The sequence below is a fragment of the Primulina eburnea genome, chromosome 6 (genome assembly GCF_022965805.1).
Source record: "Primulina eburnea isolate SZY01 chromosome 6, ASM2296580v1, whole genome shotgun sequence".
Taxonomy (NCBI): Eukaryota; Viridiplantae; Streptophyta; class Magnoliopsida; order Lamiales; family Gesneriaceae; genus Primulina; species Primulina eburnea.
In genome coordinates, this window is record NC_133106.1 from 25,407,106 (window position 1) to 25,551,284 (window position 144,179).

Sequence of the window (144,179 nt, forward strand, 5' to 3'; positions counted from 1 at the left end):
TGACACATGTTGGGAGAATTGGCATAACTTTTTACTCAGACCTTCAAATGAGCTGAAATTTTGGGAGATGAAAGCCAAGACATAGGGCTACAACTTTGTAGTTTACCACTTTTCCAAATTCTAAAGGGAAGAGGCGTTTCCGAAGCGATCTTTGTAGTGCCTGTGCGCAGTGTGCTCGCCCTAGCGGGAATTTATGTCCGCCCTAGCGAGCCATGTTCGAAAATTTTGGTGTTCTGGCCGAGAGTTACGCGCCCGAGCGGAAAAAGAGGTTCGCCCTAGCGGCCAGCAAATTGAAAAAGCGTGTTTTGGTGTTTGGGAAGGCATAAAATCGAGTGGGATGCTCTTTCTTCTCATTTTCCTTCTCCTTCTTTTCTCTCCATTGGGTTAGAAGCTAGGGTTCTTCATTCTTCCTTCCATTTTCTAAAGTATTCTTCAATCCATGGGAGATTTGTTCAAGGAAATTATGAAATAAAGTTAGATTTGTGATCCTCTCATCACGGGCTTCACAAGGATGTAAGTTTTTCCGATTTTTGTTAAAGTTTGGAAATGGGTTGAAGTTTAGAATTGATAATTGAATTGATATTTGAGATATAGAGATGTTGGAGATGTTGTGATTGTGTTGGGTTGAATTTAAAATAGAATTGAAGAGGAGCTAACCTTTTAGCACACATGCCATGTGTTTGATGAAATGATCCAATGAATGTTTTTATGGAATATTATGATTAAGAAATCTGTGGATCTTGATTTGAAGCCGTATTGGATTGATTATGAATTTTGAACAGAAATACTCTATTTTGATAGATGATCAAAGTCCTTGAGTTATAGTAGAATTCAAAGGTTCAAGACTTCTCACATACGCATTTCGGTCTTCTTTTGGTAATATTTGAAAGGTATGTTACTGTCGATAACATACGAGGTAAAAGTATTAATTTTATTTTAAATTGAATATTTTATGGCTCGATGAATTACTTGTGATTCAATGATGATTGTGGCCTTGAGATGAGTTTATTATTATATTGAGATGATGATATTGATTTGCATCATGGCATTGCATATTGAGCCACTTGTTGATTCAGATTTGATATGGCGGAGGTCGCCTTGATATATTGATTTGTTGGACGTATGAGGCTATAGTTGAGTTGGCATAGTGTATGCGGAGGTCGCTGCTATGGCCTGAACACTCTCTATAGGCGCATCATAGTCCTGGGATTGTAGAACACAGCACCCCACCCCGAGCGGATGAGTCGGTGGATGTTGCTGGGTGATTCTATTCCCTTGGGTACCCTATGACCAGATGATTCACTTGATCTTGAGATTTATTGATAGCCCCCAGCTTCTGATCATACATTGCATTATATTGCATCTTTATGATATTATGTGAAATTGTTGTATTTTAATTCTCTTATGTTATTGATTTTATCATACTGGGTTTATACTCACCGGCATGTCCGGTACCTCTTGTTTTCATGTGCTTGACGGTAGGTGAGGCGAGGCTTGGGATGCCAGAGTCAAGCTCCAGGCGAGGAGATACGAGTTAGAGTGGGATTCTCGGGTCTTAGGAGCATTTGAGGATGTTGGGAAAAATTTGGTTCACTACTTTATTTTGGAATGTTGAAAATTATATTTCAAACATTTGAGAACTTTAAATTATTTTGATGACGTTATGTGGATTTGTGAACAACAAATTATGTATTTTATTAAATCATTTGGTTTGTTACTTTTATAATTATTGGTATTAGATGTCGGACCCGGGGCCCCACATTAGGTGTTAGTTCATGGTCTCTAGGCTTGGATTAGAAGAATGAATCAATAAGTTGGTGAATTTTCGCGAGTTTGCAAGTTCAGAGGCTACCCGGACCTCGACATGGAGTCCGTGTCCATTTTTCGTGCAAAATGTGAATTTCCAGCATCTACACGGACCCTTACACTGTAATGCCCGAGATTTTTATTATTGTAATCTGAAATGATTTGTTGATAATTGATGTGGTTATAGACGAATTGGATCGGACTGAAAAAGCCGGAAAGAAGATTGGAAATATGTGCGAGGATGAGCCCTCGGGCATATGCACGAGGTAGGCAGAGAACCTCGTGCATATGTGCGACAGGACCCACGCATATGCGCGAGATTGGCAGAGAACCTCGCGCATATGCGCCGGATGAGGGCGCGCGTATACGCGAGCTGCCGAGAGACACACATCGAGACATGATGTCTCGCGCATATGCGCCAAGGAGGGTTGCGCATATGCGCGAGAAGTGCAGCCTAAAGAATGATCCACGTTTCTTCACCATGCACTTGAGTATATAATTCTTCAGCATTTCCTTGAAATTTCAGAGAGAGAATCGTGAAAAGCTTCAGCGAAGGATAGGTGAAAATCCTTACGCCTTTTCATATTTTAGATTTGTGATTGTGCAAGATCCGCCTGTCAGAATTTCAATCCGACTTCAGTACTGTGTTTCTATCAACGAGAGCTTCAATTGGACGTAAGTTTTATTACGTTTTGTTATGATTTGAAAATATGATTTTGAAGGAATCGGATATGATTCATATATGGTGTTCCTGACATAGTAGACATCGTATAATCGAAATCGAATTGAAGAACAGATACTGTATGGAATTATTATGATTTTCAGAATGAAATTGATTGAGATTTGATATCAGATTTGTATTGTTATCGATTATGAGTTGTGGGAATTGATATCTAATTGATATTGTATTGCTGGGTATATCGAGATGATACCGTTATGTCGTTGAAATAGAATTTGATAGAGTTCTGATTATATCTAGGATTGATTGAGATTGTATATTGATATTGTGCCTATTGCAAATGTCATTTCAGATTTGATATTGACAGATTCGAATTCGAGGCTTCGACTTCGTCAAACCAACCAAAAGAAAGGCATAAATCGATGTTAACGGGAGATCGACCCGAGTCAGATTGGACTCGTGTTTCCCATAAAACCACATACTTTGTTTATTGCATTGATGTTTGCAATTGCTGATATTGATATGCTTAGTCTAATGAGTTATAGCAAAGCGTATACTGAGTCATAAGCGGAGATGCCTAGTCATTGGCGAACATGCCAAGTCCTTGGCGGATATGCCAAGACACTAGATGTTGGTTTATATCGATGTTTGCTTAGGAGCGGATCGGCTTCTATCGCTGAGATTCGTTATATTGTGCCAATGTCCAGGAACCGGGATCCCTAGATTAGAGATGAGTCGAGTCTGAGATGACAAGTCTAGAGTTTATTTATAGCTTTATATCGATTCATGTCTTTCAAATTTGATACATGCTATTGATATATGTTTAATGCTTTTGTATCTAGTTATATGATTGAATGTATACATGGTTTATATTGGGATTATATTCTCACCGGAGTTATCCGGCTGTTGTTGTGTTTGTATGTGTGCATGACAACAGGTGAGACATGATAATGGTCAAAAGAGGATGAGAGAGGACAGTTAGCGTGGAGATCCGGCCAGAAGTAAATTAGGATTCAGCACTGGATATATAGTAGTTGAACCATAGTTTGACAGGAATGTATTTAGTACAGGACATGTACTTTTACTTTTGATATGTATATCAGATTAATTCCATTACGTTCCGCACTTGTATTTAAAAAAAAAATTAGACTCTGTTTATCTTAATTGATTGAATTATTCCCAAGAACGATTAAGAAATGAATTAGCATCCGGGTCCCCACATACACGGGGTCCACATCCTTTTAATTTTTTTTAGGGATTTTTTTGAGGTTTGATGTTATGATTTAGTACAAATGATTAAACAGGGTCAAGTCCCGAGAGATTTAGGACGTTTTGTCATTTTTGGGTGTGAGCATGACTATACGTCTAAGTTATGCAAGATATGTATTCGAAATCATGTTAGTACGTGCAGCAGTTGCCCCAAGCGAGATCCAACGAATCCCTCAACACCAAGCAAGTATGTTCGACGTGCAAAAAAAATAATTTTATGTTTTTGAGGTATGATAAATGTCTTGTGACTAAATTATGAACGAGTTTGGAAATCGGTGAACATGGCCGAGGACATCTCCACCTCGGTAAAGCATGACCGGGTTTAGATCATGATTGGAAAGCGTTAAAGCATGACCAGAGACCAATCCACCCGGTAAAGAATGTCCAGGGATCTCATGTATGTGGCATTGGATTTCTCCTGTCAGCCCAGTGCTGTGGTTTAGTCTGATCAGACGCATTTATGTATGAGTCACTTGCTTTGAAACATATCTCTACGCAAAATGATGTTATGTATGCTCAAGTATGTTTAAGAAAAATCTTATGATGATGTCACGTCTACGTTTATGCTAATACGTTCAAGTTTCAAGTATGTTTATGCTACTATGTTTAAGTTTCAAGTATTTACGCTTTATTTTAAAGATGCATGTGTTTTTATTACGTATTACTTGTTATATCCAGTTTATATATATTGAGTCTTTAGACTCACTAGACTTGATCGATGCAGGTGATGATGACTTTGAAGAGACGAGGGGTGGGGACCAATGAGCTGACTTGGACTGAATAGGGGGCTAAACCTGAGGACCGCCCATGTTTTTAAGAAATTACAAAATATTTCAAATACTCTGATTTTCATGAAGTGATTTATGATGTTTAAACGAATATTACTTTTGGCAAACTTGGTTTCGGTTGTTTTTATTGCAAATGTTTTTAGACGAGAAAGTTATTTTAATGCAAATTTGAAATTTTATTTTGTATTTAAGAAAATTTTAATTTTTCCGCAAATTTCAAGTAGTTTAAAAATACAGTACGTTACAGTTATAACAGTCCGAAACGAGAGCATCGACGACTATCTTGACTCCGTAGCTTGCATCAACGAGTGGATGCTTTCCACCGTCACATCTGTGCCTGCTCTTCGCAGCACATCTATCATCACCATCGCCTCCAGAGGCTCCGTTCAATTGAATATTTATTGCAAAGGCTCTATATAAATAAAACCTTTGTGAATGTGAAATAGAATGATGAGGTGGTTGCTACATTTACGCTTTCTTACTTTTTTAGCAGCGAAGCCATGGTCTAAAGTGTGATGCTTTTGGTTCGAATGTGAAATGGGGAGAGAGTGAAAATATGAGAAATAATGGGGCCGTTTCGCGAGAGAAGATAAATAGGAGGACAGAGCAATGAGGTGGCGTAAATGTAGAGTCGCTATTCCAAATTTGTTGCAAATGGCGCGTCGAGGTTTTATTTATTGCAAATGACCAAAATGATGCATAAGTAATGTGTGCGAAGAGTGGAAGAGAAAAGAAATTTGTAGAATAAAAAAGGGTAAACTTTCAATAACTCCCAACATCCCTTCTCAACTTTATCTTTACTCCCTATCCTTCAATTCTTTGTTTTAGCTCCCCAATATTTTAAAATTTCCAATCATACCCTTATCCTTTTATTTTAGTAATTGATTTTTCCTTTTAAATTAATGCCCATCATGCTTCCGTAAAATAAATTAAATCTTATACTTTTTTGACCGGAGTGCCACCGGGTTTTATCCACCGTATTTTACGAACTGATCCTCACAGTTCAACCACACGATCGCAACCGATGGTTACCGACGCAGATTCCTTCAGCAGCACTTGGCACAACTCTAATTCGTTTCCTACCTTAGAGTGTACAGTAAAAGATAAAATTTTGAAAATAATACATGAGAGGGGCTAAGAGCAAAAATCTTTTTATTCAAACACAAACATTTTATTAATACATAGTAACCTCCTGTAGAGGAGGAGAAACTTGTTTAGCTACTCACAGTAGCTGAACTTACTACACACATACACTTGAAAGAAAATTATTACAAATGATTTAGAAGAAAAATGAAGAGGTTGATCGATGCCTTCATCTTCCTTCTGCCTGTTTATTTATAGAAGGCTGCCTTCGGATTTGAAACTCGGACTTCAAATCTTCATAAGCCTTTACAGCTTGCTTGGGGACCATATAGTGGTTGGGTGGTCCTTTCCTGCAATGTCTTTTTCTAGATTATTAATCTAGACATCAACTTTTCCCATTCTTTTATTTCACCGCACTGCCAGTATGAATGCGTTTGAAATAGATCAGCTATAATTTTGTCCCCTTTTTCTTGGAACGTTTGAGCTAATGATTTGAGGGCTTCTAGCTCCTTCCTTTCATACTTGAGTTTTCTTTTTAAAACCTTCAGATATATAAAATACATTTTCTTTAGGTTTCTTTCTTGATGTGTTTCACTAGTTTCCTTCTGTCATTATTTATATATGAAAATTTCGGGACCAGTTGTCTTGCTTTTATTCATTGGATTCCTTTTTTAATAAGTTATTCAATGATCCTTGTCATTTTCCACCCATTATTGGTGGTCCTGTCCTTCCACTCACATGGTAGGTTTTCTTTTGGTTAGTGGGTTAGTCACATGTCTACATTTAACTTTGTCGAGGAATCTTTGGCTTTCGTTGTCCTCGAGAAAAACGTGATTTTGGTCCATCCCCACTTGTGCTTGTGTCGGTAAAGTGTTTCCGATCAGATCTCGGTTTGAATCTTTTACCGAATTCAGGTTCCTTCTGGTTTTGGCATTCAAGGCAGATGTTTTCTGACCATCTTCCTATATGTGCTATGTTACAGAATTTTCGGCGAGTCTCTTTACTAGGCGGCAGCTTGCTGTTCCACAAAAAATTTCTCTTTTTCTCGAATAAATCTTCTGCAAAACTTGTGGTTTTTCCTGTCATGGTGTTTAACAGGAATGATCCGTTCACTGAATGATTATAAAATTTGAACGGGAACTTGACCTTGTCCATCTCAGTGAGACAGACCCATAAATCCCATGCTCTTCGTGTAGACATATCATCTTCAGAAATTGAAGCAACCAGGGGTGTTTCTTCTGTGAAGAGTCCTTGATAAATTTTTGAACATTTGTATCTAGACTCCTTAACTTAATGAAATGAAAGGCTTCAAGGGAGCCTTTTCCTGCTAGTTCTGGTGCTGCACTAAAGAAGTATATCTCCAAAACATCTCCTCTGGACAAATAATCATTATTCGCCCAAGTCTCGTGAACAGCTTCCTGGATCCACTTTGGTAGACCTGAGATTTCCGGAAAGCTGGGTGATGTAGTATAAATTGAGGCAAGAGCCCCGAATTCATACCATGCTTTAACCTCCTTTGAAAATGAATTTGGTTTCATCCGTACCCTTGGATATTTTCCTAAAACATCAACCCTGTAGTAGCTGGGTTGATTCCAATTCTTGTTTTCAATTTCTCCCAATTCTGCTGATAAACCTGAAATGGAGAAATTGTTGCTTCGTTAGTACCAACCTTAGATTTGCCTTTGTCAATACGAGGCCTAAGGTTGATCTCTCCCTCTTCAATCCCCGAGGTGAAGGGTTGACTTGAAGACTCAAGATAATGATCATGAATCTCAATTTTTGTTTCAGCCGACTCATCTGGTGATGATCTCGACTTAACACTTGTGCAAGGGGTATTTGAATCCCCCGCTACTGGTATCGAGTCCTGTACTCGAAAACTCTCCATTTGCGAAACCAATGGCTTCTCAATACCTTAGAGGATAGGACTTTGCATTACAGACCATAACTGAGTATATGCCTGTCAACAACCTGTAATTCGATCAGAGACAATTCTCTTATCATCTTGTTGTAGCCTTCCCGCAACTTCTGTGTTAACGGCCAACTTTTTGAACTCGGTTTGAAGCATTTCAAGGTGTTCCCTCAAATGCCTCTGCATCTTGATAATAGCATCAATTTCAATGATATCCATCTCTTGTCAAAAAATCTGCAAGAATATTTTCATGAGATTTATTATCACAATATCAAAAATATAATTCTGACATAATGCTTGCCATCTTAATAATCTGGCTTTCTCTGGTTTAGATTCAATTCTATTCCTTAAGAAAGCTTTCATCTGTTTATTATCAACTTTCAAAGTGAATTTCTTTGCAAGCAAAAATAATGGTCATTTTTCAAAAGCCTTTTTTAGTGCATAAAATTCTTTTTCGTTGATATTCCATCCGATGGCTTCTGCATCTGAGTATAACCCACTACAATATCTACATGGTTGTTCTCCATCTGGTGTGAGCTTAGTAAGAACTGCTGCCCACCAATGATCACTGGCATCGATATACAATACCAGATCATCTTCGTCTTGAGGAATAGCCATTTTTGGAAGATTTTTACAAACCTTCTTTAAATGGATAATTCCCTCTGTGTGTTCTTTTGTCCATATAAATCTTGCATCTTTTTTCAATAATGGACTGAACACCTTCCTGTGTTTTGCTAGGTTTTTGATAAACATCCCAGCAAAATTAACAACTCCTAAGAAACTTTGAAGTTACTTCTTGTCTTTGAGATTTACTGGAAAATTCTGCACTTTTTCCACTATGTGTTCTTGCAGAATAATTCCTGATTCATCGATTTCAATTCCGAGGAATTCAATCTTCCTTTTTGCAATGACTTCTTTCTTTTCAGATAAAACAAGTCATTCTTTTTGCAAACATTAGAGAAAATATCCAAATGCTTAACATGTTCATTCATATCTTTAGATGCTATTAAAACATCGTCAATGTAAACAAACATAAACTTAAAATAATCTTTAAAAAGATTATCCATCTTTCTTTGAAATATCTGGGGTGAATTAACCAATCCCATTGGTAATACTTCCCCAATATAATGTCCTTGAGGTGTAGAGAAAGCTGTGAATTTCTTGCTTTTTTCCTGCATCCGAATTTGGTAAAATCCAGACTTACAATCGAATTTAGAGAATATCTTGGCGTTGCGTATACAGCTAATCAAGTGTTCTCTACTAGGTATAAAATACCCATCAAACTCCAGAATTTTATTAATTTTTGATAATTAATAACCAATCTGGGTTTTCCTCGTTTTATCTCACCATGATTTCTTACCAGAAAACCTGGCCTGCTATATGGTGACATACCTGCTTTAATCAAACCAAGTTCCAAATGTTCCTTGATTATAATCTGCATATCCTTTTGATCAATGATGTTCATTGGGATGGGTTTACAACGGACAAATTCATACTCTTTGCCTTCCTTAATCTTAAGGCAAGTCTTGAGTTGATTTCTGTCGCACCATGCCAAGGGATCTTCATTATAATTTTCTCTGATCCTCTTCTTGACATCTTCCAATAATACCTTAGCTTCAAACTCTACTTCATTTGTATATAGAGTTATCTTAAGGTATTCTATATCTTCTGGTTGGAGTTCTTTATCTGCTCTCAACTGGAGCATTGTTTCTCCAAACTGTCTTGAATCCTTCATTTTTGGGTTCAGAAGTTTTCCTGAATCTCCACGCTTGCTGCGAAACTGGATTGGCAATTTTCTGTAAAATGCCTCTCGTAGTCTCTGGACTATGATTTCATGATCACAAGGTGTTGTGAACACTAATAGTCTAGTCTCATTTTCTTGAGTATAGAACTTAAACATTTGTAGGAAATTATTTCCTAACAGTATGTCAGCTCATGTGTCATGAAAATAAATTGGTGGTGTCTTTACCTTGTACCAAGGTGTTTGGCCAGCACCACCAATCATGATTTCAGTCATCCTAATCCCTTTACAGAGTATCAAGATTCTTCTGGAAAAATCTCTCCCAGCAATCTTGGGTAATTCTTCTTCCAAATTATTTGGAAAAACTCCTGGTTTTGCTGTGCAGATTCCAGCCCCTGAATCATATAAGCAGCAAAGTATTCTGCCTTATATTGTTCATATAACATTCCTACTGGAATGTATATGGACTTGTGGTCAATGGATTTTCCACATTTTATCCTCTGCCATAAACTCCATTCCATATTCTAGACGTTTCCAAGGTTTGTGTTCATCGAGAAACTCTAGTCCAAGAATCAGTCGATCTGATTCTTTCCCTGGAATTCCTTGGATATGAACTTCCAATTCTCCGATATTAATCAGTCCTTGGTATGTTCCTATCGTAGGTTGTTCCAAATAGTATATGGTATTACAAGGAAATTGATTCCTTTTCTTCGTAATATCAAATACTATTTCTACTTCCTTCCACCCTTCTGGGCATCTAAGCTTCCCATTGTAGAGAAACGTTTCAGCTCCTGTTGGGTTTCTATGATTGGTGTTTTTCCCTATCTGTAACTTGTAATTCTCTCTCGTTGAAAAAATAGTCTTCTTGATTCCAATCTAAGACTTTGATTCTTTTGTAGAATCGGTTTGTCTTGGATTTGGATATCTGTTTCCTGTATTAAAGGAAACTCAATTCTTTCTAGATAAATTGCCTGAGCAACTTTTCCAAATATCTCTGGTATTTCAATAAACTCGTTTCTAATAAACAATTCAGAAGGATGTGTATTAGATAGAGCATATGAAATTTGATAGGTAATAGAGTATGGTTTATTACCTTCTTTCATCGGCCTTTTTTCCTTGAAGTTCTGATGTAATGTCAAGGCTCGGCTGAAATCTCGATCTGCCAGGTTGTAGGCTATCCTTGGATAGATTACTCCTACAATCTTCCCTGCACAGAGGTTTCCTGAGATTGTTCCCAGTCCTGAATCTTGTAGATTCTCCATTCTTTTATCGCATATAGCAATATCAATAGGCGAATCTATCCCTTCTTTGAAAGTAGCCTTTGTCATAATCTGGATTGCTCCGATATGAATCCAAGACATAGTCCTTGCTACTTCTATCTTGAGTTTTTGTAATCCCTCCTTAATTTCTTCGGAAGGAATTAACTGCATCTCCATTCTATTTCATGTTAGTTCCATCGGGATTGCCATTTCCCTTCTAGAAACTTTATAGATTAGATGATGCTTTCTGTTTCTTAGGCCAAGATTTCCTAAGAATTTTTCTACATGTCCTGCAGAGAAACCTTGATATATCTGTAGACTCGGATTTTCTCTCATGATTCTTTGAACCATGTTATGAGATATTGTAGTCTAGCTGAAAAATCCAGACAGATCTTCATGTGTTTCGTGTCGAAACACCTCGTCTTCAGTCAGATTCCGATTGTGTTCCATCAAATTCTTCGTGACTTAAGACTTCTTCTTCTTCATATATACTTTCATATGAAGCAATATCCTCAAACCGGTATGCTTGAATAAGATCTTGGTAATAAACTGCTTCTTCAATATCCGGGGTAGGATCAAAGCGTTTAATACCTCTTTTTTCATTTTCTGGACAGTTGGTAGAGATATGACCTCTTGCTCCACATTTCCAGCAATTACAGTTCTTGAAACTTTCATTAGCCCGAGTATGAGCTCTTCTGAAAGTTTTCTTTGTAAGTGTTCTTCCTGTGCTTCGAGATGAACTCGATGCTCGGGATGATATCCTACTTCTTGATGGTCCGCTTCTTTGTCCAGATTTGTAAGATCTAGCTTTCTGTCTAGACCATACTGTTCTTGGTTTCCAAGAACTTCTTCCACTTCGAGCATAAGGATGAGTTCTAAAATTTTTCCTTTTATGCATCCGTGGTTTACTTCCAATAATTGTTGGAAGATCATTTTCCTTACAATACAAAGGAGTTCTGTTGTTGATACCCCTTAGTCGTTTGTAATTCTTTTGTAATACTGCCATGTGACACCATTCTGCCAACTTTCCTTTAAGGAAAAAGGCTCTTCTTGCCAACGTATCTGGATTGCCAGGTACGTATTCCCTTATGAGCATTTCTCTCCAAGGGCTTGGCATTTTTGCGAAGAAAAGCTACATAGCTATATCTTCTTCGACTCCTGAATTCCATCTATATTTAGTGAATAACATAATGTATTCATCCACCAAACATATGTCATGTAATTCAAGACTATACAGAGCTTGAGTGTATTTCTTCTTTTTCTCTGTATCCTGATTATTGAAATAGTCTACTCCTATAAAATGTGCTTTAAATAGAGTAGCCATTTTTCCAGCGATCTCACTAAGACATTCACCAGCTATGACTGACTCCTTCATGTCTAATGAAGTCATGTCCCAAGAAATTTTCACTGTTCCCATAAGACTCATTTCTAATAGTTTAATGAATCCTTCTTTGTTGAGATCAAGTGTTCCTGCTGCAATTCTCATAGCAAATGTCCAATCATCTATGAGATCTTCTCTGTTTTTGAAGTCTAATACATCAAGGTTAAGTATAACCCTGTAAGGATGTATAGGATCCAAAACAGTTGTTCCATAGGGTGTTTGGTGCAAATGAATTTGATTTCTCCTTGTCCTAGTTCCCGCTGGGTGTGATCCTCCACCAGTATGGAAATCAGTTTGAGATTCTCTCATATTTATGTTATTAGATCCCACACTTACCCTTGGTGGTTCCTGAGAAGATGACCAAGTTATAGCAGGTGGTGTTTCACCTACTGCTGTATTCATCTTTAGATCTACTACATTGAGATTTGCAAAAGATTCCGCAAGCTCTTGTAGATCCTCCAAACCAATCCTTTCTAAAGTTTTCATCAGATTAATTTCTTTTCTGAGATAGACTTAATTAGATCGATCATCTTTTCTTCTTCAGTCAAAGGTTTTGACACCACTCTGGTCTTCCCTTGCTGATGTAACAAAGGTTCGGTACCAAATGATGGTGGTAACCATCCTCCTGAAGTTCTTTTACTAGAACTTGGTTGTTGTTCTAGTTTTTGAATTCTTGTTTGAATATCCTTTAATATCCCAAGAATTTCTTCCTGGGTTTCAAGGATTTTCTCAACTCGTTGAGGTACAAAATATAGCATATTGCCATAATTTTGTACTGTCTTCTGAATTTCCCTAAGATTTGAAGAGAGCTTAGAGGAATCTAGAACTATCTCCAGAAACTTATTTGTTTGAATCATTAGTTTACCTGAGGTTGCAGTAGCTTCCCTTTCTGTTTCTGATATCTAACAATAGTTAGATGCACTTGTTTATATTCCAAAATATTGGAATATTCCTTGTAAATTATTTTTCTCGAACCGAAATTCGGATTCATAATTTTTTCAAAATTCTCCTTCTCATACAATTAGTTACTAATAATAATAAAATTTGTATTTGGAATAAATCAACCATTCGCTCTGATACTATTTTGAAAGCGTAAGGATCAATTAAACTTAAAATAGGAATAAGGGTATTTTTGTCCATTTTAAGGTATTAGGGAGTTTAAAGAAAGGTTTTGAGGTGTAGGGAGTTTAGGTAAAGTTGAGTTTGGGTTTGGGGATTTATGAGAAATTTACCCAATAAAAAATTGAATATTTTTAATTTATCTCATATATTTTGTTGAAATAAACACATGTTAATATGTTTGTAACTTTAATCATGTATATTTTAATTATCGGTAATTTTTTTATATCAAAGTGCTGATGTAACTCTATACATCAGCGTCATATTGGTGTCATATTATTCTCACGCTGGAAAAAAAAGATTAAAATTGCAACAACAAAAATCAAACGTAGCGAACTGAAAATAAAATATCAAACTCACAAAAAAGCAAACATACAAGCCCAAAATATAATTTTACCTTTATAATTTATATCAAAATCCTTGGGCCTAATTACATCAGTGTATCATCCCAATTTTTTTTTTAAAGTTGAATACTCAATTGATTGTTGATTTTTCCCTTACTATATACTACATCAATAGTTTAGAATAATGGAAATCTCATTTTTGAATTTTTATCTATGGCATCAATTGTTTTCTAGGAAAAAATTATATTTACAAGGTCACATAATTCTTATTTGAGATTGGTCGTATCATTGATACAAGTAATATTCAAATACCAAATTCGGTTTCTATATACTCTCTGCAAAATGGATGAGTGGTATAACCTTTTTTAATTTATAAGCTACTCTTAATTAATTTTATCATGCACCTTATCTAGCCACTTTAGATGCCATTCACATATCTATCAGTATTCACTGCATGTATCATATATCTTAATCTAACAAATAATATGCCATTTTTTGTTTTTTTTTTCAAAATTAATACACTGATCCAATGATTACCCTTTTGTTGGTCGCCTCTTCCATTACGTCGACTCTCAATGATAGTACCAATGTTAGGTTGTAAACTCAAGATGTGCATCATCTCAAAATGCTTGTCTATTGGGTGATATAAATTTTCTGATTTATAACTAATTTTTAATTAATTTTAATGTTTGACATGAGATATTTGAAAAAAAAACTCTTGTAAGAATGCAAGGTTTTATGATCATATCTGACTCGAATAATAATTTTTATAGAAAATTTATTTTTAAATTTTTTATATTTGACTCGTATTTCACGCCAGTTGTTACAAAATCGGATGTTATCATGGTCTAACTGATCGCTCAATTACCGAACTGATCACACGAAAACAGCAATCAGTTGGGTTTGAGGAGCTGCGGTATTTTGGTCATATCTCTCAGCTTGATTATCGAAAGGAAGTGATTCAGTATGCGTTGGAAAGATAAGACAAAGATCTACAAATCATATTCAGAAGTAAAAGTCTGAATCGAAGCTTACGATACTGATAAATGACAATGAAGCTACTGGTTCTGCACAAACTGAAATCAGCTAGGCTGATTTCAGCACACCAGCTGAAACTGAACCAACTGAACCAGCTGCTGACCAGCTAACCAACCAACTGAACTGAACCAGCTGCTGACCAACTGAACTGAACTGAACCGAACCAGCTGCTGACCAGATAAACTGAACTAGTTGCTGACCAGCTGAACTGAACTGAACTGAACTGAACCAGCAGTTGACCAACTGAATTGAACCGGCAGTTGATGTGGGGACCCGGACGCTAATCATCTTCTTAATCGTGATTGGGACATATGAATCAATCATAATAAACAAGGTCTAAATTTTTTTTTTTAAATGCGGAAGGTAATGGAATCAAACTCCTATACATATCAGTATAAAAATATAAATCTGATAAAATATACAATCATACACATATCAGGTTCAACAACTAACTATCAAGTGTTTAAACCCTATCTCTAGTCCAAGTCCGTAGTCTCCACTCTAACTCGATCTTTCTTCACCTCTGTGACCCTGAACCTGTGCCACATGTTGCCATGCACACATACAGACAAGACAACAGCCGGATTACTCCGGTGAGATATAAATATCCCAGTATAAACAATGTATTAATGCAATCATACAAAACATATATAAAAGCATGAATAATCATAAAAACATGTATTCAATCTGACTACATGAACAAATACGAATCTGTATTTAAATCAATGACTTCTTATCTTATCTCTAATCTAGGGATCTCAATCTAATTTAGACTTTGGTATGATGTATCGAATGTCTACAATAGACGTCGATCTACATCTAAGCTCATCGATACACCGTAAGTCTAGAGTCTTCGCGGTTCTGACAAAGACTCGGCGGTTCTGCCCTAACTAGGCTGATCTGCCCTAGACTCACACTCTGACTCTGCTCTAAGTCAATAGATTAACATATCAATCTGATAATCTGCAAATATCAATGCAATAAAATAAATTATGTGATTTAGGGAAACTCAAGTCAAACCTAACTCGAGTTGTGCAATCCCGAATCAACATTTATTTATACCTTTCTTGCTGTCGTTCTGATACAATTGAAGTCTTGATTCAAAGTCTGTCACTGTTCAATCTGGCAATGGCAATATCAATATTCTGTATCAATATTCTAATCAAATCACAGCATCTCTGTTTTATCAAATTCTGACGGTACAACAGTACAATCTTGCGATACTGATAATACTATATCAGTCTATACCAATTTCAATAATTTACAATCAACCACTGTACAAATCTGATATCAATTCTATTCAATTTCATTCTGAAATTCATAACAATTCCATATTCAGTCCGTTTCTTAATCTGACTTCGATTCTACGCTGTCTAACATGTCAAGAACAACATATATGACGTGTATCCAATTCTAACAACATCATAATTCCAAAACATGTCAAAACATAGTAAAACTTACGTCCTGTAGTAGCCTGCGTTGATAGGAACACAATACCGAAGTTGGATTTAAAATCTAACGGACGGATTTCTCACAAAAGGCGTAAGGATTTTCAACACTTTCACAGCAACATTTTTCGATTATATTTTGAAGATTTCTGAAGAATTACGTTTATATATATATATATATATATATATATATATATATACATATATATATATATATATATATATATATATATATATATATATATATACGTTGCATGTAGATGGACGAGTGGCTCCATCTTTGTAGCACACGTCTCGCACATATGCGCGACATTAACCCGCGCATATGCGCGAGACCCCAAGTCTCGGCGCGTTCCCAGCACAGCAACTCGCGCATATGCGCGCACCTCTTCCGCGCATATGCGCGAGGAATTCTTCACAACTTTCTGGTTGTCTCGCGCATGTGCGCGAATCCAATCGCGCGTGTGCGCGAACCTTTCTGGACTTCTCGCGCATGTGCGCGCATATAGTCACGCATGTGCGCCGAGCATGTGCGCCGATGCTATTGTCCTCGCACATCAATTTTCACACGCAATCTCATTTCGTGTCTCGGTTAGCCCTTTCATAATGGTCTCGATTAAAATCAATAATCGTAATTAACATGATATAAAATCTCGGCATTACATTTCTTCCCCCCTAAGATACTATTTCGTCCTCGAAATTACAAGCATTCAATCGTATTAAGAAGGAGTATATATATACAAAACTATATAAGAACTTTACATCATCGAAATAACTCTGGGAATTCTTGTCTCATATCTGATTCAGTTTCCCAGGTTGCTTCTTCAGTGCCATGACGAGTCCATTGAATTTTTACCAGTGGAATAGTTTTCGTTCTGAGCTGTTTTTCTTTACGATCAATAATCTGAATCGGTTTTTCAACATAGCTCAACGTCTCATCCAGTTCGGCCTCGTCTGGTTGGATAGCATGTGAAGCATCAGGAAGGTATTTCCTTAATAACGATACATGAAAGACATCATGTATCCCAGATAATGAAGGCGGTAAAGCAAGTCGATAGGCACGATCTCCTATCTTCTCGAGAATCTCATAAGGCCCAATGTATCGTGGAGACAGTTTCCCTTCTTGCCAAATATGACAACTCCTTTGAAGGGCGAAATCTTTAAGAATACTCGGTCTCCTACTTCAAAAACCAATGGCCTACGGCGAACATTGGCGTATTTGGCCTGTCTGTCTTGTGCTGCCTTCATTTTCTTTCTAATCAGCTTCACTTTTTCTATCATATCTCTGATCATATCAGGTCCAATCTCAGGAACTTCAGAGATATCATCCCAATAGAGAGGGGATCGACACTTCTTTCCGTACAACGCTTCGAATGGTGCCATCTCAATACTCGTCTGATAGCTGTTGTTGTACGAAAACTCGCAAAGCGGCAATGCATCTTGCCAGTTAGTGCGAAAATCAGTGTCTGGATAGTCCGCTCTCACTATCCGTCGGTCTGTGGATGATATGCGGTACTCCAATGTAATTTCGTACCGAGAGCCTGCTGCAAACTCTGCCAGAAGTGCGAAGTAAATCGAGGATCACGGTCTGATACAATGGACTTCGGCACTCCATGCAATCTGACCACTTCTCTGACATAGATCTCTGCCATCTGGTCAAATCTGTACGTCATCTTGTACGGAATAAAACATGCGGATTTGGTTAATCTGTCAATCACGACCCAAATCGCATCACAAACTCGGGAGGAACACGGTAGCTGCGTCACAAAATCTATGGAAATGTGATCCCATTTCCATTCAGGAATGGACAAACTCTGTAATAATCCTCCTGGTTTCTTTCTTTCTGCTTTCACCTGCTGGCAATTCAGACATTTGGAAGCAAATTCGGCAATGTCAGTCTTCATTTGTTTCCACCAGAACTGTCTTTTCAAATCATTATACATCTTTCTGCCACCAGGATGAATACTGAATCGACTGTTGTGCGCTTCTGACAATATCTGTCGTCTCAAATATGAAACATTCGGCACAACCAACCGATTATTCACATACAAGACGTTATCACGTACCTGATACTCTGATCGATGTCCTGTTCTGACCATTGCTACAGATTTCTGTACATTCTGATCAACTTTCTGAGCTGCCTTAATTTTCATAATCAGCTCTGGTTCTAATTGCGCCGTATAAAGTCTCAACGGTCTATAATCTGTTTCAAATGCTAATCCAGACAAACAGCAGTCTTCTATCAAATTTGAAACACCAATCGTCGATAAGGATAAAGAACATACATTTCGACTCAGTGCGTCGGCTGCTACATTAGACTTTCCTGGATAGTATTTGATTTCACAATCAAAGTCTTTAAGCAAATCTAGCCATCTTCGTTGTCTCATATTCAATTCAGATTGTGAAAACAGATATTTCAAACTCTTATGATCAGAATATATCTCAAATTTCTCACCGTAAAGATAGTGTCGCCATATCTTAAATGCAAAGACAATGGCTGCTAATTCTAGGTCATGAATTGGATAACGGGTCTCATGTGGTTTAAGTTGTCTTGAGGCATACGCAATAACATGCCCTCGCTGCATTAGCACACATCCAAACCCTCTGTCAGAAGCGTTGCAATAAACCACAAAATCACCAGTACCGGATGGAATAGTCAATACTGGGGCACTGGTCAACCTCTTCTTTAACTCCAGAAAACTGGTCTCACATTCTTCAGACCAAACAAAAGGAGCATTCTTTTGAGTCAGCTGAGTAATTGGTTTAGCTATACTCGAGAAATCTTTAATGAAACGACGGTAATATCCCGCTAAACCCATGAAACTGCGAATTTCGGGCACTGACGTCGGTCTTGGCCAAGAAATCACGGCTTCCACTTTACTGGGATCTACTGATATCCCATTTCCGGATATAATATGACCCAGAAATACTACATGTCTTAACCAAAATTCACACTTTGACAATTTAGCATATAATTTCTCAGCCCTTAAAATTCGTAACACAGTTCTTAGATGCTCAGCATGCTCACTCATATTCTTTGAATAAATCAAAATATCATCGATGAAAATAATCACAAAATCATAGAGATATTTCTAGAAGATACGGTTTATCAATCCCATAAACACAGCTGAAGCATTCGTCAAACCAAATGGCATGAAAATAAATTCATAGTGTCCATACCTGGTTCGAAATGCTATATTTGAGATATCAGAATCTCTGACTCTCAGCTGATGATATCCCGATCTTAAATCAATTTTGGAATATACTGAAGAACCTTGCAACTGATCGAATAAATCATCAATACGAGGCAAAGGATATTTATTCTTTATCGTTGCCTTGTTCAGTTGCCGATAGTCGATGCAGAGTCTAATCGAACCGTCTTTCTTTCTTACAAACAGTACTGGAGCACCCCAAGGAGAAACACTCGGTCTGATGTACCCCTTGGCCAGTAAGTCTTCCAGCTGATCTTTTAATTCTTTCAATTCAACTGGTGCCATTCTGTACGGAGCTCTAGAGATCGGCACTGTACCTGGCATCAGTTCAATGCTGAAGTCTATCTCTCTAACTGGAGGTAATCCCGGAATCTCATCTGGGAAGACGTCAGTAAACTCACGTACCACTGGCAGATCTGCCAATGCTGGACTCGACTTCAGTAAATCTACTGAATATACAAGGAATCCTTCTGCTCCTTTCTGTAACAATCGAGTCATGGATAATACGGATATTAAAGGAATTCTCGATCTAGAACCCTTACCGTAAAATTTCCACTCTTCAGCGATATCTGGTCTGAATCTCACTATCTTGTGGAAACAATCAACTGTCGCTCTGTACTTGGTCAGCATATCAATACCGATAATACAATAGAAATCGGACAACCCAAGTACGATGCAATCTAACTCAATCTCATGCCCGTCATATTGTAGTACACAATGTTTTACAGATATCAAACCTGTCCCCAAAGGCGAAGAGACAGACACTACAGTAGCTAAAGACTCTATAGGCAATGCATGACTTAATGCAAATCGTTCAGAAATAAACGTATGTGAAGCACCGGTATCAATTAATACATAAGCAGAGTAACCACATAAAGAAAAGTTACCTGCCACAACGTCATCTGGTGCTTCCGGGCCTGCTCCTCTGTCAAAGAGAATACTCTGGCCTGCTGTCTAGAAGGTTGGCTACCCGTCTGGCTTCCTCCTGGCCTCTGCTGTGACTGAGCCGGCGCTGGCTGGAATGTATGGACAGCAGCTGATCGTCTCTCAGTCTGTGCTACTGATCCCGATGGCTCGGCTCCCTGAGATCTTTGGGAACCTCTCTGTGGACACACTTTAGCAAAGTGTCCCGGCTGTTTACAGATGTTGCAACTACCAGTCACTCCCTGGCATTGCTCAGTTGCATGTCTTCCTCCGCAAGTCTTACAATAAACTCCAGTGTAACTCTGGCTCTGTTTGGACCCACCGGAGCTGGAAGAACTGCTGCCAGAGTGGAGTCGGGTCGGTAACTCTACCAGGTAAGCTATCAAGAATACGGGAAGAAATATGAGCTAAGACGGCGGACTGGAAAGAAGATTCTTCGTTGACCTTTGAAAGATCTGGGTTCAGGCCATTGATGAACTGGTCAGTAGTAGCTTCCTCGCTATCAGCCACATGTGGAGCAAATTTCAACAAGGAGGAGAACTTTGACACGTACTCTTCTATGTTCATCTGTCCCTGCTTGAGGTTGGCAAACTCTGCCCCCTTGTCCTTTCGGTACGACACTGGGAAGAATCGTTGATAAAATTCAGTTCTAAAAATATCCCAGGTAATATTCGTACCTCTGTGCTCCAATGCCCTCTTTCTTGTAATCCACCAGTACTTGGCAACATCGTGCAGCTGATGTCCAACCAATTTCACTCTCCTTTCATCTGTATACTCCAAGGATTCGAACAACATCTCTATATCATCCAGCCAACTCTCGCATTGCACAACGTTCTCTGTTCCTTTCAAAGTCGGCGGATGAAATGACTGAAATCGTTTCAGTAACGTTTCCATTGGAGTCGGGGTGACATCCATTGGAGGATTTGATGTACTTCCCTGTTTTGGGACTCGTCTCGGAGGCATATCTGAGAATCAAATAGATTAGCAACAAATACCACAATTCTGTTGCAATCCTCCTCTGATCATCTTACTGCTGATCTAGAATCAGTACTGATCCAGTTTCAATAAAACACATTACTATATCAAATCAGATAAACAAGTAACATGTATTAAAGAAGTAAAACATGCTAGCATTCAAAGGCAGGAAAGAAAACCTCAATCTACCCCGCTCACTAGCCTCTTCTATCTCAATCTAAAGGATTTATCGCTCTGATACCACCTGTTGTGGGGACCCGGACGCTAATCATCTTCTTAATCGTGATTGGGACTAATGAATCAATCATAATAAACAGGGTCTAAATTTTTTTTTTTAAAATGCGGAAGGTAATGGAATCAAACTCCTATACATATCAGTATAAAAGTATAAATCTGATAAAATATACAATAATACACATCTCATGTTCAACAACTAACTATCAAGTGTTTAAACCCTATCTCTAGTCCAAGTCCGTAGTCTCCACTCTAACTCGATCTTTCTTCACCTCTGTGACCCTGAACCTGTCCCACATGTTGCCATGCACACATACAGACAAGACAACAGCCGGATTACTCCGGTGAGATATAAATATCCCAGTATAAACAATGTATTAATGCAATCATACAAAACATATATAAAAGCATGAATAATCATAAAAACATGTATTCAATCTGACTACATGAACAAATACTAATCTGTATTTAAATCAATGACTTCTTATCTTATCTCTAATCTAGGGATCCCATTCTAATTTAGACTTTGGTATGCTGTATCGAATGTCTACAATAGACGTCGATCTACATCTAAGCTCATCGATACACCGTAAGTCTAGAGTCTTCGCGGTTCTGACAAAGACTCGGCGGTTCTGCCCTAACTAGGCTGATCTGCCCTAGACTCACACTCTGACTCTGCTCTAAGTCAATAGATTAACATATCAATCTGATAATCTGCAAATATCAATGCAATAAAATAAATTATGTGATTTAGGGAAACTCAAGTCAAACCTAACTCGAGTTGTGCAATCCCGAATCAACATTTACTTATACCTTTCTTGTTGTCGTTCTGATACAATTGAAGTCTTGATTCAAAGTCTGTCACTGTTCAATCTGGCAATGGCAATATCAATATTCTGTATCAATATTCTAATCAAATCACAACATCTCTGTTTTATCAAATTCTGACGGTACAACAGTACAATCTTGCGATACTGATAATACTATATCAGTCTATACCAATTTCAATAATTTACAATCAACCACTGTACAAATCTGATATCAATTCTATTCAATTTCATTCTGAAATTCATAACAATTTCATATTCAGTCTGTTTCTTAATCTGACTTCGATTCTACGCTGTCTAACATGTCAAGAACAACATCATAATTCCAAAACATGTCAAAACGTAGTAAAACTTACGTCCTGTAGTAGCCTGCGTTGATAGGAACACAGTACCGAAGTTGGATTTAAAATCTAACGAACGGATTTCTCACAAAAGGCGTACATTTTTCGATTATATTCTGAAGATTTCTGAAGAATTACGTTTGTGTATATATATATATATATATATATATATATATATATATATATATATTTATATACGTTGCATGTAGATGGACGAGTGGCTCCATCTTTGTAGCACACGTCTCGCGCATATGCGCGACATTAACCCGCGCATATGCGCGAGACCCCAAGTCTCGGCGCGTTCCCAGCACAGCAACTCGCGCATATGCGCGCACCTCTTCCGCGCATAGGCGCGAGGAATTCTTCACAACTTTCTGGTTGTCTCGTGCATGTGCGCGAATCCAAGTCGCGCGTGTGCGCGAACCTTTCTGGACTTCTCGCGCATGTGCGCGCATATAGTCGTGCATGTGCGCCGATGCTACTGTCCTCGCACATCAATTTTCACACGCGATCTCATTTCGTGTCTCGGTTAGACCTTTCATAATCGTCTCGATTAAAATCAATAATCGTAATTTAACATGATATAAAATCTCGGGCATTACAGTTGACCAACTGAACTGCACTGAATCAGCTGCTGACCAGTTGAACTGAACGACCAGTTGAGTTGACTAGAGTTGACCAGTTGACCAGTCGGGAAAATGCCTAGCAAGCTGAATTTGACCGTTGTAATTTCAGAAATAGTACAACACTTTCCAAACGGTCATATTCTTGTGTCTAACGTATATATCATTGTTGGGGTTTATAAATACAACATATTGAAGATCAAACGAGAGCTTTTGAAGAGGATTCCAAGCATGGGCAGTTGGCATAAAGAAATCAGCTAGTTGAGAGCACAAGCCCTTGTGTGAGGATACATTTCAGATGTACACTGTAACTGATAAATTCCTCACACACGATCACTCACACATAAACAAGAGAGTTGAAGTTCAAAGATTAGTTGAGTGAGTCTTGCACAAAGACGTAAAACTTTTGTATGTAGTCTTTGCATATGAGACATTAAACAATATGCTGATTGTGAGGTGCTGCCTACAATCTTGAGTGATAGGAGTTTAGTTTAGGTAGTGAGTAAGTCCTAGGTGAATGGGTTTGTACCAAGTGTTGTATAAATCAAAGTCTTCTAGTGAATCATTCCCAAAAGGAAGAAGGGGTGACGTAGGAGTATTTAAATCTCCGAACATCCATAAACAAATTCGTGTATATTTGTTTATTGTATTTACTTATTATTTCCATAGTTTTAAAGATGCATTGTTGAAGAATTTTATGTGTTCTTCAAATTCCAAAATATTGTATACCAAGTGTTTGATAAAATGCTTCAACTAAAATATTTTTTTCTCATTCAACTTGCATATATTTTAAATGCTTTACAAAATATTTAATCGGTTTCTACGAAGGATTATTTTGAGTATCTTCCGCTTGGTTTTTAACCAAACTCGATTTAATTCATCGGTATTCAATATTTCAAGAACCGAGCTATTGTAGCTCAACGGTGATCCCCTAACCCATCCCAATAAGTGGTATCAGAGCGGGTTGTTCTTCAAATAACATTGAAACTGATTTTGATGTTTAAAATTCGAAATTTCAGATTTTTTACACATATATATGCAAAACTGAATTTTCGCGCAGCTTGTAGCTACCATGGGAAAAATGACATATCTCGTTGCTCGAGTGTCCAAACGGCAAACCGCTTTTTGCTTGCAAATTAGAATCATAGAGGTTTACAACGGTATAAAATTTGCAGCTAAATTATGCACGAGAAATACAGTTTATTCATTGAAGGCAGAGCATATGTGCCGCAGCAGAAAATGAGCCATGGAGAAAATTGGTTAGTTATCCCTCTTCTTTTACATTTTTTCAAAATTTCAAAAATATAGGGGGCGAACTCATTATAACTTTAATGAGTAGATTATTTTTAAATATTGAGGGGGAGAAAATTTTGTTTAAAATGTTTTGAAAATATGACATTTTGATTCACACAAAAAGGGGGAGAAATATGTTAGTTGAGTTGATTGTTTATTCAAGTTTTGTGATCATCAAAAAGGGGAAGATTGTTGGAACTTTTCAAGTTCGCAGTCTTGATTTTGATGCTAACAAAAATTGTTATTGTGTTTCTAACATATTTACTCAAGTGTGAAGTTGTTAACACAAGAAGCAAGCTAAAACTGAATTCTGCATAAACTGAATTTCTGGCGATCTTTGGTGTTTGGAAGATATCTCTCAGCTGGACAATCCAAATGACAATCCTCTAAATTCACTGATCAGAAAACGCAATTTGGAACAAGTCGTATTTCACGTCAGTTGGGCAAAATTGGAAGTTATCATGGTCTAACTGATCGCTGAATGACCGAATTGATCACACGAAAACAGCAATCAGTTGGGTTTGAGCAGCTGCGGTATTTTGGTCATATATCTCAGCTCGGTTATCAAAAGGAAGCGATTCAGTATGCGTTGGAAAGATAAGACAAAGATCTACAAATCATCTTCAGAAGTCAAAGTCTGAATCGAAGCTTACGATACTGATAAATGATGATGAATCTACTGGTTCTGCACAAACTGAAATCAGCTAGGCTGCTTTCAGCACACCAGCTGAAACTGAACCAACTGAACCAGCTGCTGACCAGCTAACCAACCAACTGAACTGAACCAGCTGCTGACCAACTGAACTGAACTGAACCAGCTGCTGACCAGATAAACTGAACTAGCTGTTGACCAGCTGAACTGAACTGAACCAGCAGTTGACCAACTGAACTGCACTGAATCAGCTGCTGACCAGTTGAACTGAACGACCAGTTGAGTTGACCAGAGTTGACCAGTTGACAAGTTGACCAGTCGGGAAAATGCCCAGCAAGCTGAATTTGACCGTTGCAATTTCAGAAACAGTACAGAAACTTTCCAAACGGTCATATTCTTGTGTCTAACGTATATATCATTGTTGGGGCTTTTAAATACAACATATTGAAGATCAAACGAGAGCTTTTGAAGAGGATTCAAAGCATGGGCAGTTGGCATGAAGAAATCAGCTAGTTGAGAGCACAAGCCCTTGTGTGAGGATAAATTCAGATGTACACTTTTACTGATAAATTCCTCACACACGATCACTCACACATATACAAGAGAGTTGAAGTTCAAAGATTAGTTTAGTGAGTCTTGCACAAAGACGTAAAACTTGTGTATGTAGTCTTTGCATATGAGACATTAAACAATATGCTGATTGTGAGGTGCTGCCTACAATCTTGAGTGCTATGAGTTCAGTTTAGTCAGTGGGTAAGTCCTAGCTGAATGGGTTTGTACAAATTGTTGTATAAATCAAAGTATTCTAGTTAATCCTTCCCAAAGGGAAAAAGGGGTGACGTAGGAGTATTTAAATCTCCGAACATCCATAAAACAATTCGTGTCTATTTGTTTATTGTATTTACTTATCATTTCCATAGTTTTAAAGATGCACTGTTGAAGAATTTTATGTGTTCTTCAAATTCCAAAATATTGTATGCCAAGTGTTTGATAAAATGCTTCAACTAAAATATTTTTTTCTCATTCAACTTGCCTATATTTTAAATACTTTACAAAATATTTAATCGGTTTCTACGAAGGATTATTTTGAGTATCTTCCGCTTGGTTTTTAACCAAACTCGATTTAATTCATCGGTGTTCCATATTTCAAGAACCGAGCTATTGTAGCTCAACGGTGATCCCCCTAACCGATCCCACTAAAAAGCATAACGTATCAAAACATGTCTCATCATAATATCATATAAGTATACATTTTATTTTAATTGAACTCAGTTCATTAGTTGTGACTTTCGTATTATCATGTCAGTCGATGTATCTATCTACGTGTAACTGAGGTACCTGGCGGCGAGGACATCATCGACAACATTACCCGTACTGAACCCTGGACTTACATGTCATCATGTCATCGTATTAGTCACAACCAACTCACATCATTCAAAACATGTCATTATATTCATCGCTTAATAAAAACATGCATATACGTAATTTTTCCTTAAAGCAAAGCATGCACCGTATTTTTCATAATTACATAAACAACATATACATGCTGCGTAAACATTTAAAAACATTATATATTTGTGCTCAGGGCGCTGCCAGGGCTGAAAAACCCACCTCGGGTGCAAAATGACCATTTTGCCCCTGGAAACCCAAAATGACTGTTTTACCCCTGGACCACTAAATTTCGACCCGAAGCTTACCAAACTCCCCAAAACATTGTTACAAGATTTCTTAGACGTAAACTCGAGTCCGTTTCAGAACTTAATCAATTCGTTTTAAAACTTGGACCAGGGTCCCGGTTTCAGCCCGAATCAAACCGAAACTTAACCAAAATTTTCTCCACTTTTTACCATACCTTATACAAGTCTTAAATGCCCTTAAACCATCAAGACCAGTCCACTTAACCTCTCTACCATACCCCTGAAAGTTGCTGGTTTTCGGCACTTTGAAATTCCTACAAACCCTAATGCGTCGAGCCCTGTTTTATCGATTCTAGCCTAAACGCCGACGTGACCAGCCCACAACCCGACACCCTAGGACCAAAACCGAGCCCAAGGAATCCCTCCTAGACCATGAAACCCACGCCTACAGCCCATGAATTCGGTTGAACGTCCTATCCCTGAAATGCTCAAGGTCCGACAATAGCTACTACCGACTTCCACCTAACCCGAGACCACCATGAAGGACCTCCCCTAGGCTTCAGTTTGGAACCTGCTGGACCACACCATGACCTGGTTTGGTTCCTCCTTGGCCGAGCCTCTCATCTCCTTACCCTAGCCAACCAAAATACCCTAGCCGCAAGCCATAAACAATCAGTCCTCCCTACTACCATGGACAAATCGTGACTCTAGCATTTATTTTCCTTAATCCTCGACATGATCGGTACCCTAGCAACCATAACCGGCAGCTCCTTGCACATGTATATGAAAAACGTGAGTATGAAGCATAACCATGCAAAGTTTCATGTCAAACTTCTAAAGAAATGCGACCACAAAGAAGATCACTACATTTTCGAGCAAATACATGATTTTCAGCATAATATTGGAGTGAATGATGAGGAAACAAAAATTCAAGCGTGCCATAATGTGTAGATGCTCAAAAACTCGAAGAAACGCGCGTCGGGGAAGCACCGGAGAAGCGGGGAGGAAGTTTTCTTGCAAGAAAAGGAAGGGATCGATGGTTTCTGTTCTTTGCTGCTAAAAATTGCGTGAGGAGGCTGATGGAATAGGGGTGGGTGGCTGCTAAGTGGAGGAATAGGTTTGGGGTTAGTTTAGTGTAGTAATTAAATAGTAACATAAGTAATAATGGGCCATAGATTGGATTTTAAAAGGGTTAAAAGGGTTTTGAGTCTATTAAGCACTAAACCAAATCCAACAAGCCCAAAAATTCTCCCGAAGAATATTTCTTTTTGGTACGTTTTTGAAAATATCGCCCGAGCTCTCAAAAAGTCTCTCGATTCGATAAAATTTGCTTAACGATTAAAAATATGATAAAAATACCCACCAAGCCCAATTTTTCAAAAAAAAAATCTTAAAACACCTCATAATAATTAATTAAAATTAATCATTCAATAAAAATATTTTTCCTGATAATCCCCGGTCTCTGATCCTCGTTCGAGCGCAAAATGCAATTAAAAACCCTAATGCGCGAGCTTTTAAAAATATCGTGAAATAAATCCTAACCCTGCAATAATTATGCATTAAATGAATAAAGTAAATAAACACATGATTTAAATAAAACCCTAGATTGCATGCATTCATGTTACATAATTAAATTTTCTTGGACCTTAAAATTTAATTGCTTACGAGTTGGGCACCCAAGCCGAAGATCAGTGGACCGGGTGATTGATGGCTTTTATCCATCGGCTGCTCAACCCAGTACATTTCTTGTTCATTTGCACTTTCTTCCCGGAATTTTAGTATTTGCAATATCTGACCTTGATTCTTTTGTCCTTTGCAGAAAACCCGGAAATGAAGCAAGCTTTTGCTCAAAAGCGGGCGAGGAGAATAAAAAAACTATCTCGGTAGTAGATGAAAAACTTCGAGACTCTAGCCAGATCTGAGGAAGAGTCCCCCAAGAACCTTGCTCTGTGCTAGAGAAAGAGGAAAGTCGTGGCTGAGCTTGAGCCCATTCTCTTCAGTGATGCGAAGAAGGGGATTTTGGACCTTATCTAGGCAGTGTCCTCCTCCATTGTGTTGTTCCAAGGCTCCACCCATCAACCCCGCCCGTGGCCCGCAAGAACATTTTCTTGGACAGGGTTTCCTCTACTGAGGTCCGGTTGGTAAAGGACCCGACCTCTTGAGCCAAGGAGGCCCATCTGTCAATCTTGTGCTCCAATAAAAGTTCTATGAGGGCACCACCCGCCCTTCTCGGTAAGTCCATTTCCTTGGTCCTTTTTGAATTCTTACAAAAAAAATTTTATAACATTTTCTTTTCTTATATAGGGCATCCAAATGCTGATAGACGCCTATGAGGATGCCATCTATCTGGCCCAACTAGAGACAAATCGAGCCTCATCAGCTGAGGAGCTTTACGACCAACTCAAGGACAAGCTAGAATGGGCCTGGGGTGTGCACAAGCAAGCCATGGATGGATTGACGACAACTACCACAGTGGCCTATCAGCAGCTGGACGTGACCTAGTATGACCTTGAGAAAGACTGGGCAGAGGCATAAGAGTTCAGGTTGAAGGATGAGGCTACCATGACCGAGCTTGAGGCCTCCTTGGTTCGAACTTGGGAAGCTGTAGCGGAAGCCGGCACATCCAAAGCCCATATGGATGATGTAGAGGCTGTCCTAAAGACTCGTTTAAGTTATAAAGAAGAATGGCGGACTGCTTTCCTCCTGTCCAAGGAGTTTAAACAGGTTTTGGACAACAAAGCTTATTCTTTCTTCGAGACAAGCTTCCAGAAATGCTAAGAATAGTTTGAGGAGGCCGGTCTCATTCCGTCAGACAGGGAGAATTTATCCAATTTTGATAAGGCCATTGATTCTCTCCCAGCCGAGGTTGTTGATGAGATAGAGGAGAAGGATGCCTATGATGCCGAGCCGAGAACACTGATAAAATAGAAAATGTTTGTAATTCCATGCCTCAATTACTTCTTTGTACTTGTCTTTTTTGGGCTAAACTGATTATTGGATAAGTTTTTCCAAACTTTGATGATGCAGAAAAATCCAACCGCACTACATTTTGTACGGATGTAAGAGAATGATGACCTGGACCAAAGAAGTGATGACTATCTTTATTTGAAATAGATCTTTTTTGAAGTTTGTCACCTTTGAAGTTTGAAATCTATAAATAGGGATGTAGATCAGTTGAGCAAAGTTTACCAATCTACAAAACAAAAGACAGACACATGATTCAAGCTTACAAGCAAAACTAATCATACACTCAAGCATACTTTACAAAGTTGTTTATGATTATTTAGGATTATTAAGTGCTAGGAGAATTCTTTGTAATTCATTGTATTCGAGAAAAATTTGTATATTGTTTCTTCGTTCAGTTGAGTGCTAATCATACACTCAAGCATACACTTCAAGCCATTATTTAAAATGTTCTAATATTTAGTTTGGCTTCTTTCCGCATATATTTTGTCAGCCAACTAACATTGACAATAAAAAAATATCAAGTTCAGTTTCTAACGAGATTGAAATATTTTTGAAGAAAGAAATTTTAGGACCTGTTTATTCAACCCTTTCTAAACACTTCAACCGATCCCATCAAAGTGTCTCATCCAGTTTTACGAGTATTTATAGGGCAACATGGTCGATTACTGCTCAGAGATGCTCAGGTATTGATCATGATGTACGGACGTGGTCCATGTTTCGATTTCCACAAAATTTGTGAATGTTGGTGGGTGGAATGTCTTTTTGTTTATCGATGAACATGGTCCATGATCATTTGACATAGTCCTCTGGTATTGCCCGATTAAGGCTGTTGGGCTCGGGCTTGCCAAGCCTGTAGTAGTCATGAAAAGTTTCCTGAGTTGATCCATGTGCAGGAGTGGTGGTTTAAATGAGATACCGTTTCATTACCTGGGCTGATATCTGTCTGGTCTCTTCTTGGCTTCGTGGTCCAACTTTGGACTGGCCGGCTACTTTTGGACCGATCCCACCTTGATTGTCCTTCCCAATTCAAGGAGGACCCGGACCCTATCCAAGATCATTATTTATAAAGATCCATACACGTCAACAACATTAGCATAAACCTTAAAATCACATTTGTAAATAAAAGGAATGTAGATATAGATTGTGGGACGATAAAAAATATATGATCCATTTTAAGTTTAATTAAATAAAAGGGATTTTGACTTTTTTAAATCGAAAAAGGGGAGTTGACTGCTGTTAGTTAGGTGAGTTCATTTATTAGGTCATTAATTAGTTAGTTAGATTTTACTTTTTTTAAAAAAATATTTTTTTAATTATATATCGGGACCTTCCAGATTTGAGGTTTCACTTTTTCCCGTTATTTTTGTGTTCTTAATGATAAACTAATCAAAAATCATTTGAAAATTTGAAGATTCGTAGAGAAGTAAGTATATACTCTCGAATGTTGTTCTTACTCGAATGTTGTTCAGTTTAGTTATGGTTGTATTTTGTTAGAATTTTTGTTAGTGGAGTTCGGGTGAGTATTTACAGTCTAAGCAACGTGTTGATTGTGTGGCTCGTGTAGGTGGATGGAGTGTGAGTAATGATAGTATGGGATAGTGCACACACCTCGACCCATACGTGGGTCGAGGACAGTCCTCGACCCACAGATCGAGGTGTACCTCGACCCACTATGGGTCGAGGTGGGTCGAGGTGCAACCACGACCCACGTGTGGGTCGAGGTCCACCTCGACCCACGTTTCTCACACACCTCGACCCATGTTTCTTGAAACCGAGCTCTTCACACGTTCATATATGTGGGTCGAGTAATGTGTTGGTTGAGTAGTATTTAGTGATGTGTTGCTCGAGATTGTAAATATGTTGTATGTTGCAATTCATCATATTTTTTAAATTAATAATATTGTCTATAATTTAATATTTTTATTTATGTTTTGTTGGTTATGCCAACCGTTATTCTCTTTGAGTACAACGACGAATGGGAAATTAATGAAGATAATATATTTGAATGGCGTTCATGGCCGAGTGGTAAATGGGAAGCTATTCCTTTGGATTCTGATATTTGTTCAATTGAATATATAGAAGATATATAGAATTATGAATTTAGGTGGTACAGAAAAATTGAAATTAAGTTATCTGCCTGATGTGAAGCATTTCAATATTCGTCCAATTTATATTGAGGATGATAATGATTTGAAAGCATACTTATATTTTGGATGTGCAAAAGAACGACCAATACTTCATGTCGAATTTGAACCAATTGTTGTTTCTCTTGTTATTGTTGAAAGTGAAAATATCATGTCACCGGAATTTTAATTTGACTCATTTGGATGATGAGTATGTCGATGATGAAACAAATATGTACGATCACTATTTTGATAGAAATTTTGTCTCAAATGACCATTGTACCAATAATGATTTATTAGAATATATAAATAGATCAACTGAAAATTTGCAAGAGAATGATGTGAGGAGTACAAAAAATGATGCGGAGGACATAGATGCGGGTACATGAGGATGATTACGATGTTAACATCCACCACATTAGTGTAGCTCATGATAATCATGTTCAAGCTGATATATATTCATTTACTGATGGTTCAAGCTTATTTATTGGTCAAAGATTTTCAAGCAAGACCAAAGTGAAGAAAGTGCTATCCAAAATTTCTTTGAACTCGTCTTTTGAGTTTGAAAATGTAAAATCTTCTCGAAATATCTATTCGGTTCGTTGTGTGAATAAAGTTGCAGCTGGGGATTTGGACTTCAAAACACGAGAACTCAACAGATTTTGTGATTCGTACATACTGCAACACACACAATTAGTGACTTGACTGGAATGCGTAAAAGGCATCGACAAGCCAGCTCATCTATCGTTTGTGATATGTTGGTAGAGAACTTTCGAGGACAACAGAAAACACCTCAACCAAAATCTATTATGACAATGATGCTGAATAAGGGGGTTGACATTACCTATTACAAAGCTTTGAAAGGCAAACAACTTGCTCATGATATCTTCATAGGTGATCCTGAAAGAAGTTTTGGTCTTAGTTTTGGTCTTCTACCTTCATATTTGAAAATGGTCGATAGAATGAATCCTGGTAGTATAATAGATTAGTAGTAGATGAGCATAATAGATTCAAGTACTTGTTTTTAGTATATGGTGAATGTGCAAGAGGATATAGATGCATGAGAAAAGTCGTATTTCTATTGATGGCACATGGTTGAAAGGAAAGTACGATGGTACTTTACTTGTGGCCTCAGCACAAGATGGAGATTTTCATCAATATCCTTTGGCTTGGGCTATTGTTGATGTAGAATCAATTGCTTCGTGGAGTTGGTTTTTGACGAAGCTCTTGGAAGTAGTGGTTGATGAGGAAGAGTTGGTGATTATCTAAGACAGACATCCGGGCATCATTGCTGCAGTTGCCAACGTTTACAAAAATGCACATCATGGTCATTGTAAATGGCACTTGTCACAAAATATGAAAATTCGTCGCAAAAATAAGGGTTGTGACGAAATTTTTATGCGGTTAGCAAAAATTTACAAGCAAATCGACTTTGACTTGGAGTACGAAAAGTTTAAGAAAATATATCCCGATGCTGCAAAGTTTTTGAGTGAAAGTGATTCATGGGATCGATGGACTCGAGCATATAGCCCAAGATCTCGGTATAATATTATGACAACTAATGATGTTGAATCAATAAATGCAAGATTGCGTGAAGAAAGAAAACTTCCAATCATTGCACTAATAAATTCTTTGCAGACTTTGACTATATCTTGGTTTTCAAGGTATCGAAATGCATCCATCGCATCAACAACAAATTTCACTCCAACTGTTGAGTCGATTATATGTGAAAGGTTTAATATTGGTCGGGGATATCAAGTTTATGAGCTGAGCTGTCTTGAGTTCGATGTTCGAAGTGATACAAATAATGACATTGTGGAGATGTACTTGTAGAGAATTTGATATTGACAAGATTCCATGTTCTCATGCAATTGCTGCGAGTCACTTTTGTGATGTTAATTTTTATTCCTTGTGCTCAGCGTATTAATCTGTTATGATATGGTCTTTAGCCTATTCTGAGCCAATTTATCATATTCTGAATCTGAACGAGTGGCCACTTGATGATATGTTAGTACTGCCACCTGTGATCAAGAGAAGATATGGAAATAAAAAACAAAATAGATTTCCATCTGTAGGAGAATTTGGTAGAAGATAGGATTGAATGATATGTAATTTGTTTGAATTTAAAGACATTAGATTTGATTTTATTAATATGTAATGCGTTTGTGCCGAATTTTTAATTTTTCTCACGGAGTGGTCAGTGGGTCGAGTGGACAAGATTGTAATGTGTGCGGTAGATTTTTTGGGTCGCGTCGGGTGGTAAATTGTTTCAATTTTGGATCGTGTGGGTCGAGTGATAATTTTAGGGGTTTTGTTTAGGGTTTGGGTCAAGATAGGTCGAGTAGGAGGAGATTTTGAGTTTTGATGATTTTATAATATTTAATTCTTTTATTTATGATTAGAATGTAAATATATATAAAAATATTTATTTGTGTAAACATTTTAATATGAATTATATATTATAATTTAAATATGTTAGTTAAAAAATTCATAGCAAGTAGAAGAATGTATCTCTAATTCTAACAATGTGGGTTGAATTTATACTCGAGTAAAATTCTTAACAAATTTTATAATTCAATTAAAATTCTTAACATATTTTTAATGATAATAGAACTAAAAAAATTCATTACATATTCACTGTATAGAAGCATATATGGGTATGCTTTTCGAACATAAAGCGCGACCCACGTGACCCACCCAATTTGGGTCGCGTGGGTCGAGTGTAATCTCGACCCAAAATTGGGTCGAGTCATTGTTGTATAAAAAAAATTATAAGTGAACAGTACCCGCGCACCTGTACGCGGATTTGTGTGCGTGCCTGCCAGTAGCAGGCGCGCACCTGCGCGCAAATCGGCGCGCATGTGCGCGCGCCTGCCGAGAGCTCTCGGCAGGCGCTACGGAGAGCCGCCGAGATCGCTCGACAGTGCGAGCGCCTTGCACGTGTCCCTTCACGTTTTTTCGTGTCTCTTCGGATTTATCTGGTATTTTCATCTTTGGATTTATCTGGTATTTTTTATGTATTTTTTAATTTCCTTGGCATTGTTTGATAATTTCGCCTCCCTTCGGATTTTTATGGTATTTTTTTGTATTTTTTCATTTCCTTGCTATTGTTTTGCCGATTTCATTTTGCATACACATTATATCAGTTGCCACAAACCTTTAATGTAATGTTTAAAATGAATACCTACACGACCCAATGAATCGAATCAATTTTCATCGTTTAAAATATATTGACTACATGGATCACATACAGTAACTAAAATCAATATAATTTATCACATAAATGTTTTAATCCAACGACCATAATTTATCTCAAATACAACAACAACAATAATGCCTAAATTCTTCAATCTTCTCGTCGTTAAGTTGATAGGAATTTTCCTTAAACATGGTATAAGCTGCTGCCGCTAAACAGTATACTCCACATTCACCGTTGCAATGAAAAAACAAACATTAAATATACATTGATATACATTAAACAATTATGAAATAATAATTTTTAAAATAAAAAATTTTAACCTGGTCTTTTGAGTAGGAAAATTTTTGGTCTCTCTATACTCCATCTTTATGAAGCTTCAACACCCAACATATGTGGAAGCATAAGGGACAAAGGGTTAATAAGTTTAAGCAATTTCTTGCCCGACCTATCTACGCTGCGGTCATAATCCATGATTGTGATATTCTTACGGCTAGGCAAAACCTTTAACAAAACCCAATGCCCGGGAAGATGAAAGGGTATCAAAATTATTGTGGCTTTGTTCCATGGAATAGCCGGCCACTCACCAATTTCTGCTCTCACATAGGGCATCAAACATTCTATATTATTATATCCGCCCTCATTGAAAGCACTCGAAACCAACTGATGAAAATCAACGTCCATCAATGACACCTCTTGTGACATTAAATGTGAGTACGTCCTTTGTAGTTGGAGCAACCCTCGACAACATTCTTGAATATACAGAAAGTGTTAAAGTGAAATATGTTAATTACTAACTCAACGTAAAAAACAAAAAACAAAATAAGAAAAAACTTACTGTCTCGGTCAGCCAAGAAGCAGGTGTCCCCAATACACGAAACCAAGAGCTATCGTAGGACGAACACAACCCATGTATCCTCGTATTTTCCCTACAACAATTAATCTCAGCACTTACTCGTGGACACGATTTATTGGCGAACATTTTAACTCTTTTCTCAAAAGTCAAAGACATCATATCACTCATAACAAGATGATGTAGTTCCTCGTCTGTTATAGGTTCCTCCTCCACTGTGAACAATCTTAACTTATGGCCTGAAGTTTTTTCAAAAGCTCGAGTCAAAGACGGATCGCTCACAAGTCGAATATTTGGATCCACCTCATCTGCTCTCATAAATAGAATATCTTCAAATCTATGCCTTGATGTCTCGCCTTGATATGAGAGAATAATACATACAATTTGTCATTTTCCATACTCAAAATTAAAAATCATATAAATATTGATAAAACTTACCAACATTGACATTCATCGAAGGTAATCTCCCAATTATATCCTTCAAACTCGATATATCGACATGCATATTTTTCAATTGATTTTTGATATCGGCTTGGTTCTTTAATAACGTCTCAAATTTATCCTCCAAACTTGTGAAACGAAGTTCATACATATCTGCAAGAGATTTATGATCTCTATGCATAGGTGTATGTCTCATGTGAGTCAATGGAGGAGACGGTTGATTCATCTGTGAAGGACTACGAGATGGCCGAGAAGATTTTCTGACTTTATCTCGAGATGATCTGGAGTATGTATATGTGAATGACTTGAGAAACGGTCGATCCTCAGTCTCAGTCTGTACACCCACGTCATCCTTTGGGGCACACAATGGATCTTGAGTGCAAACTACTTTGATACCTTGGCAAATTAACTCCGTAATGCGATTGATTATCACATTATTAGAATCAACAAAATAGCCAGTCATATAATGTACAGACATCAACTCCTCCGTGGTGGAATGAGCATCCCCAAGATATCCTATATTAATCATTAACAATAAACACGAAATTAGTTAACGGTTAACAAAAAATATATCAGATTATACGAAAAATAAATAAAATGAATTTTTTGTATTTACCTTGTTATATACATTTTTAAATGCTTTGTTCACATCATCCATGGAAGGGAAATGATTTTTACTCCATTTTCTAGTCACCCAATGACACATCCGAGGTATCGGTACATTGGGACCTTCTCGATGTCTGGCGAACACTTCAGCAATTGCTGGAAAATATTCATAAGCCAAAATCTAGTACATACAAATAAACACATTATTAGTATGATATAAAATAACAAGGATATTTCATTTAATGAACAATATTTAGTTAACTGTAAAGGATGAATAAATCCACTTATTTGGAAGCTACCGAACCCGCTGAAATCTGGATCATTCCCACGGCGTGCTACCAAATTTTCATAGCTTCTGAACTTAGTTTCAAGATCTTTTCTAAGTCCATAAATTACTTCTTCAAAAGCTATTCTACCCCAAGGATATCTTATAAAACTATCAAAGTTATTTACTAATCTAATCCATTCTAAATCTACGATATCATTTTTGATTTTTCTTTGTCAGCATAATACACCTACCACGAACAAAAGACAGGCCAATTTCAGCTTCTCAATGTCTATTTTCTTCTCCTAAATCATCCTAATCTTCATCAATTATATCTATCTAATCGGCCAAACGTATCCTATAACTTCCACCAAAATGTCTCTCCCTAAATTCATCTTCTTGAGGTATGATATGATAAAGTTTGAATAATTTAGCCCAGTTAACAAACAATACTCTAACAATGAAAATCGTAAATGCCGTTTACGATATATCATCCAAAATTCATCACTTTCACTATCATAACTTTGCCTACTAATCAAAAACCATAACAATTGATTGGAATTGTTATAATCCTTAGCACATAAAATTAAATTTCCAAATTGAGTATTCTGCACCAAATATTCTATCTCTTTCTCATTTAAAAATGATACGATATTTTTACAGATTTCAACGTATCTTGATCCTAAAGTTAATTTTCATTCAAAGAATTGATTCCTTCCGAGTTTAGCAGGGAAGTAAACCTATAAAAAAAACAAACAAAAAGATTATTATTTGTAAAAATTTAAAACAAAACAAAGGTAATTAGTTAGTTTTGTTATTTTAAATTGGGTCGTGATAGGGTCGAGTGGGTCGTGAAAACTTCACGGCTCACGCGACCCACACGACCCAGGGTCGTGTGGGTCGTGAAGCACAAGTCACAACCCCTGGGCTTCACGACCCCTCACGACCCCTTCACGACCCAGGGGTCGTGAAGTCATGGGTCTTGCTCTTCACCCTCGTCTTTTCACATTGAATATTTCATATCTCAAAGAAAATTTCTTACCAATACGTTATTTTCTCGTTGGATTTGTTGCAAAAGAATACCTTGTAGACTCATGGTTAATTGTTAGCCAAAAATCAGAACAATGTACGCAGGATGTAAGGTTGGGAAGATGGAAGGTTGAGAAGAAGAGGATTTTTTGTGAAGATAAAAGGAATGAAATGAGAATAGGGTTGAGTCGGGAAATATAGAAAAAGTGAGTCGAGTAAGTTTTTTTTATTTAATTAAATTATAAATTTTATTATATATAAAATTAAAATAAAAACTGAAATAAAAATTTAAATACACTAATTAGTTTTTAAACAAAAAATAAAAAAAATAAATTATATTCGCTCCCTTTTTCTTAATAAACACTCCCATCACTCTCGTTTTCCTCATTTTCCCTATAGATGTTGTTAAGGGTGATCACGGTGCGGTTTTGCGGTTTTTTTAAAAAAATTCAAACCGAATTATTATATGCGGTCAGTTAGTATTTTGAAAAATAATCGCGGTTTTACATGAAGAATTAGTATTACGGTTTTTAACGGTTTTTAGCGGTTGCGGTCGGTTTACGGTTTTTTTAATGAAAAATATTAGAACATATATTTTAATTTATTTGAAAACAACAATAATATAGTGTTTTCAAATATAAATTATAGTTCAAAGCATATAAAGATAAAACAGATAAAACAATAATCAAGATTTACAACTAAGTTAATAATTTAACAACAAAACATACTCACAACAAAAATGATATTTATACTATTTGATCATTTTTCTAGTTTCAAACTTCCAACTAAATATTGTAGCAAAAGAAATAAATACTCTAATAAACTATTAATACGAAGAATAATTAAGAAGAAGATAAGCTTTATTTGTAAAAATAATAATTTTGAAGAGAGTTGAAATTTAATGAATGAAAACTTCTTAATTTGAATATAGTGTTCACAAATTATTATAATTCTAGGACAAATATTATGGCAAGTGGTTTAGGCGATGCGATTTGGTGTGGTTTTTGGCAAAAAAAATAACCGAACCACGTATGCGGTGCGGTTTACGATTACTATTTTAATCGCGGTTTTTTTAAAATATTATGAAAAACAGTGCGGTGCAATTCTGTTCGGGCGGTTCGGGCGGTTAATAAAAAAATTTGATCACCCCTAGATGTTGTCGTATGTGTTGTGCGACTCTAAATTTGTGTTAGCAAAAACTTGTGTGAGACGATATCACGGGTCGTATTTGTGAGACAGATCTCTTATTTGGTCATCAATGAAAAAATATTACTTTTTATACTAAGAGTATTATTTTTTATTGTGAATATGAGTAAGGTCAGATTAAGATCCATATGATATAATAGATTAAGAGTCTCACATGACTCACTCATTTGTGTTTTAGGACTTGGAGTAAATCATTCCCCAATAGTAATCGCTGTCGTAAGAAGACAGCGAATTTTAAAAACCAGCAAGATCAGTAGTTCCCAGAGAAACAACACCCACTCCAACTGCTTCATTCTGCTGTTGCCTACGGATCATAGTCGCAATCGATGGACTGAAGGTCGCCGCAGATCGGTTTGATGGCGGCTTTCTTACCTCAGTTTCAGAGTATCAAGACATCCTTTGATCACGTTGTTCTTGCCGGTAACATTTCACGATTTTTTTTTTGTAGTTCGCCTTGCGACTGTGCGACCCTAATAATTGTTCCGGCTTTCAATTTGGCAGTTCTTAGTTTCTGTGAATTAGGATTTACGTTATTGAGTGATTGAATTCTCTTTCCTTTGTAATGCTCTGAACTATGCACTGATAACTTGGAAGTTTGAGTAAGCATTTGTCCTAATGATGCAAATTTTATCTTTTTAGTATTTATTTTGTCCAAGTCGTAGGTTTAGGTTTTCCAGTTGCAGCATGACTGCTATTAGGTTGTGGAAATTTGGAATTAAAAATTACATGGTTTGATTTAGTGGTAACAAGATAGTTAAGAATCAACTAAGTTTCAGTTTCGCATTGGACGATTGGATAAATGCTCGTCAAGATCCTGGCGTGGAGGTGTTTGTCTAATTGGTTCAAAGGAACAATTTTTTTGTACCAGAGTTGGCTGATATTTCTGATAGATTTTAAGTCAGCGCATTCACCTTAAGTTATTGAAAAGCTTACAAGTAAAGGAAGAAATTTTTGCATTACTGTGTCATGGCTCACAAGCATCACACAATTTTGCCATAGTTGAGGATGTCAGTGACCTGTGGCCTGTCATCAAGAATGGATTTGAAGAACGGCTGCCATTCAAAAGTGTTTTCCTGAACAATAAAACCCGCAATCCTGTAAAGGTCGATGAATTACCAGCAGAATTCATATTGACAACAGATGCACGACTTCGTAGTCGGTTTCCACAAGAGCAATCGTTGTTTTGGTTTCGGGAGCCATATGCTACTGTAGTTCTTGTTACCTGCGAGGTAGTTCTTTACAATTTCTGTTACTTCCTTTGAGTGGGTAAATATGTTTACCCCGTTCTTGGCATAGGTCTATGTCGCAATAATTTCTTCTTACTCTCTTTCCGGTCATTATTTTTTACATCTGTTTGCTATTGTCTAGGATCTCGACGAGTTTAAGAACATTCTTAAACCACGCCTAAAACTGATAGTTCAAAATGATGAACGAGAATGGTTTATTGTTTTTGTGTCTAAAGCACCGGCTCACAATGATCAGGCCACCAAGATGGCCAAAAAAGTTTATGCCAAACTTGAAGTTGATTTTAGTTCGAAGAAGAGGGAAAGGTAATAGTTCTACTATGCCATTGTGAAATTCCAGTTATTTTGTGTTCTATAGTTGAGTAAATTGTTTACATCAGTTAATTTGACATTTGACTGTTTGTGGGATTGTAAGACCATTTGATTTACATTTTTTTTTCTATCGAAATATTAGATCATCTCTATCATGGTTCTTCTTCTCTTTCAATATTCTCAAATTTGTATTATGATTGCTCACATTTAAATCCCATTCTTGTATTACACTGGTATTTTGTTAGAAAAAGTGGACCTTAGGTAAAATGCAAATAATATAATAGATTACTAGGATGTATAACAAGCTATGTTAAGAGCTTCTTTCAAATGCTTCACTCAGGTGCTGCAAAATAGATATGCATGGGCCCGATGCAAATTTCTGGGATGACTTGGAGGCCAAAATCATTGAGTGCATCAGAAACACACTTGATAGACGCATTCATTTTTATGAAGAGGAAATCCGAAAGCTCAGTGAAATACGATTCATGCCAGTTTGGAACTTCTGCAACTTCTTTATCCTGAAGGTAAAATTGGTATCTATTTTCACTGGTAGAAGAAGGGAGTGATTCAAGCGTACTGCTTATCCAGAGTTGTTCACATAATAAAAGAAACTGAGGGCGTCTGTTAGTCTTTCGATCTTCTGCTGCAATGTAATGAAGATATAAGTTATAGCATCACAAATTTAGAAAGCTTCAGTGCTCACTTATTAGTCCCTTAAATAGAGTGAAACATTTAACTGTATCAGTGTCAAATGGATCATTGGATCAATTACTGCCTTTTCTGTCCCCCCTTGGTCAAATGATCGAGAAGAAATTGGATAATCTTGTCCATAACAAATAAAAACAAAGAAATTTTAATACAGTATTTTGCTGTCTAGCTGTCATCGTTTTCTAATAACCGTCATCAGAACCATTTTAAGATTTCTCATGAGTATTCCATCTCTGTTGACAGGAAAGTCTGGCTTTTATGTTTGAAATTGCTCATCTACATGAAGATGCATTGCGTGAATACGACGAGCTTGAACTTTGCTATTTAGAAACAGGTGTTCGGCACTTATTATCTTATTTTACTCTGCTTTTTGGAAAGATATTGTTTTTATGAGTCATCTTAGTTGAATAGCCGGTATTTGTCGTCATTTATGTGTTACTTTGGCTCTTATTCATTTACTTATGAACACCCTCGACAAATTTCCATTTGTCATGTATACGATGGTATCGTCCTTGTACTGTTTGATTGTTTACGAAAGATATGGCAATTCACAAATTAAGGTATTAATATTGACGGTCCTGGAACTTGAAAGATATAGAAAAAGTGGTCGACCTTGAACTATCCATGCACTTTTTTAGTTATACTTCTTTTTTTCCCCCAATTTCTGTTCTAAATCTTTCCTTATTTTGACTTTACAGTTCACTTTATTAAACAGAACATTATACTTATTTGATTGTTCTAGTAAAATGAACTTGAATCCTTTCTATATTTTCCACATAATATTGTCTTTTTCTGTCATCATTAGTTCAGGTTGCAGTTTATGTAGTTGCGTGGATGTATGACCTGAATTTGTTTTGTACAACTGTGCATTATAGTTAATATGGTTGGGAGACAAAGGGATTTTGGAGGAATGGAGTCAGCAGATGATCAAGCTATTCTTCTTGACCCAGGGAAAAAAGCATTAACTCAGATTGTTCAAGATGACTCATTTAGGGAGTTTGAATTCCGACAATACCTCTTTGCTTGTCAAGCAAAGGTATGAAAGACTGAGGAGTTGTTTTTATTTAGGTTTTGTTGTTGCTTGTTTAATTTATTTGGTCAGTCTATGTACAACCTTTTGTTTTCCAAAATTTGTTCAATTCTACATATTTGATTTTTAACTGTAAAAAACTGCACACATTCTGAATATTAGCTTGCAGTCATTATTTGTACTAGTGTACCGGGCACCGGCGCACATTTTGCGTGCTTATGCAATCATTTTTATCATTAATTTGATTTATATTCAAATATGGCTAATATCATAATTGTAGAAAGTAATGAAAGGCCATACTATAATTTTAATTGATTATATTTATATGGAGTTATACCATAATTGTAAAACTTACGAGAACTAAATTGCAATTTGAATTGATTAAATTAAAAAAAAAATAGATCATGACACTAAAACTTTGTTTCTATTATGCTTTGAATTAATAATAGTAATAGATAATAGATTTGTCTTTGTGGATTTATATTCATTGCCTAGACTTAAATAAATTGTCTTTCTTTGCAATGTTCTGAGAATGTTCTGCTGTTACCTCACTTTACTGCAGTTACTTTTCAAATTAAGTCGTCCATTTGAGGTTGCATCAAGGGGTTATTCATTCATAATTAGCTTCTCCAAGTCACTGGGAGTGTATGAGGTAGTTTCCATTTACCTCTGCTTGGTATTTTCCTTTATTCTCATCATAGGTGTTCTGAAGTGGAAGTTTTCCTATATACCGGGGTTGTTTCAGAGTACGTTTCCTTTTTGTATGCGTGAAGTATGGGTAATTACTGCTTGCTTGGCGGTGATCGATGCAACTACTGCTCATTATAAAGATGGATTAGCAACACCTGATGTGGAAAAGGAGTTTTACCGTGTTCAAGGGGAACTGTATACTTTATGCCGGAGTAAGGTAATATTTTCATGGTTAAGGATTGTGCCTAGAAAATTTAATTGTATGGCACTTCACACTTGCAACTTTTTGGCCCATATTTCCCCATTGAGTATTATAGTTTTGATGAGAGATAGGTCTTGATGTATAGATTTTGGACAATTTTAATCTTGGATTTGTTATGCACTACAAATGAAAATGAAGGCAAAATTTATTTTATAATTTCTCGTTACAAGATCAATGAAACATCGTGCTGAAGTGTGTTATGCTGTGGCAGTTTATGAGGCTGGCGTACTTAATTGGCTATGGAGCAGATATAGAAAGAAGTCCGGTCAATAGGTACTTTTCCAATTTTGTGATTATATAATTTCAATGGTTCTATCTCCCACTCCTTAAAAGAAACTATATGTAACTGTATCATCTTGGCAATTGGCATATAATGGTGAATTGGATTGTCTTATAAATGGAATAGTAATTGGCAGTGTACATGAAATGGAAAATAGTTGTGTCGGAGAAATAAAAGCAAACTGTTTGACCGTCATTAAGTATTCTGACATGTGCTTATTATCACGTCTTTATCTTATGAGCAGTGCTTCACTTAGCACGCTACCGTGGCCAAAGCCAGCAGTTTGGCCTTCACTTCCATCCACTGCTTCATCTGAGGTGCTTGCAAAAGAAAAGGTGAGTTTCAGTGAACGGAAAGTGAGGAAATTGTAGTGGGGAACATGGTAAACTGCTGTCTTTAATTTTCATTTAGATAGCTCAGTACAAGCATATCAAATAAGTCACCTATTTTCCTTTACCATTTACTACTGAACATGAAAAAATTGCTTAATATTTTTTAATAAAATACATATTCTTACATTTTATGGACTTTATGATCATCTTCAGATGCCTCCACTCTGTAGCTTGGAATTTGAAACTTTCATTTGGAAATTGATTTATATTAAATGCAGTTATTAGTTTACAGTTATTATTGTGATTCCTAGTGGGTAAAAATTTCATGAACAGTGATGTTTTAGATGACATCTGACGTTGTTGCAGTCTTGTAGACTGTCAATGCCTTTGGTTGTAGTTTACATGAATGTATGTCTTTTGTGAAAGAAGTGTTTCTTTCCCTTTTAACCAACAGACTACTTGAAGGTCTGGCTAGAATTTAGATATTTGGAAATGTCAGCCACCCATGGAGCCCAAGTTTTATCCTGATGATAGCCTGAAAGCTTGTTTACATTTAATGTCATTGTGATATATGGATTAAAGGAGATTGTTGAAAAATTGATAGTCGTGCTACTACTTTCAAAGAACTGTTGGCTCTAAAACAGTTATGTTTGTGAGTTTTGAGATGAGGATTTCTGAACTGATTGCTGCAACAAATTTGCAGGATTTTGTTCAATATTTAAACTACCAACTTAGTAATGGTGACAACCTTACAACTGGATCTCTCATAGAGATCATAAGGACCTTACAACAAATTTGGAGGTAGAGTGGCATAAACACATAGGAAGAGAAATTTATTATCGAATTTGGAAAATAAGACCTAATTACTGCATTTTACATTTTCACTTCTTTGCATGATTTGCTTAGAACATACTCTTATGAAGTTTGGAAGGAGCTTGATCTATCAGCCATTGAAGTACCTAAACAACTTTTAATAGATTGAATCATGATTGATACTCAAGCATTTTTATTTTTAACTATGTATGTTTTATATTCAAAACTATATATATTCTTTAATTTTCCAATGTGATCGATGCCCACTTCTATGAACACAAGCTTACATTTTACATTTCTGCTGCATTTTACATTTTCATTTCTTTGCGTGATTTGCTCAGAACATTCTTATGAAGTTTGGAAGGAGCTTGATCTATCAGCCACTGAAGTACCTAAACAACTTTTAATAGAATCATGATTGATATTCAAGCATTTATATTTTTAACTCTGGATGTTTTATATTCGAAACTTTTTATTCTTTAATTTTCCAATGTGATCAACACTAACTTCTATGATTTTATGTCGCCAAATGTGAAGTTTTAGACGTGCTAATTTGTTTTCATTTCTGTCCTCTTGCTTTCTTGAAAGATCACCTGGTTTTAAATTTCTTTTAGATTGAGCTAATTGATCTTCTGAAGAGGATGTGCTACTATTATTACATATTTATTGAATGAGTTGTGCCAGCATATATTCTGAATGAGGTGCATCCCACTATTTGTTCTGTTTTGGAAATACGGGCTGCCTATGAAAGCACCTTGTATTTCATTCTTAGGCTTGTTTCATTATAGTGAAGCCTTTCTTCCTTTGCCACTATTTTTTTCTTACTATTGGTTTTTGTTACTGTGTAAATCTCCATTTTTTCCTGGTTTAGCCATCCAATTGCCGTAACTGCAACAAAACATCTAAGTAGTTGTTTATGCTAAAGTTATAGTGTTTTGGTGCCTTCCACTTTTGAATCTTTCTACTTTGTTTGTATAGATGATACTCCAAGAAACTTCACGGCCTAAACATTTTGGCATTCAGAGGAGGCCACTGCCTCTCGAGCCATCTCTTCTTTTGCGTGAGGCAAATCGTCGTAGGGCTTCTCTCTCAGCTGGAAATATGTTTGAGTTGTTTGATGGTCGTCCAAATGCTGTCGAGGGGTAACTAAACTCAAAGATTGGATCATCATAGTTTTATTTGCTTAACTATATTTCTCACTTACATGGTTAAAAGAGGAAAGAGAAAGGTTATTTCAATGCAATAATTTTAACTTCTCTGGTTAAAACTGTATACCATCCTTTTGTGTATTGGCGAAGCCAAATTACAATCCAGATTTGTATCAAAGGAAATGGCTCATAATTTCTTGTGTTTCTTTCCTGTAAGAATACATTTTACTACCTCAACTGTTAAAGTTAATGCTCTACCCCTTAAATTATCATTGAAGCATCGACTCCGTCAATTAATTGATTATTCCTTTGAAGGGTCCGAAGCATTAATCATCTATTAAAGTTGCTTCTATAGGCTCCTTGACATTTATGTCTCCCAAACTAATGTAGCTGTTTCTGTTTTATGTTCATCTCATCAAATACCATAGCACCACCTATGATTGTATGCTTTATAATTGGAACGTACAAAGGAAAAATGATGAATGAAATGTTTGAAAAATGGATTCCAACTTTTATTTAGTCTGGATCTTATGCAGATAATGCGTTTCTTCTCTAGGTAAATTTCTCGAATATATCCTCATTGAAGCTCTATATTTATATGTTAAATGATAGAGATGGGACTTTAGAACCCCTCTGAGCACTCTGGAAAATCTCAAGTATAAATTCCAAAAGACAACTAAGGAACGTCTCTGCATGTTTGTTTTTAACTGGTTGTCGTCAGCACGTAAGAGCCGTGACAAGTGATATTGGCCTTGATGGCATCCACTGGGAACACAAACAAGTTTGGGATTAATAATGATGGTGCCTCTGTTCTGAGGTCGGCATTGGCGTTGGCGTTTGAGAATGGCAATGGCTGTTGAATTTGGCACTACCAACCTCCTTTGCGCCTTAGGAATAGTGGTGGCTTGGAAATATCGAAACCGGTGACAGCATGAGTTAACATGGGTATTTTATAGGATGTGACTTGATATTCTAGAATCGCATTCTTCAATTCAACTTATAATTTCTTATAACCTTTTCTTAACCAGTACTTGTTCAGGTTCAATGGAAAGAGTCCAATAAGAATAATTAATTGCCTAGAAGAGATCAATTGTCATTACTTAATATGTGCAAAAGCGAAATGCCGCTAATTGTGCTTATTGCCTAGAACTTTGTTCATTTCTAAATGTTTGAATCTCTATATTAACTTCAACTCGTTTTGGGATTTATTTGATATTCGGTCTTTCCGTTGTTCATCTCGGAAAATTCATTCATTCTAGAAGTAAGTTGCCATTGAGAAAAGATTTCCATTCCAATGATGACATAAAGGGACAGTTAAAATGGAATTTGAAATGTGGATGATTTGTTTTATGTGTACAAATTACCTTGGGAGATTATCTACTCTCTCTGTTTTTTCTTTTTTTCTTTTTTGGTTTTTGTTTCATTCCACGGGTTGGATCTATGGGAAGTTTATACTTTGGGTTGTGAGTTTTTTCAGTCCATTTTTAATTTCTGTTTCATTGGCAGTTCAGGACTAATATCCCCGTCGCCAAAAGTGAATGCAATATCCATGTCGCGGACCCTTTCTTCACCTGGCAATTTTGAGGGTTCAATTGACCGACCTATGAGGCTTGCTGAAATATATGTTGCTGCTGAACATGCCTTACGGAATACAATTTCTGAGGCCGAACTGTGGAAATCATTTTCTTCTGTAACTGAATTTGAGGTAGTGACTTGAAGGATTCACTATTCTGTCCAAGTTGTGGATCAAGTCTCTTCCGACATTCTTTCTGGTTTTCCTTCTAAAAAATCACATGCATATACTTTTACATGCTCAGAGAGATTTGAATTTAATTGACTTAAGTTCAAGATATTCTTCTCCAATCTTAAGTTCCGATACATGTATATAATTGGAAACTGTGATTTCGCAAGGAAATGAAGTTTGTTCCTTTATTTAATCTTTTTAGAGCTTCTGTGGGGACCCGGACGCTAATCAAGTTCTTAATCATCATTGGGACTAATTAATCAATTATAAACAGGGTCAAAAAAATTTTTTTTTTTTTAATATACAAAGCGGAAACGTAATGTAATTCAATTCAAATTACATATTAACATGAACATACAATTCTTGTGTTATCTACACAATTAAACTAGGTTCAACTATAAATCAAAGCTGAATCCTAAGTTGCTGCAAAGCCCGGATCTCCACGCTATCTATCTTCTCTCATCCTCTTCTTGACCCTGATCCAGCCCCACCTGTTGTCATGCACACATACAAAACAAGACAACAGCCGGATAACTCCGGTGAGAATAACTCCCAGTATAAACAATGTAAACATGCAATCATATAAAAACATATATAAAAGCATATAATTAACATTCATAACATGTATCAAATCAGAAACATAAATCAATAACAAATAATGAATCACACTCAGACTCAAACAACGCGTCGTCTCAGATTCGACTCAACTCTAACCTAGGGATCCCGATATAGTGTCTGGGCGAATCAGCCACAGAATTGACGACTCAGTCAAGATTTAAGCGAATCAGCCAATAGCTAGGCGAAACAGCCGATAGCTAGACGAATCAGTCAATAGATAGACGAATCAGTCAATAAATAGACGAATCAGTCAATAGATAAGCGAATCAGCCAATAGCTAGGCGAAACAGCCGATAGCTAGACGAATCAGTCAATAACCGGACGACTCAGTCAGTGACTAGGCGAATCAGCCAATGACTCAACAACTCAGTAATCAATACATGCAATGACTATAAATCAATAGACAACAACATCAATCTTATCAATTACAAATCTCAATGTAATAATCTAAGTATGTGATTTAGGGAGACTCGAGTCAAACCTTACTCGAGTTGTGCAATCCCAACACAACATTAATTTATACCTTTCTTTCTGCTATTCTGACTCTGTCGAAGTCTCGAACCCCAAGCCTGTCAATACTCAGTCTGACAATAACGATATCGAGGGTACAATATCAATACACCATCCAAACAATACTGGATATAATCAGAATTAAATCAAATTCTGTTTCAACAACACAACGTCATAATTTCAATATATCCAGCCCTACCATATTAGTCAGATATCAATCCCAACATCTCCTAATCAGTAACAACTCAATTCTGATATCAAATCAACTCCGAAATTCATAACAATTTCATATGGTATCTGTTTCTCACTCCGGTTTTGATTATACGATGTCTAACATGCCAAGAACATCATATATGAATCATATCAGATTCTGACAATACCACAATTTCAAATCATATCAAAACGTAGCAAAACTTACGTCCAGTTGTAGCCTATTTCGATAGGTACTCAATACCGAAGTCGGATTCAAAATCGGACGGGCGGATTTCTCAGAAAAGGCGTAAGGATTTTCTTTCCTTTTTCTGAAACCTTTTTCGATTCCCTTCGTTTCCTTCTTATGAATTCTGAAAGAATTCATGATATATATATATATATATATATATATATCTCGCACATGCAATAAGACAAATGGCACATCCTTCACGCGACACGCATCGCGCTCGGGCGGTAAGAAATTCCCGCCCGGGCGCTCGCTCGGCGCTCGGGCGGTAAAAATCTGCCGCCCGGGCGCGAAGCGCTCTGCCTCCCCGCATTACCCGATGGCGCTCGGGCGGTCAAAAACTACCGCCCGGGCGCCAAGCTTTCTGCACGGAACCATCTTGGTTTAACATTGGCGCTCGAGCGGTCAAGAACCACCGCTCGGGCGCCAGACATTCTGCCCGAAAATCACATAACTCATATGTGTTAACCAATCTGTCTCGGAGTGGTCCAACTATGCTCACATCCGTTCATCGTCGATAAATCATCTCAGATTACGTTAATCATCTCAGATTACGTTAATCAAATTCTTGGGCATTACATTTCTCCCCCCCTAAGATACGATTTCGTCCTCGAAATCACAGGCAATCAATCGTATCAATAAGAAGGTATATCACAAAACTGAATAGAAAACTCACATCAGTTAAATAACTCGGGGAATCTTTGTCTCATGTCTGACTCTATTTCCCAAGTATCTTCTTCTATGCTTTGACGACTTCACTGAATCCTCATATGAAGCATCAATAAAGATAGTTCTCATCTCAATAAAGAGGAAATCCCCATTTCTTTCCGTACAAGGTTTTGAAAGAAGCTATTTCAATATTCGTATGATAGCTATTGTTGTACGAAAACTCACAAAATGGCAGTATATCTTGCCACCTAGCGCTAAAATCAAGCACTACTGTTCTCAGCATCCTCCAATATCTGGAGCATCTGCTCAGACTATCCATCGGTCTATGGATGATATGCGGTACTAAGATGTACCTTCGTACTTAGAGCCTACTGCAAACTCTACCCAAAGTGCAATATAGACCGAGGATTATGGTCTAAAACAATCGGCTTTGGCACTCTAGGCAGTGTGATTACCTGTCTGACATAAATCTCAGTCATCTGGTCATGTCTGTACGTCATCTCGTACAGAATAAAACATGCGGATTTGGTCAATCTGTCAGTCACAACCCAAATCACATCACGACTCCGGGAGGATCTCAGTAATTTCATTACAAATCTATGGAAATGTGATCTCATTTCCTTTCAGGAATAGACAAACTCTGTACTAATCCTCCTGTTTTCTTTCTCTCAGCTTCCACCTATTGACAATTCAGACATTTGGTTACAAATTCAGCTATATCAGCTTTCATTTGTTTCCACCAACACTGTCTTCGATCTGATTCAAACCCGAATTCAGAATAACAACAATATTCAGTCAAATTCAAGACATCACTAATCAGTACTGATCCGATAAACTCATACAATCGCAAATATCTGACACTGATATCTACTACAGCCAACTAATTATAGTTTATTTCTGCTAACATCAACAGAAACATCATCCTTGGATATAACACATCCTGAATGCCATCTGTCTCAATCAGGATTCGCCATTTCAGCTGTTTTTTTTTATATCCAATCAAGGCTAAAATCAATCTCCCTGCCTGAAATAAAATCTGAAATCTTATCGGGGGAAAAAAAAAACATCAATAACTTTCATATCATTGGTAAATCAGCCAATGATAGACTCAACTTCAGTAAATCAACTGAATACATAAGGATTATCTCTGCTCCTTTCGGTAATACTCGAGTCATAGCTAGTACGAATTATCAAAGGAATCCTCAATCTAGAATCCTTATCGTACAATACTCATCTCTTGGCCATTTCAGGTCCCATTCTCACCATCTTCTGGAATCAATCTAGGTAGCTCTGTACTTGGTCCGCATATCAATATCCGTAATGCAGTCCCAAAATTAGACAACCCCAGTACAATACCAGCTATCACAAGCTCTAACTCAGTCTCATTCTCATTCTATTGTAGTATACATCGTCTTACAGCATTCACTGCTATAAAAACTCTCCCCAACGGAGCAAGGCATACACTACAGTAAATAAAACTCAACGGGCAAAGCATATCTCAATGCAATTCATTCAAACTAATATAGGTGAAGCACCCGCATCTATCAGTACAAAAGCAGGATAACTATATCAAGAATCGTTACCTGCAACATCACTCATCTGGTGCTTCCTCAGCCTGCTCCTCGGTCAAAGCAAATAATCTGGCCTGCTGTCTAGGAGGCTGGCCGACTATCTGGCTTCCTCCTGGCCTCTGCTGTGACTGAGATGGTGCTGGCTGAAATGAAGGAACAGCAGCTGATTGTCTACTCCACTGTGCTACTGATCCAGATGATTCGGTTCCCTGAAATCTTTGAGAACCTTTCTGTGGACACACTCTGGAAAAATGTCCCTGTTGTTTGCAGAAGTGGCAGCTACCCAGTACTCCTTGGCACTGTTCAGTGGAATGTCTCCCTCCACAATTTCCGCAATAAGCCCCGGTATAACTCTGTTGGGGACCACTGGAACTAGAAGAACTGTCGCCAGACTTCTTAAACTGCTTTCCTCTAGCCTTCAGAAAATCTTTCTTTCCACCACTACTATCACTCTCGAATCTGGGAGGTAGTTGCGGTGGTCTCCACTCTTGAGAAACAAATGCAGCTCCTCTCTGTCTTATCAGGCCTGCTTCAGCGCCCTTTGCTCTATTCATAGCATCAGCAAAGTTATTCGGTCGCCCTGTGTTCACCAATGTAAAAATGTCGGGATTCAAGCCATTGATGAACTGATCAGCAACGGCTTCGTCATTTTCAGACACATGTGGAGCAAACTTTAACAAGGTAGAGAACTTGGTCACGTATTCTTCAATGTTCAGCTGACCCTGTCTCAAATTGGCAAACTCCGCCCCCTTGTCTTTTCTGTACGATATTGGGAAAAATCTCTGATAAAACTCAGTTTTAAATACATCCCAAGTAATAATCGTACCTCGTTGCTCCAAGGCCCTCTTCATCGTACTCCACCAGCTCTTTGCAACATCATGCAACTGGTTCCCAATCAACTTAATTCGGCGCTCATCGCTATACTCCAGCAATTCAAACAGCTTTTCGATATCATTCAGCCAACTCTCACACTCAACTGATGTCTCAATACCTTTCAGAGTCGGTGGTTTGAATGATTGAAACCTTTTCAGTAAGGTTTCCATTGGAGTCGGTGTTACATCCATCGGAGGATTCGATGTACTACCCTGTTCTGGAATTCGTCTAGGAGGCATATCTGAAACCCAAAAGGATTAGTGACCCAATCCAACACATCTGTTTCAATTCAATCTCCCTCCCGATCATCTTACTGCTGATCGAGAATCCATTCAGATTCGTGCCCAATAATACATATTACAAAATCAAATCAGATAAGTCGAGTAACATGTATTATATAAAGCAGTACAACATGCTAGCAATCACAAGCAAGGAAAGAAAACCTCAATCTACCCCGCTCACTAGCCTCTTCTATCTCAATCTCAAGAATCTACAGTTCTAGTGCCTACGGCTCTGATACCACCTGTTGTGGGGACCCGGACGCTAATCAAGTTCTTAATCATCATTGAGACTAATTAATCAATTATAAACAGGGTCAAAAAAAATTTTTTTTTTTTAATATACAAAGCGGAAACGTAATGTAATTCAATTCAAATTACATATTAACATGAACATACAATTCTTGTGTTATCTACACAATTAAACTAGGTTCAACTATAAATCAAAGCTGAATCCTAAGTTGCTGCAAAGCCCGGATCTCCACGCTATCTATCTTCTCTCATCCTCTTCTTGACCCTGATCCAGCCCCACCTGTTGTCATGCACACATACAAAACAAGACAACAGCCGGATAACTCCGGTGAGAATAACTCCCAGTATAAACAATGTAAACATGCAATCATATAAAAACATATATAAAAGCATATAATTAACATTCATAACATGTATCAAATCAGAAACATAAATCAATAACAAATAATGAATCACACTCAGACTCAAACAACGCGTCGTCTCAGACTCGACTCAACTCTAACCTAGGGATCCCGATATAGTGTCTGGGCGAATCAGCCACAGAATTGACGACTCAGTCAAGATTTAAGCGAATCAGCCAATAGCTAGGCGAAACAGCCGATAGCTAGACGAATCAGTCAATAGATAGACGAATCAGTCAATAAATAGACGAATCAGTCAATAGATAAGCGAATCAGCCAATAGCTAGGCGAAACAGCCGATAGCTAGACGAATCAGTCAATAACCGGACGACTCAGTCAGTGACTAGGCGAATCAGCCAATGACTCAACAACTCAGTAATCAATACATGCAATGACTATAAATCAATAGACAACAACATCAATCTTATCAATTACAAATCTCAATGTAATAATCTAAGTATGTGATTTAGGGAGACTCGAGTCAAACCTTACTCGAGTTGTGCAATCCCAACACAACATTAATTTATACCTTTCTTTCTGCTATTCTGACTCTCTCGAAGTCTCGAACCCCAAGCCTGTCAATACTCAGTCTGACAATAACGATATCGAGGGTACAATATCAATACACCATCCAAACAATACTGGATATAATCAGAATTAAATCAAATTCTGTTTCAACAACACAACGTCATAATTTCAATATATCCAGCCCTACCATATTAGTCAAATATCAATCCCAACATCTCCTAATCAATAACAACTCAATTCTGATATCAAATCAACTCCGAAATTCATAACAATTTCATATGGTATCTGTTTCTCACTCCGGTTTTGATTATACGATGTCTAACATGCCAAGAACATCATATATGAATCATATCAGATTCTGACAATACCACAATTTCAAATCATATCAAAACGTAGCAAAACTTACGTCCAGTTGTAGCCTACTTCGATAGGTACTCAATACCGAAGTCGGATTCAAAATCGGACGGGCGGATTTCTCAGAAAAGGCGTAAGGATTTTCTTTCCTTTTTCTGAAACCTTTTTCGATTCCCTTCGTTTCCTTCTTATGAATTCTGAAAGAATTCATGATATATATATATATATCTCGCACATGCAATAAGACAAATGGCACATCCTTCACGCGACACGCATCGCGCTCGGGCGGTAAGAAATTCCCGCCCGGGCGCTCGCTCGGCGCTCGGGCGGTAAAAATCTGCCGCCCGGGCGCGAAGCGCTCTGCCTCCCCGCATTACCCGATGGCGCTCGGGCGGTCAAAAACTACCGCCCGGGCGCCAAGCTTTCTGCCCGGAACCATCTTGGTTTAACATTGGCGCTCGAGCGGTCAAGAACCACCGCTCGGGCGCCAGACACTCTGCCCGAAAATCACATAACTCATATGTGTTAACCAATCTGTCTCGGAGTGGTCCAACTATGCTCACATCCGTTCATCGTCGATAAATCATCTCAGATTACGTTAATCATCTCAGATTACGTTAATCAAATTCTTGGGCATTACAGCTTCTTATCTTTTGTCTCATATTTGCCTAAAAAGAAATTACATTATGCGGCCACTTTTGTATCACAGAGTTTATTGTTGGCTGTGTTGACTCACATTTCATTTCTTTGGTCTGATCTTTTCTGCGATCTGGGCTTCTTGCGTTTCAGCAAAAATATCTGGATCTGTCAAAAGGTGCGGCAAATAATTACCATAATTCGTGGTGGAAGAGACATGGGGTTGTCCTTGATGGTGAAATTGCTGCTGTCTACCATAAGCGCTCAAATTATGATATTGCAGCAAATCTGTATGAGAAAGTTTGTGCACTTTATGCGGGTGAAGGATGGGAGAACTTATTGGCCGAAGTCCTCCCAAATTTAGCAGAGTGTCAGAAGATACTGAATGATCAAGCTGGCTATTTATCTTCTTGTGTGAGATTGTTGTCCTTGGATAAAGGATTATTTTCAATAAAAGAGCGACAAGCATTTCAATCTGAAGTTGTCTGTCTTGCTCATAGTGAAATGGAGCATCCTGTGCCCCTAGACGTATCATCCCTAGTAACATTTTCTGGCAATCCCGGACCTGCTCTGGAGCTTTGTGATGGGGACCCTGGCACTCTCTCTGTAACTCTGTGGAGTGGATTTCCAGATGATATAACTCTTGAATCATTTAGTCTTACGCTGACAGCTACACATAACACTGATGAAGGAGCCAAGGTACTTGTTCTGTGCGACAATCCAACTTCGTTGATGTCATGTAATGATATTGCATCTTTTGCATTTCATCACATTTTATTTCTCTTGAATGTGTAGGCAATAAAGAGCTCTGATGCTATCGTCCTAAAGCCTGGGAAGAATACAATTACCCTCCCAGTGCCCCCCCAAAAACCCGGTTCCTATGTATTGGGGGCTCTCACAGGACATATCGGTCAATTAAGTTTCAGATCTCATAGTTTTTCAAGAATTGGCCCTGTGGACACAGATGATTTTATGAGTTACGAGAAACCAACGAGACCAATCTTGAAGGTATCACATTGTGCATGGAAATTGAAATAATATTTTTTGCTGAAATGGAATGTTATCAGTGCACGCATGAATGGAATTCCAATCCTTTCATTACTTAGCCATTTTTATTACTTGTATATACCTTTTCTGCTTTTCTACCTAAGAGATTCATCACTTAATGCTATTGTCTAGGTGGCAAAACCAAGGCCTCTGGTTGATCTTGCTGCTGCTATTTCATCTGCTTTGCTGATGAATGAATTGCAGTGGGTTGGAATAATTGTTACACCAATTAACTACTCCCTGAAGGGTGCTGTACTGCACATAGACACCGGTCCTGGCTTGAGGATTGAGGAGGCTCACGGCTTTGAGATCGAGAAGCACAGAGAAGAAGTGTCACAGAATAGAGCCAACTTGACTGATCCAGAGGATTGCCTTTCTCGTACTGGAGCTGAAGTCAATAAATTGGCTCTCGAAGATGGCAAAATCAAGTTTCCCAATTGGGCAAGCAACATTACTTCGGTTTTATGGATTCCACTGCGGGCCGTTAGTGATGGGATAGCTAGGGGAGCAACTGCTGGTTAGTCATTTGCATAAACTTGTGTTATTCCATCTCTAAATTAAAAGATCCTTCCACGGTTAAGATTTGCTATTATTTTCATTCATATCTTGACAGGGATGATTGTACCCCAAGGACAGAGTGTGGTGGATGGTTTGAGGATGATAGCTCTAAAACTTGAGTTTGGAGTTTCTCATAACCAGACGTTTGAAAAGTACCATTTTCTTTTGCCTTCCGATTTCATTTTCTTCTATGTTTTTCCAAAGAGTGGAGTAAAATCTAAAGCAATTGCGATCAATCACAGGACAATTGCTGTGCATTTTACAAATCCTTTTGACGTGAGTACACGTGTTACAGACAAATGCGATGATGGTACTCTGCTTTTGCAGGTATTTATTGCACAATTTTCTTAACCAGTCACATTCTTAAATTTGTAGACTAATGAACTTGTACGACATCCTTGTTATTTTAGTACACCAAATGGAGTTTTGGGTGGCATTTACTTTTATTTTTGTGCACAACCATGTGAATTTAACCTCCAAAACCGTGGGGAAGCCTAGTTGTTTATCGATTTGTATGAATAAGGGTTGTGAAAAACTGTATCTTCCATGTTTTGTCTCCAACCTTTTACTTTTGTTCAGGTCATACTGCAGTCCCAAGTGAAAGCTTCGCTTACCATCCATGATGCTTGGCTGGACCTTCAAGATTGCTTTGATCATACTGGCAAAGGTGATGGAAGACCTGTCTCCAGGTTCTTTCCATTGACTGTTTCTCCAAAATCCAAAGCTGGAATGTTGTTTAGCATCTACTTGGTGGACACTTCAAGCTATGGTAAAACCAAAATTGGTTCCTTTCACTATTATTTTTCTGCCCCTTTGATTCAACTCTCAGATTTAACTGAAGTACTGGAGATTATTGTACATCTGCAGTCAACAAGACGATAAGATCCATCCTTCTTAGTTGTTCACACATTGCGCGATATTCATATTGTTATTTACAAGACCTTTTGGGGATAAGTATTCAAAATTTCAAATAAATTATTACAATATTGTGAAGTATAAAAATGTTATAATTAGTTGGAGCAGACAGGAATATCACAGATTGAATGGTTACTATACCTGCTACGAATCGACCATTTATCCTAACCTTACAAAGCTTCGTAACCACTCAACCCTTGCACCTGGAACCCTTTGGGCTATATGGAAGACTCTTTATTTTAAAAATTAATTAATTCAATCAGAACCTTTCATTGCTTCCACAGTGGCACTTTGGAAAATATTCTTGACCAACCTAAAAATTGCGTGATGATTTGTCACGATTAGATATACTTTCCTTGAACTATACCAAAGTTTGTATAAGATTTCAAAGCAAGCTTTTTTACATGGTCTTCTGCTGCTTTGTTTTGTTATTATCTGTACACATCTTCCTCATACAGATAATACAAAGGAGTTGCGTCCAGATAGTCTATTAAATATCAGATACAAAATATGTGGATCCAGAAAGCTTGGAGCTCATACCCCTGTGGCTGATGGACTTCCAGAATCTGGTAATGATGATGAACTATTTTTCACCTTTAGGAGCGCCATTACTTTACAGAGACCAGTGCTGGACCCTTGCCTTGCTGTTGGTTTCCTTCCTCTCCCTTCAAGTGCTCTCCGAGTTGGACAGCTTGTGACGATTGAATGGAGGGTTGAACGGTTAAAGAATATGGAGAATGGTGCTGCTGACAACTTGGTGAGTCTTTTAAGATTTTGTTTTTCTTAAATATTAAAAGCTAAAACATCATTCTTTCGTTGCAATTCTACCTAGGCTACCATTTGATGTTTTCCATGAATGAGTTGATTTATTTCACCACGTGGATGACATACTGTATCAAGGAGTCTGGTTTGTAGTGATTTGTTATCTATGATCATGTTGTTAGTTGCTCATTTTATATATAGTTGCTTGACATGACAAAGTTTAGCCATTATAACTTACAGAAGAAAACTGTCCGATATTCAAATAAAACGATATTGGACTTGTACGTACTAAATTGCAGTAGGCACATAATCCATTGGAACGTCTTATTTTTTTTCCGTGACAGGACGAGGTGTTATACGAAGTCAATGTTAATTCTGAGAATTGGATGATTGCTGGAAGAAAAAGAGGATACGTTTCACTCTCCACAAAACAAGGCATCTCTATATCCTTGTTGTTTTTCTCCTCCCCCCCCTCCCCCCTTTTGTTCTCTCTCTTAGCAATGGGCCATCTTTGGTAAATTTCATCTTCTTCTTCAGGTTCCAGAATCGTGGTCTCAATATTGTTCTTGCCCTTGGTGGCTGGATATGTTCGTCCCCCGCAATTTGGCTTGCCAAACGTCAAAGAAGCAAGTATAAGCTGCAATCCACCTGGACCGCACTTGGTTTGTGTTTTACCTCCTGCACTTAGCTCCTCGTTCTGTATACCTTCTTGATCGCCTTTCTTTAGTACCATGTGTTGTAGAGTATTACAAAGTGTGTCAATCTCATTTATTAATCCAATTTTTGGGTATTCGCTTTCTAAAACTCAATTTTACCGATGAGGATTCTTTGCAATGTAGCGATTCTAGAATTATCGATTTGTTGTATTCAATTTTGTCCAAGTGAAACACAAATGATTGCTTTTCTTCTGTTTCGATTGTTCCTCGACGTTCCAAATTTTTTATGCTTGTGTTATATCTGCAGTTTCCTTTGTTCCTTCCGTAAAGGATTTTTTTAATTAACTTTAAGAAAGCTCGGACATATTTAACGAGTGTTCGGAAGAGCTTGTACTTTTTTTGAAGGGATTCATTTAAAGATTATAAAAAAGTGTGTTAGAAGCAATTGTAGGAAGAGCTTGAAAATAAAAGTTCAAAGCTAATGTAAACTATAATCGAGTATTTGGAGAAAAATTGTTTTCAAATTTTTTGAGTGACAACATATCTCTTTTTAACGTATATAACATTTATCTTTTCAATGATCTAAATTTAGGTACGAACATCAACAATATATTTATAAAATTATTATTATATTTTTTATATTTTGTATCAAAATTAATTAATTTCTTGAAATTTATATAAGATTAAGGCATTTCGGGAATCGGTCTGACTCTATCTATGTTCCTTCCGTTTGAAGAAATTGAAATTTGTACAAATGCACAAAATATTTTTTTCAAAAAGAATGGAAATGAAAATTATAAAAAAATAAATACATTTTTTTAAAAAATAAAATAAAATCTTGTAATAAAATATGATTTGAATCTTACAAACTTATGTATAATAAACTTTTATATTTTAAAAAATCTTCAAAAATATAAATAAAAATTGGGGACAATTGTAGAATTTTATAAGTTTTTAAAGGATTAAAATGTCAAATAATAATTTTAAAATATTAACAAAAGAGAAAAAAAAATCACAGTCTTATTTATAACTTTTAGTTAAAAATTATAAAAGTTGAAAAAAAAATAGATATTCACGAACATCTCGAAACATTTTCAGTCTCCCACTCGACTAAAATCCGAGAAATACTTCCTACAAAATGTTTCAAACATTGCTGGTAGCATGTTGGTTCGATTTATTTCATCTTTCTCAACCAAAGAAAAGGAAAAGAACCATCATTGTTCTACAATCTATAAGATATAATTAAACCGTAAATCATTGAAGAATCTATTATTTCTTAAACACTGGTAGTTATAATTTTTCTAAACGAAATAATCTGCTTCAAAAAATTGCCTTTTGGTTTGAAATATAAATCAATTGGTTCAATTATTTTGATTAATTTAATTTTTGATAATTTGGTAACACAAACATTTAAAATAAAATGAAAAAATTCGTAAAAAAAAAGGCAAACTACTTCGAAAAATTTAAGGTCCCACCGAGATTTGAACTCGGGTTACTGGATTCAGAGTCCAATGTCCTCACCACTAGACCATGGGACCACCTTGTGGAAGGAAAGGGATATTCATAATACTTATTCGTTTTAGATGGCAGATTAACAATTGTCCCCTTTGCCACCTGATTTAGTCATATGATTATTATCGCTTTTAGCTCTGAAAATATTAACGATCAATTTTGTTCCTTTCAGATAAATATTCTCAGTTCTTACAAAAAGTTCTTAATCTTTAAATAATTTGACGGAACAAACTTAAATTAAAATTTTGTACGAGTTTAATTTGTGAATTTACTTAGTTATTCTTTTTTTTTACAATTATTTATTTATTTTGATGACTTTTCAATTTCTGATTTAATTATCTAATTAACTAATTTATTTAATTGATATATCATCATAGTTTTTTTTCCCAAAAAGTACTTAATAATTATTTAATTAATATATAACTATACATTCTTTCAAATAAAAAATTTCGAATACTATTAATATTTTTTGCGTTTTTTTTACTAAGCAATTTTTCACATGAAAAAGTAGAGTTTGATTTTTGAACTTACTTAGATATCATTTTCTCACGATTACTTAATTAATGTTTTATTTATTTATTTAGGTGAATTTTTAATTTTCTGATTTAATTACCCAATTTATTGAATTGATATATCAGATTATTAGTTTTCCTCACTTAGTTTCAAATATTTCAGTTTACCAGAATCAGTTTACACCAGCAGACAAAGCTGATCGCAACAGTATACTATACAAAGCTGATCGTAACAATGTACGTTTGTCAGAAATATGTTGACATTGATTAAAAAACAATTCAACGGACACAAACCAACAGACAATTTTTTTTAGAAACAAATCTTTTATTTCAAAAACCATATATTGAGAAAAAATTCATCAGAGCAGTAGAGTATTCAAACTACTGAAAAAGATCAAATATTCAAGCTTTCACCTGAAAAAAACTTAATTAGTTTAGAACACTTTCAACGATTATTGTATCTAATCATTTAAAGATCATTAAGTGCTAAGATTTCCTTCACAACCACAATCTAATCCCAAAGATCATCATTCACAAACTGGAACTTCTGGAACTCAAGTGATGGATCAGATAAAATATGTTATTACCCTCGCAGTGGTAAGGTTGTGAAAAAATCTAATTTTGAACCTTGTGAAGATGATGATAAATCAACTCCAAAGGGTAAGAAGTGGGACCCATAGCTTGCGTAGAGGAGGTTCAACAGACAGTGTCACCACCATTCCCTCATGCATTGAAAAATTCAGAAAAATCAAATTTGAATTATGATATATATGATATTTTTAAACAAGTAAAAGTTAATATTCCTTTATTAGATGCAATAAAACATGTATCATCATATGCAAAAATATTGAAAGACTTGTGCACTGTGAAAAGAAAATTGAATGTGAAAAAGAAAGCATTTTTAGCCGAACAAGTAAGTGAAATCATTCAAAATAATAATACTTTGAAATACAAAGACCGTGGTTGTCCTACTATTTCATGTATTATTGGAGAACGAAATATCAAAAATGCCTTGCTTGATCTTGGAGCTAGTGTGAATGTACTTCCATATTCAATTTATCAAGACCTCAATCTAGGCGAGTTAAAACCTATTTCGGTAACAGTTGCGTGTTTTCTTGATTGCTCGCAAGCGCACGACATCAAGTTATAGTAAAATGTAATTTTGAGTACAAGTATCGATCCCACGAGGAATGTCTTTCTAAATTTATATTAATGCTTGTAATTAAAATAGTTTCGATTTTATTTAGAATAATCAATTGATAGATTTGTTTATACCAGTAACTAGATTGAAAATAAATTTAATTGTAGTACCAAACAAAGTTGAACAATGGAATAAAAGATCTAGAGGTCTGACTTCACGCAACTATCCACCATGTGCTATTTTGTGTAGCTATATTATAATTGTCTTTCTTATTCATTAACCAAGAATTCTATAATTATCTACTCCCTCTCCCGAGTGCTAAGTAGATACTAATTATCTAACAAAATATTGTAACATCCCTGTCAACAATCTATAATTAAATAACACAATAAGCACTAAATTCTTTCAATGGCTTCAATAGCAAGATATGTCCTCCCGAACTATATAAATACCATCGATGTATTTTTCCCTTTCTTGTTTATAAATTCCCTTTTCCAAGTGATAATTTATAAACATACAAATCATTCAAGATATGGCCAATAAAATGAAAGCATTAAGATTGGAAAAATACAAATGAACAAGAAAGGAAACTTATATAGCATAAAGTATAAATTTCAACACATGGTTTCTAGTTTTGTTCCATCATTCCTCTAGAATTAATATTTAGTTCATAATAATACAAATAACACAACAACACATAAATCTTAAACAAGACATATCAAATAAAAGTAAAAATAAAGAAAGAAGAACTTAGAACAAGAGTTTTGGAGTGTATGAAGTTTTTGTCCAAAAGTGTGCAAGAACTTTGTTGAAGAAGATGAGCTTGATCTTCAATCCTTTCCTTGTAGCCTCCACCCTTATTCTTGCTCCTCAATATGACCTAGATGATGAATAAGAGCATCCTTTTATAGTCCAGACAAGATTCTCCACGTAGCACACCATTTTCCTCTACTTTTATTCAAAGTCCACAAAGTTTCAGAATTTCCGGAATGCTGTTGGTGCACGACCGCGGGTGCGGTAAGAGTAGGACTGCGGGTGCGGTGTACGTTCGACAGAATTCCTCCTTTCCAGCGTGTGAGACTGCGGGTGCGGTCATGCTTCGGCATGTAGCGCAGGTGCGGTCCAGTTAGGGATCGCGGGTGCGGTCCTGCTTCGTCAAACTTTGTTCTTTGCACCTTCTAATTCATCACTATACCACTCCAAACTCTCATTTCTAAGCTTCCAAACTACAATAACAAAAAAAACAACAAATCAAATAAAACCTGCTCAAGAATCACAAAATTCCAAGTTAAAAACAAGTAATAAAAGTACAATAAATTGCACTTATCAGTAACACTTATTTGCCGATAGATATGTTAAAGTGTCAAGAGGTATGTTAGAAGATGTTCTGATCCAAGTTGATAACTTTGTATATCCTTTAGATTTCATAGTTTTAGATACACAACCTATTGAAGCTTGTAATGAGATTCCTGTAATTTTAGGTCGTCCATTCTAACTGATCTAGAATAATGAGAGAAACTGATCTAAAATATGCAAACTATCGGTTGCCAGTAATTGAAGAATAATACGCAGATTTTCGAAGGCAACTGAACAAGCAACTGAATTACGCAGACAACTGACTGATCAGTGAACTGATCCATTACTACAAACAGTTGTGAGCACATTCAAATAGCTGATCCCTCAGCTGTACATGTCATCAGTTAAGGAAATAAACAATCAACCGACAAAAGCTGACTGCAACAAGTAGTGAGATTGCCGTATTTCAGAAAAGCTGCAGTGTACGATTGTCAGAAGAATGTTGACATGGCAAGCAATGGATAGAAATGTTCAAATTGTATTTAATATTACTGTTGGAGGAAAGCCTATAAATAGCAGAGAAGAGCAACTGAAGAAGTACTTTTTAACTCTTGATCGTTTTGAATCTTTGAACTCTGAAAAACTATCAATTTACTATTCAGTTACTCTGCTAAAATCTTTGCAAAAATCAAAGCTCACGCTTATTCTAAACATTCATAGCTTTCATGCTATACTTCGAGCTTTCAACACAAACTGTAATACTCGATCTTGAAGAGAACAGTCGTGTTAGATTATTTAAGTTCTATTAAGTACTATAAACAAGTTTGTAACTAAAATTTTCAGTCTGGCATTGTTAAGCCCAAAACTGAAGTGGGTCTGTACAACTGTTTGTATCGATCAAAGTTTTTTAGTGTATATCTCATCCTTGATATAGAAAGAGTGATGTAGGAGTGTTTGAAATCTCCAAACATCCATAAAATCCTGTGTCTTCTTATTTCAGTTATTATTCTATCTATCAGTCAGTTTATTTCCGCACACTATTTGTTAACTGATTGATATTGACTTACAAGATTTCTGAGTATCAGTTTATCATTAAACTGACTCATCAGTCGAAAAGGTTTTGAAAACTGAAAAGTTTATTCAACCCCCTTTCTGAACACTTTTCCACCTTTAACCGATCCTATCAAGTAGTATCAGAACGGTTGGATCTTGTTCTTGAACATTTCTATATACAAACTGATCAACATGTCTTCATTCAACAAAATTTCAATGTTCTCCAGAGAAGATTTTGATGATTGAAAAATCAGAATGCAGGCTCATCTAGCTGCACAAGACGATGACATGTGGTACGTTATTACAGACGGACCCATGAAGATATTGAAGGCAAACACAGCTGTTGCCATAACTGATGGGGACCACATCGTATTGAAAAACCCTGAGATGAACGGAAAACTGAAGACAAGAGAAAAGCCAACTTGGACAACGTGACCAAAGACATCTTATACAAAACACTGGATAAAGTCACTTTCAGCAAGATAAAAATGTGCAAAACTGCCAAGGAAATTTGGGAGAAACTGATTCAGCTCTGTGAAGGCAATGATCAAATCAAAGAGAATAAACTATCTGTTGTTGTTCAAAAGGTTGACAATATCAAGATGAATAGTGGAGAATCCATGAATGAATATGATGAAAGAATCAGCAGCATTGTAAACGAACTGAATGCACTCGGAAAGGTGTATTTAAATAAAAAGGTAGCACTGAAAGTAGTCAGAGGTCTTCCCAAGGAATGAGATATTAAGATCATGGCAATGCGAGAGTCAAAGGACCTGAACAAGGTCGAACTTCATGATTTATTTTCTGACTTAAAAGCCTACGAGTTTGAGTTGCAAACCAGAGAAAGGGAACCTTCTACACCAGCTGCTACAACTGCACTAACTGCTGTCAAACTGTAATCAACTGGTTCAGTTGACAAATCTGCTAATCAGTTAAGTAATGACGCTATGTCATTATTCGTCAAAAAGTTTGGAAGATTCATGAAAAGAAATCAAGGAAATTTCCAAAGACAATATCAGAAAAATCATTCCAAAAAAGAAACAAATGCTTGCTGCAACTGTGACAAAACTGGTTATTTCATTGCTGATTGTACCAAGCCTAAGAAGGACAGTCGAGGCTCAACTGAAAAGGGAAAGAAATCCTATGAGCACAAGAGAAGATCGAAAGATGATAAGAAATCTTACAGAAAGAAGCATGAGGTGCTTCTAGCTGAGGAAAGCAAGTCAAAATGGACAGAATCTGTCAGCGATGATTCAGAATCTTAGAGCTTGAGCTGCTCCACTGATGATGATGATGAAGTCAAGTGTCTAACGGTTGATGACACAGAACTGGAGTCAACCAGTCAACATGTATTTGACTTTAGCTCAACCGATTTTACACGAGATGAACTCATTTCTACACTTCATGACACGGTGAATAAGTATCACAAGCTTGCCCTATCTTTTGAGAAGGCCAGAGCAAAGCAAACTGATCCCAAAGACAATAAAACTGAAAATAGTGAATCAGTTGATCTGTTGAGTCTTAAACGGGAGATTGCTGAGCTAAATGCTGAAAGAAGCAAGAATCAATCAATGATTCATCAGTTGATGCTTGAAAATTCAAAGCAAACTGAGCTTATTAAGGCATGAAACAAATCATCTGTTGCATTAGCTGAAATATAAGATAAACAAAATTCAGTTACTGATAAAACTGGTTTAGGGTTCAGCAACCAAGATGAAACTTCCATCAGTGATACTCTGCCAAAACTGAACATGAACAAAGAGAAATACATTCACTTTGTAAAATCAGTTATGGTACAAGAACAACCAGAGCCAAGTAAACCATTTATACAACCTATTGAAAATAAGAACAAGGCTAGAAGGTATGGTATTGGTTATAGGCCAAAAATTTCAACTGACCCACAAAGTCGGTCATAAAAAAGGTTCAGTAATAAATACTTTAACTATTCAGATGGCTACTCCAATTACTATAACAACAAGCCAGTTCAGAAAATATATCGGTTGAATAACCAGTTGAAGAAGGCTAAAACTCATATTGCTTCATCTTCACACTACTCATCAAACACACACAGCTCGAGAAAAAACTATCTGGAACACAACAACTTGAAAGTCAGCTAGACTAGTCAGAGTCTAGGTTCCTAAATGACTAATTAATTTAGAACCCAAATAGTTGTGGGTACCAAGATTATATATTGTGTGTGATTGAATGTGAAATGTGCAAACAAAGAATCAACCTGGTATCTGGACAGTGGATGCTCGCGTCATATGACAGGGGATGCAAGTTTGCTGTCCCAACTGATCAAATACACTGGTCCAAACATCAGTTTTGGAGACAACTCCAAAGGTAAAATTGTGGGTAAGGGTAAACATATCCATGGTAACTTTACTATTAAGATGTTTTATTAGTTGAGAATTTGAAGTATAACTTGATTAGCATCAGTCAGTTATTCGACAATAAATTCTCAGTTCAGTTCGACAGACACACTTGTTCAGTTAGAGACTCAACTGATGAGGTCATCTTAACTGGCAATCGTTGTGTGAATACCTACAAAGTCAGTTGGACTGATCAACCTTATGCACCAGTTTGTCTTAAAGCTTCCAAATCTTCTAAAAACTGATTGTGGCATAAGAGATTGAACCACCTAAACTTTAAATCTTATGCATATCGGAGTAACCATGATTTTATAACTGGTTTGCCCAAAATAGATTTTTCAAAAGATAAAATTTGTTCAGCATGTCAGTTTGGTAAACAAGTAAGATCCTCATTTAAAAACAATGGTTGTAAATCATCTTCCTGATGCTTAGAACTGTTACATATGGATATTTTTGGTCCTATATCAGTCATGAGCTTAGGGGAAATCAAATACACCTTAGTAGTCATGGATGATTTTTCAAGATTTACTTGAGTTATTTTTCTAAAATTCAAAGACCAAACTGCTGCACAACTGAGTGCACATCTAGGAGGAATTTTATATTAACGTATTCAAAATTCTATCATAACCAACAAGCAATTAAATCTAAATGTCTAACCATTTAACCATTATCTTAAAAATAAACGCCAATTAACTTTCAAAAGCATTTAAACATGTAACTTAAGCATACAAATCATGTAAACATTCAAGTTCCATCATTAAAATCATTTAAAGCATTTAAACTTATAGACTTGAGGCATGACGACTGAACTTTCTAGAACGGCGGTGGCACAACCCTTTATAAGAACCTGGCTCTGATACCAACTGAAATATCTTTAACTCGTTTTCTTTAAAATGTACTTTTAAATCCTCTTGACCAAAATACACATACACACACAAACACACACACACACACACATATATATATATATACATATATATTTATATATTTATAAATATATACTTTTGCACCATTTAAAATAACTCACTAATGATTTTACTCAAAATCCAAAAGTGAAGTAAAGGTCGAAAAACCGTAAACGTCGAACCAAATCTAAAACTAGCACTTTTCAAAAGTAGCATAAACTTCATAATCCTCTCAAAAAACACTATATGCTTCCAAAAATCATGAAAATATTTAAAGTAATGTAAAAGTATGACTGTGCGGAAAACTAGCAAATTCTTTGGGTTAGTGAACCATCCGCCCAGTCAGTTCACTCAATCAACCCTCCTCCCTCAACATCAAAATCCTCACATGCATCATTCATCTACTGAGTTTACTGACTCAAAATACTTAACCATAGTAATAAGTAATACGTATACATCCACATACAACAGTGAAAATACTTTGAATAAAAAAACTTTTTCATAAATATGCATAAACTTAAACATCTTCTTTCATCGTAAACATTTCTTTTCATAATATACATATACATATATGTTTTCCCCTTAGATGAATTCAAATTATTAATTGTGACTTTCGTATCAGCTGTTGGTCGATTCATCAATCTTACATATTTCCATGATATCAGGCGGCGGAGACATGAGCGACACTCTCATCCATCAACTGAGCCTTGGCTTTACATGTCATCGTGTCATTCGGTATTCATATTCGTATTAGTCACGATCAACTCACCTCCTTAAAAACATTTTATCATATCTACTAATTATAAAAATTCATGCATTTAGCATTTTCTTTAAACCAAGCATGCAACTTATTCTTTAACATTTTACAATTTTCATCATAAAATTCCATAACCTTTCAAAAGAAACATTTTAATATTCTTTATAGCATTCAGGACACTACCAGGACTCCTAACATTTTTCAAGTATAAAATGACATTTTTTCCCATGAAACCCTAACTTTCCCATTTTACTCTTGGACCACAAAACAACAACCCGAATCCATCTGAACTTATCATAACACTTTAAAATAAACCCAAAAATATTTCTTAGTCGTAAACTTAAGCTCCTCGTCTAAATTCGTAATTCGTTATAAAACTTGAACCAAAGTCCCGGTTTTAAACTGAATTGACTTGAAACTTAACCAAACTTTAACCATCCTTTTTCAACCCAATTCAAGCCACTTAGAACTCATAGAAACTCTCAGAAAGTTTCTAGAAATTTCTGTACCATTCAATACAAAACCCTAGCCCTATCCATCCCAAGCTCTTCGACCCTAGCCGTTAACCAACAAGTTCAGACCCTATGTATACTTCTTAGGACCATGACTGAACCCTTATGACCCTACTGGACCAACCCTAGTGAGCCATGCACACGCAGCCCCCCAAAGCCATGCCCTTCATGCATCGCGCAGTCGAGGAGCTTGACTTCGGCCTTCACCCTCGAACCAGGTACAACATCAACCATCTAGGACCATGACTAGACCCCCTTAGGACCTCTGTACATAAACCAAATGCAGCTCGCGGCCTGCATCTTCCAAGGGATCAAAATCGAAACCCTAACCCTATTGAAACCTAATATTTGCACAGCCCCTTCATCCTCCTTTTCCAGCCTTTAACCATGCATCTAAGGACCCTTAAACCCTCTGAACGACCTTACCTGGCAGCCTCTTTATAGCATCAATACCATGAATCTATTGAGCATAAATATCCAGAATTATAGAGCATGTGTATGCCATAAAAACGAAAATAATATGATGCTTATTAGATTTTTCATGCAAGAACACATATTCACACATTAATATGGTATGAAAGATGAGAAAAGAAGTAATAAGTTGTGCCTTTGTGTGATTCACGAATGAAACTTGATTCTAGAAGCGAAGAACGTTGGCGGAGAGACGAGAGAGCCTTGGATGCATTTTCTTCCTTAAAAATGACGTGAATGGCCTTGAAAGTTGGTGTGTGTGCATGTGGTTGGTTGCTAGGAGAGAAACCCTAGGTTTCTTGTGCGATATGAAGTGTTTTGTAAACTCCATCTTTTGATATAAACTAGTTTTTCACCCGTGCGATGCACGCGATGCACGGACAATTATTTTATCTAATTGATTATTAAAATTAGTATGTTTGATAATTTGTTTACTTTATTTATAACGTGAATTTTTATCAAAGTGAAATGTTTATTGTTTTCATATACATATAGATCTTAACAATGAAACACCGAATAAAATAGTAATTTTTGTATTTCGGCTGAAAATTAATATCACGCTTGTATTAGACAATGAATGAAATAATGTGTTTATCAATTATATTGTATTCACATATAAATTTATGTACTATGTAGAAAACAATAACTGTAACAAAATAAAATGATAAACATGATACAAACTTTTAATGTGGTTTTAATTTCAATAAATAATTTAAATTAAAATACAAATAAACTAAATGGAATATAGATCATACAATTAGAAAACAAAATAAATTACAAATTTTGAAAAGCTTCTTTAAATACAACATTTGTTGTTGCATTTTTTGGGTTGCTATCACTATCACATATCAAAAAATTTAGACCCTTATGATTCGTAACTTTGGATACAATAATGTATAACTGACCATGACTAAAAACATGGTTCTTCAAAAAAAGTCCTACATGAGACAATGAGTGCCCTTGACTTTTGTTGATTGTCATTGCATATGATACAATCAAAGGATATTGTCTTAGTTGAAATTTAAAAGGAAGCGTTAGATAAAAGGCAACAATGACATTCTTGGAATAAGCATTTTATTATCTGCATTACTTCCAACAAAAATTTTTCCTTCCAAAACATGGTTTCCGAGCCTTGTTACGATCAATCTAGTGTCATTACATAATCCAAGAGAATGATCTATGTTGGAGATAAAGTACTTTATTTAATTAAAAGAAATCATATTATTTATAATATCACTTAACAGAGATATTGATGTTGGAATCAGCATCTTGACTGAAGCATGAAAACTAAATTGTTGAGATACTCTGGCTCTCAAATCTGTATTTTCTGTTTAAATATTTACAACAAAAAATAATTAAAATAAATGGAACTAATTCTAAAAAAAACATTTATAATGATAACTCACAAGATAAATGTATCAAAGTATAAAAAAAATAGTAATGGGTATTTAATATAAATTTATTTAACATGGATTATTAACAATAGTCTACTATATAACTCCATAATCAATTTTGGCCTTGAAGTAATTTAACTAACAAAATTTTCCTGTTGAGTATGTCAAATTCCATACATATATTTTAATTCTAAATATGTTAATTAACAATTTTTCCTTGTTTATATTATTTTGCATGAAAAAAAATAATAAAAATGGTAGTTTATATTAAATTGACATACAATTATTTTTTAATCATCTATAATAATTCGAGAATTGTTGGTCTAAGATTAAAGTTGATATATTGAAGAGAAAAATGATTTTATACTATCATTGAAATAAATATATTAGATATCAAAAATAAAAACAAATTTAAAATTAGTTCATCTAAAATATAGATGAAATTTTTTAATTATAATAACCTTATATCTATATATGTGTCTTTAATTTAAAATTAATAAAATGATTTCAATGGAGCACAATTTTTTAAACATTTTTCATATTTTTAGAATTCATATTTAAATTTAAATAACAATTTGAATTTGGTATAATTCCCATACTGGAATTTAATATCTGGATTTGAAATTTGAAATATAATTTAATTTGGTAGTAATTCCTAGAAGAGATTCAATTTTGAAGCAGTTATACACACATACATTAATATACAGTTTTAATAATGAATTAAATATATACAGACATTTATTATAATATATCTTACCACATTTTTTCGTTTATTTCCTTTTTTAGAATATCATTTAGACGGGAATTTACTAAATTTAGCAGAAAACTTATAAAAAAAGGCTCTTTTATTCAGTATTTCATTGTTAAGATCTATATGTATATGAACAATAAACATTTTTTACATGACAAATACCACCAACTTCACATCTTTGTTGCCGTCTATGATTTTTTATATGAAATATTTTGAAAGTATGTGTTTGATTGTTAAAAATATGAGTGGATGGGATTTGTGATTATGTTTTGAACAAATTGGATTTCTGTTGAGAAATTCAAACACTTGATTTTTAGAATGAGTGGTAGTAGTGTTTTGAGTTCATTATAAAAGCAGCAATCAAACAATATCTCACTAATTTATGTATTCTGAAACTTGAAATTAGTTCTGCTAATAATTATTTTTTTTGAGTTAATTTTAATGTCATTAATTAGTCATTTATTATTAATGGCTTTTTTGAAACTCTAAAAGCAGCGGTATATTTAGTTTTTAAATTTTTAAGCCTCTATGTTGGAAAGACGAATATTAGTTAATGCAGTACATTAAGTTTCAGGAATATCATTTTTTGGAATAAGGAAAAAGTTAATTGTTTGACCTGATTTTTTTAATTTATGTTCGATTTATTTGACATCATATTTAATTGAAATTTGCACGCCATTTATTTTTACTTTCATTCTGTGTTTTTAACGTGTGTTTAAGTATCTACTTAATGCATTAATTGGAAAGATATTTCTTGATTATATGTGAAAAAGTATTTAATATGTTTTGGAATATAGGTTGATTGTGGAACCATTTTCCAAAAAATAAATAAATTAATTTTTTCATGCAAATTATATATATTTTTATAGATTAAAAAACATTAATTTTAAATTAATAAATGATTTCAACGGAACACGATTTTTTAGACATGTTTCAAATTTCCAGAATTCATATTTAAATTTTGAATAACAATTTGAATTTGATTTATAATTCTCATAATGAAATTTAATTTTTGGATTTGAAATGTAGTTTAATTTGATTTGTAATTCCTAGAAGAGATTCAATTTTCAAGTATTATACATACACATATATTAATATACAGTTTTAATAATGAATTAAATATCTTTAATCATTTATTACAATAACATTTCTCGATTATTTCTTTTTTTAGAATATCTATTTGGGAGGGAAATTACATAAAATAGCAGTTTCTGTAGACAACAATTTTAGTATGACTTAACACTACTTACTGAAAATCTTAGTATCAACTTCCTTAGAACTTACACACTGACTTCTGATTAGAAAAACTTTTTCTGTCAGTTATAAAGATCTACTCAAAAAGATAATTTATTAATGAGATTATAGAGGGTAGGCACAAGATGATCTTTTAGAAGGTTTGTATGAGTGTGTTTTTATTTATTTTCAGCAGTGCTTTTGAATAATAAAATATGTTTGCCTTGGGTGTACTGTCTCTTGGTGAAATATGATATAACTTAATATAGATAATCTTCAAATGGTCGGATATGAACGACTACAAATTGGATGTATCAAAATCATTAATGCATTTGTCCAATATTTCAAATATAATTTGACCTGCTCCGAAATCAGAAAGCAACATTAACTGCTTGATATTGTCTGTCAAATCAGTCAGACGGTGTCCTCTATAACAAGAATGCTAACATTTTCTGAATGTCATTTCTGCTGAATTTATGCTTCAATGAGTACAAGGATATATTCAATGCTCATAATGACCATTGTCAAGATTCAATATGTAAGGTTTCAAAATGCGATAACGTAATCCAACTGCATGCAAATCTAAGAAAATGGAAAATGCTTAATTAAACTATTTTAATTGCATTGATTAAATGTGGTAGGCATGTTTACATGTTTAAAATATGATTTTATATTAGAATGCATAAGATTGTGCTTTCAAGTGTTATTCTAGACACTACCTAGGAATGGATATCGGAGACTGTAAAGGAAAAATATTTTTATTACATTAATATTTTTATTTATTTAAATATATGGCATATTTAATAGGTGATTTTCGAAAATGGTGTTGTTGAGATGTTTTTTACATGCCGAGTCATATTTTAAACCGGTAATCGATTTTGAAGAAACATAGTCATTTTGGAGACTCGGTTATTATTTTTGAAACTTTACTAAACGAGTTATTTTTCCTACATTATAATGGACCTAATGAGCCTATTATACCAAGGTTTTTAGCGAATATCATCTGGTAACAGAAGAATGAGAGACCTAGAAGATTTTTATCATTCGAACTTCCAAAAACAATCACTCTGGCTTTTCATTACTTCTACCATTATTCATCGAGCTCTGTATACTCATTCAGCATGACTTATCAATTGCCTACTGACCTTTCCAATTCGATATCGGATTTCTGCTTTTAATTAATAGTAGAGATCACCTGAAGAAATTTAAAATTTCGTAGTCCTTTATTCACACCTCTGAAATACCATACTAAGAAGAAGCTATCAAATTGTATATCTAATCAACATGAAGTCATTAGTTGTGCAGAAAGTAAATATTCTAAGATAGAAATATCTAAGAAATAATGCATTTTTAAACATATTTTCCACACATATTAATATAGCAGGATCTTAACGAAGGAAATGTCATGTTATTTATCGTACATACATAAATGCAAGACAATTTTATTTTAAAATATTTGATTTTGTTACTGTGTTCTACAATACAGAATAACATAGACACAAATCGTAAAAATATTTAAGCTTCTTTACCGGTCATATATGAGTCTCATAGTGGAACGATTTTATTAAAAAAAATTAGGCACCATAAACATGCAATACAAATAGGGATGTAATCGAGTCGAGCCGAACTCTTGAATGTTTGAGCTTGGTTCGTTTATAATCGAGCCAAGCTCGATTATAAACGAATATATGAATGGCTCACGAGCTTATTCAAGCTTTTATCGAGCCTAAACAAGTTTAATAAATATGAATTATATATTTAAATTTTCATTAAATTAATTAAAAAGTAAATTATATATTTAAAGAAAAATATTATTCTTATTAAAATTTGTAAATTTATTATAATAAATAAATTTAATAGATTTTTCTATAGATTTCATAAATAATATGCAAAATATATAAATCAAATATCAAAACTATTATTTTTTCATCTAAAAAATTACTCATGAACTTACCAACGAACATGTTCACGAGCTAACGAGCCGAATACTGTAAAGCTTGAGTTTGTTTTTATCTTAACGAGCCTCATTAATCGAGCTCAAACGAGCTTTTATCGAATCGAGTTTCGAATAGCTCACAAACGGTTTGGTTCGTTTACATCCCTAAATACAAACTATGTGAAACTGATCGTTAAACAATTTCAATCTTGTGAAAACATAGACAGGTTCTATAGAGCTCTAACGAAAAATAAAATGGCATGTTGGAAATTTGAATAAAAATTATATGTCATGAATGTGGGAGTGCCTTTTGGTTCTCCACATTCTTGAGTTGGTTGTGGCTCATTATTGTGGAATGTCTTTTGACTTTCCACATTCTTGAGTTACTTGAAAACTTGTGGCTCTTCATATTCTTGAGTTAATGGGAAGATTAATTGAGTTAATTAATCTTGCATGATTCTTGGTATGCTTTTTGGGGGCTTATAAATAGTGTTCTCATTTCATCATTTCAAGTGCATGAAAATCTTTTCTTTTTCAAGTATTCTCTTGCATTTCATATTGTTAGCTTTTCTTTTGGCCTCCGTTAAATCTCGGTGATAAAGTAAAGGTACGCTTTCAGTTCGTCGTAGTAGTGTCTCGTGCTAAGTCACTGCTGGTTGTTCCGTTGTATCCTGGGAAACAGACGTCCAAGTTCATCCTCGAATCACATCCCGGAGGGGACAAATCTGTTTTAAGGACACTGTATTTTCATACAGGCCTCGGTTTGCTTTATTTTAAGCATTGTGCTACTGTTTTGTTCATACTACTAGTTCGTTGGTTTTAGTATACCTTTCTGTTTATTCCATACATTTTGTATAACAATCTTAAAACAGATTACTTATAACGAGTTTTGTTTCGATATGGCTACTGAAACTAACGTGCAAAGGGAAACTGTTCATGTTGTCCCTCCTCAAGTTGTCCCTCATGGTACCCCACGTGCTGCTGCGGTTGCTGTTCCAGCAAGTCACGGTGAAAAACCCGAGAAGTTTACTGGTGTGGACTTCAAAAGGTGGCAGCAGAAGATGCTGTTTTACTTGACGATGCTGAACCTGCCTAGATTCCTCACGGAGGATGCTCCTAAACTCAACGAGGGTGAGGGAGATGTTGAATCTGTTAGTGCGGTTGAGGCATGGAATCATTCTGATTTCTTGTGCCGAAACTATGTACTAAACGGATTGGCAGATTCGCTCTACAACGTGTTTTGCGAAAAGAAAACGGCTAAAGAGCTGTGGGAATCCCTTGACAGAAAGTACAAAACCGAGGATGCCGGGGCCAAGAAGTTTCTTGTTGGTCGCTTTCTGGACTTTAAAATGGTGGATTCAAAGCCAGTTATCAGCCAAGTTCAAGAACTCCAAGTGATTCTTCACGAGATTCACGGTGAGGGGATGACTTTGAGCGAATCATTCCAAGTGGCTGCTATTGTTGAGAAGCTACCACCAGCTTGGAAGGATTTCAAAAACTACTTGAAGCACAAGCGAAAGGAGATGAATGTGGAAGAACTCATTGTTCGACTTCGCATCGAGGAAGACAACAAGAGTTCGGAAAGACGATTATTTTCTCCTGTTGCCGCTAAGGCAAATGTTGTCGAGCATGGACAAAGCTCGAAAAAGAGAACATTTTCCTCCTCCAGCAAAAGGTTGAACATGGGACCCAAAGGAGGCGTGTCAAAGAAAAGGTTCTCTGGAAAATGCTACAACTGTGATGGTATGGGTCACAAGGCATCTGAATGTAAGAAGCCGAAGAGAAACCGAGAGGCGAATGTGGTAGATAACATTGCTCATGAGGTTTCGAACATGAATCTCTGTGCTGTAATATCAGAGGTTAATCTGGTGGGTTCAAATCTAAGGGAGTGGTGGATCGACACGGGTGCCACTCGCCATGTTTGCTCGGATAAGGAGATGTTTGCAACTCTTGGGGAATCTGAGAATGGGGAAAAGCTGTTCATGGGAAATTCCGCCACTTCTGAAATCAAGGGTCAAGGAAAAGTTGTCCTAAAGATGACATCGGGAGAAGAACTGACGTTGAACAATGTGCTGTATGTGCCTGACATCCGCAAGAACTTGGTGTCCGGGTCGCTTCTTAACAAGCATGGTTTCCGCATTGTCTTCGAGTCAGATAAGGTTGTTTTGTCTAAGAGTGGAATGTTTGTTGGCAAAGGTTATGTTTGTAATGGTTTGTTCAAACTAAATGTAATGGCTATTAAGCCCGTGATCAATAAAGTTAATACTTTTGCTTACTTGCTTGAGTCTTCTTGTTTATGACATGGTAGACTTGGACACGTTAATTACGATACAATTCGTAGATTAATAAACATGAAAAGCATTCCTGCATTCCAAATTGATAAACAACACAAATGTGAAACTTGTGTTGAGGCAAAACTAACGAGATCATCTTTTCGAACTATTGAAAGAAATAGTGAACCACTTGATATAATTCACAGTGATGTATGTGATTTAAAAGGTGTACAAACTCGTGGTGGAAATAAATACTTCATTACTTTTGTTGACGATAGCACAAAATTTTGTTATGTGTATCTCCTCAAAAGTAAGGATGAAGTTATTGACAAATTTGTCCAATATAAGAGTGAAGTTGAAAATCAACTTAGCAAGAAAATTAAGGTGCTAAGAAGTGATCGTGGAGGTGAATATGAATCACCGTTTGCTGAGTTTTGTGCTCAACATGGTATCAAACACGAAAGAACTGAACCTTATTCTCCTCAGCAAAATGGCATTGCAGAGAGAAAGAATCGCACATTGAAAGAAATGATGAATGAGTTGCTATTAAGTTCTGGTTTACCACAGAACATGTGGGGGGAAGCTGTTCTAACAGCAAATTACCTTTTAAATAAGGTGCCCCGAAAGAAGCTAGATAAAAGCCCATACGAGTTTTGGAAAGGTAGAAGTCCTTCTTACCAATACTTGCGAGTGTGGGGATGTCTTGCCAAGGTAGCAGTACCCACTCCAAAGAAAGTAAAGATAGGACCAAAACCTGTGGATTGCATTTTCATTGGATATGCTCAAAACAGTAGCGCTTATCGTTTTCTTGTACACGAATCTCAAATACCTGATATTCACAAGAATACGATAATGGAATCAAGAAATGCTTCGTTGTTTGAACACATGTTTCCATGCAAATCTAAGGAAGAACCAAGTTCATCCAAAAGATTATATGAAACAATTGATGAAGAACAAGAGCTTCATCAAGACATTGAACCTAGACGTAGCAAGAGAGCTAGGACTGAGAAATCCTTTGGTCCGGATTTCATCACTTTCATGATGGAAAGTGAACCTCAAAGCTTCAAGGAAGCAATTAGTTCATCTGAGGGACCTCTATGGAAAGAGGCTATCAATTCCGAAATGGAATCCATTTTACAAAACCATACGTGGGAATTAGTAAATCTTCCTCCGGGAAGCAAACCACTAGGCTGTAAATGGGTTTTCAAAAGGAAAATGAAATCAGATGGAACCATAGATAAGTATCAAGCCAGATTGGTAATTAAAGGTTACCAAACGTGAAGGGCTTGATTACTTTGACACATATTCTCCTGTATCAAGAATAACCTCTATTCGAGTGATACTTGCGATTGCCGCCTTGCGGAATCTTGAAGTACACCAAATGGACGTAAAGACTGCTTTTCTAAATGGGGATTTAGAAGAGGAAATTTACATGGAACAACCTGAGGGATTTTCTGCGACTTGGCAAAAAAATAAGGTTTGTAAACTGGTGAAGTCTCTATATGGCTTAAAACAAGCACCAAAGCAATGGGACGAAAAATTTGATAAAGCCATGATGGAAAGTGGATTTAAATTCAGTGAATGTGACAAATGTGTATACATAAAAAACACTGAAAATGGATATATCATTTTATGTCTTTACGTAGATGACATACTTATCATTGGTAGTAATGATAAGATGATTAAATCCACAAAAAAATTATTGAACTCAAGATTTGACATGAAAGATTTGGGCTTAGCCGATGTAATCCTTGGAATTAAAATCCATAGAACATCAGAAGGGATAGTCCTAAGTCAATCGCATTATGTTGACAAAATATTTGAGAAATTCAATAATGATGACTCTGCATTGGCTAGAACCCCGATTGACACCAGTCAGCATCTATCAAAGAATCGAGGTGAGAATATGTCTCAATTAGAATACTCTCGAGTCATTGGAAGTCTGATGTACTTGATGAGTTGTGCAAGATCAGACATAGCCTATGCAGTGAGCAAATTGAGTAGATTCACGAGTAATCCAGGAGTTGAACACTGGAAAGCAATTATCAGATTGCTAAGATACTTAAGGTACACTCGTGATCATGGGCTGCACTATACCAGATATCCTGCTGTTATCGAAGGATACAGTGATGCAAATTGGATATCTGATATGAAAGACTCAAAATCTACAAGTGGATTTGTATTCACTTTAGGAGGTGCAGCAATTGCGTGGAAATCTTCTAAACAAACTGTAATAGCCAGATCCACGATGGAATCTGAGTTTATAGCTCTTGACAAGTGTGGTGAAGAGGCTGAATGGCTGCGTCATTTTTTAGAAGATGTTCCAGGATGGGAAAAACCAGTGCCGGCTATATGTATACATTGTGATAGCCAATCTGCAATAGGAAGGGCACAAAATACAATGTATAATGGTAAGTCTAGGCATATACGTCGTAGACACAATACCATTAGACAACTACTCTCAACTGGAGTTATCTCTATTGACTACATAAAGTCAAAGGATAATATAGCGGATCCGCTAAACAAAGGGTTAAACAGAGAGTTAGTTGCGAAAATGTCAAGGGGAATGGGGCTCAAGCCTATAGAATAAATTGGTGCGAAGGAAAACCCAACCTACGCTGACTGGAGATCCCAAGAACTAGGTTCAATGGGACAACCTAATCGCATTAATTTGGAGAATCACTGTAGGGGTTATCCCTAGTCCATTCCTATTATGAAACAGTGAATGTTGAGGATAAGCTTACGGCTTTTAATGATTCTGATGAGAAGAATATAGAATCACCTATGTGAGAGAGAAGTGGGGCCGCTTCGAAGGAATTGCAAGGCTCAATTCTAGACCCTCTTGCAGAACCAGGCGTGTGTTCATGGCCAAAACGAACACAATCATGAGAACTGAATAGTATCAAGGAGAGTCTTGTGTGAAATATATCTTAATTTACATAAATGACAGAACAGTTCAAGGACATCATGTCTACTGGTCAGCTAGTAAAGCAAATATATTTCATGAGGGAAGGTTCAAAGGATAACACCTACATATCCTATGCAGGATTCAACTGTAGAACTTTGTCACCGAGATTTATATCAGTTTTCATTCATGTGGGGGATTGTTGGAAATTTGAATAAAAATTATATGTCATGAATGTGGGAGTGCCTTTTGGTTCTCCACATTCTTGAGTTGGTTGTGGCTCATTATTGTGGAATGTCTTTTGACTTTCCACATTCTTGAGTTACTTGAAAACTTGTGGCTCTTCATATTCTTGAGTTAATGGGAAGATTAATTGAGTTAATTAATCTTGCATGACTCTTGGTATGCTTTTTGGGGGCTTATAAATAGTGTGCTCATTTCATCATTTCAAGTGCATGAAAATCTTTTCTTTTTCAAGTATTCTCTTGCATTTTATATTGTTAGCTTTTCTTTTGGCCTCCGTTAAATCTCGGTGATAAAGTAAACGTACGCTTTCAGTTCGTCGTAGTAGTGTCTCGTGCTAAGTCACTGCTGGTTGTTCCGTTGTATCCTGGGAAACAGACGTCCAAGTTCATCCTCGAAGCACATCTCGGAGGGGACGAATCTGTTTTAAGGACATTGTATTTTCATACAGGCCTCGGTTTGCTTTATTTTAAGCATTGTGCTACTGTTTTGTTCATACTACTAGCTCGTTGGTTTTAGTATATCTTTCTGTTTATTCCATACATTTTGTATAACATGGCACAAGGCTGAAATATGCCCAACCTGCTAGAAAAATCTATCTAGAAAATACACTTATTTTCTCTAAATGTTCGGTTCATATCTCCAAAATTATAATTACTTGTGCGTTTAATTTCTCAACATGTCACATCAATTCCAATTATCTTTATCAGAATTTTTATTGAAATATGTGGGGATTGTCGGGTATATATTAGATTTTTTCAAAAGAAACAAATAATTTCAAATTTAGGTTCCTTTTTTCATTTCTTGACAACTTTTATTTTCATGTCAAAGAGATTAATATATAGATTTATGGATCTAAATCGAGGGTTAATGAGCTTCATGATCATAGATCATAAAGCATATGACCGTTATTTCTTCAATGCAATCAAATGCCCATGTTTTATTTGTGTCAGGTGCATTAGTCAGTAATTTCAAACTACTCGGGTTAAGATTGAAAATTCTATAATCATTTAATTTTTTAAACGTGAACCACTCGACCTAATATTAAATTAATACAAAATTTTTCAGAATTTAAATATAAAAATTTTTAAAAAAATTTGGGTCCCGGGTCACAATGAAAATGGCTCCGCCACCGGGTGAATAACCGTTGGTTTCCATGAGTACATATCTATATATATACACAGTATATATATGTGTGTGTGTATATATACTCTCCCCTATAGACTATGAAAAGGAGAACACACAAATAATAAAGTTGTTGGGATGCAACCAAAGTCCTACATGGAAAGATCTAGAGAAAGATCATGAGTTAATAAAGATGAAATTATATCTCCATTGGTATGAGGTCTTTTGGGTGGTTCCAAAAGTAAAACTATGAGGGTTAAAATCCAAAGTGAACAATATCATACGAGTGTGGAGATATTCGGATTCCGTTGGTCCTAACAAGTGGTATCAGAGCCATGGTCTAGATCGAGCCATGAGGGTGGAATCCTCAATACCTAAACGAATGAGGTGATGGCTCGTAGTGAAGTGGAGTGACCTCGATTGGAGGACGAATAAGACTTGAGGGGATGCAACCAAAGTCCACATTAAAACCCAAAATGGACAATATCATACCAATGTGGAGATATCCGGATTCCGTTGATCTTAACAAAGGTTTCCTTGGTTTCATCATCTATCCTTTTCTCATGACCAAATTATTCTTCAAATTTGTATCTTCATCGTACCCCTATGTCATAATACGTGGTTCATAGAAATCTTTCTACAAACCGTACCACTGGCGAGCAAGACAAGTTCATTGTATTATGAGGAGTATTCGAACATTAATCCAATCGCATTGGTTGCTATCTGCGAGGAACTGAAAATGGCATAAACACATGTTTTAAATATGTTCTTCCTATTATTGTTTTTCGCCACATCCCATGGACCGAACTTTCCAACAGCTGATGCATATTTTACCAGCGTTCATGTTTTATCTGGCCAGGTACTAATTAATTGTGGGATATGCTGGAGACGAGTGGACAAGGATCGATCAAAACCTCAATCAATCAACAAATCAGGTAACGATATCATCAACTACAAGTGGATTCATTACATCATTTACCAAAATATCTTGAACAACAATGCACATGATCGACTCGATCGATTAACGCACTCCAATATCGTTATGATCGATACATTTACGATCCTGGGGTGAACTTGGTGGCATAAACCCAGGCATTGTTAGCAACAGGGTTGTCAAGGTGATCCAACAGATTCTCCAAGGGACCCTTTCCGGTAATGATAGCCTGGACGAAGAATCCGAACATGGAGAACATAGCTAGCCTTCCATTCTTGATTTCTTTCACCTTCAGCTCTGCGAAGGTCAACGGGTCATCAGCCAGGCCGAGGGGGTCGAAGTACTGCCCGCCGGGATAGAGGTCGTTGCCTTCTCCGACTCCGTCCAGGCCATTGATTCTGTAGCCTTCGACTAGCCCCATTAGAACAACTTGGAATCCAAGCACCGCGAGAATGCTTTGCGCATGAACAAGGTTGGGGTTGCCAAGATAGTCCAGCCCGCCAGCGGTGAAGATTTGGGATCCAGCCTTGAACCACACAGGCTCCTTGAATTCAATTTTCAGCCATTTCTGAAGAACTTCAGGTGTGATGCATCCCAGAGCTCCAAGCATAGCCCATCTCCCATGGATAACCTGTGGAATTGTAAATGTTCCATCGATTGAAGTTCGCTACAACAACCCACAAACACATTGATGCTTCCCGAATTGTAGGATTGAATGAGAGAAAAAATTACCTCAAGAGCCCTGTTCTTGGCAAAGGCCTCGGGATCAGCGGATAAGCCGGCGGTGTCCCAGCCGTAGTCGCCGGGGAATTCTCCGGTAAGGTACGACGGAGTCTGAGCAGAAAAGGGTCCCAGGTACTTGACGCGATCCGGGCCATACCACAAATCATTACCCTGTCAAGAATCACCAGTGATTGCAAGTTACTATTAATTGGCTTCAGTAGATTAAAGATATCATTTTCTTTTTCTTGAATAATTAATTACCATGGTGTATTTGCCATTGCCCATGGAGACGACATCTCTCAGAGGATTTGCGTTCTTGGTCTGACCCAAGAATGGAGTTGCCCTCACGACCGTGGCAGCGGAGCTGGCGGTGGCAGCCATTGATGCAGTCTCTTACAAGATTTGGTCTTGCTGGATGTCAAATTTTGCCTGTGAGGTGGGCAGATTATATGTTCAAATTTTAGGTGAGAATCATATGGATGTGCGGTGGGGCTTGGATGTTCGAAAACTGTGGCTACGCAATTGCACAATCGAATCTATCAACCAATCAAAAGGGCACTATAGATTTTAATATCTTCAACTCACATCCTTTTATCCTCAATTTATCTCATATAATAGTGTTATTTATACATTTTTCCCTTACTTTTTTTTACTTCCTTTCTCATTTGGAAAAGATGAGGTGTTCAAATCACGGATAAATAGAATAAATTGAAAATCCAAACCAAAAAACCAAAAACTGAATTTTTAAATTTAGATATAAATATTAAAACCGAATTTTATATAGTTTGATTTTAAATTTTATTTATGAAAATATTAAAACCGAGTTTTATATAGTTTGAATAACATTAGACATGTTACCATCCTAGACAACAATACCGATACAATCCATGAATTTTACGTTTTTTATGCTACATCTATAGTCTAGAAGTATATATTTGATATAATTTATATAGTAAATTTTTTGTACGTTTAAACAATTTTTTTGGTTTTTTTGTTTAAATAATCATTTTTTGGTATTTTCATATGAGTTTAAAAAGAAATCAAATATTATTATGCATATCTTGTTGGATTGCAGAAATGGTAGCAATATTAATTTTGATTATAGCAAAACTTGTTATATTTCTAATATTTTTATTCAAGTACGTAGTTGTAAAATGTTAAATTGAGATATTTGATAAACTGGAACTTAAATGAAGTCAAGCTGAAATATGGCGAGTCAAGTATTTCGATGATATCTCACAAACTGGCAATCCAAATGACTAGCGGCCAAATGTCCGAGAATCCAACTCAATTATCTAGAAATCATAGGTCAGTTTGGTAGAGTGAATTCGTATGTTATCGAGACGAAATGGCGGTCGCAAAATCCTACCGGCCAAACATCCTCCAATCGGACAGCTCGATAGGCCAGCTCTGATATTTTGGAGATATCTCTCATCTAAATTATCGTAATGGAATGATTTAGCATGCGTTAGAAAGATATGACGATTATCAACAAATAATCTTCAAAGGTTGAAGTTTGAATTGAATCTTAAAAAAATTGAAAATTTGCGATGAAGTCTCTATTTCTGTATAGGTTTTATCCAATATTTCGAGAATATATCTCTCTCTCATTTGAACTCAAAATGAGTAATTCTTGATTATGTTGAAGTCTAAGAGAAAATTATTATAACTTTTATGTTTACAACTTTTGTCCAGAAATCAACATATCAAGAGGTATATTCACCAGATCAAACCACATTTCACTCAATCGTTTTGATCGTCCACTCGACCGTTTTGATCATCCGACCAGTTCATTCATTCAACTGTTTTGATCTTGAAACATGTCAACACAAGCAACTTGTCAGAAAGTCAAATATGATTGTTGTAAGGTCAGAAACAGTACATAACCTTTTCCCACGGTCATATACTTGTTTTTAACGTATATATCACTATTGGAGGCTATATATACAACATCTTGAAAATCAAATATAAGTTTTTGAAGGGCATTCAAAATATGGGCATCCTACATGAAAAAATTAGATAATATGAGAGCAAGCCCAATAAAAAGAATCTAAATAGATATATTAGCTTAGTGGATGCTTTTGCCCTTATGTATGATGATATATTTGAGATTATATACAATGTAATTGATTAATTTTCTCACACACAATCACTCGTATATACAAGAAAGAAGTGCTTCAAAGTTTAGTTGAGTAAAAATCTTTACACAAGACATCAAAATTGTGTTTGTAGCCTTGGCGTAAAAGATATTAAACATTATGAGGATTGTGAGGTTGGTAGAGTGTATTAGGAGTTTTGATTAGACAAGGTATAAGTCCTAAGACGAAATTAGTTTGTTCAAAGGGCTATTTAAATCAAAGTCTTCTAGTGAATCCTTCCAAGGGAAGAAGGGTGACTTATGAATTGTTAATCTCTCAACATTCATAAACAATTTTGTGCATATTTATTTATCGCATTTATTCACTTTTGCTAATATTTTTTATATGCATAATTGAAGCATTTTACGTATATTTCAAATACCAAAATATTGCACACAAAATTTTTGCTTAAATGTTTCAACCAAACCGTTCTTATGATTTCAACTTGCATATTTTTAAATATTTTTTAAAATATTTAATCAATTTTTAGAGGGTTGTTTGAGTTTATTCCGCTTGGTTTTATAACCAAATTTGATTTAATTTCTCGGTGCTCGGTTAATTATTGAACATTTCAAGAACGAACTATTGTAGCTCTTTTAATCATAAAATCTTTTAAAGACTAGTTTATCTTTCTCTAAACTCTAGCCCGATCCCAACATATCTATTACTACTTCATTTTTTATGCATTTAAACATATTTTTTAAATATGTTTAAACCGTCTTTTATTTTTATTTTTTTTCATAGAGCTTTTAAAAAAAATTTATTATACATATCTATTACTATTTAATAAAGCTAAAAAATTGATATTGTGGGGATCCGGACGCTAATCATTTTCTTAATCATCTTTGAGGTTTAATTATCAATTAAGATAAACAGGGTCTAAAAATTTCTTCTTCTTTTTTTAAAATGCGGAAGGTAATAGAATCGTTCTATTATACAAACCAGTATAATAATACAAATCCTGTATAACATGCATCTAATTTAGAACTAGGTTCAACTACTACAATCAAGTAATAAAACCTATCTACATCCAAGTCCGTGATCACCACTCTAATCTCGATCTATCATCATCTTCTGGACCTTGATCCTGCCCCACCTGTTGTCATGCACACATACAAAACAAGACAACAGCCGGATAACTCCGGTGAGATATAAATATCCCAGTATAAACAATGTATACATGCAATCATATAAAACATATATAAAAGCATAACCAAACATCAAAACATGTATCTAATCTGATTACATGAATCAATGACTCGTTATCTGATCTTACCTTATTTCTAATCTAGGGATCCCGATCTAATTTAGACTTTGGTATGCTGTATCAAGTGTCTACAATAGACGTCGATCTTCATCTAAGCTCATCGATATACCGTAAGTCTATGGTCTAAGCAGTTCTGACAAAGACTTAGACTTGGGCATGCTATATCGAGTGTCTACAATAGACGTCGATCTACATCTAAGCTCATCGATATACCACAAGTCTAGGGTCTGAGCAGTTCTGACAAAGACTTGGCGGTTCTGCCCTAGCTAGGCTGATCTGTCCTAGACTCAAACTCTGGCTCTGCTATAATTCAATAAATTAAACATATCAGTCTGATAATTGCAAATATCAATGCAATAAAATAAAGTATGTGATTTTGGGAAACTCAAGTCAAACCTAACTCGAGTTGTGCAATCCCGAATCAACATTTATTTATACCTTTGTCTTCCCGGTCTGACGAAGACGAAGTCTTGTATTCTGATCTGTCCATACCCAATCTGGCAATGACATTCGTATAGTTACAACATCAGTATATAACTCAATTCAAGACCTGTTCTGATCAATACTCAAATCGGTATATAATCCGATCCATGTCTGAACAAGGTACAATCTAACTCATATCAATAATATCACAATACAATCAAAATCATTACTGAATCTGATCAATCTCAATCCTGAATCTGATCAATCTCAATCAATACTGAATCTGATCAATATCAATCTACTGATGTTTCGACAGCATAACAATACAGTCTTGATACCCCGTCAATCTCAACATCACAGATATAATACCAGAACTCATAGTCAGTATCACTACAATTCATAATCTGAATAACAACACAACTCCGATATAGAATCTCAACTAAATCAACTCTGAAATTCATAACAATTTCATAAACAGTCTATTATTTAATCTGACTTCAGTTATACAATGTCTACTGTAGCAGAAACATCATATCTGATTCATATTCAATTCTGACAATATCATAAATTCAAATCTTGTCTAAACGTACTAAAACTTACGTCCAGTTGTAGCCCGCGTCGATAGGAACACAGTACTGAAGTCGGATTCAAAAACAGACGGATGGATTTTGCACAACCGCGGTCCTAAGCTTCACGGACTAATCTTCCCAAAGTTTCCTTCGTTTCTTCTTTTTCTTTCTGAATAAGGCTTGTCTCTTTTATATATATATATACACACACACGTTTCATGATACAAGGGCAAGTGGCATTGTGCATGTTCTGCACGTTGCGCGCATATGCGCGAACAATGTCGCGCATATGCGCCGGTAGCTCGCACCAGCATCTTGCCTGCTCGCGCATATGCGCCAAACATTCTGCCCATCCCGCGCATGTGCGCCATTTATATCGCGCATATGCGCCGATCATTCTGGACGGGTCGCGCATATGTGCCCCTTATCTCGCGCATGTGCGCCGATGCTTCTGTAATTTTCGCGCATGTGCGCCGATACATGTCGCGCATGTGCGCCAATCCTATTCTTCACACATAATGTGATTTCTTCTTTCGGCTCTCCCGATCTGATCCGTTTCGTTTATAATCATCTCGATTAATGAATAAATCATTTCAGATTAATCTCAGATTACCGTAATAAAATTTCGGACCTTACAGATATAGTAATTAACTTTGATCTTTAAGTGAATTTCCAAAAATAACCGACTCAATGAGTAAAAATATAAATCAAGAGGATGATTTAGTAACCATCTTTAATTTTTGTAAGAGAACTTTCAAAATAACCCCACCCAATAAATAAAAAAATTATATTAAATCCGTTCTAAAAAAAATTATATTAAATACGCAATTTAGTAAATATTATTTTCAGTTTGTTTTCATACGACTTTCCACAATTTCACCCATCACGTTGGCATATTTTAATATTCAATTTTGAAAAGTAACTCTCACCCATGTTTAACTGCGTGAGGTTGGTTTCTTGTTTCTTAAAAAAATTAATCAACAACTTTTAAATATAAATTGCTTTGTGATATTGTAATCTACTAAATGCATTGCGTGTTTATTATGGCTGATATTTTGATAGTTTTTGTAAAATTTTAGACATGTTTAAAAACACAAACTTTGAAGTTTTAGAGGAATTTAAATTAAAAATATTAAAGAGAAAAATACTTTTTAACTTGAGATTTAGGCTAAATCGTCAATTGAGATGGACAAAAATCAATTTGCTAAAAGAAATAACTGAAATTGGAACGAGTAATTTACCAGCACCAGCACCAAGGATATCTTCTGTTCATTTTTATAATAATTTTCTCTATCTAAAAATAAATAAATAAACACTGCGTTTCAAAAAATAAAAAATAAATAAATAAACACTTCTACCTTTAAAAATAATCATTACCTCACAAGATTAAAATATCATATAAATAGGATTTATACAATTTGATTCTATTTATACACTATAATTTTCAAGACATTTTTCAAGAATTCGTATTTTCAAAAGAAAATTCTTGACAAAAACATACCCCCGATTATAGCACCAAATGGGGATAGCCTTTAACAAAAACTTCACAATAATTTTGATGTCCCATCGCATTCTTCTCGTCAACATAAACACATTAACAACCTTACTTCGCCATCCTCAGGAAACGACTACAGATGGTTGAAAATCATGTGCAAGGAAATTAATTATACACATGCCATCGACACCTGACGACTGATGATGCATCATGCATCACATGGAATCCACCACCTCAACTTGCTGCCGGGCAAGATACTTTTCCCTCCTCTCTTTCTGAAGAACAATGACATAAAAGGCAGTAAACACGAAAAGAAAGCGATCAAAATCTGATTCGATAGAGACGGGTAATACACAAAAACCAAGTTTGAATCTAGTAATTCAGTCAAATGAAGAGCAACTTAACACATATCCATAAAGCATCACTTGTCTAAGTCTGCTTATGACTAAAACAGACGGGAATATATAAATGATGACTTACCCATTCATCTAAAACAAGGCCTTCACCATTGACTTGTGAACCTGCTTTAGCAGAAGGCTTCTTCTTGATCGCTTCTAGTGCAGCGTCAGCTTCAGCCAGCTGACACTTAAGCTTTTCAAGTGCCTAGGCACAAAGTTTCATGAGTTGCTTGAAATAGGGACTCGACAAAAATGTGTGATACACCAGGCAGATAGATTCAGAGATTAACTCTTACACGATTAGGGCTCTCCGGGTCCAAGAAGACCACACGCAATATACGTTCAACAGTCACTTGATCCCTTTGTTCATCAAACTGAACAAGAATTGAAATTACATATAAAAAAAAAAACTCAAGAAATGCAGCCCGACGTTTGCTACAGGCAGTCAGGCATATTGAATTTACTCTATAAAACCATTGTCTGCCATAAAACCAAGTTTAAGTGCAATGAGAAAATCAGATGCAGACATGCAGTAACCCATTTAATATGAGAGGAAGCTTCGTTGAATAGAAAAGGATATTACCATAGATGTACATACCAAATTCAGGTTTATCAGTCAAAAGACAAGAAGCAATACCATGTCAGGATAATCAATAAGAAGACGGATAAAGATCATTCGCCCCATGGAAAAATGTCATAGTTCAGCTTTTTATAAGCTACCCAACTACATTATCCTCCTTGAGATGAGCAAAATCAGTGTCAATGCTCGAAACAGATCTAATGCGTGCCAGACAATAGGTTGGAACATTATCTAGTTCTAATTCCTGCTTGCATAAGATTTTTATATCATAATGATGATGGCCGGGTAAATCGGGTGAGCTGTGTAGGCGATTTACCGGACCGGGTAGGTTCTTCTCGGGCACACCGGAGATCGGACAGATCGTACCCGGGCTGAAAAATCTGCACACTTTAAGAGCAAATAACGTTATTGGGGTGCTCGAAATGGAAGGTTTTCCGACGTGGCCACTCCGAAGCTCAAGTCAGTCAAGTGTTTATGCAAAGGAAAATGTAGTAGAGAGTATATGTTGAGCGTTCACAGAAAGATGTTAAGTAAATTGAATGTTTTATGCTCAAGTAAACCTGAGTATTTATGGAGGATAAATCAATGATGACCTTATTTTTAGTGTCCGACCACTACTCATGGCAGGATGTTTGCCCATACCCTGCACCCTGACACTGTTATAATTGACAACTCATATTGCTTCTGGCCTTGTCACATTACCAGACGTGTGCTGAATTACATGCTAATTATTTCGGAGTATGGTCTTCCATACCTATGGGCCCAAGATTGACGCCTGTTCCGAAGTGCTTGGGCAGTGATCTCAATGTGAGGACACAAACACAGTTCCTGATTCACTAAGACTTCTTATAATGCTCGGGCTAAGCTGATAGCTCGAGCTTATATGTTGTCAGCTTCCCTGGTTGTTGCGAACCCAGGCATGACTTATAAAAGAGCACTCATTTCACCCGGCATGGTTTTTACCATGGTTTCCCTTATCTTTTCGACCCATCATCGTCCCGAGTTTTCAGAATGACCCATAACCCAGGCGCTTCCCTAGGGTATCATAAGTCTCTCCTTAAATACTCGGGCTAGATCTCGCTCGCTGTCCCGAGTGGTTAAATTGGACTCGGGCGGGAAATGAGTTTATGGCTAGAGCTGATGTCAGCATGAAATTAGCCTTATCAATCGAAAAGACAAACACCACTTCGCATTCTAGACCTATATGTTCAATTTCCAAGCCCAATTTCCGATGTACATCTTGTCCATTCGTTTATTCCGAGTTCGTTTACTCCAAGATCTACGACTGAGATCACTTTCATTCGGATATAAATATCGACCGCTTCACCACATCTCACACTTTTGTATCTTTGGCTCTTGCTCTTGTATCTTTAAAACTTCTGTGTTCCCTGCTCCTCCTCTGTAAATTTACGTCCTCTTTTCCCACCAGCCTTCCATATCTATCATCTATTTGTGTAAGTTTTTTTTATCTTTTCATTATGTCAAACTCTACTTCTTCAACCTCTGGAGCAAACACGTGTGGCTCATCTTGGTTTGAATTTGCAGTGGTACGCTCCGATTCTATCCCAGCTTTTCCCCCTCGTCGCTCCTCTTCCACTTCCAAAAATTCATTCTCGTCTCTACCAAATCTAAAAAACCCAAAACTACCCACCAGTCTGCTGGGCCTTCCCGTGTCCTGGAGAGGGTAAGGGTAAAGCTCGAGCCTTTGCAAAAACTGATAAGGAGGTCCCGAGTGCTCCCTGGTTTCTACTATGGTGGGCACTCATCGCCCAGGGGCCGACGAGGACCTCAGAGTCCTCGGATCTATCCCCTCCCTCATTCCATTTTTATTCCTGGTACCTCAGACCGAGCTGACCAACCCACAGAGAGTTTTTAAACTTTTTCCCGGACTAGGTCTGCAGTGACCTTCGGTTCCCCATCCCCTCTTTTTGCATCGAGGTGACCCACTTTCTCGGGGTCCTTATAAACCAACTCCACCTCAACTCCCTCCGTATAATGGCCCCGGCCTATGTGTTTTTCGAAATGAACAACCTCCTGATCACCCTCTTCATCCTTCACTACTATTTCATTTGCCGGTTTAATGAGAGTGCTTTCTCTTAACTTACCGGATTAACAAAATTTTCCTTGATAATAATTCTTCTGCTCTGATGGGATGGAAAAGCTGGTTCTTCTTTGTTAGTCTTCCCTCCCCTCCCAAGTGTCCAATAGGTTTATTTCCAGCTTTCATATTCAGCCCGAACTCCTAGGGCGTATAAGTATGAAGAACCCTATACCTGGAGCCAAGAGCTCGTAAAAAGGCAAAAGTTCTCATCTTCACATCTGATTACAGAGGAGAATCTTGTGGCATCCGGGTTGGGAACCCGGCCCGAGGACCCTGTAGATAGGGTGATTGACGAATTCGACGCCTCAGTTGCTCAACCCGGTACATATTTCCTCCCTTCTTTTGTTTTGTCTTAACTTTTAATATTATGTCGTTAACACTTTTATTTTGCAGATAATCCCGAGATGTAGGAAGCCTTCACCAAGAGGCGGGTTGCTGAGTAATTGATGGATTAAAAGAAACGGGCTGCTCGGAAAACTGCCGCAAAGAATAAGGCTCTGGCGAAGAGGGCGGCCGATGAAGCCCGGGAAGCTACTGAGGCCCGGAAAACTGAGGAGACGCTGGCTGTAGAGGTTGATGCCATGGATTGGGTTGAGACTAAGGCTACCATGCCCTAGGCCAAGGAAAAAGAGCCCGGGTGCCCACTCTCCTGTGGGAACTCTGAAGACCACACCCCCTTATTTGTCAGAAGCAGAAGGCCGTGGTCGCTCCTGAGACGGCACTTCTGAGCGACACCGAGGGAGAGGCCCTGGGCTCTACCCGGGCAACTGATTTTACCCCTTATTCCTCCACACAAGCCCCCGCAGAGCAGTATCATTCCAGCTTTCAAGGAGCCCGGGGTAACATATTCTTGGATGGGGTTTCTTTGGCCGGGTTTAGACTTGTAAAAAGTCTGACCTCTCCTACTGAACAGGTTCTTCTCCGGGGCCTGGGCTCCAATCGCAAACTGTTCGAGGGCATTTCTCGATAAGCACCCCTACCTTGTGTTTTTTCATTTTCCTTGAGTAGTTTTAGCTATTTTTTCTTACCTTTTGACTTATCTTTTGTTTGTACATGGCCTTCGGATGCGGATAGCGGCATGTGAAGAGGATGCTTCCATGGCCGAACGAGAAGCGGGTCAGGCCCCGGGCTGCCAGTGAACTCCATGCCCAGGTCAAAGATGAACTGGATCACGCCCTGGTGGTACATAATGAGACCGTAATCGGGCTCACGACAATTTCTGAGGTGACCTATCAGCAGTTAGAAGAGTTCTAGGCGAGCATGAAGAAAGCCTAGTTAGAGGCTGCCACTGCTATTGCCAGAATAGACATATTGAGGGCCGAGCTCTTAACTTTGGAGGCACGAGTCCAATCCCTGGTTGAAGAGCTCGATAGTCACAAGGCCTAGGACAATGAAGCAGATTCGGCCCTGACTGCCCAACGGCAGTTTGAGGATGAATAGCGGACTTCCATCCTGCAGTCCCAAGAATTTAAAATGGCGGTTGAGGACAAGGCACACTACTTATTCAGGACCGGCTTTGATAATTGCCGGGAGTAGTTTGAAGAGGCCGGCTTCTCCCAGCGGATAAAGAAGGCTTTCCAGACTTTGACCGGGCTATCGATTCGCTTCCAAAACATGAGTAAGGGGCAATGCTGAAGGGTTTGAGAGCCCGAATAATATAGGATAAGCTTGTAAAAATTTTCCTCTCTTTTTGTATTTCAGCCCTTCGGGCCTTTTTTGTACATTTTCTCAACATTAATAAATTACTTTCTTTATTTATGTCTTTTGCCTTTCTCAATTTGAATCGATAAGTAGTTTGACCTATCATAAGCACCATCCCAAAAATTCTGGGTGCTGAGGAATAACGAGTCTTTTCTGAGGCCGAGCTGATATAACCGTGACAACTTTTAAAATTTGTAAAAATTTCCCAAGTGTTAGAAGATAGCTTAGGCTAGTTTAGCCCACTAACACTTAGTTGTTCAAGAGTAAAGTGTTGGGTCCTTGAAACTCTTGGGCTTATGTACGATTAGATACCGGGGAATTGCATCTCCCGAGCTTTGATAGGAAGCAGGGATCTCACGCCTCCCGGATCTATAATAAAATGTTGGGGCCTAAGATCTCCCAGGATTAAATAAGAGGAGGTGTTGGGGCTCGCATCTCCCGGGCTTTGATAGGACGTCGGGGCCTCATGCCTCCCGGGCCTATAATAAAATGTTGTTGCCTCATATCTCCAAGTCTTAATAAGATGAGGTGTCGCGGCCTCGCATCTCCCAAGCTTTGATAAGAAGCCTGCCTTCATGCCTTCTGGGTCTATAATAAAATGCAGGGGCCTCATATCTCCCGGGCTTAAATAAAAAGAGGTGATTGGGGCTAACATCTCCTGAGCTTTGATAGGAAGTCGAGACCTAATGCATCTCGGGCCTATGATAAAATTTCACATATATTGAGATGGAAAGATAACCTCATTAATTAACCAAACGATCAACACTACTCAGGAATAATACTTTTTTAAAATGAAAAGCGTTACAAGGTCACTGAGAGGCCAGTCCTGGCCATCTTCTAAATACAAAGCTCGTGAACTAACTTTCCGAATGACTCTCCTGCTGGATTGACTTTCTTCACAACAAGATCACCGATTTTAAATTTCGTGGTCGGACCTGCTTGTTGTAAGCTCGCATGACCCGACTAAGATAAGCATCCACATGGATGATAGACCTCTCTATTTTCTTCCATGAGTTCTAATTCTTGAGCCTGAGCTATATCATTCTCTTCCGGGTAGGCTTCGACCTATGATGAAGTTTGTTCTATCTCGGCAGGTAGCACAACCTCAGTACCATTTACTAAACTGAAAGGCGTTTCCCTAGTAGCAGTCCGGGGAGTGGTTCGATAAGCCCATAGAAAACTTGGTACTTTTTTCACCCAATCTTTCCTGAATCCTTACACTGTGGCTCTTAAGGCTTGAACTATAGTGTGGTTGGTGACCTCGGTCTGCTCATCAGCTTTTTGGTAGGCAACTGAAGTAAAAGACTGGACAATCTTCATTTCTTCACACCAGGATGTCACTTTTTTGTCTCTGAAACTGCCGGTCATTGTCAGATATCAACTTTCTTGGTGTTCCAAACCGGCATAGTATGTTGTTCTATAGGAATCTCAACACTTCTACCTCTCTGATTCTGGCCAAGGGCTCGACCTCGACCCACGCGGAGAAATAATCTACTGCGACCAACATGAATTGTGCCTGAGCTATCGGAAAAAGGGTCTTACAATATCCGGGCTCCATTGATCAAAATGGCAAGACGCTCGGACATGGTTCATGGTTGAGACTGGAATGTGATGAAAATTGCCATAACGTTGGCATCCTTCACAAGATCGGACTATTTGGATAGCGTCCGAGTTCATGGTAGGCCACCAGATTTCCACTAGCAATGCTTTTCAAGTTAGTGTTATAACTCCAATATAATCCACACAACACCCTTCATGAATTTCTTTAAGTACATACTTAGCCTCTTCCTCTGTTATGCACTTGAGCATCGGGCTTTGGTAGAATAGTCGATACAACACTCCACTAAATACTACGAAATGAGGAGCATGTCTTTTGATTTCCGAGCCACACTCGGCTTCGGGCTATGTAGTGGTCATGATATACTCGAGTAGGGGCGTTATCCATGTGTCACCTTGGGGAGACCACGGAACCGGCCTCTATCATATATACAAGTTTGGTATGATGAATAATACTCTTTTCTTTTTCCACGGCCGGAGAGGATGCCATTTTGGCCAGGGCAACGGCCTTCGTGTTCTCTCCCCGTGGAATCTACCATATACTCTAGTCAGTAAAGCTTTCCGGTAACTCCTCGATAACCCCCAGATACTTCATTAGTCTTTATTCTCTAACTTCATAAGAACCTTTCATATGTTGAGTAACCAATTGCAAATCTGAATAATAATGAACCGGGTGGCTCCGGCTTACCGAGCTTATCTCATTCCGATTAGAACAAATTCATACTCAGCTTCGTTGTTAGAAGCTTGACAATCCAATCCCACAACAACCTTAATCTATTCCCCACTGGGAGAGATTAGAACAACTTCCACCCTTCTTTCTTGCTAGCAGCGCCATCCACAAATACACTATATACTTCTTCATGCTCGAGCTGACTCATATCGCTCAGGAAGTTTAATAAGACTTGAGCTTTAATAGCAGCCCTCGGTCGGTACTCAATATCATACTCCCCGAGCTCTACCGACCACTTTACCAATCTCCCCAAGATATTTGGATTGGTCATGATTTTTCCGAGTGGATAGTTGGTGATGACAATGATAGGATGAGGCATAAAGTAGGGTCTCAATTTTCTCGCAATAATTACCAGGGCCAAGGCTACCTTCTTGAGCCCAATATATCTCAAATCGGGTCCTCTGAGGGCGTGGTTGACATAGTAAACAGACTTCTGATCAGTTCCTTCTTCTCGGATAAGTACCGAGTTGACGGCATGCTCACTGGTAGACAAATAAACTCACAACTTCTCTCCTGACCCAGGTTTCACTAGTATGGGCACCCCGGCTAATGACTTTTTAAATTCTGGAAAACTTGCTCATACTTATCATCCCATCCAAATTATCGGGCCTTCCTCAGTATTTGAAAGAAGAGATAACTGCGATGTGCTGATCTAAAATGAATCGGGACAGAGCAGCAATCCTTCCCATTAGCTTCTGTATTTCTTTGACAGATCTAGAGGAAGTCATTTCCAAAATATCTTTTACCTTCTCTGGATTGACCTCAATTCCCCTCTCTATCACTATGAACCCGAGAAATTTGCCACTCTTGATGCTGAACGTACACTTGACTGGGTTTAATTTCACTTCATACCTTCTAAGAGTTGAGAAGGTCTCCTCAAGATCTGGGATGGAACAAGATTTTCCTTGGATTTAACAAGGATATCATCAACATACATCTCGATATTCCTTCCGGCCTACTTCTCAAAGATCTTATCCATCAACTGCTAATAAGTGGCACCTGTATTCTTTAAACCAAATGGCATAACTGTATAACATAGTGTATTGTCCGAGGTTATAAAACCGACCTTATCATGATCGTCTTCGGCGAAGGGGATCTGGTGATATCCCTGATAGGCATCCATGAAACACAATAACTCATACCCCGAGGTGGAGTCCACCAATTGATCGATCCGGGGAAAGGATAAGCAATCTTTAGGGCAAGCTTTATTCAAATTACTGAAGTCTACGTACATTCTCCATTTACTGGTGGCTTTACTAGGACCACATTTGACAGCCACGTAGGGAATTGAATTTCTCTGACAATCATTGTCAGGTCCAAAATGCAATAACGTTATCCAACTGCATGCAAATCTAGGAAAAATGAAAATTGCTTAATTAAATTGTTTTAATTGCGTGAATTAAATGTGGTAGACATGTTTACATGTTTAAGATATGGTTTTCTACTAGAATACTTAAAACTATGTTTTAAAGGTTATTCGAGACACGATAGAGGAATAGAAACCGGGGACCGTAAAAGAAAAATATTTTTATTAAATGATTATTTTAAATTATTTAACATGTGGTATAAGGTGTTATTTTCAAAAATGACAACTTTTGAGGTGTTTTTACGTGTCGAGTCATATCTTAAACCGGTAATCGTTTTTTGACGAAAATAAGGACTTTTCGGGAACTCGACTAATATTTTCAAAAACTTTCCTAAACGAAATATTTTTCCTACTATGTAATGGGCCTATTATATTAAGTTATTGGGCCTGACTTACCACACATTATTTATATCAAATTTGAAGCTTTCAAACCTTAGAATTTCTTCTAAAACACACGTTTCACCTCCTAGAACACTAGGACTCCTCCATAAGCAGCTTACATGATCAGACACCACACTTTCAAGGCAAATCACGTGAGTTTTGAAGAAAACGCAGCAAGTTCTAGTCCCCAGCCGCCAATGTTCCTCGCATTTCAAATTGTTTTCGTGATATACAAAGACACGCCTTAATCTTCCTTTGCTCATTGTTCATACTATATTATATACGTTAATACATGTTTGCATGAAAAATATGATGCACTTTCTATTATTTTCGTTTTCATGGCATATGCATAGGAAATCATTGCTTTTCTTGCCACGACGGCTTTTGAGAAACTCCAACAAGCCCTCACCACGATCTCGGTTATCGCCCTCCCAGATTTCTCCATGCCGTTTATAGTTGAGCGTGATGCTTCAGATTTGGGTAATGGTGCAGTATTACAATAAAGGGTACGCCTAATTGCCTTTTACAGTCATTCATTCGCTTAATACAACAAATATTACCTGCCTATGAGAAAGAACTCATGGGCTTAACCAGGGAGATATGCCATTGGCGCTCATATTTCTGGGGCCAACCTTTTGTGGTTCGCACCGACCACTACAGTCTCAAGTATCTTCTGGAATAACGAATTACAATTTCATCTCAATAACATTGGATATGCATCTTATTGGAGTTCAATTTCACAATAGAATACAAGTATGGGAGATCTAATATCGTGGCAGATGCCTTGTCCCGGCAGGATTCTTCTACGGCGTGCGTCGCCGCTGTGTCAGTCCCATCTTGGGATTTTTTGGATGATATTAAGGCTGAACACTCACACTCAGATGAGATCCAGCAGCTCATCCAAGACAATACAGGGGCTGCTCACCGTGGCAATTGGTCTTATATAAAGACTTTTGCTTTATAAAACTAGGATTTTTCTGCACAAACGTTGTCGTTTATACCTTGGGTTATTATGTCTTTCCATAATTCGTGCCATTAAGGGTATCAAAGGATATTACAGAGGGTGACTCACGACTTCTATTGGGCAAGAATGTGACAACATGGGAATGACTTCGTCGCCACTTAGATTGTTTGCCAACAAAATAAAATGGAACAACTTCAAATCGGCCGGGCTCCTGTTACCACTGCATCTCCCTCACCAAATCTAGGCGGATATTCGATGGACTTTGTTGAAGGTCTACCTTCTTCGCATGGAAAAATGTGATCTTCGTCTTTGTGGACCGTTTCTCCAAGTACGCACATTTTATTGGTGATGTTACGACCACAACAACGGCCAGGCCTATCAAGAGAGTCAGAGAATTCATGTTTACAAGAGGCATACCCACGGCCGTTTCAAGCTCATGGATTAGGATTCTTTTTCCTTATCGTTTTACTTTGAATTTGGATAGGATTTAGTTCGTTACTTTTTTCCACTTTGATATTTATCATCTTTAGGGTATGGTGATCTAAGACTATTTTGTATTTATATCCATCTTGCATTGAGTGAAAGATAATCAAAATTTCCCAAACAAAAGTGTCACGAGATCGCGAGGTTCTCTCAAGTCATCACAATTCATACAATTGGTCGACAAGGAAGAAAGTCTAATAAACCGAAGTGGAATATGGATTCATCGGATTTCACTGTCAAGAGACATGTTACACGATCCTTTGCTCGAGAACTTAATAGAGACATAGTTCTAAAGATTCTATTCCCAATAAAGAAAGCACACAGAGAGACGAAACAAGTAATGGAAGAAGAGAAGAATTGAACCAAAGGACATTTTACTTTCCATAAACTATGGACCTGATCAAAAAAATTCAAAATCTTTTAATGAACTAAATATTGAAAAATCAGTACTGCATTCAAAAGATTAAAGGTACATAGCTACATGACAGAGATTAAAGGTACATAGCTACATGACAGAATCAACTAAGAGAAACAGAGAGAATAATCACCATGTGTATGATGCATTATACTAGAAATCGCCGTTGTAGAGGGTGGTAGCGAGAAAGGGCAACTAGATTATAAGAAAATATATGTGAGCAAAAGAAGGCATTTTGTCATGCCATTTAGAACAAACAGAATGATTGTTAAGAAAATCTGCAAAAAATATCTCATTATCTTCATCTTGAGTCCATGGAAGATGAGTTGGTTGAAAATGTTATGAAACATTGGGCATAAAAAAACTCAACTCATAACTATGCTATACAGCCTACTTTGGCCTCTGTTAAAGACCAAAGTAACTATCGGCATGGTACCATGGAGCTAAACTGCATAGGGAATTCGTTTGATTCGTAAACAAGTCTATCAATAATTTATATCTCAACCAAAATGTAACTTTACGTGCATTCAGTTTTTGAGCATGAAGCAAGTACTTGAAGGCAGTCCAATGATTAATTCAAATGAAGGTGACAAAACTCATTAATCGTAGAGGAGCTACTCTATGGAGCCAAACAATTCATTTTCTATAATTATGCAAATTGTTCATTATGTGATGGAACCACAACTGAGCTCTTAAATACACGTCTCGGATTCTATGCAGATGTAATCAATTGAAAGACAGATTTTTGCAGCAACTCACATTTATTACTTTCCGGATTGTAAGTGAACAATAAAATCAGAGGGGAAAAGCACTCACTAACTCAGGGATGTAATCTGAACCTTGTTTCACCTTGAGACTCATAATCTTAAACTTAACCTTGCTCTTCTGATTTATAGATTTTTCATTGTTCTCAGGATGCTCCACAAACTTGAACACTGTAAAACAAATGATATGCTAATATTTAATTTACCAGTACATACAAATATTGCATATGCATAAAATTTGAATATAAAATATTTTGGACTATGCATGCCCACTTTCATTGAGACTGAATGCTTGAACAAGAAGTTAAAAAATTAAATACCAGTAGCGGTGAGGCTTTCTCCAGGTGCAAGGACACCACCAGGGGGTGTCATGTAACAACTTTTTGGTGAAGTGGTTTGAAACTATACATGGAAGAGAGAGTCAGCAGTTTTCTCCGGGAGAGTCATGGAATCAAGGGGTTGCATACATGAAATCACTGGTTAATAAATTGCAAACGCGTAAAATGAAACTTTCACGTGTCAAATTCACATATAGTGATGGCATCCGAGCATCAAACAAATTTAAAATCCATGTTCCAATTTCCGTATACTTATTTAGTACTAGTAATCTCTATATGCAAATCAAATAAACACGACATAATACAAGAACCGAGGATAAAAAACGCTGATGTAAACTTCAGAAGAACCAAAATTTATTATGCCACTGTAAACACAAATGTGGCTTACACCATCTGTTTCAAATGGTATTCATAATCTTGTTTCACATAACATATTATAGAGTCCTAATCACATATATAGATATGACATATCCTTTATGTGTCATTCCTTATATAAGTTAGACAGAACATAGAATCTAATAATGTAACACAAAATCTGGATGAAATAAACAAACATTTGCCCTATCTGCGTATATAAAGTTGAAGCAAACATTATGCTCACAGGCGATACCAACGGGAAACACTAATACTTAAGACATCCGAATTAATTATGAGATCAACAAAATCATAAAAAAAAAAAAAAAAACCCCAAAAAACCTTAAATGCAACATGAGACTTGCTGGAATTCTTAATCCTTACAGCACTCCTCGCCTGCTTTCCTGGTTCATCTTCGATGCACACACACGAACACACACAACAAACAATTAATCAGTATCATACACAAAAAATCACTGCACAGCACATATTTCACATTCATTCAACCAGTACTCCAATTTCATCTCATTTCATATTATTTAACAGACTATTTAGAAACACGCGAGTCAAAGGTGGCTCACAAGGGAAGTAGAGGTTGTTCGAAGGTTCGAGGCGGAGTCTACGGCGTGCAGGGACGAGCAATCTAGCAACGTAGGAAACCGTGGAGGAGGAGCGAGTTTTGGACGCTGCAGCGCCATTCTGAGAACTGTGACTCTGCGGTTGATTGTGAAGATGCTGAGTGGAGGAAGAGGAAGAAGACGCAGTTGCCGACTGCCAGAACGGGCAAAGCCGCCACGCACGGTGGTTTCGGCGAGTATCGGCAATTGCCATGTCCACCACGTAATTTTTTGTACGGATTTTCTATTGCGTTGACAAATAAGGTAATTGATTTGATAGGATGTCTAAAAAGTTAGCGAATTATGGTTGACCTTTAAATGTGAAATGATTAGTTTTAGGGAAGAATTGCAGTCGGTTATAATTTCTTTTATATAAATATGTAAAATAGTTGGTAAAAATATTAAAATATAAATACAATTAATTTTGAAGAATATATATTTGAATTTATGAAGAATATTTAAACAAGTTGGGGTTAAATGTAATTAATTTTGAAACAATGAGTAGATTTTTTTGTAAGACGGTCTCACGAATTTTTATTTTTGAGACGGGTCAATCCTACCGATATTCACAATAAAAAGGAATATTCTTAGCATAAAAAATAATATTTTTTCATTGATAACCCAAATAAGAGATCTGTCTCACAAAATACGATCCATGAGACTATCTCATACAAATTTTTGTCTGAAATAATAGCAAGCATGTTACATATTAAAAAATAAAACAACAAGAATTAGATAAAATAATTAGTGTAATATCATAGAGTCAATATCATTTAATTTTAAAAATTTATGAGTAAATGTAATTATTATGAGGAATATGAGATTATGAGTAAGTGTAATTATTATGAGAATAATGATACCAAGTAATGCACTTATTAGAAAAACTCTCGAAATAGAAGATTTGAACTATCCTACGATTTAAAATATTTAAACTACATTGTAACATCATTTACAAAGTTCTTTAAGATATCAAATGTTCAATCCTACAAAACCAGTGTTATAAAAAGCTTGATTAAATTATAAATAACAATTAAGTTTAAAGCTTTTCTGAAACGCTAGGTCAAAAAGCGATCAAAACGTAAGTTGATCAGATCAAGTGTCACTAAACACGCTTAAGTGAGATTTTTTCAAAAAACGAATCGATGAATGAGAAGAAGAAAGAACACAAATTAGTGATTTTTATTAGTAAGTAATTATAACAATGTACAATTATGCGTAGTAGAGATTAAGTGTGATTTTTTAAAAACCATATAGATTAACATGAAGAAGAGAAATAAGAATAAGAAATTTTACTAACAAATAATGCTAATAATACGCAATCTTGGATAATTAAGTTTAATGATAATAAATATATGACAGATATTAACACTTTATAACATAAAAAGATGTTACTGCTAATATTTTAAAATGGTCTAATTAAATTGAATTTGAATTTTATGATCAGAGAAATAAAGTGGATTATAGAATATATTAAATTAAATTTTGAAAAACAAAAGAATGCATGACATTTAAATTTATTATTTTTATATATTTTTACTCTATTATATAATTAAAATTAAAAATATTTTTTTACAGTTTAACTCGTATTAGTCCCGTTTAAGTCTTAAAATACACTTGAAGTTTTGAAACTTATATTATGCAATAAAATATGGTATATAATGACATGTAATTAAATAAAAAGGAAAAATAAATAACTGGACTAAAAATATGGCAGTTTGAGCTCATGGTGGTGGAGGAAAATGACAACCAAATTTAATCTGTTGCGGCCGCGCAACCACACTCTCCACTTCTTCACTTTGCATTCACCGCCGCGCCCCGCCGGTAAATCCCTCCGTTACGCTTTCCAATCCTCCGATGCTACCTCGGCTTTATCCTCCTCAACTCTTCCCTATGGTCCTTCCCTCCATAAAGGACTCCCCCCATTTCCCCTTGAATCAATAAAATGCATCTCCAACGACTGTGAAACTACCGATAACAGTTACACATCACTGGACGAACGGTCTTTCACTCGAATATTCGATGTTTCGGCCCTCAGAGTACCCGCAGACCTTTGCTATGACCTTGAAAACCGATTCCGAGGCCATCTCCTCAATTGGCCTCGAATTAAGAACATCGCCAGAGTACCTGGAGATGAAATAGATGACGAGCTGAAGAGAATTTTACCCAATTCAGTTGACGGAGAGGAGAAAAACCTAGCTGCATTGAATAGGAGGGTTTATGGGAAAGCCGAGGGAGACGGGGAGCCGTTGAACTCGGTGCTGTACCGTGACAAGCTTGCTAGAACTTTTAATTCACGAGGTTATGTTCATTTCAGGAATTTAGCTAAGATATCGAGGCCAAAGAAGAAGAAAAAGAGGGATGATGGGAAGAAGCGAGTTGTGAAAGGGGTTGGGAAAAACGATATGATATTTATTGAGGTAATCGAAGAAGGTGACGAAAACGGAGAAGACATAAGTAGATTGTTAGGTGACAATATTAAGCGGGCAAAATGGAGAGGTTCGACGAGGCTGCTACTTTTGGATGAGCAGTATGCTCTTAAAGGGATTGAGGAATTGCCCAAGTCTATCAAGGTTTTTGTTCTCGAACATTTTGGTACTCGCTGAACTAGAAATTTGTGTGGAAAGTGGGTATCATGTGTGCCTGTTTTGATAGTTGCTGATTGTGCTTATTGGTGTAACACAAATAAGTGCGATATTTTTCGCATTTTATATTATATATTACAGTTAATCAGCGTAGGGATTTAAGAGTGGGTTGGGTTATACCTTGTTTTGGGGAACCTGATAAATGTGCTCCCATTTGACGTAACTTCGGATTGCTGAAAAATGCGTGGGATACCAGGCTATTGCCCTTTGGTGATACTGCTTTTCTAATGAAATCATGATGGCGCATCATTTTGCGACTTATTACAATTCATATGAATGTGTTCTTATTATTTTCAGATGCATAATGTAGACAAACTATTGTTATAATGTGGAATTTCAACTTGCTGTGTGATACATTTTGTTAGTCATCCATCTTATGAACTTGGTGTGATGTTCTAGAGTTTCTCTGAGAAATTAGAGTTAATGTCAACCTATGGTTGTACTTTTTCTGGCATACATGTTCTGCTACCGTCACATAACAACTATCTATGAAAGCTCGTAGCTGATATTTAAATTTTGTTGTTCAGGCAGTGTTGAAAGAACATGATGTGGATGGCACAACCCCAGCTTTTGAACTAGTGAAGTGCAAGTTGACCTTGTTTTATGATTACTGGCAGATGAATGAGGTATTTAGTTTAAGTATAGATGATAGTAGATATTATCTTACTTCCCATTTCATGCTCTATTCTCATCCAAAGAGTAAATCAGTATTCTGGTAAGTGATGTCACCGTACTGAAGTCACATTGCCATGTAATTAGAAAATTTTCTTGAGCTGAGATTTTTCTGTTCACTTAGCTGAAGAAATAGCTCTTTGATGTATCTCTCGAATATTCTGTTTTCTTTCCTCAAATTGTCTCCCCTTACTCTTACCTACATACCCCTACCAAACGCGCACGCACACACACGCTCTATAGTTTATCTTGCATGTGCATGATATGGGCACCAAATGCATGTGCATGATATGGGCACCAAATATTGTTTGCAGATCTTGGAGGTTGTGCTTCCAAAAGGTATGATAATTCCTTCTTCTTTTGAAATAGTTGGGCATATTGCACACCTGAATCTGAGAGATGAGCATCTTCCATATAAAAAAGTTATTGCAAAGGTATTTTCCATGTTCATTTGAGAAAACATCTTTGTTCAATGTGGAGTTCGCAGTATCCTAAGCTTTATGCAACATTTTTTTTTCCTCTGACCTATCTTATTTATGCCAGGTAATTTTGGATAGGAACAAGCCAAAGATCCAAACAATAGTGAACAAAATCGATGTCATTCAGAATGAATACAGGAGTATGGAGCTTGAAGTTTTGGCCGGAAATCATTCCCTTGCGACAATAGTGGTGGAGAATGGGTTGCGATTTCATGTTGATTTAGCAACAGTGTAAGTGTGGAGTCTTTAGACAGGACCAACAGTACAAGTGTGGCTGAAACAGAAAGGATTGGTGAATCTAATGTCATTGTTTTTGTCTGTAGATATTGGAATTCAAGGCTGGCAACTGAAAGGCAGAGACTTATAAGTTGCTTCACACGCAATGATGTTGTTTGTACGTCAATCTCATCATATTTTTTCCGTAAATTTTTATATTGGTCTTTGAATCATTTAAAGGTTTAGCATTAATACTTGTTTCATGGAGTAACTCATAATTTTTTGCCATAAATTTTGATTTCTGGTTTATTGATCACATAATTTACGTGGATAATAAATTTCGCGGCTTAAGAAAGTTGCACATTTAATCCATGGGTAGCATCATACCTAGGCTTATCTTATTTTAAAATGTTTTGTAATTGCCCTCCAACTTTGAAAATTTGATGGTTAAAAGGACCAAACAGTATTTTTTGAATCAAGAAGGCATGGATTTTTTTGGTAATTCGCATTGTTATTCGATACTGTTTTTTTATTACCTTCTCTGTTATATATATACCACTTTGATACTTACTGTTTTGATTTGTCTGTACAGGTGATGTTTTTGCTGGAGTTGGCCCCATTGCAATATGTGCCGCTAAAATAGTAAAGTGTGTGTATGCTAATGATTTGAATCCTTCTGCTGTGGACTATCTTGAAAGGAACTGTGTCCTCAATAAAATTGAGAGAAAGATGGAGGCATGGACATACCCTTATGCATGACTTGTACATTTTTATTGCTATAGTTATAAAATAAATGTCAATAACAGATCATATTTGAACAAAGCTCAAAATGCGACCATATAAAACTTTCCCTGTATATATACATGCATATCCCACATGCATTGATACATCCATTATGTATAGGGCTTTCTCTAAATTCCTTGTATATAGCTTGTCGCTGTGAGGTGTTGCTTGTCGAACTGTCCTACCATTTTGTCTAGTTTTTAATGATAATTCTTATGGGTTTTTAAGAGCTGTTATATGCCACTTTATAATAGTCTAACCCTGCCAGAATTCCAGCACATTGACTTATATTCCATCTTATTATGTCTAGGTATTTAATATGGACGGGGAGAAGATTTATTGAAACAGTTTTTAGCTGCCAGAGAACTCATTCAATTACTCAAGTTGTCATGAATTTACCAAATGATGCTACTGAATTTCTTGGTATGCTTTTGTGTAACATTACTTCGCTTTTCCAATCCAATATTTTAAACATGTGACTCATTGTATTATCTTTGCATTATTATTCTGAAGTAAATATTGCGGCTGTGCATTTTTTGACACTATCCACATTAGCTGGAGCTAATTTGTAACCTGATGTGGTTTCTATAACTTAAAAGCATGCGGCTCTTTCCATTGCTGGAAAAACTGCTGAAGGATGATGCATGACAATATCTTCTAATCTCACCTTATCAATTATCAGAACAATTTGTCGTGCATATGTGTTTGTGATGTTATGGAATTTCATTCCTTCTGAATAATATCTTAACAGAAAAAGAAAAAGATCTACTTTGAGAAGAGAAAGTTGTTTGGGCAACTAACTTTGGAAATGGACAATTTCATGTGCTTTCTCTCCATTCATTCTTATTGTTGGATCGAACATCCTCCTCGTATACCTTCTTTGCTATTGGAAATACATTAGATGGTTCCTTTATTCTTCAGAAACTTGTTTGGTCCACACTTTGAATTTTTCAGTGTTAATTCAAACTGCCAAAGGAGTACAGCAGTTATGTTTGTACCTTTTTAAATATTTAGATTGTATTGATTTCTTATAGGAGTTCTAAAGTTGATCTAATCTCCACTATCGAAGGATTTGCACTCTAGTTTTTTCTACATGGGGTTCCATAGAAATGAATGTATGTGTAGCAAGGTTGCCAATACACTTTGTGCTTTGTTTTGAATATTTTGGTTTTGCCTTCTTTTCTTGATCACTAATTTCTTCAAAGCCTTTTCGATTTCATATATACACAATTGTTTTGTTTTTCCTCTTTTCTCTTGATCACGAATTTCTTCAGTGCATTTGTACAATTCACATCTCTCTCTCACATAATCACATCTCTCTCTCACATAATCACATCTTTCCTGCTTTAAACACTTTTAGCTGATTGCAGATGCTTTTAAGGGAATATTTAAAGAGAATAATAGGGACAGAGAGTTTTTCCTGCCCAGAATTCATGTTTATGGTTTCTCAAAAGCTCAGGATCCAGAGTTTGACTTTCACGAGGTATGGATTATCTTTTTGTACAGTCATATTGATCCGGATGGACTAGTTAGCCTTCAACTTCGTTATTATTGTAAAATTTCCCCCTTTTTCTGCAATCCAGCGAATTAGAATTGCACTGTCAGAAGTGGCTTTTGAAGTGGAGATGCGTAGAGTTCGTCTAGTGGCCCCTGGGAAATGGATGTTATATGCATCTTTCATACTACCTGAAAGAGTTGCCTATGCAAAAGCTGGTTCAGTCTTGTAACTAAGATTTCTTCCATGTGTCCATAAAATTCCATGCATAAAAGTTACGCCTACATGGTTCTACACCTGTAACTTAGAAACCATTGGCATATAAAAACATACAGAATTTGGAGAAATATGAAACGAGGGAAACATTTAGTAAAGTGTTTTTGACAACTGTTATTGAACTATTCCTTCAATTTATTTATCCATACCGCAGGAGAATAGGGCCTCCATTTGTACGAAAGTTCTATTAGAAAAGAAATCAAACGGAATTTGGAACCAAAACTCCATTGAATCTGTACAACTATATTACAGAGAGAATGAATTGAATTTGAGAGAAATAGTAACTGCCACCATACAATGTATTTATACTAAAACAGAAAGTAAGAAGCGTGTTTCTTAACTTTAACGTCTAATATTCCCCCTCAAGATGGAGAGTGGATGTTCTCAATTCCCATATTGGCCAATAGTGCTCGAAATCTAGCTGGAAGGAGGGCTTTAGTAAACAAATCTCCAAGTTGCAGTTGCGAGGCAAAACGTAGAACTTTGATGATGCCCGATTGAATCCTCTCGCGCACAATATGACAGTTAATTTCGATATGCTTTGTGCGCTCATGGAAAACAGGGTTGGATGCTATATGAAGAGCGGCTTGATCGTCACAAAGCAATGTCATAGGTATGTCCACAATAGTGCCCAGATCTTTGAGCAATGAAATCATCCATACAGCCTCACAAGTGGCATTTGCTTCAGCGGACGATTTTGATATGGTTTGCTGCTTCTTTGATTTCCATGAAACCAAGGAGCTGCCGAGCATCACACAAAATCCAGAAACTGATCGACGTGAATCTGGACAAGCAGCCCAATCCGAATCCGAAAATACATGCAATCTAACTTCGGACTTGGAGCTGTAAAACAAGCCTTGTCCTGTTGTTCCCTTGAAATATCTCAAAACAGAATATACGGATTGTAGATGAGCAGATCTTGGGGAAGAAACAAAATGGCTTAACTTTTTTACCGAATAGGCCAGATCCGGACGCGTGATGGTGAGATAAAGTAGCTTTCCCACTAGTTTACGATACACAAAAGAATCTATTAACTACTCACCATCATCTTGACAAAGTTTTGAATTAGCATCCATGAGAGTTGTTTGTGGTTTACTCCCAAGAAGACCAGCTTCAGTGAGCAATTGAAGGGCATAATGGCGTTAACGTATATAAATCCCTCGTGAAGATCTGGCTACCTCAATGCCCAAGAAGTACTTCAAGTCACCCAAGTCTTTTAGCTTGAATCGCATGTTTAGAAATGTTTTCAAACTCTCAGCTTCAGTTGTGTCATTTGTGGGAATTACTATATCATCCACATAGACTAATAGTGCCAAAAATACATTACCATGTGTGCGAACAAATAAAGAATTGTCCGCATGGGATTGAACGAAACCAATCATGAGTAGGGTTGAAGAAAACTTAGCAAACCATTGTCGAGAGTCTTGTTTGAGTCCGTGTAGAGATTTTTGTAGCTTACAAACATCATTAAGTGGCAAAGGTTCCCCATTTCGTTCATACCCGGGAGGAAGTGACATATAGATTTCTTCGAACAAGTCACCGTGTAAAAATGCATTGTTTACATCAAGTTGCATCAAGGACCATCCTCGAACAACAGCTAACACTAGCAAAGTTCGAACAGTGACTATCTTTGCAACCGGTGAAAAAGTTTCATAGTAATTCACAACTTCTTGTTGAGTATACCTTTTTGCTACTAACCACGCTTTTATCGTTTTAGGGTTCCATCCGCCCGAAACTTGGCTTTGTAAACCCACTTACATCCCACTGCACGTTTCCTGGATGGCAAAGAAACAATGGACCAAGTGTCATTTTTATCTAAGGCACGCAACTCATCAGTCATGGCTTGGCGCCATTCTGGATGTTGAACAGCTTGAGAGAAGGTGTGAGGCTCATGAATAGAGAAAATATTGTGATGTTCTGCTTTAACTTGTTGACATGTCAAACATTCGGACACAAAATGCAGAGTGTCTCGTTTCATGTCCGGCCACCAATATAACAATTGAAGATCTTTGTACATCTTCGTGCTTTCAGGATGAATGGAATATAGTGTGTCATGAGCTTCATTCATGATGAGCTCCCTCAAAGAGTCGTCACTAGGAAACCTGTAAACGATCTCGATAATGAACTACACCATCCACTTCAGAATACAGCTTCCGGCCCTTGGCTTCATCTCTCACTCTCTACTTTTGCAATTGCTTATCAGTAGATTGTCCCTCACGGATTCTATCTCTCAAAGTCGACTATACTGACAAGGTGGCAAGATTAGGGGCCTCGCCCCTATCATATACTGTAAGCTCAAACCGCTGTATCTCGGACTGCAGTGGTCTTTGAAGTGATAATTGAGTAATAACTGCTGCCTTTCAACTCAATGTGTCCGCTACTACATTAGCTTTTTCCATATGGTAACTAATGTCACTTATCTTTTACCAACTCTTGTCATCTTCGCTGTCTCATATTCAACTCTTTTTGGGTGAAGAAGTATTTCAAACTTTTATGGTCGGTGTAAATCATGCACTTCTCTCCATATAAGTAATATCTCCAAATTTTCAAGGCAAAAACTACCGCTGCAAGCTCTAGATCATGAGTGGGGTAGCTTTTCTCGTGAACTTTCAACTGTCTCGACGCATACACTATAACTTGGTCATTTTGCATCATAAATGCACCCAAACCAAGTTTCGAAACGTCGGTATACAGAACATAATCTCCTTGTCCCGATGGCATTGATAACACTGGCTCTGAAATCAAAGCTTGCTTCAACTTGTCAAAACTGTCTTGGCACTCGGATCCCCATACAAATTTTGCATTCTTCTTTGTCAAGGCAGTCATGGATACCGCAATAGATAAGAATCCCTGAATAAACTTTCGATAATAGCCAGCTAGTCTCAAGAAACTACGAATCTCAGTTACGCTCTTTGGTACTGGTCACTCTCACACTGCCCCTATTTTACTCGGATCAACCTCGACTCCATACAAATGATGTGGCCTAAAAATGCCATTCTATCAAGCCAAAACTCACATTTGCTGAACTTTGCAAATAACTTCCTATCTTGCAGTACTTGCAGTGCTGTCCTCAAATACCGACTATGCTCCTCTTTATTATTCGAATAGATCAAAATATCATCAATGAAGACTATGACGAATTGATCCAGATACGGCTGAAATACACGATTCATGAGATCCATGAAGATCGCTGGCGCATTGGTCAACCCAATTGACATGAATAAAAACTCGTAGTGTCCATATCTAGTCCTAAACGTTGTCTTATGAATATCAGACTCTTTTACTTTCAACTGATGGTAACCAGAACGAAGATCAATCTTCGAGAATATCGATGATCATTGCAATTGATCAAATAAGTCTTCAATTCTTGGTAGGATGATACTTATTCTTGATAGTGACTCTATTCAGCTCTCGATAATCAATACAGAGTCGCATACTACCATCTTTCTTCTTCACAACCAATACCGGTGCGCCCCACTGAGAATAACTAGGGAGAATAAAACCATGTCTAGCAATTCTTGGATTTGATCTTTTAATTCTTTCATTTCACCGAGTGCTAGACGATAAAATGCTTTAGAAATGGGTACAGTGCCCGCATCAACTCAATAGAAAATTCCACCTCATGGCCAGATGGAATGCCAGAAACGTCCTCAAGAAAGACACTAAGAAAGTCTCTGACGATCTCAACATCCTCTAACTTTTGACTGATAGGAGCATGTGCACACATGCTAGAAAAGATTGACATCCTCGTCTCATAAGTTTCCTCGCACATAGACAAGAGATAATGTGTAGCATTTGCTTGTTCCTCGCCGTCTCAAAGATAAAAGATTTCCCACTAGGCGATCGAATAGTCACTGATCTCTGACGAAAATCTATCGAAGCTCCATTCGTTGATAACCAATCCATACCAAGTATGATGTCAAATTCAGGCATAGAGAGTACGATAAGATCTACCCGAACCACATCTTTGTATAAATGAAGCTCCAGATTCTTCACAATACTGGACGTGATCATTTGGTCACAGGAAAGAGTAGAAACTTTGAAACCCTATCACATATCCTCAGGAATAATATTCAGTCGTTTGACGAATGTTTCAGATATGAAAGAATGTGTAGCTCCTGAATCTAGCAATGCATAGGTAGCTACACCTAGAATGAATATCCTCCTTGCGACGAAAACGTCTTTTAAATTTTTTCATGTTGAAACTTGAGGAATTTCTATCTTTATTTTCCCAAAGTAATGTGAAGATTACGCGTTGAACCCTTAGCATTTCATGGAAAATTACATTTTAACCCTTCATTTTTTTCGAAATTTGCATTTTAGTCCCCAATTTTTTTAAAAATTGCATATAGACCCTTTTAAATTTCGGAAATTTCGATTTTGGTCCATTAAATTTTGGAAATTTTACTTTTGGTACTTACGTTTTCGGAAATTACATTCAGCCCCTTAAGTTTTGGTTAAATGCAAATTTAGTCCTTCCAATTTTTGAAAATTACAATTTTGTCCTCAAATTTTCGGAAATTGCCCAACATGCCCAAAGTTATTTTTTTTTTCTCCATTTTTGGCCATAAAATTTTTATTTGGAATTATTACATCGTTTACATAAATTAAGGCTCAAAAATCATGTCCAATTTCTATAGTTTTCATCATCATTTCTTAAGTCCAACTAAGGTATGACATATAACCTAATTTCCACTATGTTATTCTTGATCCCAAATCCAATTCTCATATCCAATTTAACATATCATGCAATAAAAACAATATAAAAACATTAAATAACTAGGTTACCGGTAATGAGAGTTGTGTCTGGCTCCTCCTAAACTTCTTCAGCATGCATGACATAAGCTGAAACGACCTCGATTTTTTTTCTCTAATCATAAATCATAAAATCTAAAATATTAAATAAATGAAATAACTTAACATTTCTAACAATCATAATAAATTAACAATTTAAATCTCAAGTATATAAAATAAATCCTAAATCATAACCTAACCAAAACTTTCTAAATTTACCTTTAAAAAGATCAACTAACAATATATAAAAACATAAAAATATCTCTAATAAAAATCATTAACATAAATCTCTAAATCATTAATCTAACAAGCTAGTGTGAAACATAAAGGCCCTCGAGTGGGTACTACTGCACTCGATCCACCCAATCGTCACCGCCTCCCCTAAATCATCAAATCCTGCATCATACAAATTTAATGAGTCTAAAGACTCAACACATTCTCTATACATGGATAACAAATAATACATATACAATCACATGCATTAAAAATAATATTTTTATTTAAAATAGCTTTCGAACATAAATAACCATTTAAAATCATTTAAACATAATTAAATCATATGTAAGGTTCAAAATTAAGACGACATAATTCAACTGAATGTAAATCTAGGAAATATGAAAAATGAGTAATTAATTGAATTTAATTACTTAATTGATTATGTGAAATGCATTGTTATATGTTAAATAAGATTTTATTGTCATTATGCATAAAACTGTATTTTAAGGATTGTTCGAGTTGCGATCGAGGAACGAAGACCGATGGCTGAAAAACGTAACATGTTTTTATTAAATAATTGTTTTTAATTATTTAAAATATGGGTGATACTTTTTCTTATTTTTGAAAATAAGAGGTTTTGAGGTGATCTTATACGCCTGGACGTAAATTTTATCGGTGTTGATTTTCCAACAAAAATACGAACTTTTTGGCAACCCGACTATTAAATTCACAAACTTAGTTAAACAAAATATTTTTATTATTTAATTAAAGACTAATGGACCTAATTGGTATGCTTAATAGGCCTAAGCCTTGATTAGTGAAATAATTAAGTGTATAATATGTTAAACCCACCCCTTGACCCTCACAACACACGCCACTTTTCAGATTTTTGCACACACCCAAAACTCCTCCAAAGCATACAACACACGCAGACAATTTGATAGAAAATTTCAAAAGTTCTCAAGGAGGAATTCAAGCCAAAGATTGTCGTCCCTGTTTTTAGCAATCGTCAACGAGAATTCGTGCGTTTAAAACGCGAAGGCACGCATATTTCTTCCCTTCAACATCTATCACACCATATTAATCACTTAAGCATATTTTTAAAGGAAAACATTGCACACAAGTTAGAATTTTTGTAACTACATGCATTGATGTTCTAAACTTGTGTTTTTGATTTCTAAAATCATGCTTTTGTATTGTTTAAGGGGCTGCCATGATTAGGACATGATTAAGGATGGTTTAAATAAAATATAGAGTCCTAGGAACACACTAAAAATGTTGCTAATCAAGACACAATCAAGCTGGAATCATATTGGGTCATGTGTGTCTTAAGGGCTCACGGTTTTAGGAGATGGCGGCTGGGCAGGTTCGGTTGGGACCAGGGGTTAGCCAAGGCCGTGGTTGAGTCAAGGGAAGAGCCCTAGCCACCCTAGGATCGAGTTGAGAGGGCTGGGAAAGACGCCTACCCGAGAGGTGCAGTAGAGTCTCGCAGGTGCTGGGGCTTGCGCAGGGAAGAGGGCTCGGTCTGGGGACTTCGGGCTGGGCTAGGTCGACTCCTTAAGGTCATAGGTGAGTGAACAAGCTGGTTCAAGGGTGGCTTGGTCTGCTAGAGTCCTAGGAGTGTAAACAAGAGTCCTTATCTTCATAGAGCTCTCGGCCGCTGGTTGCACCTGCTGGTGTGGCTTCGGTTCGAGCCTAGGGGTCTTTTCCGTGGGTTCCAAGGGTCCAGTAGGGTGCCTAAGGGGGTTGGTCAGGGTCTGGTCCAGCATGGCTCGAGGGTGGCTTGAGGAAATTGGGACATGGCTCGGGGTTGAAACATGTATGTCAAGCTAGGGTTTTTATTGATCAAATTATTTGAGACACGGCTCACACAGGTCGGATCATGGTTCACAAGGGCTAAAATAATATAAAAAGTCTACGTTTTGAATTTATGAATTTCATATTAAAGTTTTGGATTTTTCGAAATTAAAATTCTTCAAAACGACTAATTACAAATTAATTAAAAAGTCAAGTATTTAAGCAAAATAAAATTATGGGAATTTTAATATGCTTAAATAATTATTTGGGACATGTTAGAGTCAATAAAATTAAGAAAAAGTCAAAAACATGAAATTTTACGTCTAAGGGTAAAACGGTCATTTTATCCCCGCCGCTGATGCATGGCCCATGCATGGGAGAGGGTCCCTCTTCACATAGACTCTTCCCCAGCCCAAGGCTCGAGCCCTAACCCTCCTAGGACTCTTCCTAGGACCTAAACCCAGCCAGCCCAGCCACCTGGTCGAGCCCCAACAGCCCATGCATAGCAGCCGAGCCACCACCAAGTGCAAACCATTCAAAAACCCTCGGTCCTATCCTCTCATGATACCCTCGGTTTCCAGCTTGTTTTCCTTTAAAATTTGATCATGTTTTGACCATATTTCATCATATATTGGAAGCGTACTCGTCAGAGATCATAACGTTTTTAAAACAAGCATAAAATAATCATATTTTTAAAAATAAACGTTCTACTGTAAAATAATCAAATTCCTATTTTTTTTCATGCATAAAAAATTAAAACATGCATAATATGATTTGTATAATGTTTAAAAAGGTTTAGAAAACGTGTCTTTGCGTTTATAACGCTCGAATATATGATTGTTGGCGAGGGTGCGACGTTGGAGACCGGACGACGAAGAACACAAGCCTTTCTTCCTTCCTAATTTTTCGAAAATTGTAGGTGTGTGCAAGGTGTGATTTCGGCTGCTGATGTGATGAATTGTGGTGTTAAAAAAACCTAGGTAGCATATTTATAATTTAATTAACAAGCTATTGGGCTTTAGTTTTGGTCTTGCAAGTTTAAGGGCAATTGAGCGTACTTTCAATAATTAAATTGGGCCCAATAATACTTATTTATTTAAAACATAAAAGTTTGTAAAATTAGTTTCCTAAAAATAATATTTTTAATCTTTTAAAACTCCTTGTTTGCCCAAAACCGGCTTCTCGGGAAAAAACGAGCTCGACTCGTAAAATAATTCGAACTCTAAAAGTTTTAGGAAAATTAAATCATTTTTAATCGTATTAGGTAGCCTTTTTCATTATTTAATGAAAATTACATATTCTTGTCTTGGTCGTCTCCGGTCTCCGTTCCCTTGCCTATTATCGAATATTCGGGTAAAATTCTTAAATTTCATGTAATCATGTCATATAATCATTTAATCATTCAATCACACATTTAGCCATATATTAAACATCATAATATCATTTAAAATCAATTAATTAAAATAATTAAGTAATTAAAAAAATTTGCATGCATTTGGTTTACGTAAGTTGGTTTTTCGGACGTTACAGTAGGAAATATGCATTTTAGAAAAGCTACGGTGTAAGATTGTCAGAAAATGTTGACGTGGCTATACAATGGATATAAAGATTCAAATGGATTTATTGTTACCATTGAAAGCAAAGCCTATAAATAACCGAGAGAATCAGCTGAATGATAATGAATCAAGAAATCGAGCAATCAGTTATCAAGCAAAACTTTGTGCATACTCTTTCAATTCTAAATATCTCAAAAGCTCACACTTAATGTACATATTCATAGTATTCAAGGCTATACTTCGAGTTTAAAAACACAAACATTTACTAGTGCATTATTCGATCTTGTAGAGATCAGTTGTGCTAAGTAGTTTCGTATTAGTTGAGTACTGATAAAGTATATTGGAACTTAGAGTTTCAGTTTTGGCATTGTTAAGTCCAAAACTGAAGTGGATTTGTACAAATCGTTGTATAGATCGAAGTCTTTTAGTAAATATTCTATTTTCGAGATAGAAGAGGTGACGTAGGAGTGTTTGAAATCTCCGAACATCCACAAATCTTGTGTCCTTTAATTTCAGTTTATTCTATCTGTCATTCAGTTTATTTCCACACTTTCATTAGTTAACTGATTGATATTGACAAACAAGATTCCTGAATTCAGTTTATCACTAAACTGATTCATTATTCGAAGAAGTTGTGAAAACTATTAAGTGTTTATTCAACCACCCCTTTCTAAACACTTTTTCAGTCCCAATCGATCCTAGCAAAGTTTATGATTTATGATTGCTTAAAGATTTTTTATGATTTATGATACTTTTGAGAGGTTTTTGAGAGGATGCTAGAGTTAAGTTTATATTTGAAACAATAGTAGTTTAGGTTGGTTGATGTTTCACGACTTTATGCTTTGAATTACTTTCTTTTGGATTTTCAAATAATTGTTGGTTGATTAATTTTTAAAAAGAGAAAAATATTCATATTTTAAATACTTAGTATTTCGGCAAAATGAATTAGAAAGAAAAAAAATTTCTAGTATATCTTACAGAAAAACGAGTAATGGACGTTTCAAGTGACTTGGGGTATGTTAAAATAGAGTAAAGTATTGTCCAAGATCGTTCCAAGGAAGTCAAGCCACGAATGTACACCCATTCTCAACCAACTCTCTTCTCACGTTTTTTTACTCAAAAAGCATTAAGTGGGCATATATATGTTTTAAAATAATGTGTATGTGTTAAAATTCGACCAACTGCTGTATTTTTTGCCTCAGTATATATTACTACATATTTGTTATGCATCTTTTGTGAAGTTCTGCCTCGATTCGATGCGTTTGTTTTGTTCCAATCCGATAAGTTCTTTTCATCCCAATGTGTTACGTCTGTTCGATTGGGGTAATGTTGTATCGAGAAAGCTTGTGAAGGAAAAGGCCTTAGAGAGAGTCTATCTATTGGAAAGACCATAGATGGAGCCCAAATGCGGGAAAAGGCTTCAATGAGAGCCCACGATCGAGAAAGCCAGTGGTTATAAGATTTGCCTTAATAGGGTACTGTTTTGACAAGATTCTCTTATGATACAATTCCGTTTTTGTGCGATTTGAATATCTGTTGCGATATGTGCTAAGTTCCAAATTATGTCTTCTCTGTTTTGACTTATGTCTTGTAATATATATGTATAATATGTTAGTCTTGTATTCGATGGATCTCCACTTGCTAAGTTCCAAATTATGTCTTCTCTGTTTTGACTTATGTCTTGTAATATATATGTATAATATGTTAGTCTTGTATTCGATCGACCTCCACTTATTGAGTGTTTTATAAAACACTCATCCACTTACTTCTCCACTCAGATAAAAACGAAGAACATGTGGAAGATGAGTAAAAAGATCAATTTTGGGGATGTAAAAAAATCCAGAGATACGCAGATCAAAACGATAACTTCATCTCTTGAATTCTACTATAAGTACATATATAGAATCATCCAAATGCTCAATCTTTGAAAACATTAGAACAATAGAACATCATGAACTCAAACAAAATGCAGAAATAAAGTTTTAATAATAGGATGAACTATTGAAATCTTTTTCTTCCCCTGATCCTTCTTTATCTCCTTGTCTTCTTCCTTGCTCTCCTTCATAGCTTGCTTCCCTACTTTTCTGCTCTCTTTTTTTCACGAATGGGCACTTCTTCCCCTGAGAAATGTAAGGCCTTACATTTAAGTTGTCCTTATTTCATCGATTTTTCAATTTCATCACGCCTTCATCAAGTAGGAATGCACGTTTTGTTTACCAAACACCATTTCCTTCTTCTTAGTGTTCAAAAATACACGACATTTTGTTTCTCTATTCCTCTTGTATTATTCTCTCTTCGTCTCTTTCGTTGCGACGCTGAATGACGCCGGCCGGTCTGGCCGAACATATACAATTGCTTACCTTTTTCCAGCATTTCAACCTCATTTCTCGAGCACACTTATACGCAATGGAAACCAAGGATTAGAAGCTATAAACATTGAATAAAATATCGAGAATCAATTTAATTTAAACCAAAATATGCCCAAAAAATATAAATAAAAACTTTGACTTACGAACCCCTAGTAACACGATCATCCTCCAACAAGATTTTAAAATCAAAGCAGAAAAGTTCATATTCTTGATAAGAGAACGAGTTAGTTCATAAACTAAATTTTTGTCTCATAAACCATGCTCATATCCAAACCATAAATCGTCAAAAAGTCAGACAAGACATAAATTCTCTTAAATCGAGCAACATGTCGCAAAATCAGAACGTGCGAGTGTGTGATTGTCAATCTCAAGTATATGTATATTTTGTAGATCAAACAATATAAGCTGATAACCATCCAGATTATCCCCGAGCACCTCACAATCCTGCTTTTTAGACAACTTCTCAACTACTTTAGTTACTCACTAAACTTGTGCAAGTCAGCTGAACACCGTGATTGAGTTGTGGGCAGGCGGCTTAGGGCCCAGGAGGAGCAATAACCAAGTGGTTGCCCGGTGCCCCGGCATTGAGAAGGAAGGACGCTTAGAACAAAAGGTCACTTAAGTTTGTATCATTCGGTTTAGGTGTTAGCTTCAAAGAAAAGGATATTAGAATCACAAAGAAGAGAGTATAATACATATATATCTATATATATTTTTGAACCATGCACGTCTCGAGCTTTTCTCTTCTTTTTTTCTTTCATTTTTTCCTATCTGGCCATGGACCTTTGGGTCTTTTTTTTTTTTAACAAAGCTTTTTTTATGCCTTGGTTCTTCTGAGTTTGATTGCTTTTAACTCACAAGGCATTTTCTTTCCTCCTCCTTTCCTTTTTTCCCATCTTACTTCTCAATATATTTTCTGCAGTAAACTCATCAAGATATGGCAATTCACGTACATGCATGGGATGAGATCCATTACACTCCCTTTTAAGGTGGGGATAAAAATATTTCATGTAGCCACATAAGGGTAAGAATAATGAGTTTTCCGAAATGTCGAATGTGGTCTAATTGTGTGCTGCGCACACATCATTCTTTTCAATAAGGCCAAAGGAGGACACAAATGGTTAATATATAATCAAGTCAGATTGAAGGCTCAAACGCATCAAAAGGTCTCCAAAATCATTTCCAAGTTAAGTTTGTAACTAATATTTCGCCTCGAAGTGCCCTCAAGCATGTTGTAGAGTAACTCAGAAATTCTCAGGAAAAGTTATTAGACTTACATAAATTTTCACTACTACACATACAATACACAAGATCATAACTCAATGTTCTCAAAATATTCTTCATTCATGACATGTTAACCCGAAATAGAAAATTCGTGTACATGGCTGACAATCATCAAATATCAAGTTGAAATATGAAGCAAGATCACAGTAATCATTGACTATTAGCTATTACTATAATTCATTCATTTTAATCACAAATAACTTTTGTTTCAAAAGAAAATTTCCATGTGAAAGGAGTAATCGCATGTTTCAAAACACAGCATGCAGATTAAACACAATAAAACATTGAAGCCAACCCCCGAATTCAAATGCGACATTTTCTTCAATTTTAAATGCTTCAAAGGAAGAACGGAGAACTTCCTTGACTGGCAAGCTTGCATGAGGACTAAGGGAGATATGAATTTTGTAAATTTCTTCTATTATAGGGAATTGACTAGATCAACAAATCAAACATTTCACGCAAGTACCTTGCAAGGAACAAAACTAAAACAAACAAAAAAACCAAATAAACAACAAAAGAGAAAACAAGAGTAAGAACTAAATAAAAACAAAGCAAAAATAAACAACAAAAGAGAAAACAAGAGTAAGAACTAAATAAAATCAAAAGCAAAATGGATAGGGATAGGGGTAGGGGTAGGGGTAGGGATAGGGGAAGATGTAGTTCTTGATTTATAGTCCCAAGCTGGACTTTTTTACCAGATCATTCGACTCAGGAATTAACCTCATGGCGCTCATTATCGCTCCCCTCAAACTTTTTTAACGATGGTTCCTTTACCCGTGTTGGCTGATTTTTATTTCCCTGAGGTTTTGCATTCACTAGAACTTCGCCAAAAAAATCCTCCAAATCTTTCAGCTTCACTGATTCCTTCAAAGTATTCAGAGCATCCTTACATAGACGAAGAAACTTTAGAAGTTTGTCCTTGTTTTGGCTAAAAAGATTATGTGGCGGGGTGAAGGGTTCAATTTCTGACTTTGACATCTCCTTTTCGTCCATTAGGCTCTCTTTGATGACTTCTTTCACCAACCTGCTATCTTTCAAAAGATCAAGTGCTAAAGTATCAAAAGCATCGATTTTATAGCATTTACGCTCATTACATGCATGTGGCTTATTATTAGACTTGAACACATTGAAAAAAACTTGTTCATTATCTACCCTAAGGATTAAATTTCCCCCATGGACATCGATTAAAGCTTTACTAGTTGCTAAAAATGGTCTTCCTAAAATAATAGGAACATCGAAATCATCCTCCATATCAAGCACAATAAAATCTACAGGGAATATAAATTTGTCTATCTTAACCAATACATCTTCGATGATACCTATAGGATGTTTAGTAGAACAGTCAGCAAGCTTCAGGGTCATATTCACTGGCTTTAGCTCCTCAAGTCCAAGTTTCAAAAAAATAGAAAAGGGAATTAAATTAATGCTTGCACCTAAATCACATAAAACATTAGAGAATTTCTTAGAACAAATAGTGCAAGGTATGGTAAAACTCCCTGGATCATCAAGCTTTTGAGGCATTTGTTGCTGGAAAATAGTTGGGCATCCCTTCGTTAAGTCAACCACCGTATGCTCTTCCAGCTTCTTTTTGCCAGGTCGAAATCCCGGCCATAATTTTGTGTGCGTGGTCTTTTTCTTCAAAGCATCAACCAAAGGAGGGGCATTTACATATAACTTCTGCAGATCAAGAACTGCTGAAAATTCATCTTCACATGGAGCTTTTTCTATTGCCTCGGGGAGTTGCGGGGCAATGACAATAGATGGGGATAGTTCTGTTTTGGGCTTTACTTCATCCTTAAGCTCCTCTATGTTTTCCTTCTTAGAGTCAACTTCCCTAACACTTCTCACCATGATGGCATTGACTATCTCACTGCGATTTACCACAGTGTTTTTTGGCGTGGTTCCCTGAGCTTGTTCAGACATCATACTAGCCAATTTACCCACTTGAACCTCCAAGTTATGGATTGATGTGTCTTGCTTTTGTAATCTTGTCTCCGCATTCGCAATAAACTTGGTCATTAATTCCTCCATATTCGGCTTTTGTTCGTGCTGTGCTAATGCCTGTGGAGGTTGTCGAACAGAGTCCACATGATTTTGTTGATTCTGATTTGGCCATGAAGAATAAGGATTACTTCTCCAACCACCAGGATTGTATGTGCTTGAATAGTGGTAACACTGAGGTCTGCTAGAATTTTCCACAAAGTTGGCTTGCTCTATTGATGACATAAATGGATTTCCAATTTGACAAGCAGTGCGAAGATGGCCTCCTCCACATAACTCACAAGATATGGTCTGAACGGACATAGCTAAAGTGCTCATACAATCAATTTTCCTATTCAGCTCTTCTAACTGAGCTGCAATGGCAGTAAAATTATGAACTTGATGTACTCCTGCTATTATCCTTGGGATATTTTTTTCTGCTTGCCATTGATAGCTATTAGTTGCCATCTCTTCCAATAGTTCATAGGCTTCTTGTGGCGTTTTTCTCATTAAAGTGCCTCCTGCAGCTGCATCAATCATGGAACGATTAGCAGGAAATAAACCATTGTAAAAAGTTTGTACCTGAAGCCAAATAGGCAAGTCATGATGTGGGCATCGTCTCATTAAGTCCTTAAATCGCTCCCAAGCCTCATACAGTGTCTCAGGATCATGTTGCACAAAATTCGTTATATCATTTCGCATTTTTACAGTCTTGGAAGGTGGAAAATATTTGGACAAAAAAGCTTGCCCCATTTCTTCCCAAGTCGTGATTGATCCCGCCGGCAAAGAATTCAACCAAGATTTAGCTTTGTCACGTAATGAAAACGGAAATAAACGCAACCTGATAGCATCGTCAGTAACTCCATTATGTTTAAAAGTATCACAAATTTCCAGGAAATTAGCAATGTGAACATTAGGATCATCTGTTGGTGTGCCTCCAAATTGAATGGATGTCTGAATCATCTGGATGATCGCTGGCTTAATCTCAAAATTGTTTGCTTGAATCCTTGGCCTGACAATGCTGGACATCATGCCGTGTATAGATGGTTGTGTATAGTCCAGTAGTGATCTGTGCTCCTCGTCATTATTTTCCTGGTTGTCTTCCGAATGTTGCGACATTAGTGTTCGTGCTTTCCTTAGCCTTCAGTAAAAAGTTCTGTCAATTTCGGGTTCAAATTGTTGCCATGCACTGCTTATCATACATTAGAGAGTATTTATGTGAAAAATAAATAAGAAAAAAATAAACAAAAGCCACAAAAATATAAAAATTAAAAATTTTGGGTGTAGTTCAAATTATATATCTCATGATATTTCTAAAAATTAGTCTCTAGACTTGAATGTGCTTTCTTTTTAACAATAAAATTATAAAACTATAAATGCAGAGTTTACACTAAATAGAACAATTTAACCAAAATCTACGGAATCAATTTTTATAATGGTGAAGAAATTGTTTTCGTTCTACCGAAATAACCAGCGTGCACCTTTTATAATCCCAATTATTCTTTTAAGAGATCGTTTTATGGATCTTTATTTCGTAAACAGGATCAATCATATCTATATTTATAATAAAAATAATATTTATGATATAAAAAATACATTTTTTCATTGATGAGTTTACTGTACTATCTCAATCTATAATATATTATAACAATTAATTATCTCTAAATTGATTGAGAAACTAATATTGCATTCAACTTCTTTAAATATAAAAAATCTTCGATTAAATAATATGTATCTACCACACACATATAATGGCTGCATCGGTATGTAATATTCAATCATATTATATATCATTTATCGATTTTTTTTAATAAAATACATTAATTCATTCAAATTAATGAATTATCAATCTTTGAAAGCATTAGAACAATAATAATAAAAACATGATAATTAAGCAGATAACAACTAAATTATAGATTCAAACAAAAAGATTCACTAACCTCGATAACATAAATATATTTAATACCTCTTGATATCTCTTTCTTTAGCCGATCCTTCTTTAATTATCTCCTTGTCTTCTTCCTTGCACTCCTTTATAGCCTCTCAGTTTGGGTGTTAAGGAAGAAAATAATAATTCCCTCCTTCCCCTCTAAGACTCCTTTTATTCCTTTTTCTTTTTCTTTTTAAATTGTTGTTTTGATTCTTTTCTTGAATTCTGCAAAAACACGACATTTTGGTTCTCCTTGTCGAATATAATGGAGTTAAATAAGAGACACAACAATTATTGTTGTAGGTGTTTGTTGTCATAATTTGTGCAGTGAATTTTGGCGGGCAAAAACTTGTGTGAGACGGTCTCACGGGTCGTAGTTGTGAGACGGATCTCTTATTTGGGTCATCCATGAAAAAGTATAATTTTTTATGCTAAGAGTATTACTTTTTATTGTGAATATGAGTAGGGTTGACCCGTCTCACAGATTAAGATCCGTGAGACGGTCTCACATGAGACCTACTCATTTTGGCGATGCATTTAGGCGAGAAGACACGTTTTCATATTGACGTGGAACTCGATAAATAGAGCTTCTTTCCCTAATTTCAAAATCATCTCATTTTCAATTATTTTATCATCTCATAGCATTCTCATTTGAGAGTTTTGTTCTATAATATTTGTGAGGTGTTCTCATGTATTAACAGTGTGTTCTCTTTGGAAATACAACGACATGTTGTAACATACAAAATATTATAGTGAATTTTTTTTTATCTTTATGTGGTTTTTATCACAATAATTTTAGAGATTTTCCACTTAAATCTTGATATTCAATTTTATCTTTTATTTCAATTTTTATATCTCAAGATACCGCATCTGATACCAACAAGTAGTATAAGAGTCTTTGTTTAAAATTTCATAAAATACTGAGTATGCTATGTGGTTGCAGCCTAAACAAATCTTCACATCAGAACTTTTTTTTTGAGTTTTTTTTTTATTAAGGAGAGATTATTTTGTTCAGTCTACAAAATTGTTGTAGACATAATGACATACTTATATGAGATAACAAAGTTCAATTAGAGTAATTGTGACGTCTACTAATCTAAAATGCTGCTATTTTTTTTTTTTTTGACAAGCTCGATCATTTTTCGAAAATAAAAATTTAACTATTTTGCATGCATGCAACCTACTGAAAATATGTCATTTAAAAATAATCGTAAACAATCGATCAATAGAATATTGTAGTTTAAAATTTTCCAACTCGGCCTTTAACCATACAGAAACGAAATTAAAACAAGTAAAATAGTGAAAATCAACATCATAATATAATAACGTATAAACTGATCATGTCTACTCAAAAATCATGAAACCGTGATGTGCGGAAAAGTGTGGTCTTCGGGTCGTGCGCGCACATCCAGCCCTGCTTACTCAGAGTTCGGCACCTCCAGACTCCTCATCAAAATGCTCACCTGCATCACTACGTCCAGTGAGTCTAAATACTCAACACACCTATACTGTAATATCAAATACATATACATATCATGCAGTAGTGAAAAATACCGTATTCAACATACATTTCACGATCAAAGAAAACTCGTATGCATAATCATAACCTGTCACAACATAATAATAATCATAGCACATATCATCATATCAACATATACGTGTTCATTTTCCTGACTTGAATTCTGTTCGTCAGCTATGACTTTCGTATTATCATGTCTGTCGATGGATCCATCTACGTGTAACCGCGGTACCCGGCGACAGGGACATCAGCGACGGCATTACCCACCCACGAGCTTTGGTCTTACATATCATCGTATTAACATATTAGTGTTAGTCACAACCAACTACCTTTCTTCAAAAACATGTCATCATATTCATCACTTAATGAAACATGCATATACATAAGCTTTTCTTAAAATAAAGCATGCATCGTAATTTTCATAATTACATAAAAAATCATATTCATGATGCATAAACATTTAAAAGCATGATAAATTTGTGCTCAGGGCGCTGCCAGGACTAAAAACTCACCTCGGGTGCTCGGAAATCCAAAATGACCGTTTTACCCCTGGACCTCTAAATTTCGACACGAAGCTTACCAAACTACTTAAAATATCCCAAAAATAATTAAAAGGGTTTCTTAGACATAAATTCGAGCATGTTTCAAAACTTAACCGATTCGTTTTAAAACTTGGACCGGGGTCCTGGTTTTAACCAGAATCGAACCGGAACTTAACCAAATTTCTCCCAACATTTTATGACACCTTATAAACACATTAACAGCCTTAAAACCCTCAAGAACCAGACCACTAAATCTCTCGACCACACCCCGAACGTTGCTGGAAAAATTCTGCAACTCTCCAATCGAAACCCTAGGTGCAACTCTTCCCATATTTTCGATTCTAGCCTACAACCATCGGGACCAGCCACACACCAGCACCTACTAGCCCACCTTAGGACCCTACTTGACCTACATGACTCTCGGCCACAGCCCCATGTAAGCCCCATGGTGCTCACGTTCGCTAGTTCCCAAAACCCTTCAACAGATCGATCCTTAACTGAAATGTTTCACCCATGTTACCCAATAACTCATACAAGCCGTGACTCCATCTCCTGTTTCCCTTGGTACTAGACGTGCACACCCCTCTTTACATCATAAACTAGTATCCCTTGTAATAAACATCAAGAAAACGTGAGAGCACGACACAAGAATGCACAAACACAACAAGAACTTGCGTAAAAATGAGTCCTCATATTAACCGAACAAAATCCTCATGATTTTACATAAATGACAGCAATATTATGGTGTGAATAAAGAGAAAACGAGATACAAGCATGCCTTGAAGATTTATGAATGAAAACTAGTAGAAACATGTGTCGGGGAGGCACCAGAATAGCGGGGAAGGAGGCTTGCTCGAATAAACTCGAAGGTTGAATCTTGCTAAAGGTTGGCTACTGGTTTTTCATGTGAGGGAGGTTGCTGATGGAGGGGAGGGGCGGCCAATATGATTTAAGTAGGGTTAGGTTTAGATAATTAGGTTTAATTAGGAACGTAATACAAGAGCCCTAATTAAAAATTAAAAGGGTTTTGGGCCCATTTAGCATAAAGCAAAACCAACAAACCCAAAAACATTCCCGAAAAAAATATATCGTTTCGGTACGTTTTTGACGCCCTAGCCCTCAAAAGTCCTTCAATCGTTAAAATTTGTGTACCGATTAAAATATGCTTCGGTAGATAAAATACCCAACAAAGTCCATTTCTTGAAAAATATATTTAAAACATATTTTATTAATTAATTAAAATTAATCATTCAATAAAAATATTTTCCTAATAAATCTCCGGTCTCCATTCATCGATCGAGCGCGAAACACATCTAGAAACCCTAATGCGTGAACTTTAAAATAAACGTGAAATGAATCTTATCATGCAATAATTATGCATTAAATGATAAAAATAAATAAGCATATATTTTAAATAAAACCCTAGATTGCATGCATTCGTATTACGTAACTTTAAATTTCCTAGACCTTACAACTCCCCCTCTCTCAAACAAGAATTTTGTCCTCGAAATTTAAAATGTACTGAATAACTCCGGGTAGCGACTCCTCATCTCGGTCTGGGTCTCCCAAGTAGCCTCCTCCTCATAATGATTCAGCCACTTGATATTGACCATATGTATCACCTTGTTCCGGAGACTCTTCTTTTGTCTGTCTAGTATCTGTGTGGGTTTCTCCTCGAGTGTCAGGTGCGGTGTCAGTTGAAGTGGCTCATAGTTCAACACATGAAAAAGATTCGACATGTACTTCCGTAGCATAGATACGTGGAACACATTATGGACTCCTGCCAGATTCGGCGGTAAAACAACTCTATATGCGAGTGTCTCAACTCTCTCTAGGATCTTGAATGGTCCAATGAATATAGGGCTAAGATTTCCTTCCTCCCAAATCTCATCACGCCCTTCATCGGTGGACCTTCACAAAAACGTGATCCTCTATTGCGAACTCGAGATCTTTGTGCCTCTAATCTGCATAACTTTTCCTGCGGCTCTGAGCGGTCCTCATCTTATCTCGAATCCTGCCCACAAGACCAAAATCTGTTCTCTATCATACCTCATCCCAATACACCGGTGATCTACACTTCCTTCATACAGTGCCTCGTATGGAACCATACCGATCAATGCCTGATAACTGTTGTTGTATGTGAACTCCACAAGAGGTAACTTTGGCTCCCTGCTGCCCTAGAAGTCGATCATGCAAGCTCGGAGTAGCTCCTACAGAATCTGAATAACCCTCTCTGACTGCCTGTCTGTCTGAGGATGGAAGGCAGTACTGAACAGTATCTCAGTACCCAAAGCCTGGTGTAGACTCTTCCAGAACGCAGACGTGAACCTCGGATCCCTGTCTGACACGATGGACACTAGAATCGTGTGTAGTCTGATTATCTCTCTGATGTACAGCCTGTGTACTGAGTCATGGTTAAAGTCTTCCTGGTTGATAGGAAACGAGCTGATTTAGTGAGCCGATCAACAATCACCCAGATGAAATTAAATCCTCCAGTAGCCCTCGGAAGTCCAATCACAAAGTCCATGATGATGTTCTCCCATTTCCACTCGAGAATAGGGAGTGGTATCAGCTTCCCTGTAGGTCTTTGATGCTCTGTCTTGGACGTGCTGACAATTCAAATACTCGGAAACGAATCGCAAAACACCCCGCTTCATGCCCGGCCACCAATAAAGAGTCTGGAGGTCTTTATACATCTTCGTACTCCCTGGATGGATGGAGTAGAAGGTGTTGTGGTCCTCGCTCAAGATATCTGCTCTAAGGTAATCACTGTCAGGAACCCATAGACGGTCCCTATATTTGACTATGTTGTCCACAAGTGCGTACACTCTCTGGCCTTTGGCCTCGTACCTCTGTCTTGACTTCTGCAACTGCTCATCAGAAGTCTGCCCTACCGGAACTCTGTCTCTCAATGTCGGCTGTACTGTCAGAGTAGCAAGATTTGGGGCACCGCCCCTGGCATAAACTGCAAGCTCAGATCTCCGAATCTCCGCCCGTAGCGGTCTCTATACTGACAAATGAGCAATCACTGCGTGTTTCGTGCTCAGAGCATCTGCAACCACATTAGCCTTACCATGATGGTAGCTAATGTCACAGTCATAATCCTTCACGAGCTCTATCCATCTCCTCTGCCTCATGTTCAGCTCTTTCTGTGTGAAGAAGTACTTCAGGCTCTTGTGATCAGTGAAAATCGTGCACTTCTCTCCATACAAATACTATCTCCAAATCTTCAGAGAAAATACCACTGCTACTAGCTCGAGATCATGAGTCGGATAGTTCTTCTCAAAGACCTTCAGCAGTCTAGACGCGTAGGCTATAACTCTGTCATGCTGCATTAGAACCTCGCCCAAACCGAGCTTCGAAGCATCTGTATAAACCACGAACTCTCCCTGCTCTTATACATAGCTAGAACTGGTGCAGTAGTTAATGCTTGCTTCAATATGTCAAAGCCTACCTAGTACTCAGATCCCCAAATAAACTTGTCATTCTTCTTCGTCAAGGCGGTTAAAGGCACCACAATGGAAGAGAAGCCCTGAATGAATTTCCTGTAGTACCCACCCAATCCAAAGAAACTATGGATCTCTGTCACGCTCTTAGGCACTAGCCAATCTCTGAATGCCTCAACCTTACTGGGGTCGACCTCAATACCATCCCGAGATACAATGTGGCCTAAGAGCGCCACTCTATCAAGCCGCACTTACTGAACTTGGCATACAGCCGTATGTCTTGTATAGTTTGCAGTACTGTACTCAGATGTTGATTGTGCTCCTCCCTGCTCTTCGAATAGATCAGGATGTCGTCAATGAAAACTATGACAAACTGATCCAAGTATGGCTGAAATACGTGATTCATGAGATCCATGAAGATCGCTGGCGCGTTCGTCAAGCGGAAGGGCATCACCAAGATAGCTTTATCATGAAAATGCATAAACCTTAAAACTTTTTCTTTCATTATATACATTTACGTTTCCCTTTTATTGAATTCAGATCATTAATTGTGACTTTCGTATCAGATGTTGTTCGATTGATTCAATATTACGTATTAACATAGTACCAAACGGTGGAGACATCATCGAGACTCTCACCCGTCAACTGAGCCTTGTCCTTACATGTCATCATAACATTTCGTATTCGTATTTGTCACAATCATATCACATCCTCTAAAACCTTTTATCATATCCATCACTTATAAAAATTCATGCATAGACGTCATTTTTCTTTTAAACCAAACATGTAACACATCTTTTAACTTTATCGTTTTTCATCATGAAATCCCATAACTTTTCAAAATAAACATTTTAACATTCATTACGGCATTCAGGACACTGTCAGGACATCTAATATTTTTCAGGTGTAAAATGACAGTTTTGCCTCTAAAACCATAACTTTCCCAATTTACCCTTGGACCTTAAAACGACGACTCAAATCCTTCCAAACTCACCATAACACCTTTCAAAACACTCATAAAAATTTGTTAGCTGTAAACTTAAGTTCATTGACTAAATTCGTCATTTTTTTTAAAACTTGAACCGAAGTCTTGGTTTTCACCCGAACCAACTCTAAACTTAACTAAACTTTACCAAAATTTAACCATTGCTTACTAACACCGAACCAACCCGTTTTTAACCCAATTCAGCCATCTAAAACCCATAGGAAAGCCTAGCAAGCTTCTCAATTTTATGCTCCTTAGTCAACCAAACCCTAGCCCTAGGCCAACTTCAAATCCTTCGAACCTAGACCCTAACCGAGTGGACCAGACCCTGACCACCCCTCCTAGGACCTATACCAAACCCTTTAGGACCCACTTGGACCAGCCCTAGCGTGCCATACACGAGGAAGTGTATGGTTTGATCGGACTTGCGTGAGGCTCTTGATTGTGCCGCCAAGCCATACCCCCTGCCTTAGCCCTTGAACCAGCCACCCCTCAGCCCCTCTAGGACCACAAGACAATTCTCTTAGGACTCCTGGATGTGCCCCAACCGCATCACGCAACCTTCGCCTTTCAAGAGCCCTAAAACCCGTTCCCTAGCTTCTTAGGACCCGAGGAAAAACGTGCAGCCCATCGCCCTCTCTTGTCCAGCATTTAACCGATATCTAGGGGCCCTTAAACCTATTGAAATATGTCCGTTGTCATGGCCTTAACCCGGGAGCCTTGTTGTCCAACAATAACATGATTTAAACAGCATGAAAACTGAAGTTTTAATATGTATAAGGTACAAAAACGAAAATAAATAAGAGTAGATCCTATTTTTCATGCAAACATGTATAATCACACATAATATGATATGAACGATGATAAAATAAAGATTAAGACGTGCCTTTGCGTGTTTTTTGAAGCGATGACTATTAAGCAATAGTGAATGTCAGTATGAATAATGTTCAGAAATCTTTCAGAGAATGGGAGCTTGAAAAATTTCTTCTAATGCGTGTACTTTTAATTTCCATAACTTCAGCTCTTCTTGACATTCTATATTTATAGTTTTCTTTTACATTTGTCTGTTCAACGTTCGATTGTAGCTTAATAAATAAGCATTTATGCAAAAGCACTATGTCTCTGTTGTTTCTTGATTCATAATACACTTCAATGAATGAGAAATTTTACATTTACATAATGTTGAAAGAAACGGTAACTGACAACAAAAAGCAACCAGCACTGTGCTATGTCGTTTTCCGTAAATATTATGATCTTTTGATTTCTTCTTTGCAATCTAGGATCTAATAGTCAACTTTTTGATAAAGTAGGTGAGATCTTTGTATGACGCGTGATTTATATCTGAAGATGTTACTCAAATGTTTACAAATGTACTTCGATATGGTGAACATTTGAGTAGTTCTTATGTCACAGAATTGTACGCTTGAGCGGCTAAGTAGATCAAATAAGCTACTAAGACTGAAGCGGTTGGATAGCTTTGCATCTTTCATCGGTTGAACAACTTCTTCTGGATATTTAGAAGGGTGGTCGAGTACCTGTAATACATTGCAAAGACAGTTTGATATAGTACAATAAGTTATTGTTTGTTATCACCAAAACTAAAGAATCTAGCAGTTTAATAAATATTATTATTTATATATGTAATTTGATTATGGTATCAATCTTATTTATGTGAATTTGAAGACTTTTTTTGGTTAATTCAACTGATATTTGAAGCGGTAATGGGGATAGTGATTTAATCCACCTCAGTTCGGAGATGATGATGACAAATATGTCCCATCTCGCTGCTATTTCTAGATTATTTGAAGCAAGGATGAGGAATATGATGGAGATTGAATGTTCGTGAAGTCGCGATGAAAATTTCTATGCCAATTATATAGAACTCGGTATGGTGATCGATGAGGACTTATCATCGCGGAGATTTAATGGGGATTCTCATATTTGAAAAATCGGGGATTCCCCCTCCCTGCTGCCATCTCAAGTATCTCTTCCGCAAAAACTACCAAAATTTAATTAAAAAAATTAAAAATAAACTTACTATGTTTATCTTTAATTAAAATAATTTATTTATGCCAAAAACAAATAAGAAGACTTTTCTATGTTAGATCTGAAGAATTTCTTCATATATCATGCTAAATTTTAACCTTATGCACAATGCAGGATAACGTCCATTAAATATTGTGGATTCACCTATGAAGTATTGAACTTGAGAGAATACCACCTTTCTATATTCTTTTCCCCAATTTACTGTTCAAAGAGCTGATGGCCTTTTTTTAACTTATAAAGCTTGTTTGATAGTTTTTTTTAAAAAATATATAACTTTTTATCTTACACTATGTATTAAGATTGAGTCATATAAAAAAATGTTTTTTAAACCCTAAAAGAACCATATTTCCTTCTCTTTTTTGCCATCTATTTCTTTTTTCCATGAAAAATTAAATTTATGTAAAAATAATTCAAAAAAATTATTAAAAATTAAGAAAAATGATAATTTGGTTTTTTTATTTTTCTAATTTAGTTCATAATTTTTTAAACAAGAGTACTTATTGAGGACCGAATGTTTTCCACATTAAGAAGGTTATTGAAACGTCCTGCCCTTTTTATTGCTTTAAAAGTACTAGAAATTTTTTATTTTTTATTTTTAAACCCTCACATAGCATTCGGCCGAACCATAAAATTTTAATAAAATATTTTTGACATCATTTTAAAATAAACAACCAACTAACATTTTTCTAAATCTAAAGAAATAACATTTGAAAAGAAAAGCACATACTATAACCTCTCAAAAACCAATCATACTCATGATAAAAGTCATAAAATCTTTTAACATAAATCATAACATATATGCGGAAACTAGCGTCGGTCCTCGGGTCATGTGCACCTTCAGTCCAGTCGGATCAACCATCAAGACCTCCACTAGCATTATCATGATAACCTGCACCCATCACACCTAGTGAGTCTAAAGACTCAACACACCATAATCTTGATAACGAGTAATACGTAATACAGTTAACATATAATAGTGAAAAATACTTGTACTTAAAATATCGTTTTATGAAGATGCATAAACATTAACATTTTCGTAAACATTTTCATGATGCATAAAACTTTAAATATAAACATTTTCATGACATGCAAACATGAATTTCCTTTTTCTCAACATGACATGACATAAATCATTTTTCATGATCATAAACATTTTTTCTTTTCCTTTTCTTTTTCCTTTGTTGAATTCAGATCGTTAATTGTGACTTTCCTGACATGACATGACGATGGATCCATCTAAATAAAACCACAGTACTGGGCGGCGGGGGACACCAGCAACACTCTCACTGGTCAACTGGCCCCTGGCCTAGAATTATCGAATAGAAATACGATCGTCGGGGCTCCCTTTGGGGCCTTTTCCCATAAATGGGCTCCCTCTGGGGCCTTCTCCCCTCACGACATTCTCATTCTTACCTCAAACCTCATAACCTCATATTCGCAATAATGGAAACACGATCGTCGGGCTCCCACTGGGACCATCACCCTCACGACATCGCCATTATTAACGAACTAATCACAATCACTTCACTTCCTTCAACGTATTTCATTCACATCACTTTATAAAAATCATGCATAACATTTTTTCATTTTTGAAACCAAGCATGCAACATGTATTTTAAATGTCTTCATAAACATCGTAAAAATCCTTTAGACATTTAAAAATCATAATTAAATCATGAGAAATTCATAAACATTTCAAAATAATCATAATATCATAAAAAACAGCATTTCGGGCACTGCCATGACCTTTACTAATTTCCCGGTGTAAAATGATCGTTTTACCCCTGGCCTCGACATTTTACGTTTTCGACTATTTTCTTGATTTCATGACTCTAACATATCCCAAATAATTATTTAAGCTTACGTGAATTTTTTCGTAATTTTATTTGGCTTAAAACATAGACTTTTTCAATTATCTTTTCTTAATTATTTTAACGGTGTTTTAATCCCGAAAAATACCAAACTTTAATATAAAATTCCTAAATTCCAAATTTAGTCTTTTTATATTATTTTAGCCCTTATGGACCACGACTCAACCCCCGTGAGTCGTTTTCCATTTTTTTCTTCTTTTTAAAACCCTAAATGACACCTAAACTTCGCCCCCGAGCCAACTTCTGATTTTCTCGAGTTACCCCCGAACCATGTCGAGCCAAAAGGTGCCCAACATGTTAGATTAGCCTACTGTACCCTTAAACCACCAAGAAAAATATCCTAAGTTCAAAAACGAGGGCTGGAAGTCACCCCATACTACAGCCGATAATCCTTAGTGTAGTAGGACTCTATGATTTGGTGTCTAGCACCCTAACCCATGACTTGGCTCTCTAACCCACCTCTCCAGTACTCGCCCTGGGACCCTAGGACTTCTCCTAACCCAGCCCATGCCCCATGCATCGGACCCTTGGATCACAGCAGCCGGGCAAACGCGACAGCTGCTGCGGCTTCCTCTCGGGTAGAGTCCTTGCTTGCAAGGACTCTTCCCCAGCCCTCTTCCGTGAGTCATAGCTGGGCTAGGACTCACCCCCTGACCCGTGACGCCCACTAGCCGTGCCCTGGCCCAAGCCAAGACCAAGCCCTTGCCTCCCAAGACAAACCCGATCACCCCAATCCCATGACAACCCGTGTGCAGCTTTGGTTTGTTTTTCCAGCGTGTATGGTGGGTGTTCTAGGACTCTAAATCATGAAAAAACTTGGCTTGATCATGTCCTAATCATGACAGCCCTTTGAAGCACATAAAAACATGAATTAGGAATCAAAAACTATGCTTAACAATTCATATGATGATTAAAAACGAAAATACATAAAAGTGACACTTGTTTTCATGTTTTTTCATGCATAAAAGAATACTATGATGTAACGGATGAGAAAAGGAGATTAAGGCGTGCCTTTGCGTTTTAAACGCACGAAAAACCGTTGACGATTGCGAAGAACGGCGACGAATGATCATTGCTTGAATTTACATGACAAAACCAAACTCTCCTTGATGTGATTGTGGGTGCCGTGAGTTTGTAGAGTTGGGAGAGAGTTTTCTTTTTCCAAAATTGAGTGGCCGTGTGTTACAAGGGGTTATGGGGAGGGTTTACATATTTTTATACACTAATTAAATCCTAAATTAAGGCTTAGGCCTAATAAGCAAAGTTTAGGCCCATTAGTGCTTGTTTAGGATTTAATAAAATATTAACTAGGTTTTTGTTAAATTATCTTTGTGAATTTATTAGCCGGGTTGCTCGAAAGCTCGTATTTTATTTGAAAATCCAATACCGATAAAAATTACGTTCCGGCGTATAAAATCACCTCAAAACCTCTTATTTTTCAAAAATAATAAAAAGCATCTCCCAACCTTTAAATAATTAAAATCAACTATTTAATAAAAATCATTTTACGTTTTTCAGCCCTCGGTCCTCGTTCCTCGATCGCAACTTGAATAACCTTTAAAAATACATTTTAGTGCAACCATGTAGAAAATATAATTTAAACATACATATATGTACAACATAATTAATTTATGCAATTAAAACATTTAATTAAAATACAGGAGAATTTAATAATTCAATGCATGTGGTTCGTGTGGACCTTAAAATTTTCGGGGCGTTACAGTTATTGGTAGTGGTAATTATACACTCAAATCTTTTAAATTGTATTGCAGCTTAAGCGTAGTGTGACATTTCGATTGCTCCATACATGATAGACAAATATATACCTAAAAAATTTATCTCCAAATAATTACATTTATCACAATAAATGAGAATAAAACATGTATACAACTCGTAGGATGGAATGCTTGTGACCAAAATCTAATTAAAAAATCTATTATATGAGCAATAAAGAAAAGCATTTAAAGACAAAATGTTGATGTTCAGACGGCCATGCTTTTTTGTGCTTAGAAAATAAAATAATGAAATATATGAATATTAGAGAAAATGAAAAAAGTTTAACTTCAGTTTTTTGATAATTTTTTTTTTTGTGAAAATTACTCCCCTCTTTGTTATTTTAGCCTACTATATAATATAATTATAAATAATATACTTTTTATATAGTCCACTCAATTAAATCAAAATTGAATCTTATGGTTATTTTAATTTAAGGATGTAAACAAACCAAACCGTTCGTGAGCTATTCGGAGCTCGGCTCGATAAAAACTTTGTTTGAGTTCGTTTTTTAATCATATCAAACCAAGCTCAAGTTCGATTTTGAGCTCGACAACTTAATCAAATCAAACTCAAGCCTAAGCGTATTCGGCTCGTGAGCTTGCAAACATGTTCGTTAATAGGCTCGCGAGTTCGAACTCGGCTCGTTTAGGTGGCTCGTAAGCTCGAGCTTGACTCATTTGTTGAGTTGACAAATAAAAATATTAGTACTAATAAAAGTTAAACTTTTATGTCTAATATAAAATTAGTTCATAGATATATTTAATTTTAACAAGTTCGAATCAAGCTCAAATTCGAGCTCAATTGTATGTCTTACGAGCTCGAAAACGAGTCGAGCTCAAGTCAGGCTTGTTAAATATGATAAACGAGCTATTAATAAACCAAGCTCGAGTCCGGCTTGATTAACATGATAAACGAGCTTTTAACGAGTCGAACTCGAGCTTTTCACAAGCTTAGTAATTTCAAGACAAGTCGAATTCTAGCCTGATGATAAAAGCTCGAATAAAGCTCGAGCTCATCAATCTTAAACGAGCCAAACTCAAGCCAGATCATAAAAGCTCGAATCAAGCTCGAGTTCGAGCTTGATCTTGAATTAATCTTAAACGAGCCAAGCTCAAGCTTGATACTGTTCGACTTGATTTGAATCATTTACATCCTTATTTTAATCCAGTTATTTGTTTAAACCCACAATTAAGACTACCAAACCAAAAAGTGGCTTACCTATTTCCAAGCCCACAAAACCATTGGAATGACGGCAAATAGCACAAGTTCTCTCATTACTGAATATGGTATAAATGAATCGAGATGATTCACGAGCTATATAATACAGTTTGAAAAATATTTGATTTGATATTTTAATTTTTTTAAAAACCAAATTCGAGTCCAAAACATATTGTTTGATAGTTCGCGAGCATAACACGAACCTTGATATTTTATTAATATAAATATATATTAAATAAATAGATTTTGAGTCTTTTAAGTATTTATTTTCGAATAAATAGTTCGAATAGTACGCATACATGTTCGTCTATTTTGAGCCAAATTCAAACTCGAACTCGAACCAAAGCCTTGAGTAGAACCAAAATCGAACCCAAAATTTTAAAACTTTGAATCGAGCTCAAATAAGTTCTAACCTTAAATGTTTCATTATATTTAGCTTGATTCGGTTCGTTTACACTCTTAGACGTTACGATGAACTACATCTGATCTCTCGAGTTCACAAGAACAACAATCGTGCACCCGAACTATTCAGCATTGGTCTGAATCTTTCTAATTCAGGTAACTTTGTTATTTAGATACTTATATGTTTAATTTTTTTTGGCAATTTTGTTCGGGAAAACCCCTTGTCGAAATTTGATCATTTGGAATTAGAGCTTGCCTATGTAACACAAGAATTGGGAACCTTTAAAATATACACAAGAATTTGATCATACGAATGTCTCGTATGTCGCACATGAACAAATTTTAGCAAGCACAGATTATGTGGAAAATAGACAAATTTACGTACAAAGAGATCCACACAAATGCATTCCCATCTTAAAAAACTCAGTTGGTTCACATATTTAAGTACCCAAAAAAAGAGGCAACATCCCAAATGGGGAAAAAAACACAACTCGATATATCCTGTAAATATATCACACGACCCACAACTTGCTTACTGGAACACAGAAACTTCTCCATTCCAGCTACAGCTAGCAACAGCATTAGGCATTGTGGGATGAAACACAACATCCACGCATGCTTGGTCGTAAGCCTTAATCTTTTTTAGGAGTTTGGAGGTTTTCGAGTCGTAGAAGTACATAAATCCATCGGATGAGCCAGAGGCAACTATCCCTCCATCTAAGCTGAAATTGCATTTGATAGGGAATCCAAATACACCATGACTTTCATATCTCTTGTACTTGTCCAGTTTGAATGGCGGCTGCGATGAGATTATTGCAATATAGTTTCCATTGGATTGAGCAATAAAGTATGGCTCAAAAGGATGACATCTTATACTTGGGCATGTGTATGCTTCTGTATAGACCTGAAATGTGCAGATGTAAAGAGGGTTATGATATACAGAGTCTGGAAAATACAAATCATTTCAGAGATGGAAAAAGAAATACACAGACAAGCCACATATATTGAGCAAAGCCTTTGAGCATGCATATCAATGCAACATAGATGGATATATCATGAGTGTATTTTATTTTTTCAATTTTAGATGCGCAAGCCGCAACACCCGTTTCTCGTCTTGGTTGGGGGGTAAAGGGGGGATGAGAGGGAAAGGACTCCCGTGGGATTAAATGGATAAACAATGAATTTGTTCTGATTTCACATCGATTTCGCTATAACTTGTGAAATGACATATAAGTAGTTTGACCTAAAAAACTAGTTTTTGGGCTTGGGCTCTCTTGAACTAATATCTAAAAAATGATGCTTAGTGTAGGTTGGATTAAGATTCATGTCTAACACCGGTGAGGGAGTGAATACTGTCAAAAAAAAAAAAGAGACTACAATCCACCAGAAATTACGACAACCACCAGAAATGAGGCATAAATGGAAGCATGATAGAGCTCTGATGGGCTGGAGCCAAGGGACAAAAGAACTCAAGAATCAAGAAACATCAAATGGACATGATGGGAACATTTGAAATTCCCAATGGGAGAGCTTCAGCAGAGATTACCGCTTGGGCAACAAAAAAAGGAAAAGAAGAAGATACCCACTGCAGTTCTGGCAGTGGACACAACAATTGTTTTTAGGAGAGGTAGAATTTGATAGGAGAGAGCATGGGCAAGGAAGTGACAAAATGAAACAAGCCCTAACTCGAGCTTCCCAGTTTGAAGGAACCAATCCCAATAGTGGCTTTCTAAGTCTGATATAATGACATTATTTGAAATCCAAGGCACCCCGAACGGTCAATCAAGTCCCAAAAACATTCATCTGCATGGAAGGGCTGGTTTGAAATAAAAAAAAAAAAAACAGAAATCATGTAGAAAGATTTGCGAGGGACTCATGAGTCGCTACATTGAAACAAAAGCATCAAAAACCACACAAACATCAATCATCTCTTATCTTAATTAAAATTAATTTGCAAGCAAACACGATGTTCAAAAATGGGATTTATAAACTCAAATATCCAGAAAATCAGCTAATAGCTTGAATTGGACAACAGCAGCAGGTATAGGCCACAATCTTGCACAGATACGAGGGCAAACTACATGACAGGATGTTTTGGTGATCGGTGGGTCAGAATATTGGCAGAGCCGCAGAATATGAAAGGGAACGGAGAAGGGAATTTTGATGGGAAGATGAACAAGAGCATATATCAAGGATAAAATCAGAATTTGGAACTAATTTTGCTTTAGTTAATTGCTAATGGACCTAAGTCCAACCCCATAAGAATTTAGAAATCAACTATCCAAACAGGGATGCGAAAGTTAGGGCTAAGGAAAATAAAATGTGAATGAGGGAATCAGTATGGGTTACACAAATATAACTCAGTTTTGATGATACTAGCTTGGAGTCAGGGCAAGTGGTTTTACTCTTGTAATTGCACACTCGATCAATTTATTAATACAGTTACTTGGCGACCTTTGTAATCAGGTTATCAAATTTAGATTTTCCTTCCTGTAGAGGAATTAATACTGAATAGAGCCGCGTCTCTTCATTTACATAAACCTTCTATCAGAGTAAACACTCCTTGGTAGATCCATTGTACTTATACGAATAAATTTACCATTTCGTATGCAATAATTTAACAATGAGCAAGTACCAGCACAAACAAAATTTTTACCTGATTAGATAATGGAACTTCTCGTGAAACGTCCCAAACAATAATCGCATTCTCACTAAGATTGCTTTTGGACACATCGCTGGAGGTGATAACTTGCTTGCCATCAACAGTGAATTCTACATCAAGAATGGGACCAAGACTTCGGACATATTTGTGTACCAACTTGCCAGCCCTAATATCCCATAATTTAAGCTGGCCTTTTGATCCCCCGGAGAGAAAAAGGTTGCAATTGCTTGGGAAAAATTTAACAACTTCTACAAATTGATCCTCCTTTAAAATCTGAAGCTCAATTCCCTTTTCTACATCAACCAACCTTGATGTGCAGTCGTAACCACAAGAGAGAACAGATAATCCATCATCCGACCATTTCACATCTTTTACTGCTGCATGGTGGCAATTTAATATCCTGGCTCTTTTCTGATCTCGACTCCACACATTCCATATGCAGACAGTATGATCCATTCCAGCAGAAGCAAGAAGGTGAGCTGAAAACTAAAATCATAGAACAGATCAGAAAGTCACATAATGATAAGATAATGACAGCAGGACGATACTGACAAACGCATTTAGGAGATGATAGATTCTAAATCTCACAAATAAATCAGCGTATAAAAAATTGTGAAGTAAACATTTTCAACAGCCTCGATGATTTACACCAAAACTGGAATAGAATCCTGTCTTTCCCATATGATATTTGACCAAATGGTTTTCAAATGTAGCCACTTTAAGAAAACAAAACACTTGTTCTTTTCTGCATCTCAAATCACAATACCACTAGGCCTTGATAATTAGAATCATGCTTTTAATTTTTGCCTATCCAATTAGTCCAGATCTAACTCAATCACATAGCCATGAACAAGCAATTTGAAAGAGACACAACATAGACAAGATACATGGGCACAACAAAACACTTTTTGAAAGTAATATTTAATAAAAGTTCCAATCACACAAAAGAACTTTTTGAAAGGCGTGGAAGAGAACTATCAAGCAATATTAACTCAGCATACATTAACCTCAATAATCACTTACCATGAGTTCTAGACCACTGTACTGTATTGACAGATTTGGTATGCCCATTGAGACCTACAGAAACGGACTGAGGTGTTTGGGTGGAGCCTACTCTGCCCTTCGCATGACGCCTCAGTGTCGTAAAAATACCATGGGGTAAGTCTGAATCTGAAAGGTTTCCTAAAAATGACAGAAAAAAGAAAAAGCAGATTGGCTACCGGCTACTGGCTACTGGCATTTATAAAACCAATAAAACATTTCAGGACAAGAAGTTAGAATATCAAAAAAGATTTTTAAAATCCAATCTCACATTTACATCCATTTACACAAACTTTGAATCTACCAACTCCAAATCCTTTTCCACATCAATCGCATAATAGGTTTGAGTGTTCTCCTAAACTAGTCTTTTGGTTAAGCCGTTGAGCTATCCTCTTAGGTTATATCATAACATTGTTATCCACTCCAAATTGATAATGTGCCAATGAATTGATCACAAGATTAAACTGTACTCGCCAAATATACTCAAAAACCCCAGTGACAGGACACCGATACAATCACAACTTAAAGGAATGTTTATGAATCTTATTTTTGCATCCACCTCTGATCCACCTGAGCAACGAAAGCTAATTGATTGCCATTTTACACCTTCGACGATAAAATTTCAAAGTATAACTTGTGAAAATAATATAATTTATCAGTCGTGCCGACCAAATTTCATCCATAGCATGAAAAATCAACAGAAAGAGAGAGAAGGGCAGCAGACAGAACCTGGTGACAAGCTGCAGGATACAGGGTTCGTATCAGGAAGTTTGGGACCTAAAGCAAGGGCAGCTCGATGTCTTTTAGATATGTATCCTCCTGGAATCGGGGCTTCGGGAGCAGGTATGGGTAAGGGAGCAGGGATGGCATGTGATGTTTCGATTCTGATCCGTTTAGGAGGAGGCTTAAACAGGTGTTTCTCCTCGGATCTTTCCCCGCCGTATTCGGCGGCGCCGTCATCGTCGGAAGCAGTAGAGTAAGCTTTGGAGAGCAGATCCATTAGTCTCCCGGTGGTATTTACCCGGAACGTACAGAAATATAACCTTTTCTAGCACACTACTTAAAAACGTAACCTTCAGTAAAATGACAAAAGTATCCTCAATAAGTGGAGCGGTTCTTCCTAAATATTTTCAATCCCTACACCATATTTTTTTTTTTTTTAACTCCGTAATTCAATTTTTACACATTCCTTAAATTAATAAATAATAATAAAATAGAATAACGATGGCTTTCCTTCTTCTCTTTTGTCCTCCGCTTATGCTCAAAGAACAGTTTCTCCATCTTCTACCTCTACCTCATCAGCCACTTTCTCCACTCTCTTGTCTAATAAATCAGCTGGAAAATTCTTCTTTGAAATTACGGGATGAGTATTTTGTTTTTTTTTTTTAGTTTCAACTTAAATCCGTGTAGAATTTGTCGATTCCTACTTCAAGTGACGATTTTTTTACAAAATTTGGTCATGTAAATCTTCGAAGAATTCATTTGGTTTTACGAAATAAGCTTCGTTAAAAAATTCAACATTGTATCATTAACAAAATCAGTAAATCTTCATGATGTTCCGATAGGTGATACTAGCCTGAATGCAGACATTGAATTTACTGTGATCATTGACCATTAGAAGAGGTATGTGATGCTCTGATGCTCAAGTCAGGTATGGAGAATTAAATGAGAGAGTAATATAATAAATGAATAATTAGACTCTCAAACCTGTTATTTATAGGAGAATATCTGGATCTGTCATGCGCCACCTACCTAGGTTAGGAATGAGCCAGGGGTCCAAAGCCACATACCTAGGTTAAGAATGGACCGGGAGTCCGAAATTTTGTTTGGACCTGATCTTGATAGGCCTATTCATAAGGTAGTGACACTCACTAGAAATATAGGGTCTGGTTCCAATATGTGATACTTACTCGTATGCAGACCTCAAGTTTATTCTAGGTCTGAAATCACAATGGAGACCGTTAGAAATGGGCCGAGAGGGTGTCTAGGGGGAGCTCATCCGACGCTCAAGTCAGGTATTGAGAATAGAATGAGAGAGCATCTAGAGACAATGCTAAGAATCAATATAGTAAATGAATAATTAGACTCTCAAACCTGGTATTTACAGAAGAATATATGAGTCTGTCATGGGCCACCTATCTAGGTTAGGAACGGGATGGGATTCTAAAGCCACCTACCTAGGTTAGGAATGGGTCGGAGTTGTTTGGGCCTGATATTGATGAGCCTATTCATAGGGTATCACAAGTCTCCTCCTCTCGAGTCGAACTGAATCACAGTTTCGAAATTCGATTAATTGCGCTTCCCATATGCTTGGACACGCTACCCATCAATAAACCTTCACTTTATTCAAAAACAAAAATAAAATTTTTGTGTTCCTCCATAAATAGATGTCCCCTCCTCATTTCATTCTTATCTCCCCCACACAATATTTTCGCCTCCCACTCACTAGCTCTCTCCAACTCACATTCGCCTGCCCTTCGCCCATTTCACTCGTACCTCGCCCCATCACGATTCGCCCAACAGCCTCGCCCAACACGCCCTTGCCTGGCAGCCACCAAACCTCCTCCCCCTCGCCTAATCTCGCTCAGTACCCTC

General features: G+C 36.6%; 7 protein-coding genes, 3 long non-coding RNA genes, 2 other non-coding genes and 1 pseudogene across 15 annotated transcripts; 7 read left to right on the top strand and 6 right to left on the bottom strand.

The window, feature by feature from the left end:
- The first annotated feature begins 22 nt into the window (after positions 1-22).
- On the top strand, positions 23-1,586 carry LOC140833391 (uncharacterized). Its single transcript, XR_012118456.1, has 3 exons — positions 23-513; positions 802-890; positions 1,483-1,586. It is a non-coding gene; the product is annotated as an uncharacterized lncRNA (long non-coding RNA).
- Positions 1,587-29,114: 27,528 nt separating this feature from the next.
- Positions 29,115-29,716, top strand: LOC140833392 (uncharacterized). Its single transcript, XR_012118457.1, has 2 exons — positions 29,115-29,515; positions 29,610-29,716. It is a non-coding gene; the product is annotated as an uncharacterized lncRNA (long non-coding RNA).
- Positions 29,717-34,630: 4,914 nt separating this feature from the next.
- LOC140833393 (uncharacterized) lies at positions 34,631-37,749 on the bottom strand. The gene is made up of 2 exons (XM_073197743.1): positions 36,160-37,749; positions 34,631-36,077 (listed from the first exon to the last, which is right to left on the bottom strand). The coding sequence occupies exons 1-2, from the start codon at positions 36,689-36,691 to the stop codon at positions 35,662-35,664; spliced, it is 948 nt and encodes a 315-aa protein (XP_073053844.1). The 5' UTR covers positions 36,692-37,749; the 3' UTR covers positions 34,631-35,661.
- Positions 37,750-39,439: 1,690 nt separating this feature from the next.
- Positions 39,440-59,150, top strand: LOC140833951 (trafficking protein particle complex II-specific subunit 130 homolog). The gene is made up of 21 exons (XM_073198494.1): positions 39,440-39,688; positions 40,268-40,497; positions 40,637-40,818; positions 41,165-41,348; positions 41,776-41,866; positions 42,408-42,568; positions 43,125-43,214; positions 43,308-43,469; positions 43,726-43,787; positions 44,039-44,129; positions 45,918-46,081; positions 47,594-47,792; positions 55,114-55,659; positions 55,756-55,968; positions 56,140-56,524; positions 56,621-56,717; positions 56,808-56,892; positions 57,145-57,334; positions 57,939-58,237; positions 58,587-58,677; positions 58,780-59,150. The coding sequence occupies exons 1-21, from the start codon at positions 39,625-39,627 to the stop codon at positions 58,953-58,955; spliced, it is 3,762 nt and encodes a 1,253-aa protein (XP_073054595.1). The 5' UTR covers positions 39,440-39,624; the 3' UTR covers positions 58,956-59,150.
- Positions 59,151-60,364: 1,214 nt separating this feature from the next.
- On the bottom strand, positions 60,365-60,436 carry TRNAQ-CUG (transfer RNA glutamine (anticodon CUG)). The gene has a single exon. It is a non-coding gene; the product is annotated as a tRNA-Gln (tRNA).
- Positions 60,437-75,642: 15,206 nt separating this feature from the next.
- On the top strand, positions 75,643-79,606 carry LOC140835413 (uncharacterized; annotated as a pseudogene).
- Positions 79,607-81,823: 2,217 nt separating this feature from the next.
- LOC140833953 (uncharacterized) lies at positions 81,824-82,258 on the top strand. The gene is made up of 2 exons (XR_012118616.1): positions 81,824-82,148; positions 82,183-82,258. It is a non-coding gene; the product is annotated as an uncharacterized lncRNA (long non-coding RNA).
- LOC140833952 (chlorophyll a-b binding protein 13, chloroplastic) lies at positions 82,209-83,452 on the bottom strand. Its single transcript, XM_073198496.1, has 3 exons — positions 83,208-83,452; positions 82,956-83,117; positions 82,209-82,854 (listed from the first exon to the last, which is right to left on the bottom strand). The coding sequence occupies exons 1-3, from the start codon at positions 83,325-83,327 to the stop codon at positions 82,345-82,347; spliced, it is 792 nt and encodes a 263-aa protein (XP_073054597.1). The 5' UTR covers positions 83,328-83,452; the 3' UTR covers positions 82,209-82,344.
- A 5,360-nt stretch (positions 83,453-88,812) lies between these two features.
- Positions 88,813-101,877, bottom strand: LOC140833954 (vesicle-associated protein 4-1-like). Its single transcript, XM_073198497.1, has 7 exons — positions 101,552-101,877; positions 101,313-101,383; positions 100,599-100,680; positions 100,331-100,449; positions 89,533-89,610; positions 89,319-89,441; positions 88,813-89,113 (listed from the first exon to the last, which is right to left on the bottom strand). Exons 1-7 carry the CDS (start codon positions 101,799-101,801, stop codon positions 89,054-89,056), a joined length of 783 nt encoding a protein of 260 aa, XP_073054598.1. The 5' UTR covers positions 101,802-101,877; the 3' UTR covers positions 88,813-89,053.
- A 1,401-nt stretch (positions 101,878-103,278) lies between these two features.
- On the top strand, positions 103,279-108,248 carry LOC140833955 (tRNA (guanine(37)-N(1))-methyltransferase 1-like). The gene is given in 10 exon segments (XM_073198498.1): positions 103,279-104,157; positions 104,757-104,855; positions 105,216-105,335; positions 105,445-105,611; positions 105,704-105,774; positions 106,189-106,331; positions 106,690-106,704; positions 106,706-106,802; positions 107,750-107,862; positions 107,963-108,248. Coding segments are annotated over 10 exon segments (1,800 nt in total). The 5' UTR covers positions 103,279-103,326; the 3' UTR covers positions 108,107-108,248.
- Positions 108,249-119,317: 11,069 nt separating this feature from the next.
- LOC140833956 (uncharacterized) lies at positions 119,318-124,371 on the bottom strand. 4 transcript variants are annotated; one of them, XM_073198501.1, is made up of 2 exons: positions 124,113-124,371; positions 119,318-123,287 (listed from the first exon to the last, which is right to left on the bottom strand). In XM_073198501.1, exon 2 carries the CDS (start codon positions 123,263-123,265, stop codon positions 120,875-120,877), a length of 2,391 nt encoding a protein of 796 aa, XP_073054602.1. In that variant the 5' UTR covers positions 123,266-123,287; positions 124,113-124,371; the 3' UTR covers positions 119,318-120,874. The 4 variants fall into 4 exon arrangements, with proteins under 4 accessions (XP_073054602.1, XP_073054603.1, XP_073054601.1 ...); XM_073198502.1 differs by having other exon boundaries at positions 119,318-123,302; XM_073198500.1 differs by having other exon boundaries at positions 119,318-123,335.
- On the top strand, positions 122,745-122,850 carry LOC140835614 (small nucleolar RNA R71). The gene has a single exon (XR_012118936.1). It is a non-coding gene; the product is annotated as a small nucleolar RNA R71 (small nucleolar RNA).
- Positions 124,372-138,263: 13,892 nt separating the features above from the next.
- On the bottom strand, positions 138,264-142,620 carry LOC140833957 (uncharacterized). Its single transcript, XM_073198504.1, has 4 exons — positions 142,314-142,620; positions 141,567-141,725; positions 140,538-141,022; positions 138,264-138,785 (listed from the first exon to the last, which is right to left on the bottom strand). The coding sequence occupies exons 1-4, from the start codon at positions 142,582-142,584 to the stop codon at positions 138,414-138,416; spliced, it is 1,287 nt and encodes a 428-aa protein (XP_073054605.1). The 5' UTR covers positions 142,585-142,620; the 3' UTR covers positions 138,264-138,413.
- Between the last annotated feature and the right edge of the window lie 1,559 nt (positions 142,621-144,179).

Bases quoted from the DNA above. Each gene is read 5' to 3' on its own strand.
- LOC140833393 (XM_073197743.1), bottom strand. From the start codon at position 36,691: ATGATTAATATAGGATATCTTGGGGATGCTCATTCCACCACGGAGGAG. The intron at 36,078-36,159 runs GTAAGTTTTATC...TCTCATATCAAG, and splicing joins TTCGATGAATGTCAATGTTG to GCGAGACATCAAGGCATAGA.
- LOC140833951 (XM_073198494.1), top strand. From the start codon at position 39,625: ATGGCGGCTTTCTTACCTCAGTTTCAGAGTATCAAGACATCCTTTGAT. The intron at 41,349-41,775 runs GTAAAATTGGTA...CTCTGTTGACAG, and splicing joins GCAACTTCTTTATCCTGAAG to GAAAGTCTGGCTTTTATGTT. The intron at 43,215-43,307 runs GTAGTTTCCATT...GGGTTGTTTCAG, and splicing joins AGTCACTGGGAGTGTATGAG to AGTACGTTTCCTTTTTGTAT.
- LOC140833952 (XM_073198496.1), bottom strand. From the start codon at position 83,327: ATGGCTGCCACCGCCAGCTCCGCTGCCACGGTCGTGAGGGCAACTCCA. The intron at 83,118-83,207 runs GTAATTAATTAT...GATTCTTGACAG, and splicing joins GCAATGGCAAATACACCATG to GGTAATGATTTGTGGTATGG. The intron at 82,855-82,955 runs GTAATTTTTTCT...ACAATTCCACAG, and splicing joins CCAAGAACAGGGCTCTTGAG to GTTATCCATGGGAGATGGGC.
- LOC140833954 (XM_073198497.1), bottom strand. From the start codon at position 101,801: ATGGCAATTGCCGATACTCGCCGAAACCACCGTGCGTGGCGGCTTTGC. The intron at 89,611-100,330 runs GTGAGTGCTTTT...ATTCTTGTTCAG, and splicing joins CAGATTACATCCCTGAGTTA to TTTGATGAACAAAGGGATCA. The intron at 89,442-89,532 runs GTAAGAGTTAAT...CTTTGTGCCTAG, and splicing joins ACCCGGAGAGCCCTAATCGT to GCACTTGAAAAGCTTAAGTG.
- LOC140833957 (XM_073198504.1), bottom strand. From the start codon at position 142,584: ATGGATCTGCTCTCCAAAGCTTACTCTACTGCTTCCGACGATGACGGC. The intron at 141,023-141,566 runs GTAAGTGATTAT...TTTAGTTTTCAG, and splicing joins ACAGTGGTCTAGAACTCATG to CTCACCTTCTTGCTTCTGCT. The intron at 138,786-140,537 runs GTAAAAATTTTG...TGCACATTTCAG, and splicing joins AAGTTCCATTATCTAATCAG to GTCTATACAGAAGCATACAC.